The sequence below is a fragment of the Lepidochelys kempii genome, chromosome 5 (genome assembly GCF_965140285.1).
Source record: "Lepidochelys kempii isolate rLepKem1 chromosome 5, rLepKem1.hap1, whole genome shotgun sequence".
Lineage (NCBI taxonomy): Eukaryota > Metazoa > Chordata > Testudines > Cheloniidae > Lepidochelys > Lepidochelys kempii.
In genome coordinates this window covers 36,360,194-36,504,372 of record NC_136384.1, presented here as the reverse complement: position 1 = coordinate 36,504,372, position 144,179 = coordinate 36,360,194, and the positions used below count along the sequence as shown (strand labels likewise).

The following is a 144,179-nucleotide window of genomic DNA, read 5'->3' as shown; positions in this document are numbered from 1 at the left end:
GTTATTGTGTATCAACGTTTTTCTAAGGCAGCTGATGTATAAAGCCACAGTCTGCACAGTTTAGGATTGACCACTAAATGATTTCTATTTGGGACACACCTTAAATTGTTTGGAGCACTGCAGTTCATTTGAGAGACTATCTAGATTTTTATATAGTGCAGTACAACCTTGAAGTATACATTTGAAAATTTTCTTTAGCATGGATTACGTTTATTTCTTTTGGCAAGTCATTTGTCTCAAAATGGCATTTCAGTACTTTTCTCAATGGGGATTGACAGAAGTACAAGTGCATCTCATACTCAAAATAATTGTTTATTCCAATCAATTTTTTGGTGAATATTCAGATGAAATTTTGGGTGACCATAAATGATTCCATTTAATACCCTTTTATTTAAGTTGTGTTACAGATTCCAACAAAACATAGTATTGGTATGTGATATGCTTCCAGAGCATACGACTTTCAGGTTTGTGCTTTTTTCATTTTTTGTTTACGAGATTCTGAAGTTTAGCCCAGTACAATTGAATTGCAGTAGGCTTTCCCACACGCACCCAGACTTTTCTTTGCACTGTCTGTAATGCAGATTTAATTGCCACTAATTTGCTTGCATTTTTTTTAATGCTTAAGTTTGACTGCATTGGTAATATTTGTAGTAATTGCTTCAAGGTTATGCTGAGTAATATAGTAGTAGAGACTTTGGGTAGTATTTGAAAGGGACGAGGGTATTTATTATATATACTGTGAACTGCATTGACATCCTGAGTTTTGGATGCAGCGTACCCCCGAGTTTTCTTTACAGCATTGTAATGAAGATTGCTTTGAACTGTTTACGCAATAGCACATTTACCATAAAAATTAGTTTAGCACAGTGGACAAAAGTAGTTAGTGATAATTTGTTATCCATTCTTTAACTTAAATCTGAAATATGTAATTCTAGTAAGTACACAGTAAATAACGGGTAGCCTTGGCCCTGTGTTGTACTCTGACATTTGTAGCCAAGTTGTCAGCTTCTTGTTGCTGTGTTTTGTGCTGAACTTTGTACCTTGTTTCTTTTGTTTATGAATCAACACATTTTATGTACTTTTGTAAAATACTAGCCATATTTTTTCATTGTTATACATACAAGTTTAACTATGGGTTTACAGTGGCTGGTCTGTATAAAAATCATTACACAAAGATGACTGAATGCTTATACCAGTTGCACTTAAATGAACATGCCCATTCTCATTAGCTGATGCAGTAATATATTCAGTTTATCTATGCATTGCTGGGATCTTAATATAGACAGAGACTTGTCTAAAGTTTGGATTGTCAGCAAGTTGAATGGACACTTTAGTTATTTAATAAAGACTTTTGACCAAAATTCAGAAAATGATATGAGAGAAAAATGATTTCCAGCTAGTTTAATAGATTTTTAAATTCTAATCTTATTTAGCCTCTTGGCTAGCTAGCTGGTAACATTTACTTTTAATTCCTTGTTAAAATGAGGCAATAATTTGCAAGATTTGTAAATATGTACATTCTGCATATCTTTTTAGATATCTATTTCAGTATTTTCTGACTACTTGTGTATAGTAACATTTTTGTGCATGCTTGATGTGACATTCATAAATTTGTACCACTATGACTTTATCCTTGTAAAATAGCTATTTATTGAATTTTTCTTTTAAAAGCTGGACTTACCTATTTTTCTCTCAGTTTAAACATTTAAATGGAGAACTTGTTACTGTTTATTAAAAGAATTGCGTTTTTAAGGGTCAGCATGAAGATAACTGAATTGCAACCACATGAAGAAATTATATTGCCTTGATTCTTGGATGGTGAAGCACAATTCTTGTAACAAACTGTGATGAATTCTTTGTCCTTTGCCATGTGTTTTTTTTTCTTCATATGAACAAACCAAAAATCCAAAATGGGCAATTGCAGTGTTGGTAGATGTATCTTTTCTGTACAGGGAATCTGAAGAGGATAGCTGATTCATTTAGAAGTGTAACTGGTGCTGTGATTATAGCAATACTTTTTCTTTTGTTAGTCATGTCATCTTCTCATGCTAGATTTTTAAATGTTTAGTTTTCCTCTTGTCATGGTCAAACTGCTGAATTTACTTGAAGGATGTACATTACTGTTTGCAGAATACTAAATTGTGTACAATTAGGTCAATGAATTGTGCAATTGTTTCCTGTTTTTAATTTTTAAAACTGAGGGTCAAAAATGTGTGAAAACTTCAGATCCAGTAGAACATAGTATTACTACGTAATTTAACCAAAGTCTCTAGTGAATATTTCAACTTTGAATGTAAACTAATGGATAAACTGACCAACAGGGACACACTTTGCCCAGAGTTACAAGCACATTATCTACAAAGGGGAAACTAAATACAGTAATTTATAAAATGACAAGGTTACTATTTTTTTAATGTTTTTCACTTAAAGAAGGAAATTACCGATTATTGTTTAAAATAGTATAGTTCTGATTATGGCCCTCTTACGCCACCAGTGATTCCAGCCTTTCCCAGTTTGAAATAAGCACCCTGTGTATAATGACCTAAACCAGTGACAATCGGAACAAGTTTTAATATCAGATGTTCAAGAGGAAGTCGCTATTGTTGCATTGGTTTTAATATTTGTACATAAACACTGATTTTTTTGAGCATTATTTTGTATTTGTTGTACTTTAATACCTGGTGTACAGTTCCAGAAATAAATGTCTGGAAACCTTTTTTTCTTTTGTAAAATTGCTTTCATGCATCTGCAACACTTTATGTATCACTTGAATATCTCCTAATGTGTGAATGTTTTTTGAGATGTGTAGGACACTCACTTTGATAGTATGGCAATATCTGATCTAGTTACTACATAGGCAAGAGAGATTCTTTGGACATCTATTGTAACAGAAAGGCACAAACAGGTTTCACTTTATCTACTCATCTTGTAAACACCGTGGCGTCAGAACAGCACATTTTGGAGTATTCAATAGTAGTATCAATAAAATAGCACTTCTCAACTGCAGACAATTTTTAAGAAGCCTTACCCCCTCCTTGTGGGGAATGGGAATGTATCCTATCCCCCAATGTATATAGAAACTATGTCCGAGCTAAAGTGACTTGCCCAAAACCATATGAGGAGGGTTAAACCAGATTAGAATGTTTAATTCTTGGCTTCCGGTGCTCAGACCATGCCTCTCCTGAGCAAGTGTATTTGAGTCATTAATTTGCAACTGAGTATTTTTAATATCCTTGATGAGATTATCAAATCTAGGAGTAATACTAATGGTGCTTGCTCAGCATTACAGCACCTAACCTTTGGGTAGCCTGCTGCCTGGTGGAATCCTCAAGCCCAAGGCAGAGAGCCAAGCTCCCCACACACTGCATGGGGAGAGCTAAGCGCCTAAGAAAAGGATCCTTAGAAGACAGCAAGCTCAGCAGGAAGCTGCCTACAGTAGCCAGGAGTGAAAAGCTGAGGAAAGGGGTGTGGAGACAACTGGGGAGAGGAGCGTGGCTTAGGCGCCTGACCTGGTGTGCCTCACTGATAGGCCAGAGGGGTGCCTCCCTCCAGTCAGGATGCCCAGGCATCCATCGTCAGCTGGAGTAAGGCACATAAGCCAGGTCACCTGCCTAGGTAGTCTGTGCCCTAGCAGCTGAATACTCCCTTCCCCTTGCTCATATTTAATAACTTTTTTTCTCTCTCCCTATTTTTCCCTGTGCTTCTGACTACCTTTTTGAGAGTGCTGTGTTCTGCTCCCCCTGCCCCAACCTCTTGGTGGCCGGCAGCAGCGTCCAACAGGTATCAGGTCCTAGATTTGCTCAGGGTAAATGTACAGGATCAGGCCTGGCTGGCAAGATAGACCCTGCTTTGTGTGAGAATGTCACTTTGGGACCTCTGGGACTCTGGCATGTGCTAAGGCTCTGAGCAGCTCATTAACTGTGAGATGGCATCAATGTTTAGGCAGCTTTGTGAATGCCAACTGGCAGAAACATGACCTATGGTGTTAGGTAGCAGCTGAGTGGCAGCTTTGAGAATGTCAGTGAGGCTAAACAGTAGATCTAGGTGTCTTAAGAGTTAGGTCACTAGAGTACCTTTGAGGATCTGAGTCTCTGCTTCCCCTCACGGGCATGCTTATAACAGTTTCTCTCAGTGGCAGCTTTCTCTGTCTAATACACACCCCCAGCTTGCCAAACCAGCCCCAGTTGCTGCATTTGCAGTCGGGAAGCCATCAGCCCACACAGTTGAGCTTCTGATCAGGCCTTGCCATGCAGCTTATTACCTTAAGGGGTGACTTCTACTGTTTCCAGTTATCTCACTACAGAAAGTGATCCCTCCTTTTAGCCTGAAAGAGGATCCATCAGAGGAAATGTAAATGCAGCTGCTGCCTAAACTTACCGTTGTATGGATGAAAAGAGGATCTTTTTGCTTGTTCGCCCATTTTGTCTCTTATGCTGGTCGGGTCTGAAAGAACAGAGGACTTCCTCTTTCAGTTGCTTCCATTCTTTTATGTAAGCTGAATAAATGAGTAGACACTACAAATTCTTTTGTATATTACTATATAATTTGAGACAGTAATTATGAAACTAAGCAATTAGACTACATAACTCCCTACTAGAATGAGTTCTACATTAAAGTGAATTTGAGAAACTACTATTTAGAGTATGCAAGAAAGAGACCCTTTGTTGCTACAAATCAAGCTAATATCTATTTTAACCACAAACTTAAATACTAATCAGGGTGCATACAATTAATTGTTTACAGCTATCAGAAACCAAGCAGGGTACACCTAGAAATAAAGAAATTAAGAAAAAGTGAAGTGTTATAAGAAACAATGGTCAAAACTAAAATTATAGTTGCATATTTGATATGTCCAAAAAGCATCCTATAAGAATCAAAATGGAAGACTTGTAAAGAAATAAAATTGGTTGTAAAGTTTGCCAGTCTCTTTTGCCCTAGGTTACCACCCAATTTTTAATCTATTGCATATCAAATCTTACCACTTCTTAAATCACATCTAAGACAGCAATCACTTCATGTCTGTTTTCAACAGGAAGTACATCTATATGACAAACAATTATGGCAGAGTAGATACATTGTGCTTATTTTTGTATAAGAAATTCTGCTCAAGGTATGGAGAAGATTTGAACTAGTCAAATTAATGTTCCTAATTAAGATTTTGGAATGTCATTGTAAGGTCAATTACTCACACTGCCTTGGAAGTATTAGATCTTTGTATGGGTAATTTGAAACTAATGCTTAAAAAGAACAGGAGTACTTGTGGCACCTTAGAGACCAACAAATTTATTAGAGCATAAGCTTTCATAGGCTACAGCTCACTTCATCGGATGCATAGAATGGAACATATAGTAAGAAGATATATATATACACACGCATACAGAGAACATGAAAAGGTGGAGTAAGAGGCTAATTAATTAAGATGAGCTATTATCAGCAGGAGAAAAAAACTTTTGTAGTGATAATCAAGATGACCCATTTAGATAGTTGACAAGAAGGTGTGAGGCTACTTAACATGGGGAAATAGACTGAATCTGTGTAATGACCCAGCCACTCCCAGTCTCTATTCAAACCCAAGTTAATGGTATCTAGTTTGCATATTAATTCAAGCTCAGCAGTTTCTCGTTGGGGTCTGTTTTTGAAGCTTTTCTGTTGCAAAATTGCCACCTTTAAGTCTGTTACTGAGTGGCCAGAGAGGTTGGAGTGTTCTCCTACCGGTTTTTGAATGTTATGATTCCTGATGTCAGATTTGTATCTATTTATTCTTTTGCATAGAGACTGTCTGGTTTGGTCAATGTACATGGCAGAGGGGTATTGCTGGTACATGATGGCATATATCACATTGGTAGATGTGCAGGTGAACAAGCCTCTGATAGCATAGCTAATGTGATTAGGTCCTATGATGGTGTCACTTGAATAAATATGTGGACAGAGTTGGCATTAGGCTTTGTTGCAAGGATAGGTTCCTGGGTTAGTGTTTTTATTGTGTGGTGTGGTTGCTGGAGAGTATTTGCTTCAGGGTAGGGGGCTGTCTGTAAGTGAGGACTGGTCTGTCTCCCAAGATCTGGTCTGTCACCTTCAGCCCCCAACTAAAACCTCTCCAGCACATCATCAAAGATCTACAACCTATCCTGAAAAATGATCCCTCACTCTCACACATCTTGGGAAAAACCCTAACCCAGGAACCTGCTGATAATAGCTCATTTAAAATCTAGGAAGATGACTGGTTAATTTTAAGTGGAAGTCCCTCAAACATTGATGCATTCTTATGCTAATTAATTCTAATACATCATTTTTACATGGGTGTTAGGAGTTGACTATTAGAATTAATTAGCATAAGAATGCACCAATGTTTGAGGGACTTCCACTTAAAAATTAACCAGTCATCTTCCCAGATTTTAAATCCAACAGAGAAATTGTGTTTATTGTATTATTCATAGTCCAAAGCCTGAAGAGAATATTGTGATCATCTAGTTTGGCCTCCTGTGTAACACAGGCCTAAGAACATCCCCAAAATAATTCTTAGAGCAGATCTTTTAGAAAAATATCCCTTCTTTCTTTAAAAATTGTCAGTGATGGAGAATCCTTCAATGATCCTTGGTGAATAGATTAACCATTGGAACAATCAAAAATGTATACCTTGTGTCCATTCTGAATTTGTATAGCTTCACCTTCCAGCCATTGGATTATGTTCAGTTTAGAAATCTGATTTGTCATCATGCTGGTAATTAAGTTCCTAACAATTCTACATTACCTTCTCCTCTACTCCATTACCCTTTGAACAGCAGCATTTACTGAAACCCATTAAGATTTTATAAAATAAGGTCTTGTATTTCTTTGTGTAGCTAAGTAACAGAAATCTAAAGAATGCACAAGTTTTGTTTATATATAAAACCATTTAATGTCCTCCCACTTTACTGCATTGTTCTTATATCTTTCTCCATCCCCTCATGTCTGCTTAACCTCAATACCACCACCTGCCCAGCTTCCCACCATCTTGATTTACCTCCTGGATGTGTCTGGTAGCTCATAGCTGTATCCTGCTGCTGGTTCTGCTCTCCTAAAGGTAGTCTTTGGTTCTCTCTTGCTACCAGCAAGGAGATATTGGCTGCAACTGCCAGATCTAGTCCAGGTTCTTGTGAGGACTCTTGCTTCCTCTTACATAGGAGCAGGCCCTAAGGAAGGCTGTTTAGCTGGTTTCTCATTTTCAGCAGCATTAACAAGGAGGAGCCAGCCCCCCGTGGTCTGCTCCCACTCTGCCGAATGCAGCTGAAGGCCTGCAGTCCTGGATTACCTTAAAAAACATTCCAAGCTAGTAGTGCTGGAATAAGGAAGCCGTTCTGAGTAAAACGGCAGTAAACGTGACCTCCCTAGTTTTAAGATGAGTATACTTTAAATGATAATTTCTTAAAGCTATTAACATACAAGTAGGATGATGACAATGGCTTTGGGTTGCATTGCTGCTTGGAGATTAAACATAGTTAACACCCCTTTCTTCTAAAATGCCAAGACTAGTAATTTCCATATGGCTGTAAACTTCACTTTGTGCCAAACACACAAGAAGATACAATAGCCCCAGAGTCTGAGTGCTGCACTGGTCTTCTTATGGGTGAGAGAGAAAGAAAAGGCACTGGTTACTGTCCTTGTCATCCAGGCTCTTCTTCAGAGGTCCACCAGCTCTGCTGCTTGCTCTGATTTCTTGATGGGGTGGCCTTGCACTTAGCAATCTTCTGCTAAGGCTAGGCCCCTCTAAAGCAATTCATGATTCAGTCTCAGATGAGGTGAGAAGATCAAATGGCAAAGAAGGGAAGTGGGTTCCCAGGTTGGCCTTTGAAGAGGACACTGGTGAGAATAGCAGACCACCCTGCTTCCTGTTTAGCATTAGCACTGTGAAAGGAAATGGCATGTACTGGAACCAGTGCTGTGTCCTGACCCTACCCTCAAAACAAAATGTGAGGTTTGCTTGCAGCTTTGGGACAAAGGCTGGGGGAATTATACTTTGCTTCACCAGACCTAAAGGCTGAAACGTTCTCTACAGTTTATGAAAATAAAATTTTCAAATAGTGCTTCAAAGAATTTGTGTTGGGGAATGATCACGTTAGCAAAAATATTAGACACTTGCTTTCAAAAAGACAACACTTCACTGGCATAAATTCAGTTAAATTGTAGTTGAAAATAGTCTCTCAAAACACCATGTGAAATGTCACAACTCAGAAATGTATAGGGAAAGCTACTGCTGTTAAAAAAAAACAAAAGGGCAGAAAGAGTGGAACTTATTTTCCAAAATGTAATGCTCCATTAATATGATCTAATTGCACCAGCAATTATGAAAAATTGTGGTGTGCAGAGGATCCCATTAGAAACACAACTGTAGCAGACACACTTTACTCAAAGGAGATGTTTTGTATAAATTATCTCCATTATAGCAAGAACAGCAGAATGGGTTAGAGGTTTAAAAATGGATCACAGTGATACGCATATAGACAAAACAGAAGATGAAATAGCATATTCAGAAGCTAGATTTTAATTTCATGAGCTATTGTGCAGTTAGCTGAAAACCAATTAAACTTGCAGTAGCATTAGCATCTGTAAACTTAATGATGTAAACAGCTGCAAACCTCCACAACTGTATCAAAATTGAAATAATATTTACATGAAAATATAGCTTTGTAGCCCATTTTTAATTGGAAAGCACAGCTCTCCATTACACAGAGATGCACAGGAGGTGCCAAGTGTACACACAGTAAATATCTTAATGGCAAAGAATTCTTTAATCCATGGTTTCATTGATTCAGTTGACAATGGTGTAGTAATTAGAAAAAAGCTCTTCTCCTTGCTTAATCTCTCTCAGAGTGACAAGAACCACACACCTCAAGGGGCTGCAAAACAAGAGAAGTAAAAAGGGGCATTTCACCAATTTATTAAACTGATCATGGTAAGATGCTAAGACTGGTTATGGCTATATTAATTCTCGTTCACACAGAAAAACTAGAAATCCTTTGATACTGTACAAATATAGCTGAAATATACATGTCAAATTATAGGCGATACTCATGTCCAATTTCAATCTTTAACAATAGAAAAGCACAGAAAACATTTATATGTAAATATTGTTACAAAGTAGACAGGCTGTATACACAAACAAAAAAGACTTTGCTATGATGTGAGGAAAAGATACTAAAGCAGACAAGGCAGGGGCTATGGCAAGGATGTTCAAGCACAAGGACATTGTTCTACACACACCTACCACCAACTGCAGATAAACCTACACTCAGGCAAGCCACATCTGGAGAGGAGACCAGTCAGCTAAAGTCCTTGTCCTACCAGGACATATGATGAGAGTTGTAGCTTTTCCACAAGCCTTAGTTTATGGATCAAAAGCTGCTGTTGTGTTTAACATCATGTCAGCTGGACATGGTGAACCCTAAACTGAATCACAACTAGCTGGCACAATATTAAATGTAAGAGTCCTGTCTAAGCTAAGTGCCAAATAGTATTACTATCATGTAAGATATCTCAGCTCTTCAAGAGCATGTTCTAATATGATGTATGATGAGATTTTAAAAGTCACAGAAGGAATCTGGATTTAAAATTAATGGGAACAGGGCAGTCAAATCTCTGCTGTAATTTCCAACTGTAGATGAGCCCTAAGCAGGTAAATTTAAGGTAGGTTGGGTCTGTTTATGCTGAATTTCCAAACTTGTCAAGTATTTGGGTTTCTTGTATGTGTATCTTAACTTTGGGGACAAGAAGTCAAGAAATTCAATTACATTCTTTATTTACCCTTAAATTACCGATACAAATTCTCAGCTTTAACTTTGCCTTAACTAAGTCTTTTGTCTGAGATTAGTGATAGTCTCTTCCATGACATTGCCAACCACGCTCTCCACCCAAAAACTAATAGCTCCAGAACCACACGAAAAGTTTTAGCTGATCCACTACAACTTTGCATTGTAGAATATATTGAAGTCTGAAGAAGGTGATAGGTTCTCCAATCTCTAAGATCAAGAAGCACTCAAGCCACTTGGCCAGATCAGCAGTTCATTGCATTCAAAAACAGAACTGATGCTGGAATCTGTTCAAAGTTTTTCATCCTGCTGTGAATTTTCTCAGATTTCAAAAAAATGAATGTTTCCAGAGTCTTTGCAAAGAATAAATTTACAAGATCTCAGGTCATAACCAGGATTTTGTGACTATCCAGCTGCAGATCAATTGCCCTTTGTATCACACAGTCTATTTTGCCAGAATTTGTAACTCTAGTAGTTTCAAATTGCATCTGCCTGAATATAAAGATACTGTGGATTTCCTCTAGCAAACTCATCCGCTTGCTCTCTTATCTAGAGAAAATTGGAAGAGAGGGATATTAAGAGGATGATGCTAATCAGTTCAGACACCAAATATCACCAACTTTAAAAGGGATATAATCTGATAAGGAATATTGCCCACATTTTAAATTTACATTTGAATTAAAGTTAAAGGCACTCCTGTGATTGGCTACAATACAAGCAAAAATATAATACCGTTTCAGTGGAATTCACAAATTGTTCCTTGGCAGCTCTAAAGCAGTAGCTTAACAAAATTCATCCCCAGAGCTCTGCTGATAAGTGCAGGTATAAAACAGGTTCCCTTATAAAAGCTAACCCTTTCTTAACAGGGCTGTGTTTTTGAGTAGCTCACCTCAGCAGGGATGAACTTTGTTCACTTACTAATTTGGCTTTTTGAATGCTATAAAAACGTGTAAGTGTACTTACATAGGTATGTCATGGCTGTAGGTGATGTTTGGAAGATACTGTTTCAGTTCTATTGGAAAATATTCAGGCACATCAAACTCCTGATAACAGACGTTGGCTGCCTTGTCTTGGGGGGGTGTGGAGGGACGGGGGACAAAAAGCAAAATTCTTATGCACGCCTGAGAAATTCGTAAGCAGTTTATATATGTAAATGCAAAGAATTCTTCTGAAAACAAGTACTAGCTGTGCTTATTATGAGTGAAATTCCCCCCCTGTGGTGAGAGCCAGCACAAGACCTATGCACTGCATAAGCCCCATTTAAGCCCTAGTTTGAGAGCTTAAGTGGTGCATAGGCCTTGTGTTGGCCCCCTGAGCAGGGGTCAAGTTCATCCTAATTTAACTAAATAGTAGTTCTTGTTATCCATTGGACCACCAGGGTGCCCAGCTTGCATAGCTCAGAATGGAGCTTACAGCATCAATAATACCTAGCTCTGTCTTTATGACCATTCACGCCTTAGCCTCTCTGGTCAGGATGCCTACATTGGTGGCACTTGTGCAGTGGTTTATTTATGATGTGGACACCTATTCCTGGGCAATGCACTGAGATCCACACTCATTTCACAGGCAGAGTCTCTGGGGACCATGAAACACTTCGTATCTCACAACCAATCCCACGAGCCACCCACTCTCTCAGCATTTTATAGTTATATACTTTGTATTGAGGAAGGGCATGAGGGTAAGTTGCCCCACTCTCTGTATCCCACAGTGTAGTCACATTAACTAACAAAGACGTTGCTGGACTCATCTATTGCATATAGATTTCTGAGACTTCCTTAATCAAAAAATCCTTTTATAGTCAGTGAGTGAACTGTGATGTAAAAAAGCTTTCATTCAAAAATGTTTACCATGTATTAGGATTGCCAAATAAATTTTCAGAAGAATTACGTATTAACAACATTATGCAATATAAAAGGTTCTCCAACTATTCGTAAGAGGGACCAGTCCATGGATTTCCTTTCCCCTACAGTCCAAGTTTACTGCTTTTGTTTTCAAAATGTTGAATTCTGCAGACCAGCAGGACAGGACCACTAGGCATTAGCAGACTATACAAACGTGAGATTTTCAAAGCTGCCCTTGCAGATTTGGATACCCAATTCCCGTGAATGACTGGAAATTTCAGCCTGAGAACCTCTGCTACACCATCAAGTGTGCTCAGGCCTCTTTGAAAAGGTCACTTCTGGATGGAGTGCCATTCTTTATCAATTACAGAGCTCCATCCCCAACAAAAGTCATTTCCACATTTAAAGTCAGCTTGGAGACTGGGAAATCTACATTCCAACTTACTGTGTGAACAGTTGTTAACATACTGCCCTACCGCCAGAGGATTTTGCACAACAGGTGTGAGCCAAGTAATGTCGCTCATTTGAAAAGGACCAACTTGATCTCTCTTGCTGCATGATCTGAAAGGAGTTACAATATTAGCTAGAAATATAGGTTTCTTTTCTTGATGCTTGTTTTGACTATTATTTCAACTTCTGGAAATACACAAAAGTTAGCTTCAGTTACATTTCCCCAACAGTATTTGACTGATTCATTAGAGTATAAAACTGGCATTCAGGCAATAGATTATTCAAAAGACAGGCTGATCCTTTAAAAATAGAATATTAAACAGTTTAGCTGTGTTATGCAGGAGGTCAGACTAGATGATCACAGTGGTACCTTCTGGCTTTGGAATCTATGGCTTTTATCAAAACCCCAAGGACTAAATAAAACAGAATCTACAAGAGAAGCTGAAATGAGGGAATTCTTACAATAAGCAAAAACTATCCCCAAACTCACCATCTTTAAAGAAATATCATTACTTTCAATTTCCCTTTTGGGCTGTGCGGAGAAGGGTCACTACAAGGTCACCCTCAGTCTTGTTCCCAGAACCCAAACTAGATACAAGGGGTTTGTCCTTTCAGGTTGTTTCCTAGTTATTGTTAATTCTATTTTGGATTTGTGATGTTTACATTCTGCACAGGTGTTGCTATAAATTGAATTTCCCTGGAAACTAAAATTTGGTAAAGTGCATGTTAGCCCCTAAGCTACTCAAAGTACAGACTTACTCTTCTGCATTTATTCAAAGTCCTGCTTTATTAAAAACTTTTTAAAGGCAAGTAAGGGCTAGATAATATGCCCTTTGGTACCAGAGTTCATGCTCTGTGACATGCAAAGATTTTCTTTTCTAATCCATCAACCAGATTTAATTAGAAACCCGAAAATATGCTTTAAAAACTTTATACTCAATCACTAGATTTAAGCATATTTTCCTCATTAAAAAATCACAGCTATTTAAGCATCAGTTTTCAACAAAGTGCATCTTGTCAAATTTACCGATTGGCACACGACGTGATATTAACATATCACATCCAATAGCTTCCAGCCTCATTACAAGAAAATAGACTGACCACACTGCATCTTATATTACAGTACATAATATTTTATTTTATTTTTCCCCATATGGTAAATCGGATAAACCCAACTACTTTTGGTTTCAGATAACAGTGTGATTAGATAACCATAATACCTTTCAATACGTGAATTGATTTTTGTTCTCCTATTTCTTTTGATTGCTTACCTGTACACCGCTTTTGATATTCCTTTATCATTCCCATCAATAAGTACACCATCTATGCATCTAAAAATAAATGGATTGCCAATGGACTGGAAAAAGATGGGCTCATACTTTTGATATACTGTACCTGTTGTAAGACAGACATGGATATTTTAGAAGGCAATAAATAAAAGTGTCAAAATGGGGTTAGTAGTCATGATCCAGTCTCCCAGAGAGAGGCCAAAAGTGGCAGAGGGATAAGAAGATTATTCTTTCCTCAGTTCATGAACTTCCATTAATAATTTTGAAAGAACAGACAGAACTGCACTGATCTGATGTTTCCCCAGTCCAGCAGTTGCCCTCTCATGGTATATCTGTGCCACCATCTTAGAACTTAGAAGCTGCTCTAACTTAAGCTAACTTGCTGTGGTCTCCTAGGTCAGGGCCATAAACCAACTGAGACACAGAATAGGTGTAGCCCATGCATACTCCACTCTGCCCTGCTCCCCTTCCCTGTATCTCCACTAGGGGGAGCAGTTAGCTACAGAACTGGCTATACCACTTTATACCAGAGGAGAACTCCCCTACAAGCAGGGTAATTCTCAGCTACCCAGTTAAGTCCAGATTCCACCGTCAGAGAAGCACAAATGGTCACAACAACAGATGAAAATTTAGGCTGATGTTCCTAAATGCCAACTCATACTCATCCTGGGATTTGATAATCCATTTCTGCCTCTTACATCACCAATCACAATAAATATTCTGCAGTAAGAATTTAACTGGTGATTGTGTTGTTCACAGCAGAACAGAATTCAGCTTGCTCTCTGACAGCCGTCCTGACTCTGAAGTGCTAACAGAACTAAAAATGTTGTTAAACAAAGTAAGCTAATTTCACTCCAAGAGACAAGGAGTTGGAGCAAAGTAAGAAGTGACATTTTTTCATATTCACTTTTTGGAGCATAGTGTCACTAGATAGGAATTTTACTCATTGTTCCCCTATTCTGGTCTTCTACATCCTTTTCCTGTACATTCTCCTTTCATTCTTAATTTTATAAATATATCTTTGTGCTGTGAAATTTTCTATATTCTGCCCACTGATATCGAGAGAGAGATTAATAGACTCAATCTTGCAAACACTTATGCATATGAACAACTTTATGAACATGAGTTGGTTCACTGAGTTACATGGGATTGCTCACATGCATAAAATTACTCATGTGCATTAGTGTTTACAGAAATCAGGGACAAATCTTCTACCAGTTCAAACCAGATCTTGGGTACTCAGAGAACATGAAATATAATCTTTTTTCTTATCACCAAAAGATTTCCAAATCAGTTTACACATGGAAATACCTTTACAAATATTAACCTGTGATTTTAGCAAGGTATCAAAGTTAAAATGCTAAAAAAGTTAAAAATGAGATACCAATTCAGTCATGCAGTCAGTAACCGCACAGGTAGCAATCATGTTCAACTTATTTGGAAAAATGACAAAGTATTTCATTACCAGGATACATAGATACAACTGCCCCTTTTGGCACAAAACCTTTGGTAACAAAGACTCCTGTTCCAGCAGAAATCAGTGAACTCCGATCGCGAGTAATACTGAACCCTAATGTATTAAACAGAACTTCTTCTGGATTAAAGATGTTTTGACTTTGATGGTTGTAACCAGTTGTTTTTGATCTCTTAAACTCAATAGCCAGTAATTCCAGATATTTGGATTTAACTTCTGGAAGTAAGGTAAAGAAGTCCATTTGTCTACCAAAGTCATTTATGAACAGAGCTTTAAAGATTTTCAGCAGTGTTTCAAGGACATCTTCATCAGAGATAATTTTGTCTTTGCACTTTTCTGGTACGTATCGGATGGTCCTGTGGCAGAAGAAAAAAATATTCTAGCATCAAGTTTGCCTATAAGAACAAGCAGTCAGAAATGTTATTGCAACAAAAAGCACTTGATTGCTTTTACGTTACATGGCTGAAACAAGCAATACAAAAGGATAGTCTTTCATGCATATGCACCCTTGAATTTTTGAAAATGCAGGTCGATGGCCTATGCAAGCTTTGAACCTTAATGATACCTCATTAAAATTCATTGCTCATGTGCTAAGTAGTGAAGAAAGTAACAATTCCTGTGTAGATTAAACAGTATGCTGATTAGTGTGGCTCTAATATATATATTTCTTAGAACAACGTTCAATGAGTTAATATCAAGTAATTTTACTATTAAAAAGAGGCCTGATATGATCTTGTTGGGTAATATTTCTTTTTAAATTCATCTGGCTACTCTTGTGCATTGACTATAGCATTATTAAAAAGACTGGTTTAAAAATTTTTGATGCAAATGACAGGTAAAATTTTCAAAAATACCTAAATTACAAAGGAGCCTAAGTCCCATTTTCTAAAGAGACGTAGGTGCTTAGGAGCCTTAATTTCATTGAAAGTCAGTGAGAGAGTTAGGTTCCTAAGGGTGATATTCAAAAGAAGGACTTAGGCTGAGCATTTGCAGTACCTAGTGGCCCCAGCTGCCAAGTGAGATTCATAGCCCTGAGCTGGGTGGCTCCCTAGGCACCTAAAAAGAATTAACAGAAACCACTGTGCTAAATAGGGAGTCACTTAAAGGAGCCAGTAAGAAAAGCTCTGCGGAGAGGTGTGGCCTACGCCCAGCCCCTCAAAGGGAGTTAGATGTCTAAGGCTATGTCTACACTACACAGCTTTTAGCGACAGGGCTGTCTCACCACAGCCGTGCCACTAAAAGTCGTGTAGTGTAGCCGCTGTTTGTCGGCTCTCCTGCCGACAATGTGCTGTTCACACTGGCACTTGTTGCGGCAAAACTTTTGTCTTTCGGGGGCGGAGGGGGGGGTTAACACCTCTGAAAGACAAAAGTTTTGTCATTCAATAGCCAGTGTCATTCAATAGCCTAACTCCAGGCTAGAGGGAAGCTCTTCTCTCCACTCAGGATTCACAGTCATGAACCCTCTCCTAGAGTTGGGTGTCTAAACCTGATAAGCCGTTTGTCACGAAAAACCATGGAAACTTCAGTGCCTACAGGGTTAGGCCACAGCTGAGGGTGGTTGTGAGGATCTAAATTTTGGATTTAGGAGCCTAAAGTGGCAGTGGACACTAAAGTCCACCTTGTGAATCTCAGCTTAGGTGCCTAAGTCACTTTTGAAAATGGGACTTACCTGTCTAAGTCACTTGGGCACTTCTGAAAATTTTTGATGTCTCATTCTGATCTAGTCCCACCTGAACTGGCTGTTAAGAAAGAATTTTAGAGCATAAATAAAACTAAAGAACAATAATCCTAAACTTTTTCAACTATTATCCTAGGCTAGCTTGAACACTTAAAATTGATGACAGGAAAACTCTAGATGCATCCGATGAAGTGAGCTGTAGCTCACGAAAGCTTATGCTCAAATAAATTTATTAGTCTCTAAGATGCCACAAGTACTCCTTTTCTTTTTGCGAATACAGACTAACACGGCTGCTACTCTGAAACCTAAATTTCATAGTTACTTTTTGACTTTTCTTTTACAAAGGTGTGAAAATAGCAAGATTAGAGCCTACATTCTTAAGCTTCTAGTTTCCGACTTTATTCAGAATTGGATTCTGTAATATGGTAAGAACAGTAAGACATTGTTATAAAGCTACATTTTCTGCTAACTTAAGACACCCTGCATAAGTTTACAAGCATACAATAATATAGTGGTTTTCAAACTTTTTTCCTCAGGACCCAGCTGAAGAAAATTGTTGATGCCCGTGACGCAATGAAGCTGGGGATGAGGGGTTTGGGGTGTGTGAGGGGCTCAGGGCTGGGGCAGAGAGTTAGGGTGTGGGGGTGAGGGCTGTGGCCAGGAATGAGGGGTTCAGGGTGTGGGAGGGGGCTCTGGGCTGGGGTTGCAGGCTCTGGGGTGGGGCCATGGATGAGGGGTTTGGGGTGCAGGAAGGGGCTCCGGGTTTGGGAGGGGGCTCAGGGCTGGGGCAGGGGACATGGCACCACAGACCGCGCTGCGCCCCAGAAGCAGCCAGCAGCCGGTCCAGCTCCTAGGCGGAGGCATCCAAGCGGCTGCATGAAGCTCTCGCCCCCAGGCACCACCACCCCCCCCCAGCTCCCACTGGCCAGTGTTCGGGGCGGAAGCATCGTATGGAGCCCCATGACCCCCCCGCCTAGGAGCCGGACCTGCTGCTGGCCACTTACGGGGCCCAGCACAGTGTCAGAACAGGTAGGGACTAGCCTGCCTTAGCCGGGCAGCACCGTGGACAGAACTTTTAACGTCCCAGTCAGTGGTGCTGAGCAGAGGCACTGCACCCAGGGCCTTCCATTCCACGACCCACTACTGGGTCACGACCCGCAGTTTGGAAACCACTACAATAACAGACAGCCCAGGAGCGATTGTAAGGCCGTGATTCATTAGAAGAGCTCTGTTGAGATCATTAAATGACAAGAACTTGACTTGAGATACTTATGAGTTCCACCAGATAATCAATTTAATGTTGTATTCAATCCAGGGCTTCTGTTGTTTATTACAAAAATTAGAAGTAACAAAGACCTATTTGACCATCTAATCCAAACTCCTGCCAATGCAGAATTGTTCCCTACAGTACATTCTCAAATGCTTTCTTCGCTCTAGATTTAATGGCTCAAACAACAAAGCTACCATTTCCCTTGGAAGATTATTCCAGTTTGATGCTGTACCTCTTTGAAAGTATATTCCTTGATCTGTAAAATGTATAGGGGACACAAGTGTAGGATCTCAGAGCAGCAGACTGAGGAAAATAGCATAGGGCAATATCATCAGTAAACAATGTGACCAAGCAGACAGAAGAAAGGAAAAAGAACATAACTTCTTCGTGCACTGAACGTATGAATCAGGGGACAGATAATTTAGCTCTCAGGATAATCCTGTCACGCTCACTATACAAAAAATTAAGACAAGAATCTTTTCAAAACCACCTAAGTGGCTTTGAAGGCCCAAATCTCATTTTAAAAAATGGACTTGGGCACCTAAGAACCTAAGTCACATTGGAAAGGAGACTGGAGGTCCTGAATCACTTAGATACTTCTGAAAATGGTTTCAGAGCGGTAGCCCCTGCTAGTCTGTAGCAGCAAAAAAAAAAAACCCGAGTACTACTAAGGTGCCCAAAGTCAATAAACGTGTTAGTCTCTAAGGGTGCCACAAGCACTCACCCTCCTTTTTCCTTTTGAAAATGTTACTCTCAGCTTCCATTTAGATCATCTGGCAGGCACCAAGACCTGGGTCTTGTATAGTCCTTAAAACGCAGCCCTACCCTAAAAAGCTAATGTGGAAAAAGAAACTTACTAGTTTAGCGTGGTGCTCGGTGTATGATATCTTGCTCCTATTAAAATCAAAGGAAATGTTGCCAATGATTTCAATGGGGGCAGGATTTCGGCCTCTGTAGTCACTTTATAGGTGTTAGGTACAGAGTGAAATACACCCTTCCTACGCTGGAGTCCCGCCACCACTGCAGAGCCAAGGAAGCTATGGGAGGGGAGCTGCAACCTCCGATGCTGCCGCATGCAGCCACCTAGGAACTGAGCTCCCGATGCCTTGCCCGCCCGCCCGCCCGCCCGCTTACTATGGGCGACGCTGCCTCGGGAGCAATGAATCCAGCTCCTGTGCAGATACCGCAGCGCGTCTGCTGGGATGACAAGCCAGACGGCATCTGAAAATAGCCGAGGCATAACCTCGGAGCTGAGCCGCACGTTTAGGGCGCCGGTGTGGGGGAGGCAAGAGAGAAGCCGACCCCCAGGTTTACCTCCACACAGCCCGGGCTGGGAATGGGCTCTGATGCGTCACCCCCCCGGCTCAGGCAGGTGGCGGTGAGCCGCAGCGGAGAGGAGCAAGGGCGCTCCAGCCCCGCCGCACGCTCCCCGCCCCGCGCCGCTCCAGGCGGGCCGCTCCGGGCAGGCGCCGCCGGCTGCGTTTGGGTGGCGCGCTCTGCAGCCCGGGGGGGAGGGTCGGGGAGGGTCTGCTTCCACGGCGGGCGGTTTCCCGCGGACAGGCTCCCCGCCACGCCCGGGGCGCTGGGCCCCGCAGGGTGCGCCCGCGGCCCCGGCCCGCTCACCTGCGCTTGCGGCGGAGGTGGAGCGCGATCCAGGGCACGAAGCGGTACCTGTAGGACGCCCAGCGCCGCCGCAGGGCCCGCAGCATGGCGAGAGAGCCCAGGGCCGCCCCTTTCCCCCTCAGCCGGGCCGGGCCTGGCGGCCCGCGGGAGCCACGTCGCCGGCGAGGTCTCGCGGCGCTGCCCCCGCTGGCGCCCAGCCCGGCGCCCGGGCCGCACTTCTACCCCCACCCCCGCTCCGGAGTCCCCGTGGCGGGCGGCCTGGTGCGCAGGCGCAGCAGAGACATCATCGACTGTCATTGAGCTCAACGCGGACTCGCGCTGAGTCTATAGTTACTTATAGGCCCGGTCGGCTCAGGTCACTTTAGTGGAGCCCCCGTGATGACGTCAGAGGTAACGCAGCCAATCCCCCCACCATTGCTGTGCTGCTTATTTGCATGAGGGAGTTCGATTGGTTGGAATGGCTCAGTGGTCTGAGTTTGATCGGACTCATGCATGAACAGTTCCTTCCTATCCCTACCTCACTTGGTCCAACTGTTAGGGCTGCCTGCGAGTTTGTGCATGGAGCCAGCACGGCTGGGGAAACTGAGGTATGAATGCAGATGGAGTCCTTAAAACACAGGCAGTGTGATGAGAGTGACCAGATAGCAAGTGTGAAAAATCAGGACTTTTTTGAGAGGAAGGGGTATAGTTGGGTATGTAAGAGAAAGACCCTAATATCTGGACAGGGATGGATTGATTAATAGACTAAAGTAGAAAGTAATACAGAGATACAAAAATTATTATGGGTATGGAAAGGCTGCCGTATAAGGAGAGATTAATAAAACTGGGACTTTTCTGCTTGGAAAAGAGATGACTAAGTGGGGGATACGATAGAGGTCTATAAAATCATGAGTGGTGTAGAGAAAGTAAATAAGGAAGTGTTGTTTACTCCTCATAACACAAGAACTAGGGATCACCAGATAAAATTAATAGGCAGCACGTTTAAAACAACCAAAAGGAAGTATTTTTTCACACAACACACAGTCAACTCCTTGTCAGAGGATGTTGTGAAGGCCAAGACTACAATAGGGTTCAAAAAAGAAGAGGAGGTTACTCACCCTGTGCAGTAACTGACGTTCTTTGAGATGAGTGTCCCTGGGGGTGCTCCACTGCAGGTGTTGGTGCGTCACTGCTCCTTCGCTCAGAGATTTTTACAGCAGTACTCATACCAGTCGTGCATGTGGAGAGCCTGCCCCCCTCGCTCTGAGTGTACCTTAATAGTATGTGTGCGTGACCAGTCTCCTCAGTTCCTTCTCTACAATGGAGGCTACCCCAACTCCGAAGTAGAGGGGAGGAGGGTGGGTAGCGGAGCACCCACAGGAACACTCATCTCGAAGAACGTCAGTTACTGCACAGGGTGAGTAACTCCTCTTCTTCTTCGAGAGATGTCCCTGGGGGTGCTCCACTCCAGGTGACTGAAAAGCAGTGTATGTCAAGGAGGTAGGGACTTCGGATTTGGTAGGAATGCAGTAGATAATACAGCTCTGCCTAATCATGTATCAGAGAGAGGTCCTTCAGTAAAGGCATAGTGCTTAACAAATGTGTGTTCAGAAGACCAAGTGGCTGATTTACAGATGTCAGCAAGGGGAACTTTGCGTAGAAAAGCCACGGAGGTAGCTACAGATCTAGTGGAGTGAGTTCTGATGCTGGCTGGAGGTGTCACTTTCTTTATCTGATAGCACAATCGGATACACTCAGAAATCTAATTTGAAAGTCTCTGGGTAGAAATAGGTGTTCCTTTGGAATGTTCCGCGATGGAGACAAAGAGTCTAGAAGGGTTCCCAAAGGGCTTGGTTCTATCCAAATATAAGGACAAAGCCCTGCATACATCGAACTTATGCATGGTGGATTCAAAAGAGTTTGCATGCGGTTTAGGAAAGAAAGTGGGTAGGTGTATCGGCTCATTGATGTGGAATGACGAATGCACCTTTAGAAGGAATTTGGGGTGTAATTGGAGGGTAACCTTGTCCTTAAAAAATAGCGTATACGGTAGGTCTGCCATGAGAGCTGATATTTCTCCTGCCCGTCTGGCAGAGGTGATTGCCACTAAGAATGCTGTTTTCATAGATGTGTAAGAGGGATCAAGTGGCTAGGGGCTCGAATGGTTGTTGAGTTAAGTAGGATAAAACTAAGTGAAGGTCCCACGGAGGGGTAGGAGGTCCCACGGAGGTGTAGGATGATCATTTAGTTTATCTCCCATTCGTGATCCCAGGGAAAGCGTCTGCTTAATTTGTCTGCTGTGGTATTCATAGCTCCAGGAAGATAGGCGGCTGATATCTGAATGTTGTTCGCAAGGCACCAATTCCAGAGTTTCATGGCTTCTGTGCAAAGTGAGTGAGAGCAAGCCCCTCCTTGCCTATTTACATAGAACACGCAGGCAATGTTGTCTGTCATTGTCAGTACACGTTGGTTCTGGATTAATGGGAGGAAGTGACGGCAGGCGTTGCATATGGGTTGAAGCTCCAGGACGTTTATGTGTAGGGAGGTTTCTGTTGAAGACCGTAGCCCCTGGGCTGTGTTGTGGGACATGTGTGCACCACACCCTGTGAGGGATGCATCATAGAATCATAGAATATCAGGGTTGGAAGGGACCTCAGGAGATCATCTAGTCCAACCCCCTGCTCAAAGCAGGACCAATCCCCAATTAAATCATCCCAGCCAGGGCTTTCTCAAGCCTGACCTTAAAAACTTCTAAGGAAGGAGATTCTACCACCTCCCTAGGTAACGCATTCCAGTGATTCACCACCCTCCTAGTGAAAAAGTTTTTCCTAATATCCAACCTAAACCTCCCCCACTGCAACTTGAGACCATTACTCCTTGTCCTGTCCTCTTCTACCACTGAGAATAGTCTAGAACCATCCTCTCTGGAACCACCTCTCAGGTAGTTGAAAGCAGCTATCAAATCCCCCCTCATTCTTCTCTTCTACAGACTAAACAATCCCAGTTCCCTCAGCCTCTCCTCATAAGTCATGTGTTCCAGACCCCTAATCATTTTTGTTGCCCTTCGCTGGACTCTCTCCAATTTTTCCACATCCTTCTTGTAGTGTGGGGCCCAAAATTGGACACAGTACTCCAGATGAGGCCTCACCAATGTCGAATAGAGGGGGACGATCATGTCCCTCAATCTGCTCGCTATGCCCCTACTTATACATCCCAAAATGCCATTGGCCTTCTTGGCAACAAGGGCACACTGCTGACTCATATCCAGCTTCTCATCCACTGTCACCCCTAGGTCCTTTTCCGCAGAACTGCTGCCTAGCCATTCGGTCCCTAGTCTGTAGCTGTGCATTGGGTTCTTCCGTCCTAAGTGCAGGACCCTGCACTTACCCTTATTGAACCTCATCAGATTTCTTTTGGCCCAATCCTCCAATTTGTCTAGGTCCCTCTGTATCCTATCCCTGCCCTCCAGCGTATCTACCACTCCTCCCAGTTTAGTATCATCCGCAAATTTGCTGAGAGTGCAATCCACACCATCCTCCAGATCATTTATGAAGATATTGAACAAAACCGGCCCCAGGACCGACCCCTGGGGCACTCCACTTGACACCGGCTGCCAGTTAGACATGGAGCCATTGATCACTACCCGTTGAGCCCGACAATCTGCACTATAAGGTGGGTAGAAAGTTGGCTATTCATCCAGCCCATACTTCTTTAACTTGCTGACAAGAATACTGTGGGAGACCGTGTCAAAAGCTTTGCTAAAGTCAAGAAACAATACATCCACTGCTTTCCCTTCATCCACAGAACCAGTAATCTCATCATAGAAGGCGATTAGATTAGTCAGGCATGACCTTCCCTTGGTGAATCCATGCTGACTGTTCCTGATCACTTTCCTCTCATGTAAGTGCTTCAGGATTGATTCTTTGAGGACCTGCATCAGTAGTCATTACGAGGGATGGAGCATCCTGAAGAAAGGAGACTCCAGAGCAGAGGTTGAAGGGAACGGACCACCATAGGAGAGAGTCTTTAACTCTGAAAGGTATGGATAGAGGCTTGTTTAAAGCGTGCACATTCGGTCTGTAAACTGTGGCCAACCAAGCCTGGAAGCACCTCATGTATAGTCGTGCGTTTTGGACCATGAAAGGGCACGAGGCCATGTGACCTAGTAGTTGTAGACAGTCTCGAGCGGTGACCTGAGGACTGTTGTGAAGTCTCGTTACCAATAATTTTGTGATGTTGAAGCGATCGGGTGGGAAAGATGCTATTCCCATTTGGGAATCGAGGTGTGCTCCTATAAACTCCAGGTGCCGGGTAGGAGATAATGTGGATTTGTTTTTGTTTATGTAGGCCAAGGGATAGGAAACAATAGACATGAGCTGCGTGAATCGAAGTGCTGCATCTAGCGTTGAGGCTTTGAGGAGACAATTGTCGAGGTAAGGAAATATTATGAGCCCTTGTTCCCTGAGGTAGGCAGTGACTATGGCTAGGAGCTTGGAAAAAACACGAGGGGTGGTGGATAGGCTGAAGGGTAGCACCCTGTATTGAAAATGTGTTGAGTCGAGGGTAAAATGAAGGAAACGTCTTTGGGCCGGATGTATAGTCACATGAAAATAGGCGTCCTGTAGATCGAGGGCTGAAAACCAATTGCCCTGCTCCAGCACTGGGATTATGGTGGTGAGGGTAACCATTTTGAACTTTTGCTTTTTGATAAATTTGTTAAGCCGCCTGAAGTCGAGGTTAGGTTGCCATCCCCCAGTTTTCTTTTCTGTTAAGAAATAATGGGAATAAAACCCCTTCCCTCTGTGTCGTTCGGGCACAAGTTCCACTGCTCCCAATAGAAGATGATGTTGTACCTCTTGGAGGAGCAGTTGGTCACGAGAGGGGTCCCTGAAGAGGGACAGGGAGGGCGGGTGGGTAGGAGGCAAGGCTAGGAAAGGGATCAAATACCCAATTGTGACAACCTCTATAACCCACTTGTCGGTGGTAATGTTCTGCCATTGATGGAAGAATGGTTGTAGGCGGTGTCCAAAAATAGGGACATGCAGTGTAAGCGCTGGGAACTTTGTTTTCTAAACCCTCGACCAAGGCTTCAAATCTGCTTATTAGTCGGAGGGGATTGAGACGCTGCCGAGGAATTGGGACAGCAACGCTAGTATCTGGGTCTCTGGTGTTGCTGTTGCTCATGTGATCTATGGAATTGCTGGGTATATGTGGGGTAGCGTGGACGCTGGTAAGGTTGATATCTGTATTGTCGCCTTCTGGTTGTAGGGGTTTGAATTCCTAGAGACCGGAGAGTTGCCCTTGAGTCTTTCATTGAATGAAGTACGTCGTTCGTCGTGGAGGCAAAGAGTTTGTCACCATCGAAGGGAAGATCTTCAATGGTATTCTGGACCTCTCGAGGAAAGGAAGAGGAGGAGAGCCATGAACCTCGGCGCATGACCACTGCTGTAGCAGTGGATCTTGCTGCAATGTTGGCTGCATCGAGGGCGGCTTGAAGAGCAGTACTTGAGATGATCTGTCCCTCAGAAACTAGAGCCGTGAATTGTTTTTTCTTCTGGAATGTCATCAATAAAGTCCATGAATTTGTTGTAATTTTTGTGGTCATATTTTGCCAGAATGGCAGTATAATTAGCAATGCGAAATTGTAACGTGGAAGATGCGTATACTTTATGTCCAAGCAGATCTAATTGCTTACTGTCCTTTTCAGATGGCATGGAGCAGTGAAACTGGGGTTTGGTCTTTTGGTTGACTGCCAATGAGTTTGGTGCTGGATCAGTGAAAAGGAATTCAGAACCCTTGGAAAGGATGAAGTACTTGTGATCTGCTCATTTACAGGTAGGTAGGCTTACAGAGGAAGTCTGCCAGATGGCCTTAGCAGGTTCCAAAAGGGCTGCGTTGATCGGTAATGCAATCCTAGAAGAAGAAGACGGCTGCAGGATGTCCATTAACTCAAGCTGCTGTTCAGGAACCTCCTCCAAGTTAATTCTTAACTCGCTGGCAACACTTTTGAAAAGATCTTGAAATTTTGAGAAACCATCCGAAGATGTGGGGGGAGGAGGAAGTAAGGCTTCATCAGGCGTAACAACTGGGTCTACTGGGTTTGAGGCAGGTCATGACTGATCCTGCAGTTGTGATGGTGCTGCCTGGTCTCCTACGTCAGTGGCAGGTTTGTCAGCTGGGGATGCCGGGCAGGTGTCGTGCCTGGTTGAGGTGGCATAGCGAGTGTGGTCTCGAGGAGAAGATGCCCATGGGGCCCAATATTGCCACTGAGGTGGGAAGGGCATAGGTGGTGCCATCCAGGGGTTTACACACCACGGGGCAGGATCCTGAGAGTAGGACAAAGTAATTTTTCTCTGACCTCTATTGATTGGGGTCTGAGGATGGGAGATCGGATATGGTGAAAATTCCCCCTGCAGTCCAGCTTCCTCATCACTGGAGGAAGGCTGTCCGGACTCTGACTGAGCATTTGGAGAGAGTAGGCATTGAGTAGGGGTGACTGCAGGATAGGTGACACCAGCAGGTCCCTTGACTGTGTAAATTGTGGTGCTGGAGCTCCTCTGTGAGGTGAGGGCTGTGCAAGAGGAATCTGCTTGGAAGAAAAGTTCCTCTGCACCGGTGTCCTGAGCATTGTTTCACTGCCGGCCAGCTCAGCGGGTGTCGGTGCCGGGAGAGCAATAACAGCCTGCGGGGGGTCAGGCATGTCAGCATGTGTCGGCACCGCTTCCGTCGCGGTGCCTAACGGTGCCAGATGAGAGGCAGGGAACTGGAAGCCTGAAGCCTCGGGAGTAGAGCTGCAGCTGCAGGCGGGCTTCGCGTGGCACCGGAGGAGCCCAGCGTGTCAAAAGTGCTCAGCCGGGGAAGCGCCAGGAGGGAGGCTGTAGACCTCCCCGGGGCAGTCTTCTCCTGCAAAGTTCCCTTTGCGGGTGAGAGAAGATGCTGGTTTTTTGAAGTTTTTTTGTCCTTCTTTGAGGCATGCAGGGAAGGGAGGGGGTGCTGTGGCGTGCAGTGGAGCTGGAGTCGGCGCCCGGGTCTGCAGCTGACCCTAAAGATTTTTGAAGGAGCAGCAGTTTTAGCCTCAGCTCCCTGTCCTCCCATGCCCTAGCTTTAAGCTTGCTGCAGTGGGCACATTTTTGCGGGATGTGGGACTCCCCCAAACATTTAATGCATTTTGAATGGCCATCGGACAGAGGGATGGCGTCATTGCACGTAGAGCAGCGCTTAAAGCCTGGGAGCCAGGCATGTCGGAAGCGGCTGCTTCCGAGGAATTTTTTTTTTTTTTAAGAGAGAAAAAGATAGAAAAATGGTAACTAAGTGTTACTGGTAACAAACTAACTAACTAGAAAGGTAATTGTAACAAAGGGAGAGAAAGTGTCTAACGTGAGAAAGTGAGCTCCGTCTCAGGCCGGGGACGGTAGAGAAGGAACTGAGGAGACCGGTCGCGCACGCGTACTATTAAGGTACACTCAGAGCGGGGGTGGCCAGGCTCTGTGCATGCGCGACTGGCCCGAGTACTGCTGTAAAAATCTCTGAGCGAAGGGGCAGGGACGCACCAACACGTGGAGTGGAGCACCCACAGGGACATCCCTTGAAGAAGAACTAGATAAATTCATGGAGGATAGGTCCATCAATGGCTATTAGCCAGGATCGGTAGGGATGGTGTCCCTAGCCTCTGTTTGCCAGAAGCTGGGAATGGGCAGCAAGGGATGAATCACTTGATGATTAGCTGTTCTGTTCATTCCCTCTGGGGAACCTGGCATTGGCCACTATTGGAAGACAGGATACTGGGCTGGATGGACCTTTGGTCTGACCCACTATGGCCATTCTTATGTTCTTATGATTTCCAATGTCCTCCTCTGCTAGAGTCACATACTTTTAAGGGCTTTGGATCTTTAAAAAATATACAACAAATAAATAAGAGGTTTAATGGCCAAGTGGTAGCATCATGCACTGCTGTGGTGAGATCTGAGTTCCTGAGCCAAGGTCAGTCACTTTACTTTGTTGTAAGTAATACTGATCGTACCTCTCAGCCACGGAGACTGAAGTACTCCATTCGTCTACTGAATGGTAAAAAGAAAAGGAGTACTTGTGGCACCTTAGAGACTAACCAATTTATTTGAGCATAAGCTTTCGTGAGCTACAGCTCACTTCATCGGATGCAGTGAGCTGTAGCTCACGAAAGCTTATGCTCAAATAAATTGGTTAGTCTCTAAGGTGCCACAAGTACTCCTTTTCTTTTTGCGAATACAGACTAACATGGCTGTTACTCTGAATACTGAATGGTAGGTACCCCTACTCCACAACACCAAAATGGCTCTAACCCTCAGCAGTGAGATGAGACTGTAGTCTCCATTGCTATGAATCCATTGGCCAATCCATAAGGTCGCTAACCAAGTTCTCTGGCAGGTTTTGTGAAGTGGAGAGTCATAAACAGAGGATAGTCTGAAGGTTACCTGGTTCATTTACCATTGACTGCTAAAGAACCATCAGATGGTGGTAGGTTACCAACCAGATCTTGGTTTCAATCAGTGATCTAGAGGGGAGAGAGACAATATCCCATTTTCATGATTTCTCCCACAAAGCCCTCTCCCACTTCCCACTTTTGTCAGATCCAAGACTGTCCATCTAACAATATGACAACAAATAATAAAACCATACATTTAATAGGCCTTTGCTGCAGGTATAGATGGAGGGTGAGACAAACATGAGTTTAGAACTACATCTCCCTTTTGGGACTGCTTGATGATACTGGCTTTTGACTTCTACTCAGATCAAAGAACTAGTGCATAGTGCTATAACACAATTCAAACTACTCTGAGAAATACCTTAAAAATCATCTTCAATTGCCATTCAAAGATGGCAAAATAATAATAGGCTGGTAGTAACACAGAACTAACAACCCTAAAAATGTGAACACCAAATAGTGCCTCAAACACACCAATGTGTGTTTCAGGTTTGTCCCAGCAGAGATCGATAGTGTCAATGTCATGAAATATGTTTCCAGGTTTTGAACACAAACAAAAACAACCTATGCTCCAAATCTGGCTGCACCAGATATAGGGCAAGAATGATCTCATCTGGAATGGGTGAAGCATGTTGACAGTTCAAGCCTCCCTGCAGAGAAGTTAGAATGTTACTGCTGGGTATTTATACGGAGTAATTTTTAGAAGTTTTAAAATAAACCTATTAAACTGTAGAAAAAATGACAGTTATGAAAGATACTCCAAGTATGAAAACATCCCTTACCTCCCTTTTTTTTCTTTAACATTCTATTCTTTATTATTCTAGCTACTAAATGTAACTTTTTTTTCCCAAGAACCGGCTGACATCCCTGTCTAAAAGTTGGGGATGATGCCATTACTTCACTCTTCTGGCTCTATCCAAACACATTTGACATCTGTTATATACTAATACAATTTTTCTCTTCAAAATGGAGTTGCGCTTGGTTTTTAAAGAGATTTACTTGTAGGGGGAATTCAGGGAAATTCCCCCCCCCCCCAACTTCGAACCTCACTAAACTGTTTGCTGGCAGCCTGGCACTAACGATCCAGCACTTCAGGGGAACCAGTTACAAAGCAGCTAAAGTCTGTCATGTGGATGGGACCATCAAGAGTTTTGGAACTTGGTTGTCTCTGGTCAGGGAACAACCATAGTGTAACTGGGTACCCCAAAACCCAACAAAGTTATCCTTGTAGTGTAGCCAGAGCATAAATGTTAAATAACTTTCCTGTCCCTTAAAACAGATTCTTCTGTATTTCTCTCTCGTGTATAGATTTTTCAATGGATTTGCAAAATATGTTCTTGATCCTGCACTATTAAGTGGGGGTTTTTCAATCAACTTGAGTGGGAGAAGGATCAAGCCTTATATACTGTGACTATGACACAATTTTTGGTCCACAAAATCTTCATGACAGGTTTCAGAGTAACAGCCGTGTTAGTCTGTATTCGCAAAAAGAAAAGGAGTACTTGTGGCACCTTAGAGACTAACCAATTTATTTGAGCATAAGCTTTCGAAGTGAGCTGTAGCTCACGAAAGCTTAAAATCTTCATGTGGATTCTCCCATATGCTTCTCAGGAATTTTCTAAATAAATCATTGGTTTTAATTGACTATTTTTCCTTGACACAGATATTTGATTTGAGCATAATTTTATATATATTACAAATCTGCAATAGCTTCCATCCACGTACTGACCCACTCTTATGCGGCTTAACTCGTGAAGTATGGGAAGAGCACAGGACACAACAGTACAGCTGCAGACCAGGGTCCTAAAACCATATTAGCACCTTTATAGTCATTTCATATTTAACTGCAGCTCACAGTGTCACATTTTAAAGGCCAGTACTCCACATTTGGGCCTTTGCAGGTGAACTTAATGACTACAGACTCAATTCTACATTCACTCTATTTAAAAGGATCACACTTTACCAAAGGGATAGGGTGGGGGGTCTAATGATGGAAGTTGGTGTATGCATCTGTGCAATTAGTATTATGCTAGCCCTCAAAGGCCCCTCTTTGAATTAAGTGCTGTACAAACAGACAACAGGAAAACATCAAGTACTTTGGACAAATTCTGTAGTTTTGGGAATTACACCCCCAACAAAAGGGAACACCTTCGAGAATGAGATGAAATTAGATTAAGGATAAACTGGGGAAAGTTCTCATAAATGAGAAGTTAACTGATTTGCCAATGATCTCAGAAGTCTGTTCATAGTAAACTTAGATTGGTGCTGTGGACGGTAAAAAGAATGGTAGCGAACCTGAATGTGTGCTCATATTGTTGAATTTTAATATTGATTTTAACTGACTTCTAATCTTGCCTTGAAAGCATCAGAGACAGATTAGAGTGGTTTCTTAGTGTTTCCTACTAGAATATGAAAATAGTAACACGAAACTATCCCTACATTAAGATGTAACATTTTGCTTCGTGTTTACCCTTTTAGTGATTAGCTGTGCCCAGGGGGACACAATAAAGTGTAAATAAAGTGATCATAAAGCAGAATTGGCTGGTCTTATGCCTTCTGATCACACCTTTATCCTGGCTGTCCTTTGCTATTGTCTCTTCCACAGCAAATGACTACTGTTCCATTCTAATCAGGATACTGATGATTAGTGTGGCTGAAGCAAGGTGCACCCTGCAACCTCCCTTACCCAGAAATGGCGAGCGTCATACCCATGGATGTCCCTTGGCAGAGAGTCTTTTCAAGTGTAAATGTTAAAAAAATGGACACAAAGAGCTGGTGTAAGAGCGCTGGTCTTAGGATGTATAGAGGGAAAAAGTAACCTTAGAGCACAGGTGAAGGTAATAGGAATAGGTGGGCCTGAGCCACAAAGTTTCGATCTGGATCTGAATTTCCCTAAGGTCTGCATTGTTTCAATCCAGGATATTTAAAGCAATAGGACCAGGAGAAAAATTTGACTCCAGATTCAGTTCTGAATGTCCTCAAAGTGCTTATAAAATGCCTCTGCCCACCTCTATATCACACGGATGCTCTCCTCAGTCTTGCACGTCTTTCCTGAGAAAGGGGGATTAACCCAGACTGGCTGGAGGAAAGTATTATTTTGCTGCCATCTTCTGGACTTTCTATGTAATAACACCCAATCTCCCAGTCTTTAAGCTTTCACAATTATCAAACTTAAAAGCTGAACTCCTAAGCTTTAATATACAAATAAAAGTATATTTAAGATACCAAATCAGTAACAAAATATCAGCCTGGACTTACGTCATAGGACATTAAGCCCCCATCACAGTCTGCTGGCCCTGCAGAGGAGGCCTGTGTGAGATTCCTGACTTAACTGCACCAGGAACAGAGAAACTCAGCAATGACAGAATGTAGCTGGCTTTATTAGGGAAATACTTCTACTTGGTAGGAAACTGAGCTAAGGGAAACTAACTACTCCATTGGGCTAAGCAATTAGATATGCAAGTTAAAAACGATTTGAGAGCTGTGTTCTTCCATGGAGCTCTGATACCAAGAACGGATATCCAATGAGCATAAAAAGATGTAATTAAAAATCATTGTTTGCTAAATTATAATCCATGAGGATCTTTTATCATGAGCGTCAGCCTGGCTTGACATGAATAACTGGACATTCATTTCTGGGGAGCATTAGGGAGGTAAATGGATCAGCAGGCTGGAAACACAATGTCTGGGCTAAGAAGAGTGAATTTATACTGCGCTGCTGTAGCACATCTGGTGAAGATGCTCTGTGCTGCCAGGAGACAGCTCTCCTGTTGGCATAATGAAGCCATCTCTCCGAGAGGCAGTAGCTATGTCAGCAGGAGACGCTCTACCACTGAGATAGCGCTATGGAAACCAGTGCTTCGGTTGCTGTAACTTAAGCTACCTTCCTGAGCAACACATTCTCACTCCATGGCAACAGACATTATACCAACCTTTAAGTAGTAGTGTGTACAAGCCCTAAGATAGGTAAATGGGTCAGTAGGCTTGGAGACAGGATGTCTGTATTAGCTAAGGTCAGGAGGGAACACCTAGGGAATCCATTTACAATGGACAAGATAACTGAGAGGTAAGCCCTGAATGTAAGATGAGGAAAAGAGTAAGTTGTGCATGGAGACTGAATGCGGTACAGGAATTGGTTCCTACAAAGTGAGCAAGCCAATCCCAAAACATGTGATGCAATGCATAGTAAACATAATGTAAGGGGTAAATGTATATTTAAGAGTTTGCTATGTAACTTTAGATGTGCGGTACACCCTGTACTTACCCCCCACCCCATGCTTGAATCTGACAACTCAGTACAACTTTTGTATGTTAAACAAAGGAACCTGAGTGCCAAACTGAGTTCTCGAGGACCCAAGTGGAAAAGGTCTTGGGGGAGCCCCAACAATGAGGAATACTTTAGGGCAACATCTTTTGCTTACCTAACCCATCACAAGGAAAAGTTAAACTACTGTTTGCTCATTCACATAGAGCAGAATATAGGTGAATTTTAGACGAGTATTTCTTTAGCAAATGGAGAAATTTAATCATTCATATTGTGTATTGTACATTTATACTTTAAAACAGAGCCTGCAAAATTCTCCCAGTCCTGTGGATTTTAATAGTGCATGTAATAAATCAAATGAGGGAGATAAGATCTCTTTGAATTTCACTATTTAATTCTTGTCTGGTGTAGTTTTTTTTCTATTCAGACTCCAGCCTATTTTTTCAGCTTGTTTTTCCCATTAATATTGGGGTTTTTCTGGTTGAATGGAGGATGGCTGTTGACAAGTTCTGTCAGCGAGACAAGTTCTGTCTGCCAGTGTTCCCATGACATCCCTATGGGGAATGTAAATAAATGAATATTTGTACATTCAAAATATGGTTTAGGATGTCCCCATCAAATGTATTTCAGACAGGTTTAAACTTAAATATTGTATTTGATTTTACTTTAATTTTCACTTTTAAAAGAATGAGTTGTTTCCAAGGAAGTAACTAAAACAAGCTTTAAGGATACTTTTCAGATTTTCAGATTACTTGAGTATGAAGAGAAGTTTGACATGATTACTTCTTTAATGCAGAAACAAATTTCACCGTAGCTCTAGTAAGCAGAGCTGATTAATTTTCCTTTCACCAGAGACACACCATAATAGCCCAGAACTGATTTACTAATTTCTACTCACCTGATTTGACAATGAAGAGATTTTTTGTAGTAATACAAACTCATACAAGCACTTTTTAAAGAATTGCTGCCACTCCGTTTACATGTACCAGTACAACACCTTAAATGTATCAATATGTAAAACAGTAGCTCAAATTTAGGAGAGTAATTTTATATTTAAAAAAAACAAAAAACAAAGGAAAAGGGAAAGAAATAATGGAAGAACCTAAATATTTCCCAGTATAAGACCCATAATACAGGCCTCGTTTCATCAAAGCACTTAAGCCTATGCATATGATATTACCGTAAGTAACTCTGCTGAACAGAGACAGATAAACACATGGCAAGTGCTTTCATGGATCAGGGTCATGATGAGCAGAGCAGTATTTCAATGATCTTTTTTTAAATGATCGGTATGGTCATTGAATCAGATTGAAAAACTTCCTATGTTCGGATATTTTTGAAAATGTAAAGAGTTAACACAGTCATGGAAAGGCGAGATAAGTGAAAAAGATCAAAGTGATGCTGATTAGCTGGACTGTTCAATTCTTTGTCAAATAGCTGGGCAAAGTATAAGACCCTTACCTGAGGAGTCTGAAGTCTCAGTTTGCCTCTCAGCGGCAGCAAGTGCTGTGTACAAAATGCCTCTGTGTATAAACAATGAAAGTGTGCCAGAAGTGTTTGATTCAAAACAGATACATTATGATAAAGAACAACAACATTTGTTCAAAATCTTTTATTTACTATAAAGACAAAACCACCAAAATAGGTACAAATTATACTATAAAATTGGTTCAATGGGGTAAAAACTTTTAATTAAAATATCTTGATATATTTAAAATAACAAAGGATACAACGAAGCCAAATTTTCTTAACCCAGAGATTTCTGTAAAATTTGCTTGCACAGTAAGGTGCTAATAGAAGTTAGCCCTTAAGCCCTGGAAGTCTTAGGAATCAGTCACATAGCAAATATAATTTCATTGTGAAAGTGAACTTTGGTAGAAGAAAATCTATAGGACACCTGAGGTAGTAGAAATTGGAATAAACAGCAGTAGACGTTATTTACAACTTAAGTACCAAATAACATTAAGAACACAAAAATAATTACACAATACAATTTTCAGTCCAGCTTTGATCCAAAGAAAATAAGAATATTACATCACATCTGCATTTTAAAAACACCACAATTACCAGCAAGCCGAGGGAAATGCAAACAAACTCAAACAATATGCATTTGGACATCTAGAGGCAGTCTGAGTTTGAAATGTGGTAGGCATGGTGATCTACAAAGTAATACTGATTAGCTGAGGTTCATCAGTGTATACAGTTTACATTTCTGCCAGAAAAAGTACTAATCTGACAATTGATCTTCCAGTACATGAATTGGCAAGAGTGCATCCTTTAAAGCTTGCACATAAGAAAGACTTGGAAACAATCTTATTAGAATAATGAAGAATTCTAAGTGGTTAAAAAAAATGAAAGAAAAAGTCAAGTACAATACAGTTAGAGCTACCAAACTTCACATTTCGGTATTTTTTTTTTTTTTTAACTCTTCAAAGTTTGCCAATCTTCCAAAACAAAGGAATGTAAAATTTCAAAAAGAAATACACATTCACATCTAATGAAACTGTTTTATTAGCATGAGCACTATCATTCCTGTAAACTTATCTTAAACTTGTTTTACTTCCAATTTATGTTTTGTGTACATTTTTAATGTACTATAGCTTATTTAGTTTGTCCTGAGTCTTTGAAAATAACCAATTCGATTTCAGTCCAGCAATTCTACTGGCTTCTGAAGAGTTAAAACTTGAACAGTTATTTTAAAAAAATGGATTAAACACAATCAGTACTTGATTTAAAAAGACCCCCCCCATCCCCATTAAAAAGCAAAAGAACAGCTGCCATTTTCCTTCAGAATTACATGCATCAGAATCTAAAAACCTGTCTTTAAAACCATTAAAAGACCACTTAAAAAAACAAACAAACAAACACCTGTTTAAAAAACCCAAGTTTTGTACTACAGGTGAAGCTTTACATCAAATTTTGTCTTAACTTGCTTTCAAATCCAAGTTTATTTCTTGTTAAAAATCAAGACTTTTTATTAGGGTAAGGTCATATTTTTAACAGATTTTCAAATTACATAATCAGTTGCTATTGTAAATAGATGACGTATTGCAGAAGGAAAACAGCAGGTAAAACTTAATATCAGAGGTGAACATGAATACAGTTTTGTTACACAGTAAGAGACTTGAATCCAGAGCCTGGTCCTGGCTCACACTTAAGTCAAAGGCAAAACTCCCACAGACTTTAAAGGGAGCTACAGGCAGGGGTCTTCACATGAAACTTGTCTACACAGTTTAACAAAACAAATGGTTACATGAAAATAGGCTCAAAAACTAACATTTAACATGATCTGGGGTTACAAGTTGTTTTTCTGCACAGAAATCTTCCTTTTTTTTAAAAAAAATACCTGCACTGTGAGAGCCTGAAACTATCAGTATTTTATTCCAGATTTCAAATAAACCTGTATTTCAATCAGCAAGATATCCAGTGATACCTAGTTTGCACCTGGTTCTGAAGATGGTTTGTTTTAAAGATCACCTTTCCCTGAATGTAAAATAAAATGAAAGTCTAGAACCATAACTTCAAACAGGAAATTACAGGGCCAGCAGTAAATGCACAGTGAACCACAGCTGCCTAGTTACATTTTTAAAGAAGGCAGAATATGGTTTTAAAAGTATTCATCCATGTTTGTTTTTAATACTCCACTAGGAGAACATACTTTGTGAAATAAAAGGAACATACACAGAATTTCCTTTTTAGCCAGTGATGAAAAACTGAATGGAATTGCAGAACCCTCTGCTTATGACCACAATGTGAAATGGAACAGTGACTGCAATATTAAAGTAGATCCTGAGCCCCTCAGCTGCTAAGATTGCTGAAAAAGTGCCCCAAAAGAAAATAAAATCACTTATCTGCTAAATAATCATGCAGATTTAAAGAAAAATGTTCTCTTGTTCACCTTGAGCCAGATCTTTGAAAAGGCACAGTTCACATATTTCTTCACAAGTTATGAAAGGTTGCATACTGAGCTTAGGTAAAGATCTCGATTTGTCAATCACATACTTAGGTAAGGATCCTCCACTGGCCTTCAATCCTTGATGTATAATTAAGACCAGTAGAATAATACATGCTGCGGTGCTCAACTGCACTGCAAGATGGGCATTGTTCTATATTCAGTAGCATCTTCATAATTTTTACATAATTAGCTACCAGGTAGTACGGAAGACTGGGTGTTTCAGCAGTTCCCGTGATGGGGGTCTGTCCTGAGGTTGAAGTTCTAAACACCGAAGGGTCACGTCTCTTAAACCAGGAGACAGATGCGAGGGAATTGATGGAGCAGTAGTTGCGCTAGCAATCTACAGACAGAAGTAAAAATGTGTTTAGAAGTTATCAACAGCTTTACTTTTTCTTTTTTTACTCCACTAGATGCTGGCTGACTGGACTCCTCATTTCCAAAACCAGTTACTCTACAGATTATGCAAGTGATTACATTATAGAAAATGACAGGTTTCAGAGTAACAGCCATGTTAGTCTGTCTTCGCAAAAAGAAAAGGAGTACTTGTGGCACCTTAGAGACTAACCAATTTATTTGAGCATGAGCTTTCGTGAGCTACAGCTCACTTCATCGGATGCATACTGTGGAAAGGGTAGAAGATCTTTTTATATACACACAAAGCATGAAAAAATACCTCCTCCCACCCCACTCTCCTGCTGGTAATATCACTTTAGATAAGCTATCACCAGCAAAAGAGTGGGGTGGGAGGAGGTATTGTTTCATGGTCTCTGTGTATATAATGTCTTCTGCAGTTTCCACAGTATGCATCCGATGAAGTGAGCTGTAGCTCACGAAAGCTCATGCTCAAATAAATTGGTTAGTCTCTAAGGTGCCACAAGTACTCCTTTTCTTATTATAGAAAATAATGCTTTGGCCCTGACCTCATTTGAGATTTTCCTGACCTCAGTTTGCTGTGATGTCAATATTCATTGCTGCTACTCTTAGTCTCAGTTCTCTCCTTGAATCCTCTTATAATTCTGTTTCTAGGACAAGACTCCTTTGTACCCATCAACTCAAATAACTGGGAAATTCTCCTGCCATGCTTATACCTTATACGCATTATTCTGGCACACCACTTATCTGTGTTTAACTGGCATAATGCAAGGAGGTATATGGATCTGGTGAGGGTTGGGTATCTATAGTATACCCTCCCTCACAGTGCCTTGCCAGTGCATTTCAACTGTAACTTTGAAGCAGAACCACTAAGTCTGAAGTGTAGTTCACTCTGTTCACACAATCCATAACCTCTCTATATGAATGCCAATTAGGGTTAACGAGGATGATGGTTGTGGTGATGTAGACCCATAGCTATCATTAACTAGACTGAGACCACCAACCAATTCATGTATGCCACTGAACAAGAGAGGTAATATTTGATTACTATTTACCAGGGCTTGATTAGAATCTGTGCATGATTACTGTTGTACTGGCTCATATTTTATAGAAGTATTTTATTCTTTCATTCATTCATGTTATTTCTATTAAGATTTTTAGAGTTTTTTTTTTAATTGAATAAGAATTCTGATTGCCAAAAAAATGTGGTTAATATCCTTAATCAATGCTCTGAGATTGCAAGTCCATCAAAATGATGCCTATTTTACTCTAGTCCTCTGGGGCTGGACACCTGAATGCTAAAGATCAATTTTTAGTTAAGGATATTCTTCCCCAAATTATAAAATATGAATGTACCTCAATTTTATAATTTGTACTATAGTGATATAACAAACTGTAAAATAGGAACCAATGATATATGTCAGTGACATCACTCCTGCTTTGCTCCCCCAACTTATATCTTAGTATAGTGCTCCTCTCTAGAGCAGAGGTGGGCAAACTACAGCTCACGGGCCACATCTGGCCCGCAAGACCCTCCTGCCTGGCCCCTGAGCTCCTGACCTGGGAGGCTAGCCCCTGGCCTCTCCCCCACTGTCTCCCCTCCCCCACAGCCTCAGCGCGCTGCGCCACCAGCGTAATGCTCTGGGCGGCCAGGCAGCGCCGTTGCGGAGCCATGGCCTGACCCGATGCTCTGGGCGGCCCGGTTGTAGCACCACCAGTGCTCCAGGCAGCACGGTAAGGGGGCAGGGAGCGTTGGACAGAGGGCAGGGGAGTTGGGGGGGGTGATTGGATGGAGCAGGAGTCGTTAGATGGGGCAAGGGTCCCAGGGGGAAGTCAGGAATGAGAGGGGGGGCTGGATGGGGCAGCAGGGGGCACTCAGGGGTGGGGATGGTGGTCAGGGGACAGGGAGCAGGGTGTGATGGATGGGGTAGGGAATCCCAGGGGGGCTCTCGGGGGGGGGGGGATTGGAGGGGCAGAAGTCCTGGGAGAGCCGTCAGGGGGTGAGAAGCGGGAGAGGTTGGATAGGAGGCGGGGACTGGGCCATGCCTGGCTCTTTGGGGAGATACAGCCTCCCCTAACCAGCCCTCCACACAATTTTGGAAACCCGATGTGGCCCTCAGACCAAAACGTTTGCCCGCCCCTGCTCTAGAGGCTATTCTTGCGTGTGAATCATTTTTCAAAAAAACCCAGAGGAAATTGTAGCTAGAATGTAGCAGTTTTACATTACTGTAGCATTTGTAATAAAAAGCCTTATATAAAAAGGAAGCATTGTAATTATTCTTCACTGTGTACCTTATTTCTTCCTAAAATCTACACTGTTATACATGAAATCAAGCACTGAAGTGCCAACATTTGCTTAACTTATTTACAATACAACAAGGTATCTCACCTTAAATATCAAAGCAAGGTGATTGGAGTGCTTCTCAGCATTCCAAGGTGGTTTAGCACAAGCCATTTCTATAATAGCACAGCCAACGCTCCATACATCACAGCTCCTTCCATATTGCTGGCCCCGCAGTACCTACAAAAGGAAGATATATCAGGGCTTAATCTAATTAATTCCATGCCACTAACACTACACATGCATTGTTCTATACACACAGAAGCCAAATCAAGAGCATTTTAAATACAATTTTGGGTTAAGTGAGTTAACAAGGGTGTAAATATTGACAAGTTTTATCCATGTGTCAAGTACAAGAACAATTAAAGGGCCTGGTCAAACAAACAATTAATGTGCTGTAATTAAGAATGCTCAGTGGCCATTTGCATGAAGGAACAATGTGTCAAGATGTGGTCCATGTCAGAGTAACTGGAACAACCATCTGGGAAGGGAAAACACCAAGATAGCAACAAAACATATAATTCCAATTTTTTATGACAATGAGGTTATATGAAGCTCTGCTTCACTTATGGATACTGTTACCATTTGGCTCAATTAATTATTTGCACAAAGCTCTAACACACATCTCCCCCCAAAATTTTTCAAAGTGGCTTCTTACCTCTGGTGCCATAAATGCAATAGTTCCCAACAACTGTCCCTGAAACTCTCCAGCACCAGTTCCCTTGGACGCCAACCTGGCTGCAGCTCCAAAATCAGCAATTCTTAATCTATGACCTGTGCTGTCAATTAGCAAATTGGCACCTGTCAACAGCATAACAAAAACACTGCTAGTTGGCTTTCTGTCAAAAACACAATGAGATACTTATCTGTATTAAAAAGTACTAAGGGTCTGACGAACCCATGAAAGCAAGGAGATGAGGAGCTAAGAACAGAATACTGCCCAGAACTGTCTAATAGTGGGTGATCTGTCTCCATTATACTTAGATAACATTACACAGTGGCCTGAGAATATGAGAGAAAAGATTTTGAGAAGCAGTATGAAGCCTCAGAACTGGGGCAAATGTAAGAGTAGGAAGCAGAGTACAGCCCTGGAAGAGGGTGGTGACTAGAACTTAGTGAAGGCATTATACAACTACCTATATAAGATCTCCTATAAACCTTACATCCTTCTATCTGAATGCAAGTGGCTCACATCCACTTGAAAATAACTCCAGAAAGAGGGGGCCAAAGAAAGCATTCCCTTGAAATTTGTTCTCATATCTTACGTGTGAATATAAACTGCCACAGTAAGCCTGAAATCAGAGACTTCGGTGTTCCTACTGGATCTTTACTGGATAGTTACAGCAACATTAGTTGTAAGCAAAATTCCACAGGTTTGGAGGTTTTCCTTATCATAAGAACCAAAATTTTGGATGTTCATCTGAATCCCTTACACCCACAAAATTAAGCTGAGACCAAGAGCTCAATACTAAGATGCCTCGGGGCCAAATAAATATCTAGAAAACCAACTGGTGACCAATAATGAAAAATTAAGAGAAAAGCTATCTGAACATTTCCGAACCTTCAAAAAGATTTGAGTTTGGTTTGATTTGCTTATGTTTGTTGAACCAGTTTGCTCATCCCTAAATCAACCTTTTGCATCAGCACCTGTCTCCAGTATGTAAGGAGCTACATATTTCTAAGCACTACATGAATGTTTGGATGCAGTTTAGTAGCTTCAAGGTTCCTAAATGCAACTGGGCAAATCAAGCATAGATCTCATCTCCAATAAGAGTGACACAGATAATAACTGCCCCCAAACAAAGAAGCTTTCTGAATTCTTATTAGACAACAATCAAGAGTTCTTACCTTTGACATCCCTGTGGATAATCTGATTCTCATGGAGGTAAGAAAGGCCACGCAGCAGTTGTTCTGTGTAATTAACAACAACTGATTCTTTGAAGGCTCCATATTTACTTAGCAAATGAGCAACTGATCCCCCTGGAAGATAAATTGTTTATATTTTTTCTCCAATATTTATACTCATGATTAGCATTAGGTAGCTTTGGCTGCCATAATTGGACTAATTTTTTTCTATGATTTTATTGGACACTAGTAACTCAATTTTTCAAAAATGTGTGATGCATTATATAAGCAAAGAAATCTACCATGAGCACAACCGTGGAGTTTCCAACTGCTGCTCAGCACACATTTTAAAACTATTTGCCTTAAATATCCCTTTAAAAAGAAAAACTGAAAAGCCTTATAAAAGTTAGAGTTCTGTTGCTGATGGAAAGTAACCTACAGATATTCATTCAATTTACTGTACCAAGTTTCTCAAGAAGAGCAACAGTTTTAAAATATTGTTATTGTAAATGGAGACGTTAGAACACAAACAAGCCTAGACCGTAACTTTCTCTTTTTCTTACCATTTATATATCTGTATTTAAATATTTAATATGCAATTACATTTTTTTTAATTTAACAGGAAAAAAAACAAAAAAGCAATTTTTCTATAATTTTTGTTTTCTAAAGACAATATTTGCGTGTCTCAAGTGTTCCTCTATCTACTCTTGATAACTACTACTCCTGGGGAAATTCTGCACCACTGTGAATGTGCAGAATTTGTGTGTCCCGCAGAATTTTATTTTTTTCTGCAGAAAATATTGTGCCCCAGAAGCGTTACAGTTCTACCTTTTGCCCACCAGAGGCCACTGTGGCGCCAGAGCAGACAACAGCATGATGCAACAGGCTGTTCCGGTGCCACAGCAGCCGCTGGTGGGCAAAAGGTGGAACTACAGCACTCGCGGGGCAGAATGTATTTTCTGTGGGGGAAAAAATTGTATGTGTGTGCAGTGGCAAAGAATTTCCCCAGAAGTAGAAGTTCATCATAGCACCTGGCCCGTGGAGCAAGTTAGGACAGAGTGGGGCACCTGGGACTGCTTCTGACTGGTGCAGGAAATACAGTTACGTATTGTAACTTAAATGAGTTATTCAAAGTTCTGTATTAAAATATGCCTAGTAAGGAATCCATTTGCCAAAAAAAATTACCAGAATCTTTTTTTGGTCTGTATTGTTACAGATATACTTGCTGACAGATTACCAAAATAATTGAAACTGGCATGATTATATTGTGTTATTTTAACAAATAAACTATGTAGAATTTTAAAATATTGTGCACAGAATTTTTAATTTTTTGGCGCAGAATTCCCCCAGGAGTATAATATTACCTGTTCATAAGTAAAATGTGAGGACCATTCCTGACATTATCTATACTATACATTACTTTTTCATGAAAATCAGACTTTTTAAGATTTGAGAGCTCTTCTTCTCTTGCATTTTTTTCACTCTGCTGGTGTTTCAGGAAAGTGTTTTCTGCGCCATTACATTCAGTGATACCCACTTGAGGTTTGCACGTTAGATGGCTGATAATACTGAGTAGTCTACCAGGATACATAATTGTTGAAGAAGATACAATGCTCTCTTTCATGGTCTCCTTACTTGTCATTAAGATACCACTCCATAAGTGTTTGGATTTTGAATAACTACAAGACACGTTTCTACTGAACTATACTGGTAAACCCCTATTTTAGAAAACTCACTTTAATCTAAACTGTCTTTGGGGACCTCTCCAGCCTGGTAGTGGGTTACTGTATTTTTCCTAAGTAAACATAGTTTTATAAAAATATTGAGCATCCTAAGTAGCTCTAGCAAAGATTTTTTTTTTAAATAAGTCTCACTGTATTTGATACTATGCAGTTGAGAATAAAATATCTTAAAACTGCATCAACTGAGGTCTGCATTCCTGGAGCACAGAACTTCTCCCCAGACTGAGCAGCTGAATAACAGGTCTTTTCTTGATATAGCCATCTCATGATTTTTTTGAGATGTGATGTGCAGTGTTTAAGGATTAATACAACTTTTTTTGTATGCAATTTCCCAGTCTAATTTTTTTGGGGGTGGGGGAGCGGAGAGGGAGGAGAGAGTACATGGAGATTAAAAAAAGAAAATCTGAAACTATTCAGCCCACAGAACTTATAAATCTCTTGAACTAACAACTGTGCTCTTAAACTGTGCACATGTGTTGAAATGCTCACCTGTGAGCATCAAGACATTTTCTATTGCACATTCTTACTATGGAATTTTCAAATGTATACTTGTTAAATCAGCAGTTCTCAAACTGTGCATTGGGACCCCAAAGTGGGTCATGACCCCATTTTAATGGGGTTGCCAGGGCTGGCGTTAGATTGCTGGGGTACAGGGCTGAAGCCAAAGCACAAGGGCTTCAGCTGTGGCCCCCCTATCCAGCCCCTGGGCAGCAGGGCTCAGGTGAGCTCAGGCTTCCGTTCCCTCTCCTGGGGTTGAGTTGTAATTTTTGTTTTCAGAAGGGGGTTGCAGTGCAATGAAGTTTGAGAACTGCTCTGTTAAAATCAAACCCACTCTTTCCATTAAATGAAAACAGAATAGTTGTCCCTCAATAAGGACTATGTCACTACTAACTTACGAACTTCATCTGCTTTAGCCCCATTCATAAAGTGTGGGTAGAATTTTTTCACAAGAAATCCCTCCCCACTACACATAATTCAGGAACAGGTGAAAGGATTTTTGCTTGAATTTCCCAAATAAAATTCACCTTAAGGATGGAAAACTCCAAGTAAAAAAAAAAAAAAAAAAAAAGGTGAGTATTTTGGAAAGATACCAGTACGATCATTTGAAGACACAAGAGTTATACTATTTTGCAACCTAAAATACTGCTGGCTACTGGTGCTTACAAGTATACTAATAAATGTGCAAAGTGCAGTCATTCATTAAAATATATTAGTGTGGAAAGTCACAAATCGTAAAGCTCATGTAACACAGTGAAAACCCTGGAAAATTACTGTCTTCCTATAAGAGGAACAGATGTGCATTTGCTTTTTATTCCAGCAGTTTGGTTACCCCTATGCTATGTACAGAATGCTGTTTACCTGCCATCCATTCTATAAAGAGATTATAGTTGCTCTTTTCACATGTAGCACCCAACATTCGAATGATATTAGGATGGTTCAGATGACTCATCATCCTTATCTCTTCTCTCAGTGCTTCGACTACCTCTTCCTGCTCAGATGATGTGTTCCTGACATATGTCACCTATTTCACAAAAACATTTAAATTTTACCTTAGATAATAGTTTTGAATTTAATGTCATACTTTCATAGAATCAAAGAAGATTAGGGTTGGAAGAGACTTCAGGAGGTTATCTATAGTCCAACCCCCTGCTCAAAGCAGGACCCAACCCCCAACGAAATAATCTCAGCCAGGGTTTTGTCAAGCCAGGCCTTAAAAGGCTAGAGATTCCACCACCTCCCTAGGTAACCCATTCCAGTGCTTCAGCACCCTCCTAGTGAAATAGTTTTTTCTAATATCCAACCTAGACCTCCCCAACTGCAACTTGAGACCACTGCTCCTTATTCTGTCATCTGCCACCACTGAGAACAGCCGAGCTCCATCCTCTTTGGAACCTCCCTTCAGATAGTTGAAGGCTGCTATGAAATCCCCCCTCACTCTTCTCTTCTGTAGACTAAATAAGCCCAGGTTCCCTCAGCCTCTACTCGTAGTCATGTGTCCCAGCCCCCTAATAATTTACGTTGCCCTCTCGCTGGACTCTCTCCAATCTGTCCACATCTTTTCTGTAGTGGGGGGCGGGGGGAAAACTGGACGTAATACTCCAGATGTGGCCTCACCAGTGCCCAATAGAGGGGAATAATCACTTCCCTCGGTCTGCTGGCAGTGCTCCTACTAATGCAGCCCAATATGCCATTAGCCTTCTTGGCAACAAGGGCACACTGTTGACTCATATCCAGCTTCTTGCCCACTGTAATCCCCAAATTCTTTTCTGCAGAACTGCCACTTAGCCAGTCTGACCTGAGCCTGTAGCAGTGCTCGGGATTCTTCCGTCCTAAGTGCAGGACTCTGCACTTGTCCTTGTTGAACCTCATCAGATTTCTTTTGTCCCAATCCTCCAATTTACGTAGGTCACTCTGGACGCTATCCCTACCCTCCAGCATATCTACCTCTCCCCACAGCTTAGGGTCATCTGTGAACTTGCGGTGGGTGCAATCTGTCCCATCATCCAGATCATTAATGAAGATATTGTACAAAACCAGCCCCAGGACTGACCCCGGGGCACTCCACTTGATTCCTTTTGCATTTCCTTAACGGTTAATTTGGTTTTGGTCACCAGATTAATGGGGCTGCATGCCTCATTCTGTAGAGCCTCAAATATTGATGCCTTTCTGCTTCTACTCACTGTCCAGAACTGCAAGTGTCTTAAATCTTTTGAGTCCCTTTTGCTGGCAAGATCTGTAGGGATGTAACTCCCAAGGCTGCTTCCAACAATCATTCTCCTCGTATCTTTGCACATTAAACTCATTTAAACTATTCTGACTATAAATATAAGCCCAGACCATTCCAAATTCTTGGGAATCACAAAGCAACATTACAGACCTTTACCTCACTCTGCGTGGACAGAAAAAATGCTGCTATAGTAAAAAGAAAATAAAGAGAGACTGCTCAAAAGTCTCCTCTCTTTTTCTCTCTACAGTAACATGAAGAAAATTGAAAAACGGAGTTTGTGAGGGTCTGAGTCTACTTTTAGTGTGAAGATTCCTTTCAAAACAGATAAAATTAGGGTGTCATTTATGGGCAGCACTTCCTTCTCCAGCCACATTCAGGTGGGAAAAGGCCAGTAAAAGGAGTTCTCCAAAAGCAGGACCCTTGTGATAGAGTAGTCATGCAGCATGCCTTGTGAATTCTCACCAATTTGGAGCAGTAAATAATAGTTGGGGCCACATAATCTCCCTGACAACATATACTATTCTATTCAAGGTTCTATTCTATTCAAGGTTATCAAGAAAGGAACCTTCTGATCTCTTTCAGCAAATTCTCTCTACAGAGTCCCACGATAAGGGATTCACCAATAGCAGTAATTCCTAGGAGGACTGCTCTTCAGTACCAAGAGAATAACGCTGTGTAAGAGTGTGAACTGAACACCATACTACAGCTTTATGCTTCTCCAATATAGATAAATTAGAGGTGGTTGCCATAAAGGTAGCCACAATTCTAGGAGGTTGAGCCCAAGTCCTTCTTGCTCTAGAAATCTTGCTTGTTCATAGCAGGTTTGAATACCCTAACAAATTCATTTAGACAATGTCTTATAATTTTCCTCTATTAATTACTACTTTGGTTTCCCCTCACATCTTTTGCATACTGTGTCAGTTTCATGTCCTCATTGTCAAAGCTTTACATAACTCCTCTCCTAAAAAGTCTTTGTTCTACATAAGCAGTAGCAAATAGCATTTTTTGGCATTCAGTTATGTAGCATATGCCTCATGAGGCCAACCTATCATGAGACTTCAGGAAGAAGACCACAAGGATGATAGACAGATTTCTAACTCTACCAGTGTTCATTTTATTTTTTACTCCCCCCACACTCTTCCAAAAAAAGTCAAGTGACATCAAGAATAATCAAGAAAGGAACAAGTCATAAGAACATAGGTCTGCAAGTGACCTCCTGGAACACTGAGTCCAGGCAATCCCATCATATAATTCCTTTTTAATCTTGCCGAGCTCTATTTTAAAACCAGTTAGGTTTCTTGCCTCCACAACTCCAGAACCTCAGTCCCTGATGGTTAGAACCCTTCTACACATTTCTATCCTAAATTTACTCATGGCTAGTTTATACCCATTTATTCATGTGCCAACATTACCTTTCGCTCCTTTATATTTATCCCCAGAGCTATCTATACAGAGCAATCGTACCCACACCCAGCCTTTGCTTTTCTGGTTAAACAAGCTCTCATAAGATAGGCCCTCCATTCTCCTGATCATCCTAGTAGTCATTGTCCGCACCTGTTCCAGTATGAATTCATCTTTCTTGAACATGGTTGGCCAGAATTGTGTATCGTATTCCACATGAGGTCTTACCAGTGCGTTGGACTGTACATTGGTATTAACACTTCCCTACCTCTACTGGAACACCTCCCCTAATGAATCATAGGATCGCATCTGCCTTTTTCATGGTGACTCAGTCATCCTGAGATTCATTAATATAACCAGGTCTTTCTCCTCTCTTGTTTCAAACTGATGAGACCCCATTTTACAGCAGAGATTCCTGTTCATTAGTCCTGAAGGATCACATTTTCAAAGGCACCTAAAGATGCCGATAGGTGCTTTTGAAAATCCCAGTGGTTGCCAGTCATTTATTTCAATGGGAGTTAGGCACCTAACCTACTTAGGCGCTTTCAAACATCCCATTAGGTGCCTATCTGCAGCTCTAGGTGCCTAAATACCTTTCAAAATTTGGCCCTAAGTGCATGATCTTGCACTTTGGACTATATTTCATCCCATTTCTATTACTCCAGTCCTCAAGGTCATTCAAGTCTTCCTGTATCATATTCTGCTCATCCTCTGGGTTGATGCTTTCTAACTTTATGAGCCAATGCTGAGGCACAAAGAGGGGAATCTATAAGCAGTTGGGAACATGAAACATAATTTTAAGTACAATGCTTGGAGCTGTGGTTGCTGGACACAGAGTGTCTCGAAAATTAACTGCTTTAAAGTACTTACAGGACTCAGAAGTCTCAGAATGTAAATGCTACAAAGTGAAGAACTGCAGAGACCACAGCGAATTAAGTATCTTTATAACAGAGGCATTGTAGTCTATTTGGTTGACCACTGGACTAGGATATTGGGAGAGATGGGTTTTAGTCTTGTCTCTGTCACTAACTGTGTGACCTTGTACATGTCGCTTGTGACATGGGCTTCAGAAGTGCTGAGCATTTCAGCTCCAATTGAAGTAATCTCTGCAGATTAGCCCTAAAACTCTATTAGTCTCTCCTCCTCTGTGAAATGGTACACTTAGCTACCATCTTTCCACATCAGTCTATCGTACAGATTAATTAATGTTTGCAATGTGCCTTACAGGAAACTATTCAAATTTTCAGTATTAGTACTATTGACTATAGAAAAGGGCAAGAATCAGAGGGAATCATTTGGTTTTGATAGAATCTGGAAGTGGTCTGGATTTAGAAAGCGGGTTCTTTAAAGATATAAATCAAGGGAAACACCTACATAAACCTGAGTTGGGGGAGAAGAGAAACAAGATGAGAAAACCAGAAGAGGACTTCCTGGGTTCTCCCTGAATGGATTCTGAGTAATGAAAGGGTTACTTACCAGTAATTGTTTAAATATATTGTGTCTGCAGATCCACAATACAGGAGTCTTAGAACCCTTTCAAAGGAGTAAACTTTTGAGGACACATGTGAATGCCCCTTGAATCCACAACTCTGGAAGGGAGGGTATGAAAGCCCCCATCTCCTCATCCTCCTCTATTTTCTCCAATTCCAGAAACATCTTTTTAATCTCTGAAGAAGTAGGAGGGAGGGAGGGCTTAAGGCTCTGAAGACTATGCTAGTATTTAATTCCTGACTGCTGCAGTAAAAGTAACCTGCTATTTCAGATCCATGGAGAGGCTCTATTGCCCTAGGACACTCTGGAATCAGAGTAGGCCACACGTGCTGGGACATAACTGAAACTGATCCTCGGTTCTCAATCCTTACTAGATTTGAAAGGACAGTATCTTGCAAGGAAGTCTCCCTAAGACTTTGCTTCCTCTTTGTTTTCTAAGAAGAGTGCACTTAGAGCTCTTCACAGACCTGACATCCACTCAGAAGAGACAGATCTGAGGACACTGGATCTGAAGATTTGAAAGTCCTTGAACCTGTATGTCTTATATTATTCTCTGACTGATCTCAGAACTTAAGAGTCAGAGTTTATGGCCAAAAGGGATGACCAGATCATCTTGTCTGACCTTCCGTATATCACAGACCACTAAACACCACCTAACCACCTTCATATCAAGCTCGACACCCAGACTTTGAAGTCTCGCAGACCTGAAACACCTTAAGCAGATGATCTCTGCTGAGGTCAAGCAGATCCTAAATCCTTCTCTATAAAGGAGCTCTTGCATTTGTGGCTCCTCTCTCATGCAGACTGTCATCCAAGCATTTTCCATATTGAGGATGCTGGTCCAACCCAGATAACTCTGTGGGGTACTCTTAAACAAGATCATCTTCTCCACTTTATGGGCAAAATCCTAACTGCTAGAGAAAGAATAGTTCAACAATTATACTAAACAACTATCCAGTGAATACGGCCCGGATGGGGAGTCGAGATCTGGGTTCCACTCTCAATTCTGTCACTGACTTGCTGAGTGAACTTGATAGAGGCACAAAAGTATTTAAAGATCTACAGAAGAAAAGAGCTATATAAATTCAAACTATTAATTTTTCTTTTAAGAGTGGAAGAACCCATCTAAATGTAACACTCACACCATACAGAGAAAGGGGTGGGTTCTGTGACCACACCCAAAGATAGGGAGGATTTGGAAACGTGGGCAACTTTTAATTTTCAGGATTCTAGAACAAAGCAACAGAAGAGCAAGCAATGGCTCACAATGCAGGGCATTGTGGATCTGCAGAGAATGTCAAACGGCAAACATTATTACAAGTAAATACATCTTTATTCAATTTCTTTCCCTCTGTTTATTCAGTCATTAAACTTCTAGAAAATACTCACTGAAGTAGAGCATATACCTGTTTCACCGCCATTAATGTCCCAGTTCCTACATCTTGAGCTTGATAACAGGATGAAAATGCTCCAAGGCCTATTTGCTGACCTTTGAGCCATTCCGCATCTTCTCTGTAATGGTGTTTTGCTTTGGTATGTCCAGGCAGTGTTTCCGGTGTCTGCAAATTGAATTAAGATTAACTATCTAAAAACTTCAAGTGCCTATATGAAAACTACGACTTTTAAAGTTAATTAGGGACAACAGTCTGATCCTTTGTCAGTCGATGCATTTTCCTAAAATCAGCCTTAAGCTTGAGATCACTAAACCATGGGATTACTAATGCTAAACATGGGAATGGCCCTTGTTTAGGAATAGAATCTCTCAACAGCAAATAGAAAAAACACATTCTTAAGTATTCAGAAAACTAGTTAGCTTATACAAAGATGGTAGCTGACTATAACACTACAAACTGCAAGAACCAATTCCAGTATATTCCAGTAAGAGTCTTTTTGAAAAGCAACTTAAATTATGTATTTTTAAATATTAATTTGTTTTCAAACCAATTCGGTGTTTAATAAAATGCATCTTAAATTTAGACACAAGCTGAGAGAAAGGGCCTGAAATGCTCAAATTCATACACTACTCTTCTCTCATTATTATTACATAGCACTTAGAAGCACCATTTGAGATTGTTGGTATGGAACCTGGCATAATGGCATCCACAGAGTAAGAGTTCCTGCCCCAAAGACCTTACAATCTAAATATACAAGACAGAGTAGGAGGGAAAACAGGGGCACAGAAAGTGGAAGTGATCTTTCCCTCTATATTTTAATCTTTATCTGACCTCACCTGCTCTCAAAGTTTCAATTAACTTGAGGAGACCTAAATCTACCTCTCTACCCTAACCTCTGCTCATTTTGTATTTCTGACATCTTATACTGGATTTCTGGCATACGTATATCTCTGACATTTTATACTGGATGTGTCACCAATTCCCATTCAACCCCTCACCCCTTTGTCACCTCCAACAATTCAATTATCCCTGCCGCTAAGGCTTCAGAACCGTGTTAAACTCCTCTTTTCCTTTCCATATATAGGCTCTCATCAAATCATGTCAGCTCTTCCTTTAAAATATCTATTAAAATATGCTTTTCCCCTCCATTCCTATTTCTAAAGCTCTTATCTATTGCTTGAGTAATTGCGTAAGTATTCTTCTCAACTCTGCCCTCCGTATATCTCACCTAGCTCCTCTCCCCACATATACTGCTGTTAAAATTCTTTTTCACTCCTGCTGCCTGCTTGTGTCACTGAATTCCCCCCTCAACTTCTGCATCAAGTTCAATCTCATTGTCAAATACCTGGCACAACTCTGTTCCTCCTTAAATCTCTGTTCTCACTTCTGCTTACTCTACCTTTCTTTCCCTTTGTTCTCCTCTAATTGCTTTGTACCCTTCTCCCACTCTTGTCTTCAAACTTTCTTCTGTCACCTTATGCCTGGAAATCTCCTTGGTGCAGCAGATTATGTCTTTCCTCCAAAAAACCTTATTAAAACATTTGAACAATGACCTCCACAAGATTCTATCAGTACTTCAAACTCACACTGGCAGCTGCTTGTCTGTATCTGTATTTGATTTGAATTCCTAGGAACTGTGTCCTCCTTATGTCTGTGCACTGTTGAGAACACACTAGATGTTCATTAAATAATGGCAGTGAACTGAAACAACCCCTCCCCCACACCCAACCACAGTATACTCACATCCTGCTGAATAATTATTATATCTTCCCCATTTTCAACCTGTAGTTGGGGAACTATTGGTAGGGCATCTTGAGACGCTGACATTGCCATGGCAATAGCTAAAGCCTCCTCTTCTTCGGCTTCCATCTTTTCCTTGCATTTTTGATTATGATTTACATCATCTTTGTAAGTGTCATCGTTTTCCACCCGTTCAGGAGAAAGAACCGCAACTTCCGACTTGAATGTAACCGTGCCATCGCTTGTAGGCATAGAGGCCTCAAGTAAGTCCTCAATACTGGAATTGAGCTCTGCATTGACATCCAGTTGACTAGTCTTCTCCTCTACTGGTGTGAACACGGTCTCTTCACTTGGTATAACTGCATTACTACAACTGCTACTGCTGTCACACTGTAAAATATCATTCAGATCAAGTGTCATATTGGTTTTTGAGGCTTCTCCTTGCCTGCTCACATCACCTGGAGTAGGTCGAGATGGCTTTGGCCTGTGTATATGACTGGATGGCATAGCCCTGGCCTGGGTAAAAACTGGGGAAAGTTTCTCTGGTTCTTTATTTTCAAAACAGTTTCTTTCAATGTGTAGAGAAAGTTTCCGTTGTGTTTGAGGAGAAGCTGAGGGTATTTTGCAGGGAATGAATCCCTGAGGTCTGATTTTAGACATATCTATTACAGGGCCAACTGGTACAGACGGGGTTGAGGGAGAAGGCAGTATTGGGAATAATGACTGGGAATGACTGGATGAGGGAGAAAAGTTCAAACACTGACTATGGGGTCTGCCTTTTGTTTGAATGGCTGGCTTTGGTTGCTCAGTGGTTACTAATGAAACAGGAAGTCCTAAAGAAATGCCAGCCAGTGTCTCAGAAATGTCCTCTGGACCAGCACTCAATTTTTTATCACCCAATCCTCTTCCATTTTTCCCTGATAACTGGACAGTATTGTTAGGAGAATTACTTTGTGTTGTTTCTGGAGAATTATCTGGGGCAGATAGCTGCATAAAGTCATCACATCTGCATTCCACAGAATGTACCCCTTCCATGCCTAGCTGGATGGCTTCTGCAATCTCCATTTCATCTGCTATTGCCAACAATCGTCGACGCATCCTTGTGTAATGAGTTGAGCTGGTCACACTCAACATTTCTAATAGTTTTAGGAACACATGGGGTACTCTTGCAACCATTCTTGCAGCACTCAAAAATACCCTCCGGGACAATTTACCCACCATTGAGTGGGAATTATCAATTGACTGCAAGGCAAAATTCAAGAGGGACAGCAGCTTCTTATACCTAAAAATAAATACATAAATTATATTATATATGTGTGTGTATTTTTTATATATATTATAAAATATAAATAATACTGTTAAAGCTCATATGTACTAATTACTATTATAGAAGCAATCTACACAATACATATCAACAATAGATCAGTACATTGACAGCTAAAATATTAATTACCTATGAGTGTTTCAGTATATGTTTTTAGTAGGAAAGGCAAATTTTCAAAGCTGGCAATTAGCTGTCTAAATTGTGCATGAAGAACTTCTGTAGTCATTTGTGTATGCTAAAGTCAACCTTTACCTTGGATAACTTAGGCAGCCATTTTTGAAGACCTGGCCAACAATTCAGTTACAGAGAAGAAGAAATGAAATAATTAAGAAGTACCTGTCTACTACAGTGTCAGCCTGTAAAACCTCCCCACTGACAATGTGAGGATAAAATTCATCAGGGAATTCCAATAAAAGTCTGTCTATAAGACAAAGACGTCCAAGTAGGGCTTGCCAGTTGTTCGATTCAGTCTGGGTTCCAAGAATACAATTTAAGATGTAATCAACACCACCAATACCAATGGACCCTATGAAAAAATAATTTATAAGATCAGAGTTAAACCTATGCCCAACCGAGATTCTATGAAATTCTGGCAGATCAAAACCTAGCTTATTGAAAGGTAAAGACAGCATGGTTATAAAGTACATAGAAACAGAACCAATTTGTCAGAAAATTGAATAAAAAGTAGAAAGTTCTCAAAGCAACACAGTTCCCTTTGCAATACTGGCTTTTGATACGTTCTTCAATATAGTTAAAATGATTCATGATGTTTGCTTACAGACAAAACATGATGATAATTGCTTATGTATAATAAAGCTGTTATTACCAGATTTAAGTATTTCTCTACCAACTGCCAGCTCTCCTGCTTGGCCTTTACACATCTCCAACAGCGTTGAAACTGAAAGTTGACTTGTGCGGCTATGTGAAATGAAAACCAAAAGTAAATCCCACATCTTATATTTTTAATGAACAACATTTTCATCATTAACATTTCTGGAACTGATATATCAATAGACTGGAAATTATTTGATATTCTTTATTAATGAGTTATGATACACTCCAATTATTCTGACTGATTTCACATCATTTTCTTCCTCTATATCTTAAAAATGTTTTGGCATTGTTCACCTAGAATCATGCATTGCCTAAAAAATCTACTGTAAAATCTAATACCAGCCATTCTCTTGCCTTCATCATTAAAATCTAACAGTTTCTGCACTTTTATGTCTTCTTGAGAGAATCCTTTTAGTGTAGAAAAAACAATCTTATACAACCTCACCCACCTACATGAGTGGCCAAATCTAGGAAGTGTACAGTGCTCACTTTATATTATTTTTGATCATTTCTACAGTGTAAATATTTGTAATCAAGAGAACAGTATTTTTCAATTCACCTCATAAAAGTACTGTAGTGCAATCTCTATCGTGAAAGTGTAACTTACAAATGTAGATTTTTTTGTTACATAATTGCACTAAAAAATAAAACAATATAAAACTTTAGAGCCTACACGTCCACTCAGTCCTATTTCTTGTTCAGCCAATTGCTAAGGCTAACAAGTTTGTTTACATTTATGTGAGATACTGCTGCCTGCTTCTTATTTACAATATCACCTGAAAGTGAGAACAGGCATTCACATGGCACTTTTGTAGCTGGCGTTGCAAGATATTTACGTGCCAGATATGCTACACATTCGTATGCCCCTTCATGCTTCAGCCACCATTCTGGAGGACATGCTTCCATGTTGATGATGTTCATTAAAAAAAAAACAGCGCGTTCATTAAATTTGTGACTGAACTCCTTGTGGGAGAATTGTATGTCCCCTGCTCTGTTTTACCCACATTCTGCCATATATTTCATGTTATAGCAGTCCCGGATGATGACCCAGCACATGTTGTTTGATTTACGAACACTGTCACTGTAAATTTGACAAAATGCAAAGAAGGTACCAGTGTGAGATTTCTAACAACAGCTACAGCACTCGACCCAAGGTTTAAGAATCTGAAGTGCCGTCCAAAATCTGAGAGGGACTACATGTGGAGCATGCGTTCAGAAATCTTAAAAGAGCAACACTCAGAGGCAGAAACTACAGAACCCGAACCACCAAAAAAGAAAATCAACCTTCTGCTGGTGGCATCTGACTCAGATAGATGAAAATGAACATGCATTGGTCCACTCTGCTTTGGATTGTTATCGAACAGAGCCTGACATCAGCATGGATGCATATCCTCTGGAATGGTGGTTGAAGCATGAAGGGACATATGAATATTTAGCGCATCTGGCACGTAAATATCTTGTGACGCCAGTTACAACAGTACCATGCGAATACCTGTTCTCACTTTCCGGTGACATTGTAAACAAAAAGTGGGCAGCATTATCTCCTGCAAATGTAACCAAACTTGTTTATCTGAGCGATTGGCTGAAGTAGGACTGAGTCAACTTGTAGGCCCTAAGTTTTACATTGTTTTATTTTTGAATGCAATTATTTTTTTGTACATAATTTGACATTTGTAAGTTTAACTTTCAGGATAAAGAGACTGCATTACAGTACTTATATTACGTGAACTGAAAATACCATTTATTTTGTTTTTTACAGTGCAAATATTTGTAATTAAAAATAAATATAAAGTAAGCACTGTACACTTTGTATTCTGTGTTGTAACTGAAATCCATATATTTGAAAATGTAGAAAATATCCAAAAATAAATGGTAATCTATTATTGTTTAACAGCGCGATTAATGGCACAATTAATTTTTTTAATCGCTTGACAGCCCTAGTTATTTTGTATTACAGCAATGCCTGGAGGTCCCAATCAAGAACCAGTTCCCAACTTTACTATACACTGTACAAACAGATAAAACAGTCCATGCTCCTGAGGCCAAAATCTAGAATTATTACAATACTGAGTCCTGAAAGAATGGTGCATAATACTACAGAGGAGTAAATAGAGAGGAATAATACTGGAAGAATATTAAGAACCAGACTGATAAAAGAGACTCAATGGGAATCCCAAGCACTAGGTCAGGGCAATACAAGATAACCAAGAGGATAAAGGAGGCTGGTGATAACGTACATAGCATTTCAAGTCAACATTTGTTGAGAAAGAAGAGATAGGCCCCATAAAGTCAATAAAAAAAGAACGCTGCATTAGTTAACTATTGCACATACTGAAAAAATATTATGAGGTGCCTCCAAAACACACCTAGAGCTCTGTCAAGGTAATTTGATTACTACAAAATAATGTCTCCAAAGACTTCCATGATGTATAACAACATATATTTATAGCCCTACTTGTGATCCACACATCTTAATCTATAGCCACCAAGAGTCTGCATACTCTCTACATTCAGAACTTCCATTTCACGTAGAAGCAGTTTTAAGAGATTATTGAAGACCTCTTGAATCAACCACCATACCTGTTGGCATCTGCACATTTAACTAATATAGTCTCTACAACTGGCTTGAGAAGTCGCTGTAGTTTTGTCCTTTCTGCCAAAGTATGACAAGGAGTATAAACCAGCATGGCTCTTAATGTTTTCTAAGAAAGGGAAAAAAAATATGAAGTCAGGTCAACTACACTTCAGCTCATTATAAAAATGTTTTTAAATAGGTTTATATAATGGACATGAAACTGAGTGCTTATCAGTTTGACAAAGGGTTAATACCTTACTATTGTATACACTTAGTGTTAGAATTACTCAATCTGAAATCTGTTTGCATGAACATTGTAAGCATGATCAATACCCTAACTCACTGTACCAGGCATCTGAAAATATTTGGCCAGAGCCTCAGCTGGTGAAGTCAGGGAAGCCATGCCAATTTACGTCTGCTAAAGATCTCATCTATTCCCTTCTCAGACAATGCTTAAGAGCTAAATAGGGTCTGACTTTCAGCTGTGATGAGCTCCCACAATTCCCACTGACTTTTCTGGGAGTTGAGTGTGCCTAGTCATTCTAAAAATCATTCTCCAAGCTACTTCACAAAAATGTCAAAATATGGTAAGTAAACAACTACTTACTAAAGCAGCAACATATACTTTGTAGACAGGGTCAGCACAGACCATGGACAGCACACTGCAGCAGGATTCCACGACAACGTCTCCTGAGATACCGGTCTGAGATGATCCACTAGCTGCTCCCAGAGCTCCAGCACTTGTATTGTTTCCACTGCTGCTTCCAGAATTTCCAGTGCTTTCACCATTAGCCAGTAACAGAGCACCACTAACATCATGGGAAAGACGTCTAAGTGCCATCTCCCGTATATTCCAGTTTCGAGAAAACAAGCAGCCAACTAACTCCATTCCAAATACCTAATAAAATTGAACATATTCCATTTGACTTGGCTGCAAAACACAACATTTCAAGCTTAAGTATTTAAGTACTGTATTTCAGGAAATGTCAAAAAAGGTTTAAAGGGAAAATCTTGTCTTAATCTTTTATGACAGAAAATATACCAGCAGTATCAGTTTTAAATATGCAGCCTGTCATATAAAATGAAATACTATGAATGGTAATGCAGAGATCCTTCAAAGACTTAGCTATATTTTTGAAAATTATCATCTTCCCCAAAACATTTTTTTAAAAATTCATTACAATTCTGAAGCCAATTACAAACTGCCAGTGAGCTTTACAGGGACTAGTTCCCTTGGCTTCCTTCCTGTATTCAGTAGGAAAATCCTTTTGGCATGAAAAGTCAGACTGGTAGCTCTGCTGACAAAAACCATCTGTCCACAGAATAGGTACAGACAGGGGCACTGGAACACAGACGCTGGCTCCGTGGATGCTCCAGGGCTGGAGCACCCACGGGGAAAAATTGGTGGGTGCTTTGCACTCACTGGCCTCTCCCCGCCCCGCCTCCCACCCTCCCAGGTCACCTCCGCTCCACCTCTCCCCTGAGAGTGCTGCTGTGTCCTGCTTCTCCCACATCCCTCACAGCGCTTGCAACACGAAACAGCTGTTTTGTGCGGCAAGTGCTGGGAGGGAGGGGGAAAGGAGGAATGCAGCACACTCAGGGAAGAGGCAGGGCTGGGATTTGAGAAGGGGTCCAATGGGGTGGGGGGGGTGGGGCCGGGGGGGCCCGAGCACCCACCAGTGCCAAGGAAAGTTGGTGCCTGTGCACTGGAAGTTCCCACACACAGCCTTCCTAAAGTGCCCTATCCAGGTTCAGACGGTCCCCTCTTTAGCGGTAAGGGAGTAGTTCATCTTCCATGGCATTCAGTACTTGGCATCTCAGTTATTGTTACCAACAAGAGTGTCTATTAGCGCTCATTATGTTTGTGATGTGACACGGGTCCACTAGGAATTAGGACCAAAAACACCAACTCTTTCACTGAACAGGGTGATCTACTCCAACCTGAAAAATCCCAAAGGAAAATCAAGACTGGGGATGGAAAAAGTTTCCTGATTTTTATTTATTTATTTTTTAAACACAATCAACCAACTATGAAGCCAATGTGGTTCAGAATAATTTTTGGAGTACCACAATGTGCTTTAGGATTGTGTCAAGAACTCCAAACACCCATATATTTCAAGTTTATAATGAGTGCACTTCAGAATTTTTTCATCTTTTTCATATTATTTTCATTGCATGAGCATAAGACCTCTGTCATACTTTTCTTAGTATTCTTGGGTAGCCTGTGGTATTTTTTCAGATAGACTCAACAGAATTATGCAGGAACTCACTTTTTGCTGTATGGATGCTTGTAGCCATTATCAGGTGATTTCTCATATTATATTTAAAAAATGAGCAAGCAGGAGGTGCATAACAAAATGGAGCTTTGAAAGAATTTGGAACAGGAAGAACAGAGCTCCGTTGTTGAGCTTGCATTAAAATCAAACGAGGGGTAATACATTTCCAAAGCATCTGCTTGCTGGCCAATATGCACAATAACAGTGGCTTCTTTGGAGGAAGAAACAAGACCTGGCACAAGTAGTTTTACACAGGCAGCTACTGGGATGACCTTACCTTAAAAAAACAGGGAAAATCCCACCTCAAAGTGACAAATTGTTTTAATTTATAAGTTATAATTTATAAGTTCACTTTATAAGTTAAACCGTTACCTGAATCCATGGCTCAGCTAAATCTTTATAGGTGGAAGGGATCTGCTGAACCCCATAATGAGTAAGGTTAAAATTATTATCTTGTGTTCTCCTTTGCGATCCACCTGTAGGCTGCTGCTGATTCTGCTGTTGAACCACTCTGAGAACTGAAGGAGAATCCACAGGGCTTGGCAATTCATGACTACAAGTAAACAAATATTTAATGTGGATGAAAATTAAACATTTACACACTTTAAAGCTCGATACTTTAACTACAGATCCAGAAATGAGAGATTCAATCTGTTCAGAAAACTGAATGCTTACCTATAGAAATCATGAGATCGCCACTTAGATCTACAAAGAGGGCATATAAGTGGCTCTCTGTTTCTTCTACATTCTTCTGCCCCTGAAATGCAGTAATCACAAAACAACATGATGCCTAAAGTATATTATAGACTTATGGGAATGTAGAAACAAATGTATGGTTATAAAAATCAACAATATTTAAATAGTAAATTTTACTTTAAATTAGAATATATCCTTTTCCTGATAAGGATAAATGTAGTTCCGAATTCAGCTGTCTGAATATTGGACCAACTTCTGTTGGTGAAAGAGACAAGCTTTCAAGGGCATGGCTACACCTGCAGATGTAGAGCGCTGTGAGTTAAACCCACCTTTGTAAAGCGCAGTAGGGAAAGCGCTGCAGTCTGTCCATACTGACAGCTGCAAGCACAGTGGTGTGGCCACATTTGCGGCACTTGCAGCGGCATTGGGAGCGGTGCATTATGGGCAGCTATCCCAAAGAGCACCTCTTCCCATTCTGGCACTGTGGCTTATAGGAAGGGGGCGGGGAGTGCGGGGAATTCTAGGTCCTGTCCCAACGCCCTGTGATGCATTGGTTCGAATCCCAGCATTCCCTTTGCTTCTGTCCACATTTGGCGCCATCTTTCAACGTTTTTTGTACTGTGCGCTCTGTCTTCCCTTTTGGTCTGTGGGAATGGAGCCTGAACTGCTGAGGAGTATGCTGATAACTGCCAAACGTGACATGCTGGCAAGACTCAAGTTATTCCTTATGATCCAAAGTGACAGTGAGGGCTCCGACGACGACATCGACTCAAGTAACCCATATGACACAAGTTCGCTTGAGGCATTCACGGACATGCTCGCCACCATGGAATGCCGCTTTTGGGCTCGGGAAACAAGCACAGAGTGGTGGGATCACATCGTCATGCAAGTCTGGGATGACGAGCAGTGGCTGCAGAACTTTCAGATGAGAAAAGCCACTTTCATGGGACTGTAAGAGGAGCTCACCCCCACCCTGCAATGCAAGGACATGAGATTGAGAGCTGCCCTGACGCTGGAGAAGCAGGTGGCTATTGCAGTCTGGAAGCTGGCAACTCCAGACAGCTACCGATCAGTTGCTAACCAGTTTGGAGTGGGGAAGTCAACCGTTGGAATCGTGTTGATGCAAGTTTGCAGGGCCATTAATCGCATTCTGCTCAGAAGAACCATGATTCTGGGTAACGTGCATGACTTTGTGGCTGGCTTTGCACAAATGGGTTTCCCTAACTGCAGAAGGGCAATAGATGGGATGCATATTCCAATTCTGGCACCAACCCACCCAGCCTCCGAGTACATTAATTGGAAGGGTATTTCTCTATGGTTCTCCAGGTGCTTGTGGATCACTGTGGGCGTTTCACTGACATTAACGCAGGCTGGCCTGGAAAGGTGCATGACGCACACATCTTTCGGAACACTGGCCTGTTGAGGAAGCTGCAAGCCGGGACTTTTTTCCCAGACCAGAAGATCACTGTAGGGGAAGTCGAAATGCCCATTGTGATCCTTGGAGATCCCGCTTACCCTTTAATGCCGTGGCTCATGAAACCCTATAGAGGGAGCCTTCACAGCAGCAAGGAGCGGTTCAACAACAGGCTGAGCCGGTGCAGAATGACTGTGGAGTGTGCTTTTGGTCGTTTAAAGGGCAGCTGGCACTCTCTGTATAGGAAGCTGAACCTGGCTGATGACAGCATCCCTGCAGTTATATCCGCGTGCTGTACCCTCCATAACATTTGTGAAGGGAAGGGTGAAAGATTCACGCAGGCATGGAACTCGGAGGTTCAACACCTGGAGGCTGAATCTGAACAGCCAGAGAGCAGAGCTATTAGAGGGGCCCAGCATGGGGCTGCAAGGATTAGGGATGCCTTGAGGGAGCAATCTGAGGCTGAAAGCCACCAGTAATGTCTGGTGCCCTGCACGGGAGTGAAGTGCAATGGTTCCAATGTTGTTAGGAATCTGTGTTTGCTACACTGACTTGCAGTGCCTGTTTCTTTCCTAAGCTATCTTTTACTTTATGCAATAATAAAGAACGTTTCCAAAGCCAAAAAAATCATTTATTGAAAAGAGACAACTGTTTGAGAAACAGAAAGGGCAAGGGGGTGGGGAATGGTACAATCACAGATTTGCATATGTCCTGTCTGGAGTGCTGTGTAATGAGTGCTGCACTTCAGGCTGGCTAAAATGCATAGTGATTGGGGTTGAGTGCAGTGGGTAAGGGTCATAGTTTTGAGGGCTGGATGGTGAAGCTACAGGTGTTGCAGGCAGCTGGTGGCGGTAAGAACCCGGATGTTGGGGAAAGTGGGTTGGCGGTGATATGTGGGCACAAGGGAAAGAGTTTTGGGACAAGGGCTGCAGGGGCGGGCAGGCGGGCATGGTAGTGCTCCACTTGCATTGCTACGAGAGCCTGTATCGAGTCCACTTGGCGCTCCATGATGCTTATCAGCCGCTCTGTACTTTGGTGCCGGCGATCTGCGTTCTGCTGGCGGACCCTCCTTTCACTCTCCCACCACTCCTGCACTTTTTGATTTTCATTACTTGAATGCTGCATTACTTCATGCAACATGTCTTCCTTGCTTCTATGTGGCCTCTGATTTTTTGGAGTCTTTCGGCCGGTGATAACATGGACGGCTGAGATCTCAAGGTTGCATCTGTAAAGGCAAAATGCAACACTTAACAGAGGCAGCATTGTTCACACCAAACACAGCAATGATTCCCCATACCTAAGGGCAAGCAGTCTACACAATAGCATAATTTGCCCATCCCAAAGCAAGCGCACATAACCCATGAGAGCCCCAAAATGGTGAGTAAGCACAGGGTCAAGGGGGACCAATTGTTTCATGGCTGTATTGTACTCTGGGTTTCTATGCCTTGGGGAGAGCCAACAGCGGTAGGGGGCCCCTATACTGAACACTCTCCCCACATTTTCCCACAGGAGTTCGTCCTGGAAGATATCTCGCTGCTGAGAGTGTCCTGGGAAACAAGGGAGGGTCTTCTACTGCAATGCGGCTTCCGCCCTGGCCCATATGCAGCTTGTCTGTGGGCAGCAATGGTCCCCCCGCCCCTCACGGCACAGTGGTGCGGATAAGTTAGCCTGACTGGGAAAAGGACCATAGTGGCTCTCCCGAGAAACCTGAGCAAGCGCATTGCCCAACTTCTGGATGAGACCTTTGAAGAGCTCACTGAGGCCGATTACCATGATGTGAGAGAGCACATCAATGCCCTATTCCACATCTAAGCATGCATGCAGCCCTAACCCTCCTCACCCCAAGAGCTTGCATGAATAACTTCCTTCCCAAAATAAAAGCTGCTTACCAGGAACCTCCTCTGATGTTTGTCCTTCCCCAAGCACAGGCTGCCGCGACTGGTTTGAGAACAGCTCCTGGCTGCATGCATCTAGGGATTCCAGGGTGACTTCCTCCTCCTCAGCACCCTCGCTCCCGCTTTGCTGCTCCTCCTCCTTCTCCTGCCTTGTTGCACTGGGCTCTGAAGTGTCCATGGTGGTCCCTGGAGTGGAGGTAGGATCACCCCCAAGTATCGCGTCCAGCTCTTTATAGAAACAGCAGGTAGCAGGGCAGCACCGGAGCAGCGGTTTGCCTTGCAGGCTTTGCGGTAGGTATTCCGCAGCTCCTTCACTTTAATCCTGCACTGCAGTGTGTCCCGGTCATGGCCCCTTTCCATCATGTCCCTTGATATCTGCCCAAAAGGTATCTAATTCCTACAGCTGGAGCGCAGCTGGGACTGGACAGCTTCATCTCCCCAAATACTGATGAGGTCCAGGAACTCACTATTGCTCCATACTGGGGCTCGCCTGGCGTGTGGAGACATGGTCACCTGGAAAGATTTGCTGACAGCATGCCTGGCTGAGCAAACAGGAAGGGATTTTTCAAAATTCCCAGAGAATTTAAAGGGTGGGTCTGATGGTTGGTCACCTGAGGGCAGGGTAGTAGAGTTCAAAGTGATGACGACCAGAGTGGATAGCAGAGGCATTGTTGGACACTTCTGGAGGCCAATCAGACCACTCTATAGGACCAGGGCGTGCACACTGGCGCCACGGCACTCCAGTGGGGGTGTAGCAAACGTTATTCCACTTGCCGAGGTGGAGTACCAGCAGCGCTGTAGCTGTGGAGTCAGAGCCTACAGAGTCTACGTGCCTTGCCAGTGTGGACGCATCGTGAGCTAGTGCGCCTGGGGTTCCTTTATTGCGCTGTAACTCTCAAGTGTAGCCAAGGCCCAAGCTTACACAGAGCTCTTCCTCAGGTCTGGGAATGGTACTCAAATTGTCACAGCTAAATACAACATGGAACAGATTGTTAAGCATAAGGAGTTAACATATGTTGCAAAAGACCATTCAAGGTGAAGTGGGCAGTTAACATGACCGCAGTCATAGGACAAATGAGTGTTAAGTGGCTTACAGATTGTTGTAATAAGCCAAACCCATACAGTGTATCATTAGACAATCACAACCCATACTCGATGAGGATCACATCCTGAAGGAAATCTTTCCAGAGCCCCCTCTTCTGCCTTCAAACACCCCCCACCCACCTTGCCAAAGTCATAATCAGAAGCAAGCTCCCCATATACCAGAACACACCAACTCAAAGCAATACCTGATCCAGCCATAACAGATGCAAAACTTGCAGCCATATCTACCCTGGTCCGATGAGCAATTACCCCACCCCCAACACACCTACATATGCTTATCACAACATATGGTTACCTCATCCTGTGCACGAAAAGCTCCAACCACCACTGTATGTGGGTAAAACCAGACAATCACCATGCTCCTAAATGAACTCGCACAGAAAAGTGATAAAAGACAAAAACACCCTATCAGTCATGGGCAAACACTTTTCACAAAACAATCACCCTGTATCTGACCTCTCAGTCCTTGTCCTCAAGAAAACTCCTTCAAAAGACAAGCCTCGGGGCTAAAATTCATAACTTTTCTGAACACTAAAAATCATGGACTCGAAGATACTGGATTTATGGCTCATTATAACAATCTGTAACCCGCTAAGTCTCCTTTGTCCTACAACTGTATAGGTGTTAACTGCCCACTTCACCTTAAACGGTCTCTTGCAACTTGTCAACTCCTTATGCTTAACAAATTTGTTCCACCTTATATTTAGCGGTGACACTTTGAGTACCATTCCCAGACCTGAAAAAGTGTTCTATGTAAGCTTGAAAGCTTGTCTCTTTCACCAACAGAAGTTGGTCCAATAAAAGATATTATCTCACCCACCTTGTCTTTTTAATATCCTGGGACCAATACGGCTACAACTACACTGTAAATTTTAACCACACTAATTGCGCTGCTTCTCCTCAGGCAACATTCTTCATTTACATTAACCACAATATTCCACATTAATATCCACTAGTTGATAGACTTTCAGTAAGTTCTCCACAAGCAACACAATGAAATACAGAGCTTCACATTCATCTTTCAGGTCTGTACACTTTTAATATAAAGTCTGTTAAGCTTCAATGCATTCTTGTTTCATTAACTTGCATTTCAAAGAATGGGTATCATTCTACACTACAGTTTATGTATTTAAAGTCACCAGCAAAAATTGTAAATAAAAAGTGACATACAAATTGACATGCAGTGATGATGCAACTTATTCCTGCAGCCATCTTCACACACAGTCAGGCTCTCTTCATCCAGCATGCCTAACAAACAAATGGGGCACATCTGTTCTTCTTCATCCTTCATACTATAAAAAACAGATATTAGCAATATGAAAAATTGCATAGATCAGATTCTAATATAGGTATTAAGTCAAATATTGATTAATGATCAATGCTAGTTGTCATAATACTCTATAACCACCATATCACATCTAAAACCAAGAGGTAGGAGCCTCAGTGAGTGGCGTGATTTTCAGAAGTGCTGAGCATTCAGCAGCTTCTGTTGCAATCAATGGGATCCGCATGGCATTTGACACTCAGCACTCAAGAAAATCAGGCCAGGCAGCTAAAAATTGACTTTGGAGCATAACTTTAGGGAAAGACACAATTTTGAAAATCTTGTCCTAAAGAAATCTACTTTGCTGTTTACTCAATATTTATGATCGGAACGATTAAGGAATTGTTAGTAACTTAAACATTGAAACAAAACATCTTTCTTCTTTGTCACACTTCATCTACAACTCGTGTTCAAAAGTTGCTTTTTAGACCATCACAGCAGCTCTTAAATACTATTTTATGAACATGGGTAAAATTCAAAAAGCAAATGTAAAATAAATACAGTTGCTCTATATCTTTGCTGCAAGCAGGTGTAAATATTTATAGCATTCTCATATGCAACATACTAATCAGAACTATTTTATTCAGATCAAAACACCAAATTTTTATCAGCTAAATTTTAGATGTACTTTCCTTTTGTTTTCTACCATTAAGAATTATCTTAATTTCAAACTAATAATCTGAGACTACAGAGAGTTTATGACTGTATTTAAAATTCACTGACAATGTATAATGAAAACAGCAGAAATTTACCCATCCATAGCACATTTTTGCAAATGGACACAAAGATACATTTTAATTATAACCATTAAACGACAGAACTGGAAAGTACGTGCTTGCAACAAAATGGAATGGTGTGGCGTCGATTTGCGTTCGTGGAGGGACGGACGAGGACAAGCCGGACAAAGGTGATTAAAAGACAGCTTATCAATTATGCCATTGTATACACATACATAACTTGAAAAACAAACAAACAAAAAAAAAACCCCTACATTTGTCTGGAAGCAGTGAATTAAGTTATGACTGTAGAATTGTATATATTTATGTTTTATTTGTACATTCATTGTGCCTTACACAATCATCTTTATTTTCTAAAAAGTTTTTAAATAATTGAGATTTTTTGCAGATCTGGAAAATCCATAGAAGTAAATTTACAGTGAAAATGTTCAGTTCTACAGTATCCTAAAAATACAAATTTCAGTGTGGTCATAACTGTATTATACTTTTTACTTTCAAGAATTAGTAGTTAACCATAAATTTAAATGAAGTACAACAGAAACATCAAGACTGTGTAAGCTTATCTCTAATGAAATGGAAATACAGTAATACAGTGACTGTTATATATATTATACCATGCCAGAATGGCTTCACTGTAAAACGATTGCAATATATTTTGCTACATCAACAGCTGCGTGGGTTTTCTTCAGGTGTACCCTAATAATCAGTAATGAAAAATAATGCAACAATATAATGTAATAAATCAGAAAGTTATCTAATTAAGTTATTCCTATAACAAGTCTTCCCAAACATATATCTAACTAAAGGAATTAATCTGTCAGAAGAATAATTTCAGGGAAACAATTGTAGGCATTTAACAGGTCTGTGTGTGTTTATACATAAATATGTATTTACAATGAAATAGTCTGACAGTTAGAAAAATGCATAAACACAAGGCAACAGGAAACCATGATCTAGAATCCCAAACTGAAAACATGCCTAAATATATTAATTTTGCCAGATGGAGACTGTCGTCTAAAGTAATGTACCAAGATGATTTGTTAACATAAGATTCCATTTTATGTTAAGGTAAGAAAGTGTCATTTTTTGTTTTCTTCTAAGCATCCTCTGGGGAGCATCCACCTTACTTTATTCAACCAAAGTATATAAATTCACAGAAAACATTTTAAAAAAATTAAGAACATAAGACTAATAAAATGAATGTTATTCATTTTAGCCCCTAACAAATTTACAAGACCCATTAAGCAAAAACACTGAAGTAAAAATAAACATTTGAAACAGCTTTTCAAAGAATCATTAACTTTACTAAGCTTAAGTATTGGAAAAATCATAAATATGCTTCTAATATGGTATGTGCCAGAATGAGCCAGATTGAAGAAGAATACAAAAATCCCTACATACATACATACATACATACATACACACACACAAACGGAGTATACTTACCTGGAACTTGCAAGCATATGTTCATAAGCATATGACTGTTGCTTCTAAGTGATACAGCTTGCTTTCAAAAATTATTTGCACAGGAAAAAATGAGATTTCTACATTTGTGAACATTTTCCTGCATGCTGCATATGAACACATGCACACACACAAACACGTCAGTTTTGGGAGCTAAATGTGTACTCCAGTCTTAAAAATAACTGCACACTTTTTTAAAAAAAAATTTAACTTTGAACAAGGAACAAAGGAATAGATTCTCTGCAAAACATCAATATCTAACACATTTTTCAAATAGGTCTTGTAAATTCAATATGTCCGTGTTGGTATCAAGATGACTGATGTAAACTTGATTGATTTTTTTTTGCATACACAAAATTATTTTATTTGACTTAAAATGGAAGTAGCTTTAATTAGATTAAAATAAAATGTAAGTGTATCTAAACCTCCAAAATTGGGGGGGGACGGAAGGCTACAGAACAAAGCTTTTTAATTCCTTTAGAAAAATACTAACCTGTTTTCTGAACTAGATGTAGAAGTACTAGATGATGACAATGTATGAGAATTTGACATGCGTGAGACAAACTTCTGGATGGTGTTACGAGATGGAGCTTTGATCCTTGAGCTACGCCTACTGTGATATTTCTGGAACAAACTCTCAACCTAACATTGGGAAAAGATACCAACAGTAGTATTTATGATATAAATACCTCACACAAAGATGTTCTTGAGATTTCAATATTGACAATGAAATATATTTGTCTATGTTTATAACACATTATTATTATTAAATTGTAATTGCAGCTGCAACAGCAGGAATTTCACTATTGTCTTGAGAATAAAATGGCTTGCAAGGAACAAACTACTTTACATAAAAATCATCAGCTCCATTTTTCTTTACTTTGTACAAAGATTGTGTGGCAGAAACTTGCTCAGCTTAATAATTTACTATTGAGACAACAGATAAATGATACACTACAGATGCTGATGAAAATACAAATTTGAAGTAAGTGGAAAAGAAAGTTTTATAGATATTCACTGAACCAAAGATTTCTACTTTTCAGTTGCTCCTTTTATTGCAAAGGATATTTTTCTAATATTTACATAGTTTTTGAAACCAATACTCAAACACTGGCTAAATTAAAAACTTGTAACTCTATTCCTTCAAAACTTGGTACAGTCTTCAGTTGTTTTAAAAACATGCTCTAAAAATGCTGTAACTTTGTGTGTGTACTCACATCTGCTATTAAATACATCTGGAATTCATTACCTCAAAGTTCTTCAAGGTCTTTCTCCAAAGCATTGGGTCTGAGGGTTCTAACTGGAACACTCGAAGCATGACAAACAGCAAATGAATACAAAATGTTCCACGCCCGCAACTGCATGTCTACAAAGAAACGTACAGCAGGTTAGGGCCCTACTGCGGCTTGATACTTACACATGTGCACATTTTTCATTAAGCACCTACACTGTCTAGTGCTTTGCCCAGACAGTGAAAATACAAGACCATGAATGGATGTAGAGTGAATTTAAACTTCTGAAATGTGATTTATGTTTCTGTTCTTCATCGAGAAAGAGAGAAAGGGGAAACAGCAAATTATGCTACTTTTCTCCTGACATTTTTCCTCTCAGAGGTTGTAGTTACCATTCATATCAAAGGATCTTATGCACCTGATCCTCATATCACCCAGTATGAAGGCAATCAAGAAATTTTCTTCTGCCAATTATAGGCCTCTGCACCCTGTTCCAAGAACACAAGTCTAGTTGTTCCCTATTGAATAGTCACACCATCATTAGGAGGGTCTATTTGGAGAAGTTCCCATAGCAGGTATTAATACTACAGTACTATGAGACTGTTCAGAAAGCTTTCATATGCATTTGTTCTACATTTACCAGTATAGAACCAAGTTTTATATTTATATATCCAGGAAGTGTAGACCATAAGACACAGATTTAAGAAATTAAAAGTGCCTCTTCTATTTGAAGGTGGGGCAAAACAGAAAGTGGCAAAATTTCAGTCAAAATACTAGTTAGAAATTAATATCACATCCATGGAGGGAGTGTAAAATGGGTGAAAAATAAATGTGAAACACTAAATTTGCACATTATCAATGATTCCTCAGCTAAATTAAATGGATTTTAAAAGAAAAGTGTTTGCTACAGACAACCTAATGTTTGAAGTATAGATAGCACAAAATCATAATATGTACACAAGACACCTTTTAAATGCTATTTCATAGGATAGCTAAATATCTAACTTTGGTTTATGAATTTATAACTTCATCTGACATGGTTCTATACAATTTCCAAATCCTGTAAGTAAAAAATATTGTAGGCATGCTAGGTGATTCCTACCTGAGGCCCAATGAACACCCTATACTTGTTATCAGGGCTGTCTCCTCCAATTAAGAAAGAATTAGGTCCTATCTGCTGCAACAGGTACAATCTGGCTCGCATAACTTTGTTGACACGACGATTTGTTTCCTCGGGGCTATATGGTGAGAAGCCATCTGGAGATGGAGCTCTACGAGGTGGTGTTATTCTCCCACTTTGAAACTGCAACAAAATTGTTTCCAATATCAACCATTTCTCTCTTCACTAAGAAATTCTTACACAAGACAATTATTTGTTTGTTAAGAGACAACAATAAGCTCAACAATGCTCTCAGCACTGATGAGAATTCAAAATGAGAAAAAGTCCCTATCTTAAAGGGACTACAAGGATTATCAAGGTACATTTATTTTCTTCCATGCTCAAATCCAGCAGACATCAGATGCAGCCAACATGAAGTTTTAAACAAGTTTGTTGAAATATTAACATAGGAAGTAAAAATCCAGTAGCTGGCTTTTATTTTTCTTGAAATTTTTGTTCATTGATTTTATTGCACTACTTTACCCAAGTAATTAGAATTGAGAGACTATTGTGGACTTGTGAAGGGCAACACTGAATACTGGTGCTGTGAGCTGAAATTTCTTCATTTATAAAGTATATTAGCACCTTTAAATTCTAGCCGTTGAGGAATAAGAGTTTATAGGACATTTTTCAAAGGAAGATATCAGATAAAAAATGAAATTCCTTCCTCTTGTCTTAACTATGAAAACAGATTTCTCACTTAGGCCTCTATATTTTTTATTCTAAAAGAAATGACCCAAATCTAGTATCAAAGTATCTAGTCTTCAGTTAATTTCTCTAACATATTAAGATTTTTTTAAATATTTTTTTCTGATATTAAGCTTAATATTGCCACTGAATGGTTGGAATCCAAATGGAATTTCAAATAGCGAAGTAGAAGATTGTAAGTGAACCATTCTTGTCAGTTATTAATTCGAACATGGACTAAACCGGGGTTCTCAATCTTTTTCTTGCTGAGGCCTCCCTTCAACATGCTACAGAAATGACAGGGCCCAGTGGGGGCAGAAGACAGGAAGTCAGGGCTCCAAGCCGGGGGGACACACCCTTGGGCATAGGCATAGTTTGACTTCTATTTGGGGGAGCAAGGGCTGGCAGGGCTCGAGCCAGCTCTGCACAGCGAGGTCCAGGGAGGGAGCACCACCTCCACCCCAACTCACTCACGAGGCCACTAAGCATGTCTGGGCGGTGGGGGGAAACAACCAAAAAATATAAACTAAGTGGAGGACTCAGTTCAAAAAGTTTGAAAACTGCTCAGGGTGCAGGGAGGAGATAGCTAGGGGCTGTGTGAAGTGAGGGGTGTAGCTAAGGGTCAGCAGGATGAAGCTAGGGGCTGTGTGCAGGAAGGGGAGTAGCTCAGCCTCAGGGTGCAAGCAGGGGGTAGCTAGGGGCTGTGTATGGGCGCAGTGGGAGGGGGCTCCCAGTGTGGCTCCCAGCTTCAGTGGGGCAGTGGCTGGGGCTCCTGGCTTCAGTGCTGGGGCTCGGGTTACCAGGTTTCAGCTGCAGGGCTCCGCAGCCCCCCCCGAAAGGGCTCATGGACTCCCAGGGGGCTGCGGACCCCCAGTTGAGAACCACTGTACTAAACTTTACTTTTAAATTAACTTTATTTTCAGTGACAAGAAATTACGAAAATTCATTCAATGGAAAGAAGACCATTAGCGACAAATGGAGGAAAGGCAAAATTGAGTTTCTTAATTGTAATCTTGGTCTCTCCTAGCATGGTGCCAACGGAAGTTCTCAACGGAAGTTACAACTCATGGTATTTCTGACCAATCAGTAGAAAGGAAGCAGAGCGCTCCTCTTGGAAACTGAAAGTCTACAACAGTAGAGCTATCACAGGAAAAAGAAAAGTAAACTGCTTGCACTCTACCCTGTGCTAAGATATATTGCTGTTTTCTGCAGCAAAGCCATGTGCTTCGGCCAAGATTTTCAGAAGTGGAAACCTACAGTCAGATTTTTTAATAATTCAGGCCTCTTATTTAGGAGCCTAAATTGGGATCCACGAGCTTAACTTAGGTACAATTGCTCTTTTTGCCAAGTGGTAGCAGATGTCCAGGGGCCTGTGCAGGTTGGCTTTCCAGTGAAGGAGAAATCAGTGAAATGGAGTCTAAGTATTCTATACTTATTCTAAGTAAAGCTTGTTTTATTTGTACATGTACACCAGTTCTGGAACAGAGGTGCTCACAAACAACATGGAGGTAATTGCTTCTTTTAGAAATCTCAACCCAAAAACCAAGACCTGGTTCCCAGGGAGCACCTCTGCTTCAACAATGGACTCCACTCAAAGATCCATGAAGAGAGCAAACTCTGCCACCAGAGCTTTACATAAGCAAACTAACACAAAGCATGTGTCTTTCCAACACTGGACATTTTCTCATGTGCTAAGAAAAAGAACTTGGAAGACTGTGGGTAACAGCACCATCTGGTGACACCTGCCATAACAGATTCTATTTTTGAAAATCTTGATCCAGGTTTATTTGCTACAAAAACAACAGATCAAATCAAGCATGGAGTTGCATCCTTCACATTTAATTTCCTAACAACTACGAATATAATATTTATTAGGCATACCATACGTTTCATTATCCTAAGTAAAATCACAAGTGGGAAACCCCTTTGACCATGCATCTTCTCTCCAAAACCAGTAGTTAGAGATAGCTTCTGTTGACAGTTCAGAAGTACCAAATTTTGATACGTGTATAGCAATACCCCCTCTTCAATAAATGGTGACATCTCAAAATAAAGTCAAAACCATAATTACATTACATTCTCCAACTTACAGGTACTGGAGATACCCTTTTTCTTCTAACACCTGGTGATTCTGATTTAACAGTTCTAGAGGATGAGGAGCTACTAGGAGAAGGGCTACGTCTTCCTTTCTGAGTTGCAGACGCATTGCTTTGCCCTTCAACTTGAGGTTCTATTGATAGTTTGTTGATTTCAGAGCCATCACCTTTCACTGGGATTGGTTTTACCACCTTGTAGGAAATAAGTCACAGAGTTTGTGGTTAGTAAAATGATCATCTTCTAAATAAAGCAACAGAACACACTAACTTGAAGTCTGTTTTGGAAACATATGTACAGTGTTTATATTTCTTCGTTTCGCAGCTGATATATTCCCTTTATACTGAGATATCAGCTATTCCCCAATTATGTTAGTGATCAGTGTTTGAGAGTCACATTGACATTTCAAATGTGTGTGTTATTAGATTATAAGATTAATTCCCATTCTGTTTTTCTCAGCAATCATATGTCCAAAAATAACATTCATTCATGTCTATAATGTTAACAGTTTCTGCACAAAATTATTTGCCATCTTTGGTTCTTCTAGGTTATAGCTGAAACTGCTTCTTGACTTCAGATTGCTAAATAAAAAGTGGCCAAGTTCTTTATTGTAAATAATTATGCTTTTGATCTTGCTCTTTTGCATGCATCTTTCAATGTTACTCGGACAAAACCGATCACAAGCCATCTTGCAGAAGAGGAGCAACATGAACTCGCATTTTGATTTATGTCAAGAAACATGGAAAATGTTTTTTCTGATGGTAATCACTTGTGCTAGACAAAAGGGGGATTAATACATACGTTTTAAGAAGGTAAATTTTTTAAAATTTAGAAACAAAATTTGGGGGGGGGGGGTTTGACTGAGAAAATGGTTTAAAGTTCTATTCTGTAAACACAGCTACTTTGGATGTCAACAGAGGGCAGTGTTGTCACAATAATATTTTTAAGCAAAACAATATCAGTTGAGCTATTTGACTTTCTAAGCACCAAACACACTACAGATCTGTAAGGCATACAGAATTAGCAACAATTCTTCAAACAGCCAATAAAAGTGAACAAAGGGATCGTAACTAAGTGTCAGCAATCATAACTAAGATACAGGGTAGCGGGGTTCTAAGAACAAATATTTATTAAGCCATCTTGGCACTTTTCACAATTGTAAATAATTAGTAAAAAAAATTCAAATTATTATAACCGTTTCTTGAACACTACTTACCACAGGGCCTCTCCTGCTTCTCCTTTCCAGCCATTCATGCTTCCAGGCTGGCATACATGTTGCCTTGAGTTTCTCCCTGATCATGCGCTCTTCTGGGCGGTCATCCATTTTCTGCAACCCCCTGAGGGTTTCTTTAGTCTCCATGTCACGACTAAAATAAAGAAAAAAAGAAAAAAAATCATAAATATGATTGTCTTTAATTAAAATTAAAGACATAACACTGTGGTATTCTTAAACCTTGTACCATCATAAATTTCTCTCTCTCTCTCTCTCCTTACAATATAATTACCAAAACATTAATTCCAACTGGCTGGAGCAAGCCACTTAAGCATCACTGTGAACAATTTGCTACCCTGCTATTTGGAGCATAACTGCTTTGAGGCATATTTATTTGAAATGTGTACTAGTCTGGGTATTAGACATCCAATAAGAAAAGTTCCTTTATGAAATACTAATTTGAACCAAAACAAACCCCCCCCCCACAACCAATCCCCCGCCTCCACAACCTCCCATAAAAAGCTCAGAAGTTTACGGTTGCTCATATATCTATAGACACATGAAGGCTTGCAGTGTCTCATGTATTTTAAGACAATTTATAACATGAATAGTGTAGAAGATTTAGAAAGAGGAAGGTATAGTATAAAAATATGTCATGCCACAAGTCATTTGTGTAAAAAAAAAGCTTAGTGAAAGCAATTAACACTTAATTTGTTTAAATTAGAAAGGGAAGTCATAAAAGCAAGGATTACGTAGTTAAGAGCTGCTTTCTGGACTACTTTTGAGTCAAAAGGATTCCCAATCAGCTACCATAACAAAATATCTAGTCCGCTAATATCACTAAAATGAATGTGTAACCCATCTGGCTTATATGATTTTGACCTACAGTAAAGTAGTTGCTGTGTTTACAGGCAACAACAAAAATACTCAAATACAAGTACACACGAGAACAGTCCGAAGGATTACCTGATTCTATTGAGCTATCTGCTAAATCACCAAGAAAACTACATTCCTAGCCACAACACATGATCCCTTGCCATGTTCTAGAAGTTAGTTCATTTAAAAGAAAATAAATTGTATTTTTTCAAAAATCAAATCTATCACCTAAACCCAATTAGACTGTCAATCTGAATGGATGCCTATATATTTAAAATAAATAAATCACAAATGTGGAAAAAATAGGGCTTTTAATAATTTGTCTACACAGAACAAATAATTTGTATATTTGCCACTTTTTCATATATATATACATAATCCCATCTTAACCTTCTGAAATGTTTATCTTAGTTATGCAGATAGAACTTCACTACTATACATTGTCTTCCATGAGTTTTTTGTAAGTAGTATTACTATTAGACAATCTGCAATACATACATTATCTTTCCTGTGATAAAAATAAATTAAAAATGTCTCTTCTGTGCAACAATCCATATCTAATGGTGAAAAAGTGATTGTAAAGAATGAAAAAAAAATACTTTGATCAAACGTTTTTGTTGGCCAAAACAGCATTGATCAATGTTACAAGACAATTTTTCTCTCATTGTAGAGACTAGGGAAACAAACTATCTAGAGACAGGAAATATCTTTTTCCTGTTCAGTGCAGAAGTGTCATACACAGATGGACACCAGAAAACAAAATATTTTCTTTTTTTTCAAGCAACATCCTCTAAACATACTGCTAATATGAGTTTGATTTTAGGTGTTTTATTGAAAGTGGCCGATTAATCCTAAATTTCTAAATACAATAAAAATTCCATCCAAATAAGCAAACCATTTTAACCTCTGAAAAAGTCAGGCCCATTCTGAGTCATCAAGGAGATTAAATTTATATTTAAACAAACCCCAAATTGGGATATTCATATCCCTGCTGCATGAAAAAAAGTGTCTGAATCCTAATATAAATGACAAATTCTTCAATATAGTGAAAGACAGAATTTTACTTGTGTTTCTGTAGTAGTCAGAGTTCCAATCAAGAATGGGGCTCCACTGGGCTGAGGGCTACACAAGAATATACAAAATCACTCCCTAGATTATATAGGGCCGTACTTATATTCCTTCCTTATTCAGCCAAAACACCCCAGATGACTATGGGAGCTTTACCTGAATAAGAACTGGGCCTATATAATGGTACAGCCACAAAAATCTAGGTGAGAATTTACCTCAGATATTTTAAATTACTTAAACATCTAAAATATACTGTAGCTGTAATTTCATGATACTAGCCATTTCAAATGCGTGAATACTTTGTATACAAGACAAAAAAAACTATGCAAGCAATAAGAGAATGAAGCATACTATTTCATCTGTTCACATAACCATGATTAACTTCCCAACTGATATACAAAAGTCTTAGGGACCCTTGAACTTGAATTAATGAACAATGTAATACAACAGTCTTACAATCTATACTTGTTCTCTGAAAAGCAGAAGCAACTATCTTGTTCTCTCATGTGACAGTACAAATATACTCTTACTTACAAAGAACTGTTGTTTTTAAATATTGGTGGGATAGACTAGCTGAGTCTGAAAGTGTTCTCTCTAGTAATCGAAGATAAGTTCTGCAATTAACTATCATACATTACCACAGAACGCTGTTTTGGGGAAAAAAAAAAAGATTTTATGTCACTGAACTCAAAGTATAGTTTTAAGTGAAGTACATTATTAAGATTTCTTGTACTGAGCATTTAAGAAAATTCCCACCCCCTCATCTCCCATCTGTGCATGGAATATCCTTGTGTCTTACATCCTTGTGTCTTGGAATATCCTTGTGTTTTATAAACTGAGTTTATCCACAGTTGGGCCTGATCTTCATAACTAAGGCAAGACTCCTACTGACTAAGATGGGCAATGGTAATTTTGAGTCATGTTAGCAGGACTGGTTCCTATATTACTCCACTTTAAAATCCTCAGAACAATAAAATAGCTTTTGATGGATGTTGTGGACTGCACCACTCCAACAAATCACCAAGCGCCCGATCTTGCAAGGTGCTGAAGACTAACACTGATCCAGAAAAGTTTTTAGGCACGAACTCAACTTAAGCATGGGAGTACTCCCAATTGAAGATTAACACTAAGCATGTGCTTAAGTGCTTTGCTAGAGCAAATGGAGAGCACTTTGCTGAATTTTAACATTAGATCTCTGCAAATAAAACTACTGCAAAATTGCTAGCTGAATATAATAATCAGTAATATTGTGTGTGTATACACACACACACACACACACACTTCAGTTCACTTTTAACCAAATATTCTTATAAAAGCCACACTTTTGCCACGGGTCATTTTGAGGACTATTACATAAGAGTATTCATATAATGAAAGATACAAATACAAGCTTAGGCAGTTTCTTAATATTTGGAAGCTCACAGATAATTAGGAAGAATTATTTCTGATGCACATTTTATGACCAACCGCTACAAAGACATGAACTACTATTGGATCTACTTCTCATATTAAATGTTCGAGATTCAAATACCAGAATATATAAATCTTTTATATTCTAAAATTAATTAGCAAATCTTCAAAAACAAAATGGAAATTAGTTTCCAGTTGCTGTTCCTGAATAACTTCACTACTGCCACCTGAAGAATGTCATATTATTAAACTATGCATCTATTCAATACACATTTTATAATCTGTCATTATAGCTCATTCTTTCACTGCATCAGGTGGCCATGTATTCAAGTCACAAACTAGATTCAGATTTATACTTAATGCAGATGGCAGGACTCAGAGAAAAAAAGATTACATTCCGTTGTCTGATGGGTTAAACTGATGTTCCCTATCCACACATGCAGTTAGAAATTAGATAACATCTCAGCACTATAAAAGTACAGTGCTATGTAAGTAAATTACATACAAAAGTCTATGTTAAAACAACATTAATTTAGGTTGCAAAGTCAAGCACTGGAAAAACATGAAATATCAGACTTAAGGTTGCCATTGCAACTGTATCATCTGAGCATCTCACAAACACAGATTGCATTTCAAACCAGAGAGTATTATCCTCATTTTACAGATGGGCTAATGGAGACAAAAACTTTCCTGAGGCCTCACAGTGAATTATTGGCAGAACCTCATAACTTTCCACATTGAGCTCATTCCTTCAGATCACACTGCTTTACTGTGAGAAGTGTTGCGCATCCACAGCTCCTACTCACTTCAGTTGTAGTTGTGAGTGCTTAGTACTTCTGCGAATCAGACCCCAGGGACTCAAGCTGGGCACACAGAACTGAAGGACAGACAATTAGTGGTCACCTGCCAAAATTTGTGTTTAAGTGACTTGCTCGGCATCACACAGGAAGTCTGAGGCAGATGCATGAATAGTACTGAGTTTTGCTGCCTTAAACACCAGAGTATTTTCTCTTCCTGAAACACACTGCCTATCTCATTCTCTACACCCTGTAACTTCTACAGCAAGAAAGGAACGATTCCTAAAAACAACAGCCACATTTAGTACACTGCCCCGATTCATTCCTTGAGCCCCATCCATCCGGTGCAATGAATGTGGCCGGAGTGTTTGGGAAAAATGGTATGTGATCACAATTACATATGCTAGCACAATGCATATACACAAGAGGGAAGAATTAGGGTCGCATGAGCAGGCAACACAGCTTTCAAGAGCCATGACCTACAAACTAAATGACTTGCTTTTAACATTTTTTACATATAATTTCCTAAATTTATTTTCAAAGGTAAAAATAAATTATATTATGCAATTGTAACAACCCCCACATAATGCACCATCAGGCACTGAGAGACTAAGGGTAGGTCTATGCTGCAATTAAACTCCTGTGGCTGGCCCACATCAGCTGACCTGGCTCACAGGGCTCACGCTGCAGGGGTGTAAAATTTCAGCATAGACATTCAGGCTTGGGCTTGAGCCTGAGCTCTGGGACCCTGTGAGGGCGGAGTGTCCCAGAGCCTGGACTCCAGCCCAAGTCCAAAACAATTTTACAGCTCCGCAGATCCCTGCGAGCCCTAGTCAGCTGGGTGTTTAACGGCAGTGTAGACATACCCTAAGTGACTTATACTGGGTGTGTGGGCTGCACAGAACAAGCCCGACACTTCCCCCATCCAACGAAAGGTGCTCTGGCAGGAGCTGGTATGCCTCCGAAAACACCCAGGCAGCAGTGTGCCTCTGTTACACTGACAGCAAGAGACTTGGCTCTTCAGAATATTGGCTTGCTGCCAAAATCATTATGAGAAATGCAAACCAAAAATGAGAAGTGTTGATTTTCACCTTCCTATAGCTCAGCGAAACCTGAGTGGAATTTCATGGAGCAAGCCAAAGGCACTTTCTTAGCCCCAAGGCTTTCTCCCTGATGAATTTCAAAAGTCTTCTCCAAACAATGCAGGTAGTAGAACTTCTCAAAAAGTTTACAAGAATCTTGTATTATAGGAAATTTTAGGCAACCTAAATACGGAGGATGTTGCCAGCTCCTCATATAATAATGAAGTGAAAGATTCCATAGAAGTGTCCTAAAAAGTAGGGTTCTGAATTGGTGTTCATAACAGTGAAACAGAGAGAATGTCCACAGTTTTCTGAAAACTATTACTTTTCACATGACTGTCTCACTCACCTAGTAGGAGCATTGTATTACCAATTTGGATCGGGTTTGTGAATAACTATTTTACCTCAAATATATAAAAGTTCAATAGGACCAATGCATTATATTAATAGTCTATGTTCAAGACAAGTTTTATATAACATTGTGGAATGCACATGCTTTTTTAAAATATTTTTCAAAAAATTCTTTTTTAAATTTGAAGGTTTGTTATGTATCTATTTTGTACTGCTTTGTAAGGCCGGGTTTTCTAAGACACAGCATTACCCTTCAATGACAATTTTAACATAAACACAGGGTACATAAACTACATTATTTCTATTTAACAAAATAACATTGCCTATTTTAAATGGCATGTAAGCAGTCCAAAGCAAATTTTATTTTTTGAAAGTTCAATGTACTTAATCCTGATCTTCTAGTAGTAAAGTACTGTTTTTCATTAGACCAAGTGTAGCTCTAATCCATTTGTCTGGCTCTCTCAATTGCAAACTATTAAGAAAGAAAACAAGGCAAAACTAGCTTCTTCAGATAAGTAGTTTTACTTAGTATACAGGTAAACTGACTTTTCCTATTAGTAGTAGAAAAACTACGGGGAAAAAGACTGAAAACAGGTAAGAGCAAATTCACTAGTAAAAGAAAAGCTCTGTCTGCCATACCCATAAATACATAGTTGTAAGGAAAAAAAAATCTAATTAGTAACTATCCTAGTAACTTCTGTTTACATTTATGTGTCCACCTCAAGAAAGTTAGCATGTTTGACACGTGGGATCCTTAAAAGCAAACAATCTATTCTTTAGATCCTATCTTCTGGTCGCTAACATTTCAGTAATACTTCCAATGCTTTTTCTCTTTTGTGTCTAAAATATTATTCTTTATTACCACCAGGATTTTTTTAAAAAGGAAAATGGCTTACTCAGAGTATGAAAATATGGAAGAAAGGAGGATTGCCCAGGATTTGTCCCTAAATCCTTAACCTAGATCTACTGTCTTCTCTACATCTGGAAAGCATTTTATCCTGTGAGAGAACCTTAAAGGTTTATATGTATCACAGTAAGCAAATTTTATGAAGCAGATACAAGTGTTTTTAAAAAAGTAAAACTATCAATTCTTTCAGAATATGAGACTCTCTGGGCACAGATTCAAAGGGCTATAGATAGGTGAAGTCTGGGGAAAACCCAATATTCTCTGTTTATACAGCCCAACTTTTAGGCAAGAACTTCTTCCTTTATTAAGGAGAGTGCTGAAATCCTAGACAACAGTAGTGTCATGGAAAGTATACACCAGAGTCCCCCGAACTATAGGGTGCACGGAGGAACATTCGGGGGGAGAAAGCTGGGGCCCAGGCCAGCCCCCATGTGGCATTAGCCACTGACTGAAGACAGGATACTGGGCTAGATGGACCATTGGTCTGACCCAGTGTGGCCATTCTTATGTTCTTATCTATATATGTACACATCTAGATATAATAATTATTCTAAAATATTGGCAACAAGAAGTTTATCAAACAATTCACACAAAAATTCAATATGTTTATTACTGGAAGGTAACCTTCACATAATCTAGGATGTACACAACTAAATCTATGTCTGATCTAAGAAACTGGAACCTACTTTTTCATCTCAATTCAATGAAGGCCTTTGACTGGGCTGAGAGGTTACTGTTGGTTACTAACTTTTAAAAACAATATCAATGGTATAACTTATTTTCTTACACAGGTATCAAGAGAGAAAGGTAATTACAAATTTAAACACCAAGTGCATGTCTTATAAGAGCAGAGTTCAGGTAAATGACTCCCTCCCAGAAATAATGCCACTAAAAAGGGGAATGAGATAAGGATGCGTTATTCTATTTGTTTGAACAGAACAGAACTGTTTGGGGGGGGGGGGGGGGAAGAGGGAGAAGAGAACTAATGCGAATGTTACAAGACCCAAAACTGAAACCACAGAAAAAAAATACCCCTTTGTGTAGATAACATAAGAACAGCAATACTGGATCAGACCAATGGTCCATCTAGCCCAGTATCCTGTCCTCTGACAGTGGCCAATGCCAAATGCTTCAGACGGAATGAACAGACCAGGCAATCATTGAGTGATCCATCCAACCTTCTGGCTAACAGAGGGTAGACACACTCAGAGCATGGGGTTGCATCCCGAACCATCTTGGCTAATTGCTATTGACACCCCTATTCTCTAGGAACTTATCTAGTTCTTTTTGAATCCTGTTCTAGTTTTTGGCCTTCACAACATCTCCTGGCAACGACTTCCACAGGTTGACTATGCACTGCGTGAAGTACTTCCTCCTTTTGTTTTAATCCTGTTGCCTATTAATTTCATTGGGTGATCCCTGATTCTTGCGTTATGTGAAAAATAAATAACACTTCCTTACTGACTGCTGAGGAGAAAGTGCAGATTTTAGAGACCTCTATCATATCCCCACCATTAGTTTTCACTTTTCCAAGCTGAAGAGTCCCCGTCTTTTTAATCTTTCTCATGTGGAAGTTGTTCCATACCCCTAATAATTTTTATTGTCCTTCTCTGTACCTTTTCCAATTCTAATACATCTGTTCTGGGTGACCAGAAATGCATGCAGTATTCAAGGAATTGGCATACCCTGGATTTATATGTAGGGGCATTATGACATATTATTGCATCTTATTCAATCCTCATCTTTTGTGCCTGCCGTTCTCCAAAAGCTAAATAGCTTTAGCCAAGTCTTGGGCTAGAAAGTAAATATTTTAAAAAGTTGGTGTATACACTAATGAAACAAGAAAATATAGTAAAGCCCAAAATTTCATGTTTTCTCTAATGGGTGTCTTAACTAAAAAAAAAAAAAAAATCTTGAACATATATGCAACAATCTCATTTTATAAAACTAACTTCCCTCATCTTCTGCAAAAATTACAAAGGAAGCCAAAGCCTGAAATAAACTATACAAGTAGATTAGGTAGATCAGGGGTTCTCAAACTTCATTGCACCATGACCCCCTTCTAACAAAAAAAATTACTTCACGACCCCAGGAGGAGGGACCGAAGCCTGAGCCTGCCCAAGCTCCACTTCCCTGGGGGTGGAGGGGGAGTTTGCGCTAAAGCCCGAGCCTCACCACTCTGGGAGAGGAGGGGCCAAACCTGAAGCTCAAGCGCTTCAGCCTTAGGCAGGGGGCTTGTAAACTGAACCTGCCGCCCAGGGCTGAAGTCACTTAACCTTTCCATACTCTCTCCTTATAAAACAGAAGTTACTTTTCTTTTTTACTACCAATTATAAAGGGGCACCGAGGCCTTAATTAGTAGTTGTAAAGTTCTTTGCAATCTTTGGATAGAATCCAGTGAAAAGTTTGTGGTTCTTTTTAGGATTCCCAATCAGGTATAAATTACAACTGCTTTCAAGAAAAAATCCAATGAACAAGAAGTAGCCATGTCATTAAGGGGGACTGCTCAAAGACGGGAGTCTTCTTTTTAATATCCAAAGGGTTTTTTATTCAAATCATTAAACCATGAAATGTTTTTTTGCAATATTTCTGCAAAATTTCTTCAGACATTGCTTTTCCTGTAATCTGTATTGAACTCTCTGGAAAGAATTTGTAGGTAAAGATGCCTTTATTGAGTATTACTGCTTCTTTAGCAACTATTTAGAGTATGTCTATGCATACAGTGCTGCAGTGCATCTGGTGAAGACACTATGCTGGTGGGGAGAGAGAGCTCTCCCATGGACATAAAAAAAACCTACCTCCATGAGTGGCATAAGCTATGTCGGCAGGTGCACACAAACACTTGTGTCAGTGTAACTTATGTTGTTCAGGGTGTGTGCAATAATTCACACCCCTGGATGACATAAGTTTTGCCGACATAAGCTGTAGCGTAGACTTAGATGTCACACTTTTGTGTTTCACAGGTACCCTGACTTTTCCAGGAGCCTGAATTTGGTAGAGCATGCTGTGCCTCAAAAGATAAGAAAGGAAAATGATTCTGCCTATTTATTTCTCTAAACTATTTTGAAAGGAAAAGCTGCTATCCGTATGACCCTTGGCTTTAATTGTTCACAATCTACCGTCAAATACTGTAGAAATTAATTAGTCTGTTTAATACACTTTGCATTTCAGCTGCCTCTGAGCAATATGCTTTGATGGTAACTAAATATAATCAAGCTATTGTTTTGTGTGTTAGATTGGTGTGTGTTTTATATATGCTAAACTGGCATAGTTTGCCAGATAAATGTAGTTTTATTTGAACCTTTTATGGGTAGATGGCTATTGTTGGTAAACTGTCACATTTCCTGGTTACTCGTTAAAGATAAATGAGACTAGACAGGGTCTAAGATGTCAGGATCCCTGGAGGGAATGAATACTGAAACTGACTGCAAGGCCTTTTGTTATCAAATTCTATTTACATGGAATTTGCTGTCTGCAACTCCTAAACATTGGAGTTGCAAAGTCAGAGCTTTAGTAGAGTGGGATTTCCTTGGTATTCTGCTCACATATTTCTCTTGTATTAATTTGTGGTTTTGCAATTTATTTTAGATTAATGTTTCTGAAAATACTGATTATGTCCCTCTCTCCTCTCCCACCAGAGCCTCCTTTTAAAAGAGGTAGAAAGTTAGTGGGTTTTCACAAACTATAAAAATAATGAATTAGGTTAATCAAGTCACCATATCCCAAAGTGCATTGCATTTGAGGAGTATACTGCAGGGACAGTACACATATTGACAGGTTTCAGAGTAACAGCCGTGTTAGTCTGTATTCGCAAAAAGAAAAGAAATACTTGTGGCACCTTAGAGACTAACCAATTTATTTGAGCATAAGCTTTCGTGAGCTACAGCTCACTTCATCGGATGCATACTGTGGAAAGTATAGAAGATCTTTTTATACACACAAAGCATGAAAAAATGGGTGTTTACCACTACAAAAGGTTTTCTCTTCCCCCCACCCCACTCTCCTGCTGGTAATAGCTTATCTAAAGTGATCACTCTCCTTACAATGTGTATGATGATCAAGTTGGGCCATTTCCAGCACAAATCCAGGTTTTCTCTCCCCCCCCCCCCCCCCGACCCACAGGAGAGTGGATTTGTGCTGGAAATGGCCCAACTTGATTATCATACACATTGTAAGGAGAGTGATCACTTTAGATAAGCTATTACCAGCAGGGGGGGGGGGGGGAGAAAACCTTTTGTAGTGGTAAACACCCATTTTTTCATGCTTTGTGTGTATAAAAAGATCTTCTATACTTTCCACAGTATGCATCCGATGAAGTGAGCTGTAGCTCACGAAAGCTTATGCTCAAATAAATTGGTTAGTCTCTAAGGTGCCACAAGTCCTCCTTTTCTTTTTAGTACACATATTGTATACTGGAAGTTGTAAAGTACATAGAAGTATAAGCAGGATAGGAGTACAACAAAGTGTATTTTTATTTCAGGGCCAGGAACACATGTAGGAGGCACAGGAGAATTAACACCCTGAATCATTAGTAGTCTATATGCTCAACAGACTAATTCATCTGCATACTCTGTTTTGGTTGCTTGGGCTTTTTAGAACTATTTTGATTTTAGGTTGCCTCACTAAAGAGTCAGTCTTTATCAGGCAGTATTTTGGGGCCATTCACCTTCTCAACACACTCTGGATAAAATTAGCTCTCCGACTTAGGAGTCTGCCGATCAACTGAAACAATAATTATCATTTTTAGCCATGCACTCTTGAAATTCTTGATGGCATTCACTTTTTTTCTGACCTCTCTCTTCAGAGAGTGTATGTTCTCCTCCCTGCCCCCCAACCGCCAGCCCTAGTCCCCCCTGCAAACAAATCAGCTCTATTAGCCCAGAAATTGAGCTATATTTACCTTGCCTCCAACATGTATCTAGATTAAATTTACTCAGCAGCAACTTGCTTTGTTGGAGTATAGCTTTTGCAAAATAAGATTCTTCTTTGTTTCACTGGGTATCTTTTGTGTTTTGTACAGCACTGAGTACACTGTGTTTAACAAATAATGGAAGTCTGTATTCTTGGAAATGAAGATCCTCGATTCTATTCTTAATGGAGGTCTGTGGGGTTTACCTGGCAGCAGTTGCTTGTGCCTATGCTTCATTTTGATAGTGTACTGTAGATAGGGTGCATGCTCCATTCATAGTAGAGTATGCACTATCAATGAAACATCTACCATCCTTTTGTCCTGGCCCCACCACAAGTGTGTGGCCACAATTAGTGGCTCTAGGGGGCTGTCTCTGCCCTCCCGAATTAGATGTTTGCTCAGTAAAGGTTTGGTTTATTTTTATATCCATGCCCTGGAAGCTTTGAGCTCACTAAGGCACTGATCCCGTATAGTCTTACGCACATGCTTAACTTTATGGCTGTGGGTATTCCCATTGACCCATAGTGCATAAAATTAAGAATGTGCCTGTCTACACAGGCAATGGTAAAGCACCGCCTTAATGGGCCTTGTGTGCTCACGGCGCAGTGCAGCACTCCCAGTGCTCTATAGAAAACCACCTCCATGAGGGGCATAGCTCCCATTGGCGCTTTGCAGCACTGCCACTTGCTGTGCTCAGGGGGTGTTCTTTCACACCCCCGAGCGAGAAAGCTGCAGCACTGTAAATTGCCAGTGTAGACAAGCCCTAAGTCTTTAAGGAATAGGGCTGAACATAGCCGGTCTCTGCAGCTCTAAATTTAGAAACGATTAGGTCTTGAAGGCAAGGTATATAAAAGTGTGCATGTACACAAGCAACTTGCTTATTTAATGTAACTTAATTAAATTCATATCCATAAAGCTCTACAAATCAGACTGATACCCATTCCCAATGTACATTCAACTTGTGCACTAATCTTGAGCTTCTTGTTTTCCTCGTCATAATAACCCGACTCTATCCTTGTCAAATGGAGCATCAATTAAAAAAAATCTGCATATCAGATAATGAAACACCCGAGATAAAATATGTAAAGTAACAAATCCTATTGTTTGTACAATGCCTAGTATAATGAAGAAAAATCTCCACTTGATTCTGTGAACACTTGCCACTGAGAAATTAATTATCTTTTTAAAATATTAAAATAAAATTTGTTCTATTTGTCTACTGTCCTGTGGGGCCTGTGATTGGTGTTTTGCATAACTTAAGAAAGCAGTCCACACAGCTTTAAAGATTTCCAATTTGTTTTGAAAAGAGTAAGTCCAGAACTCCATTTCCACTAGATGCCATTTATTGCATAATCAATTGACTTCCATGCTTTTTTACCATTCCAAGTTTCCTTTTTAGAAATAACATTTTACAAGCCTTTGTGGTTTTGCATGTGCTATTTGTGTATGGTTTGTTTCAAAGACTCTCTCATGTGGAGAGGACTTAAAATTCTCATTCCATTGGTGTTTTGGGTATGTTTATTTTCTGCCAATAATTCTTTATTTAACAACTACAAACGGTGTTCTAAATTGCTTTCCCCCCTTGTGATTTCTCCAGCACTGCTTGTTGCAGTAATTTAATGGGCCACAATATTGCATGGGAACTTCTAGTTTAAAAGATATTCCCTATATATAATATGGGAATACCTTCAGAACTGGTAAAACTATGAGAAGTGTAGTTCATCTATTGTTTTAATCAGAATTTGAAAACACCCCAGTCACTTAATCATGGAACTACCAAGACATGTGGATGAGGCATACAAGCCCCATGGTAGCCTGGAATGGATTACTAAGATGCAGTGATCCCAACCAGTCTCTCCCTTCTACACCTGTGCTAGGTGTCAGATCTGGAAGGAAATAAAAAGGTGGGAGCGCATCTTAGCTGGGGGATGATAGAGAAGGAGAGCAGATTAGAAACTTCCACGTTGTACGCGAAGCTTGGCTGAGGCCAAGAATTAACTGAACACTACACTCTGCCAGAGCCTCCCTGAGGGAGGATAGCCCTGACACAAACAGTGAACTTGATTGATAACCAGACTCCATTGCCCATGTGCTAAAATTTCAAACAAGCACCTTCATGCTATCTCCCCTGCTGCACTATGTCCCTGGGAGTCTCATTATAAGTTACCTCATCATCCACCCTTAAACTCCTCCTCAAAACTCTCCTTTGCTGCTACATCTACATAAAACTCCACAGCAAGACTGTTCGTGTGCTAAGACCACTGCCTATCACACTGACCAATACTGTCTCATTGTTTCCTTGTACTCCCCCATCGGTCTGTATCCATCTGATGTATTATACTTACACTGTAAGCCACTTGAGCTAGGGAGTCATCAATATTTCAATTTAAACTCACACAGCATCATTCTGCCACACAATGGATTATTGAAAAGGCATCTTTGAGACCTCAAATTTTAATTATAAAATACTAATTGTGAATATTAGAAGTTACTAATTCAAGTGAGAACCTCAACCATGACTGTTGGTGAAGTCACACAGGTCAATTTTCCACTGTTCATTGTTATACCATTATTGCCATCCTCTCCATTCTTAACTTCTCATATCCAGCTATTACTTCCTTCTGTCTTCTTTGAACTCCAACCTAACATTCTTCTTCCCCAAACTGTCTCCATCTCTTTTGTAGATAGTCAAAATATTCCAGCTGCCTCTTCTTGATTTTCCCATCTTGTCTCTTCAGAGAATGTCACACTGTTCATGGTAGTGACATGAGATTTCCAAAGAATATCTACTTGTCTTCATACTCAGATAATCAGACCAAAGACAGATAATCAGACAAGTCTGAATTACATTGTCACTACTCTTCTTCCCTCTCCAAATGTTTTCAATTTCAGATCACACAGTAGTAGAAAGTGGAGATATTCATAAGCACTTCATGTTGGTGGTTCTAGTCCACTGGGGCAAAGGAGTTAGGAAGTCAAATACTAAATCAGTCATTGCCCCTTACTTAGTTTCATCCAATGGAAACACCTGGGATTTTGTAATAGGACAATAAACCCTGACTGATAGAGTAAAGGGTAAAAATTCTGTTTGGTTAGCCAGTGTTTTTCAAATCACTGTGTGTACCGTTTTAACTTATTTCCAAAGTATAAATCCTTTTTCCGGAGTACAATGCTTCTTGACTTTACAATACCAAGTCTGACATTTATTGGGTTCATTATGCCCTAGACATTATACCAAATCCTTGTAGTTCATTAGCTCCCTCCTAGGATATGCACTCTTTAAACATCTAATTGAAACAAAGATCTATTAATAGAGATGTATTCTTGATCCATATTCAACTTGATGGTAATTAGAAGTGTTTTACTTGATCATTTGCATTTTGAGATTTGGATTTTCAACATCCATATTGAGGGTTCCTGACATCCCTGTGTGCAGCTAATCAGGCAGAGACATCAGCCACAATTTAAGAATTCTGGTGCCAATTTTTATTTCAATCATACCTGACCCACTCATTCTCAATTCTGAAGCTCCAAGAGCACATTTAAAAGACTTTGAAAACAGAAGCATTCCCACAATCCCTTCATACTGTACATAATCATGGGCGGGTCTTTGAAATAGCAGCTCAAAATCAGACAGCCTGAATTACCAGGTAAAGTTTACTTCCAAGAAATGGAATGCAGCCAATCCAGACTATTAGAGCCCATACATTTAGAGATAGGAAACGAAATCATTAACTACTCCTGTAATGTCCCTGAAGACTAAGCTTAGTTCAGGTGGATGCATCTACTGAGGTCTGCAGATCCAAAGAGAATAGTGGAAAATCTAGATATGTTTTCAGGTCATTGCTTCAGAGTTTTAGAAATTTGACCCTTTTTAGTCCAAGAGGCAGTGCTGTATGCTTGCTTCTGCTGACTAACTACATAATCTCATTTTCCAACCTCCCTCTGTCCACTCTTTTGTTGCCCACTCTATACATCAAGTCTGAAATTTAATTGGAAGCTCCGAGGGGTTGGGACATTATCATCTTATTTGAACTGAAAGGTGCCTCACACACTTTTCAGTGTTGTGAAATAAAATAAAAACAAACAAACAACACTCCCTCTCTACTTGAATATTCTCTTACCTCCAAGAAGGATATGAGCTATTCCAATCTTCAGGCTCCCTAACACACAAGCATTCAGATACAAAATACATCAAGAGGCATCCTAGCTTCTGAGGTTTCTTTAAAAAAAAGTGAATTACGTTTTCTTAAGGCTCACATCCAATCAAAATATTTATGTACTCTGCACATTCAAGTCATACCTGGCCAATCTAAGGGAGAGGAAAAACTAGACAAAGAAAATCTAACACCACTTTAAGCCCCAAACTGTTCTAATTTATCTTTGAAAACTCTGAGTTGCCTTTTACAGAATTTTATAAAAACAAAATGAAAGTACTGTGCATTATACCAAAAAAGTGTTCAAATATTGAAACATTAAGTCCACTAACAAGATCAAGTTATATGTTAAGATTAATTCTATCTAAAGTCAGAGTGGTCAAATAGGACAAAAACTGAAATCCATTCAAAACAAAAATTGTGTCTCAAGTCATCATTCATACAGTTTTGTGCATATGCAAGGTGGAAACAAGAGGATCACACAAGTAATTATTCACAAAACAGATTTAAGAGATAAGATATTTATATAAACTATTACATACTTTAAAAGAATATAAATTTGCCCACCCTCAGGATAACATTGTTCTACAGTTCTATGCAAAGGGTAATTCTGCTTTTTCAGTGCATTGAAATAAGTTACTCAAAGCTACCTACATTTTTAAAAGGTTTCTTTTTTCCCATTGATATAGAGTAATAAGATAATTAGTATTCAAATATCAGTATCTACCTTTCTGTTTATGATGCTTTCTAGCACAGTTCGTTCTTTAGAAATGAACTAGCTGACTGGCTACTGTGGCTGCATTTTGTTCATATCTACTTAAGCATTTTTAAACTTCATTGAACAGGAAAAGGTCTATTGCCAAAAGATCCAACTGACAGTACTCTGGTTGTACAGACTTTCTTTTCTCCACAGTTTCAACTGTGAACATATACGCCCAACTGCCATTGTCCTGAACACAAGAGATGTTCCCATATTAGAGCTATTCCTCCACTGTGGCAAGAAATACACAATACCTCCACCTCAACTGTGCCTCTTAATACTTCTCAATTTTGACTCATTTCCCTGAAGTGAAAAAATGAAATAAAAAAATGGCTAAAAATGTATGATGAAAAGCAAAGAAATGGGCTGAGCAATATTGGGAAGCTAGCACCTAGACTGATCTAAATAGGCAAAGCTATAATGATAGATTAACAGGCCACAGATTGAGAACACATTAGTCTACACTGGTGACAGTCTGAATTAGAGGAAAGATAGATTTAAGAGTAAATGTTATCAATTTAAACACGTAACATGCCTGACAGAATTTTTGGAGGTGGGAGGGGGAGGTGTCTTGAAAAGTATCAATTTTACCTCTGATTATTCCTGTACTTTAAAAAATACATACAAAATTAAATAAAAATCCTGTTGCTTTGAATCAGAGTTTCATATTTGTTACCTTGGTTTATTAAATGAAATGTATACCGAAATTATCTTAACTCGCAAAGGGAAAATTAATATGAACCACAAAAAGTCCAGTTTGTCCTCAGAGGTCACGGTAAAGAAAAAGTATATATAAGCATTCTTTCATCATCAATACATTAAATTATTTCAGATACTTCGCAACATTTAAAAAACAATTATACTGCATCTTTCTGCCCATGTATGTGGTATCGTCTTCTTACTTCTACCAAGTTCCACAAGCCAGATGGGCAAGCCTGAGATCCTGCCTTTGGCTGACAGGTACTGGATGTTATACCATGTCCATAATCAGAATGGATGCTGCTTAATGTATATATTTGACTATTAAGCCTTCCCTGGATACACACAGGTCAACCAATGTCAATCTTACCAAATTTAAATCATCATTTGAAAGGAAGAAAGATTTCTCAAATCTCAAATTACATCCAAATACGTTACTTATTCATGATCAATATTGTCATTCATGTTGTGTGTATAGCTGGACTAAAGATAGGTAGGCATATTCTGTTCTACAATGTCACCTTTCTACTTTAAGGCTTGTATGGAAATTGTTCAATTTGCTGTGCGTGAGGAAAACAAGGAAAAAGAAAAAGTAATGGATCATTTACTCCTAAGTTTCAGAGTAACAGCCGTGTTAGTCTGTATTCGCAAAAAGAAAAGGAGTACTTGTGGCACCTTAGAGACTAACCAATTTATTAGAGCATAAGCTTTCGTGAGCTACAGCTCCTTTTCTTTTTACTCCTAAGTGTGTATCCAACAGCCACTTCTTGTTAAACACAATTTTCTTTCCATCTGGACCCTTAATTTATTTAACAGTGCATTAAAGATTGCCCACTATGAATAGTTCAGCCTAAAGTAAACATATTTTGCATTAACACTTCTGAAGAGAATGTTCAAATTAAACAAACAATGAAATAAGTCTGCATGGATATTAACTAAAAGGCCCTGCATATACTTCTGAAAAAATTCTTAATATAAAAACACTGTTAGCCTGATTTATGCCCAAGATATAGAATTTTACCTTTTTAGTTTATTTTTTAAAAAGAAAACCCTACATTCAATTGAATTTCCATTTGTCTTTTCAATTCCAAAAAAAGTGAAACTGAAAAGTCTGTTTTCAATGCTCAAGCTAATGGAAGTGGAAACAGCATAAAAAAAGGTGAAGTAAATTAGATAATTAACTTATTGTTTTAATAAGGTATGGTGTTAAAAAAAGCCTTACTTAGGTTAAGTACGATTTTTTTTAAATTGGATCAATCTGTCTTCTACGTATCACAGTTAGGTTCACTCATCCAACAAATTTGCATTTGAATTTTATCAATACAGTCAATAGGAAATAATAGTATTAGACTTTTGCAATGGTTAGCATAAGGAAAACTAAAACCAGGCCTCTTTAAAAAAAAGAGCACAACTACGTTCAGATCTAACTTCATCAAATTTATCTGATATCTATGCAGATAAGAAAAACATCAATACAGATAGCCCCCATCATGGGGGCTGAATTCACCAGGGGCCAGCTTCAGTCCTGGAGTAAAAAGGTACAACTCCTATATACACCAATAGTAACGCACCTGTTTACACCTAATTTGATTCTAAAGCAACGAATCAGAAAAGCAGTCTTCCTTTGCACACAAGTTAGCTCACAGATTACTACAGGCTGCAAGAAAGTTCTAAAAGTTTTCAAACTACTTGCAGTATGTGACAGAGGTGTCCAATTACTGTAACACTATAATGTGGTCTTTAAAATAAGCTGAATTGAATCCCAGGGTGAAATTCCTTGCAGAGTTTGGAGTTTCTCTTACTAAAATAGGTTTTTACAAGATGCTGTCAAACTGAAGGTTGTATATTGCACTGGCAAACATGAAAGTCCAATTCAAAGATCATCTCTAAAAAGTAGCTATGGGGATGATACAAAAATTAAACTTTAAAATTAAATTGCAAGTTTATTTTTAGTTTGCTAGATTGATTTTTGTAGTTTATGTGATAAAGTGAAATTAAGGACTAACCCCATAAGGCTAAGAAGAAACCCTGAAGCCATCTTTCCAAGGTTGTGAATTAAATGCAAGTAACTATATTAAATGTTATGGTGGAGATTTTACATATAAGCCAGCCATTCAAAGCCATAGGTCTCACAGCTCTTATAATTTGGTCCCTGGCATATTTAAATTTTGAAATATTCCATATACTGTCAAGGCATTGAAGTTAACACCATATTTAGTAATATAAATAGTGCCAAATTGTGGCTGCTGTGGGAACTTTAAATTTCCTGCCTTGTTCACGTGTGGACAATCTCCATTATAAACACTGCATTAACAACTTTAAGCATTTAAGTTTTGTGATTAAAAGAAAAAATGTGATACAAGTACTGTGTGTTTATATGAATGTTTTCAAATATAAATGGAATGACTCACTGGGTGATTTTAGTTCAGTGAGTAGATATCATGAATGCAATGCGTATATGCAATATCTGTTTTAGTGTGTGAATGTCCACCTATAAACTCTGATCACCTGAGTCAGCTACAACATGGCAATGAATGTTTAAATTCTGTCAGTCCTCAAGTCTTTGTTCTCCTAGCAGCAGAATTTACTCTACCTAAAGGTAGAAAAAAAAATATAAAGGCATTGCTTTTTAGGGTGTGGAGGTACAGGGGTGTTTACGAAGTGTACAGCCAATTCACACCTCACCTAGCCACTCCTGATGGGCTAATTTCTTGTTGGTATGCCAGAAGTGAGCCTTAAGAAGCTATACGAATGAGCAGAGGGTAGTAGCTTTGCAAATCAGTATTTTAACATTTTTATTTTATTTTTTCTTCCTATAATTTATATGAACTAAATGAAGGTAGTTTATCACTAACTTTATATTTAAATGATTTATTCCAAGCTACATAGTCTAGAGGGGCCTGGGACAAGCCCAACCCTCCCAGCAGAAGGCTCTGTATGTGTTTGGGAATCCCTGCCAGTCTCTGATACAGTGGCAGGAAAACATGCCTTTCCCTCACACAGAGTCCACTTGGTGGTGGAGTGGAGTTGAGTTGGTGTAGGCCTCACATACAAGAGCCATCCACTGGGGAGGCAGGCAGGGAGACTGCCACCACTGGTGGTCTTATATATAATCAGAGCCTTCCCTGCTCCTCAAGCCACAGTCTGGTTTACGATGAAGGAAATCTCAGCTGCCCCACTCTCCCTGCAGAGGACTGTGCACATGCCAACAGAATGATTTATTGTGGGGACAGCAGGCATATTCTTTCGTTTTTGTGTTACATAGAAGGAAACACTGACACATTTGTTGAGTGTGTGGAGGGAGCAGTATTAATTGGGATGCAGAGAGCAGGTAGCCAGAGACAGGGTGACAGCATGCAGGTTGAGACACTGGCCAATTTCAGTCTAGTAAGCAGGCTTAATCACTGAGTTAGTAGATCTTGGGTAGGTCCTGCAGGTCCATATAGAATGTAATGGTACCCATGGTAAAGAATTAAAACACAGTCCAGGTTAAGTTTTGCAAGTCAGAAAATAAGTATTTGTTTCACAGAAGAAAGAATTTTACCACAAATTAATTATTTCATGTATTTCAGAAATGCATGACCACAGAAGACTGAAATTCTTTAAATCATTAGTTTACTTTGCAAAATCATATATGAATATAATGCAAAAGCTGTTTAAAAACAGGTCACTGTGCAAATGGAACATACAGCTCTGCAGAGGTATATAACATGGTTTGTATTTTAAGACCACCAATATACAAAATCCTTCTCAAATGAAGAGTTACATAGTGAATTATTCCTAGCCAGGTATTTTATAGAAAGTCTCACAAGCAACAATAGTCATATTCCAATTCCATTTGCACCAACGAAAATAATGGAAGTTGAAAGGTAAAAAGTGTCTCAAACAGAACATGTTCACTGTATGCTCTATTAACGGTTTTGGAAGAGACTGATTTTTTGGTACACACAAGGAGTCCTTAGTTTTCCCCTTCCCCATACTGAAGGGTGCAGGGACATCACTTGCTTCTGTTGGACTGGAGGATTGGGTATGTGGCGGGCAGGCTAGACCATGAGGGCAATTAATATTGCTTTCTCATTGCTCTCTCCAGCAGAGATCCTCTCAGAAATGAATTACATTTCCACTACTTCCCACCCATGGTGGGAAAACACCCTTCTTTAAGCCAAAGGCTCCTTTGGGGACAGCTGTGGCCAAAAATTCCAACAGCGTGGCTCCACTGAAACCCTGCCAGGAGGGAGCAGTCGGAGCAGAGTCAGAGCAGCAGGGAACTTCAGCTCCTGTGGATTCACAGAGCTTCCACATGGATGGTTCTATGACCCTGCAGGATCTTGGGGTATCTGCTGGGTTTGTGTGCAGACCCCACACCTGACCACAGAATATACAGGAAACTCCACAGGACAGGAAACTCCACTGAGTGCCTCAGTGTGCCATTTAGCCCTTAGCTACATGAAAGGCTTCAAAATATAAAGTTAGAAAATAATCCATGCTGCTCTCGTGATGGAAATATGTCAGTTATCTTGTATATCGCATTGCTGAACAAAGACAGAGCTAAACAAACAGAAGATTTTATAAAAAAAGAGGATTTTTAAAGTCAGAGCTGAGATTATTAATTTATTTTTGCACCCCAAAAATATGCTAAACACTTCATAGAAACAAGTAAATGAACAGTCCTTTCCTTGAAACAGTTTATGATCTAAGTTCATACAGGGCAACAAATGAGATCAGGGACACAAAAATAAACAAATAAAATCAAAAACAGGAGGGGAGAGAAGAGGAAAGGCAAAGGATACAATAAGATCAAAATGTTATTCAGCAATGCACAGACATGTCTTGATGGTTCCATTACAATTTTTAATAAAATTGCAGTGAGCTGTAGCTCACGAAAGCTTATGCTCAAATAAATTGGTTAGTCTCTAAGGTGCCACGAGTACTCCTTTTCTTTTTGCGAATACAGACTAACACGGCTGTTACTCTGAAACCCGTTTTTTTTCCATTGTAATTATTAACACTGCTCATAAAAGACATGGCAGAAATGAGTTTTTAGGAGGATGCCTGGTGAAAAAGTACATTTCTTGGACTGTTTATCCCTTATAGCTGCTATTCTTCAAGTACACCTGAGTATAGAAAGATTTTTGAACTGTACATTTTATATATTTCAATAGTACTACAGAGAAATTTGTGGCAGCCATTAAGTAGAGAGCTTCAATTGCTCTGCCTTCCTAGTCAAATGCTATACATAATTTTGGTATAAAAATCATTGTCAATGTCACATCAAATAAATCACGTCCTTCTTGATTACATGCTAACACTGCCATGCTAGGAGACTGCTACAACAGTTAAATAGAGTAATGGTTTAATAAGAAAACCAAGTATCAATTTTGTACACTCAGATAATCTTGGGCTAAAGAGTCCAACAAAACTGTACTCAAATTACATAAGGAGAACATCCTCCCCACATTGAAAACTCCAGTTAAGATTACTAGGAGTGCTGCATATCTAGTGATCTAAAAACAGATCCCTTAAATTTGTAAACTTTTAAATGTAATGATAGGATATTTTTTAAAGCTGTAGAAGAGCCATTTAGCCATGAAAGCCTCATTCCCTGAATGATACTTTATTGTCACATAACATTTTATTTTTGACTATTGTCTTCATATTATAGTGTATCTTTAGCAATGCTGTGTTTTGGATGGAGATGATCTTTTGAGGAGTCATGTTTTGAGACATAACATTCTGAAAAAGTTGCCAACTGAACTGAAGTTTTTCTGGCTTTATTTTTATCCCAAAGATTAGTGTGTGAGGGAGAGTAAGATATGGTACAGTTGCATTTGATCATTTTTTACATGAGAGTAAGAAACATCAGACTTTTCCACAATGGTAACTCATTAGTCATTAATGTGAACAGGTCCCTTTGTCACATTTGAAGAAGCTTGGGTTTAGAAATGGTTAAGTGTTGTGAAAACTGAGTACTGTGCATGTATAATACTTTATTTTCCTTAACACACTTTCAGCCACCAACAGGGCAAAGCATACTCCTGGGGCAATTATGCACCAAAAAAAATAAAAAATTCTGCACACAATATTTTAAAACTCTGCAAAATTCAAATATTTTATTTGTTAAAATAACATAATATAATCATGCCAGTTTCAATTATTTTGGTAAATTTCAAAATATCTGTCAGCAAGTATATCTGTAACAATACAGACCAAAAAAAGATTCTGGTAATTTTTTTTTTTAAAAACCAAATAGATTCCTTACTAGGCATATTAATACAGAACTCTGAATAGTTCATTTAAATTACAATACACAACTGTATTTCATAGATTCATAGATTCATAGATATTTAGGTCAGAAGGGACCATTATGATCATCTAGTCTGACCTCCTGCACAATGCAGGCCACAGAAGCTGCACCCATCAGAAGCTGTGCAAAGGCTTGCGAGTGTCAGGGATAACGGAGGAGCTGAAGGAGAGGGAAGGAGACAGGAGTGAATCTGGAAGGTTTTAGGGCATGGGTGGGAGAAGTATGGAACAGGGGTTTTTTTTTGGGCGGGGGTGGGGGGGGGAGGATTGTTAGGGAGTTGGGGAGCCTCCCCAGTGCAGATCCTGGATGATCCCAAGCCTCTCCCATTCAGTCAGGCACTTCTACCCCTGCACTCCCCCATCCCAATGGGTCCCTGCAGCCTCCGCCCTCGTCTCCATGTAGCCATGCACCCACACTCTCATTCAGCCTCTGGCTCAATACTGTCCCCCAACTAACTCCTGAGCCCATGCCCCAGCCTTTTCCCTCCACTAACCATTCTAAACCCCAGTCTGTGACCCCCCTCCCCGCAGCAGCCCCATGTTCCCCACTCTGTCCTAACTTGGCTCCACAGGCCAGGTGTTGTGATGAACTTCCACTCCTGAGGGAATTCTGTACTACTGTGCACACAGAATTTTTCCCCCCATTGAAAATACATTCTGCCCCAGAAGTGCTGCAGTTCGGTCTTTTGCCCACCAGAGGCTGCTGTGGCACCAGAACAGCCTGTTGCATTCATGCTGTTGTATGTTCTGGTGCCACAGTGGCCCCTGGTGGGTAAAGGAGGAACTGCAGCACTTCTGGGAAGAATGTATTTTCTGCGGAAAAATATAAAATTCTGCATGACACATGAATTCTGAACATGCACAATGGTGCAGATTTACCCCAGGAGTAAAAACATATGGCATATGCATTCCAGTGAATATACACTGATAACACATTCAAATGCAGTGCTCAAATTATGGGTGTGATTGTGAGCCGCCTTACTACTTTGGCATCTTCAATGCAAATTCTGTTGCACTTTCTTATAAGAGGAAAATAAAATCAACTCAATCAGAAAACAAGTTTTAAATTCTCAACTGTAACACTGCATTCATTTGGGGGGGCTGAATTCTATATTTTTGGTTTGCCTTAAAAATTCCAACCTAAAGTGCATTCAAATTGGATATTCAACTATAGTGCAGACTTGCGCAAGTCTCACCACTTACACAAATACACCTGCCAGGTCACAAGTGGCAAAGACCTAAGTCTTTTCTACACCAAAGTTTTTTCACTTGTGTAGCTACACTAGCGTAGCTGCACTGATGCAAAGCCCTGCTGTAAGTGAACTGCACTGATAAGAAACATGTCTTGCACTTGTGTGGCTTATAAATGATACAACTCTGGTGTAAATGGAATTAAGTGTGGCACAAACACTTGTGTGAACAATTGAACTAACGTGGTTTAAAATCACAGTTTTAATTAAACCCATGGAACTTTGAATACTGGCAAGGCCTTTGACATTGCTGCTCCTGTCCAAAAGGTGTTTTCACCATGAGTTTGTAGCTATCTTTCATTTTGCCAGGATCACACCAGTTTCTGTCTACTGTTGCTCATATGTTGCAACTATTCCATTAGGACAAATTGCTCTCCATTTTCCCATCATAGTTCAGTCAGTATTCGGTTACACTACTACAGCAACTTTTCTTGTTCAGTTCAGAACACACGGTAATCTAGCACAACCACAGGGAGTTAAAGGAAAAGTAAGGGAATACTAAGAGAATCAAATAGGTCAAAAAGCAACAAGGCTGCAAATATTAAAAGAATTGGATAGCACAGTTGATCTCATCAAAAATTCCCTAGAGGCCTGGCTTAATAGAGGAAACAAAAGGAAAACCTCTTACTGACCTAAATACATTACTTAAAAACAGAAGGAAGAATGGAAAGAGTGAACTGCTTGAAATGGATAAAGGTCTAGTCAAGTCTACTACTGTACAGGAGAGATTATGGAAGAGTCATGTTATAATATGCTACACGGGCTATAAACCGCCAAATTCTTTGAAGATCAATAAAATAGTTTCTTCACAAAGAACAGAACCTAAAACAGAAGCTAAAAATAATAATAATGAGATACTGTTTTGGAATACATTATTAGGAATCTTAACAATTCTTCCTGCTTTAAGCATCACATTTTCTGACTCAGCCCAAGCAAGAGAGCCTGCAATTTACTGACTTGCAAGGTCACCAAAAAGAGTCTTATATTAGTGAACATTTGGACACTGAACAGGTGGACTGAAATGGATGAAAGTATCAGTATGTTTGAGTACCAAGATGAAAATGGTGCTTCATCCATATCTGAAGGGAAACTCACGCCTTGTCAAAATTAGTGGAAGATACTAAAATCTCCTCAACCTATTAAGAACAATAAAAGATTCTTTCCCCCTAGGCCTCAACAGAACACAGGCAGCTATTCATTAAGAATCCTCACAGTTCTTTCCCAACAATCATAACACAGGAATAGCAAATAATATGAGAGTTGTAACAATTTATTTTAAGAGTAATACAATTACAATGAAGCTACAAACATTTACTACTAGAGGTTAAAGACAGCTTCATGGCTCAGGAGTGGAATCCTTTCTATACTCAAGATACTGAAAACAGAAAGTCACTCTGCAAAGAGAAGCAGCTGCCATTTTCAAAGACAACGTAACAGTACAGTATTCATACAGCCATCCTAAACTGGCTAAGAGAAGTAAAACCTCTCCTTCCTATGGAACAAATAGATAAAATTACCTCTTGAAAATAATTTTACAAGCAGCCAGTAAAATTGTAATGTTTTTGTGTTATTTTAACCATGTACTATTCTGATGGTTACATATACTTTTTTTTATTTAAGTGAAGTGATGACTTTCATATTGACCATTACTTTTTAAAATTATGTTAGGGCAATAAAGAGGGCAACTGCAGTTTGTTACGTGAACGGTATACATTATTTTTATAAAGGAAAAGAAGTAAACTCTATTAGAGCCCATTCTATGCTCTGAATACTCATTATGTAGATTACCATGCAACAATTATATAATCTAGTAAAATAAAAAGGATTGCTCTTCCCACAGCATATATATGGTATGTTTAATTTATTTTATGCATCCATGTGCCATGGTGATAGACACAGATATGCAGCACTCTAATATGCCTATACATAATAAACTGCTCGCACTACTCCATGCAGCACTCCAGTTGCTCTTTAGATGATTCATCTAAATATTAAACCATCTTAGTTTGGCACAGGTCTCAAGATGACAGCTTGAGGTGCCATGGTTGAAGATCAACACCTCTTCTCTCTGTACCATATAAATTCGTAGAGTGAAAGAAATGTTTGTAACAAGCACTATAAAACCAGGATGAGAGAGACAGTGAACACACAATACCTGGGGTTAACCAAAGATTCCTTCTTACTGCCAGAAGTAACTTCTCAAGTTTGAGACTACTCATGTATTGCCTGTAGTATGTCAACAGCATGGCATTTGATTGGGTGATACAGTTTGGGTGCACAGTAATTTTTGAAGAAATCAGTATTCCAGTTCTGCAAGCTGTATAATATTTTTCTCTGAAAAGCCAATTCAATGGAAGAGAACTTAGGTGTCATTCTGTTGTGATATGCAATGTATAGCTGGAGTGGAAAATGATATGAAGGTAATAGGAAAGAGCATTACATATATAGTAAAAACCTACTAACTTATACAACAACAGGCTGATTGAAGTTGCACAACAAAATTTGAGTTCCCATACAGTAATTTATTAAATATTTATGATTGTGTATATAGCAGCATGCATTCTGCCTCAACATGCAATAACCTGGTAACTCAGAATAGAAGTGTCCTCATATGAATTTACTGTAAACTTAAAAACATTCTGACTAAAAAGAAAGCACAGCACGTAACCTCTCTCATGCATGAAGGATCTGCCAACAAAAATTAAATCATGATGCTAGTTAGTTATCTAGAAATCTTATTAGAACTTCTCAAACAAAAATATTTGTAGTCTGTTTCTTCCTTTTAAAGGACAATACAGTATAATTGTATGTGGTGGTTATTAAGACATCCAAAGGTATGTATTGTGTGTATGAATATATATATATATATACACAACGAGGGCAACTGAAAAATCTTCATACACAATCCTTTTTTCTTGGATGGATATTTTGATCATTATAGTAACAGCAGAGAGGGTTATACTTCATTATACACATTTGCCCAGGTTCACAAATTGTGGTCAAAGCACTTCATGTTTTTAGCATAAAAACAGCATTGTTAACTTTATGCCCAAAATTTGGAAGTGTCACAAGAGAGTCCAATGCTATATTGGGTATTAACAGTAATCTCACAAGTGACACGAGTAAATTAATTCTGTTTGAACGCAGAACTGTTTAGGCCTATAGGCCTAAACTGAAGCAGTGTATTTATTACTGGACACCACTACCGAAAATGCAGAGAAAGGCAACAAAAATAAGGTTTGGAAAATAATACATATGAGGAAACATCAAAGGGAGACTGGCCATTTATAAATCAGGGTTTTCCCAAAAGACAAAAGGCTGCAGATACCTCCATGCATTTTCTGTCCTGAAATCACTCACTCTCTCAACCTAAAGTAATATAAAAACAATTTAAACTGCTTGTTAAAAGTATTCAAACCTCATAAATGTCACTTGTACTATATAGTATATGCCTGCGTTTGACTGTAAACTCCCTGACTACTAAGAAGCAATGGAACAAGTTGCCATAAGAGACTACAGCACTGCCTTCACGTGAGCTATGCAAGGCTAGACATGACAACCATCTGTCCGTATTGTTCAGGATAATGCTGAAATAGAAGTCTCAATGCAAGTATACGATACAATTTCTGATACATAATGATAGTTTGTTTTACAATTCCCTGCACTCCCATTAGTTGTGGATGTCTGATTTACATAATTACTGTTAGTTCTTTTTGACCTATACTGTGAGTATGCAAAGTTTCCCTACTTTGATTGGTTACAAGATTCTCTCTACTGTGACTGGCTCATGTACTAAGAATTCTCAAGCTGTTTGCAAGACAAAAAATGACTGCCTCAGCTTTTTTCTCCTTTCAGTTGAAGCAGAAAATTTCAAAAATACATGAAAACAAAAAACAAAAACAAACAAACAAAAAAAAAAGAAAATGAGGCTGCCAAACTGTTGTAAAGTATGTAAGATAAACCTCCCTGACTTGTTTCCCACATTTCTTTATCTCTTTCTCCTTTGAGGCCAGCAAAGCTCTTATCCCCAGAATAAACAGTGTGTTTGTGTTTACATTGATAATTCCAGGACATCCTCCCAATTCAGTTTGGGAAGACAATGTAAACAATTAAAGCTATTCTGTGGAAAACTGATTTGGGCTGTAACTCTTGCAATCTCAAGCTTCAGGTGCTTGAATTCAGTTTTTGTTGTTTTATCCTTTTTAATACTAATAATCTCTCAGATACACTATCAGTTTTTGAACAGTAAGCACCCTCGAGTTAAAATGAAATCACTCTTCCCTTTATGAATAATCAAATCCTCTGTCTATTGGTTGATTTCATTATCCATTTGAGGTCCAATCCAGTTCCTTCAATTCTATGGTTTTAAGAAAATATTCCAGAAAAATCACAGAGAACAGTACTTGGCAGTGCCTCCTCTTTAGCAATCATCGTTAAAAAAATTCTATTCATCAATTTTTTTTTAACTTTGTGTTTGGCTTAAACAAAAAACAACTTCAGAGTTAAAGCTGAAATCTTGTATGTAATATACCCAAATGTGCATCTATCTACACTTGACATCCATCTGTACATTTTTAGGTCTATTAATCTCAAGTCACTGATTCCAGTAGAAATTATTTTCACTGCTTTGAATTACATTTAAGTACGAAGAAAATAATTTTAGTTAATCATTAGTCTTGCAAAAGTTGATTACGTAACTGTCTTTCATAGGCTGGTTCTTAGACTGTAAGCTCTTTTGGGTAGGGACTGTGTCTTAGTGGTTTTTTTACCACACCTTGCACTGATCCTGACTGGAGGCCTTTGGGTGCACAAATAATCTAAATATTAAATAATGTTTGTGGGCACCTCATTCTTAACTGCAATACCAGGTCTGATGATGGATCTAGCCGAGAACAATTAGAAAAAGCCAGCAAATATGGTTGATCAATTACAACCTAAAGAAGCTGAGTTTATAAATGACAAGCTTGACTCAGTTCAGAAGTTCAATGGAACCCAGACCACTTGTTTTGCTCTTCGCAATCTCAATCTTCGCAAATCGCAATGCAATTTGACATCGCAATCTCAGATGCATCCTTAAGAGTCCGTTAAATCTTGAATATGAGTATCCACTCTGTTCCTTTAAAACAAACAAGGAAATTAAATGGTCCTGTGCTTTCAAAAATGTTGGGTTCAATGTCTGAAAACAAAAACATTTTAATTCACCAGTTTATGGGATTTTAATGAGGTATTAAACCCACTAGTATTGGTTGAATTGTACTTCTATTCAAAATCATGTCATGCTTGCTTAATGCAATAATAAACACAGGTTTTTGTAAGACGTACTGCTATGCAAAGTTAGAGGGGCAGGTCACAAGCCCTCTGTTGGTACCTGAAAGGTCTAATGCCCTGTGTACTAATAAAACTAACATTTACATGCTTTATTAGGAAACAGACCAAATGTTTGAAAAGTTTTGGGAACCACAGAAGGTTCGTAGTCACCACATGTTAGTATCACACAGAAATGTCATGTCATGCACAGTAATCCATTCAAAGAACAGTGCAAGCTGCACCCTGATAGAGCACTGACGGATAATCACCGTCCCTCCCACTGCAAAAACACAGGAGAAGTACAACAAGCTTGATGCAGACAGCAGCAAAATGAGGGCAGACACATGGATAGATTTGAAGTGACAGGCCACAACTTTTATTTAAATGTAAACACAGGAGGCGCACTCTCCGTCCATCACCGTACACTCCTATAGTAGGCATGTAAGTGGTTCTGGTGTGTGTGCACACGGAGGGGTGGGCTAAAGGGCTCCTACCACATACCCTGGAAGATAGGTTAGGCTCCCTTCAGCCTATCCCCAGGACCCCAGCTTGCTCTGAACTCTCCCACCCCCATCAAGGAGGGGCATAGTGGGTGCAGAAAAGTGTAAACCTTGGTCCATGAGCGTCACAAAGTCTGACCCTATCCCATGAGCCCAAGACCCATCAACAAAATCCTAGGTCTTTTTCCTCTGGGAACCGTTCATATTATCCTTTTAACTGCACTAGAAAACGTAGGTGCCTAAAAATAGACTTAGGAGCCAAACTCTAGGTACCTCTGTTTGAAATCTGGTCTTAAACTTTTTGATTTATTGAAAATAGTAATTTAAAAAAAATAAGCAGGAAAAGAATGATAAGTTCTCACATCTTCAGGAAACCTTCAACGACTACAGTTAAGTATTACTAGAAGGAAAATGTGCCAACTATCAATTTAAATTATTTAAAAAGCAGGTTTAAGCATTTTCCATTTTATTATGTGCTTTATAAAAGTTTGAAAGTTTGGCCACAATGATCTATTTCTTTGTTTTCTATGATCTGGTGTCTAAGAACTGTGGTTTTCTTTTAAACTCCAATATTCTAAATATTGTACAAGACAGATAACCAAAGAATTAAGTTAAAAAACAGGAACACTAAAAAGTGAAATACAGTGAATGTGAATCAAAATGAAAATTAAATATTGTATGCAGGAGCCACCTGGTTCATCAAAAAATGCAGCAAAACAAGCTATTAAGAGTTAGAGTGCCTGTATGATACAAAAATGTTCAGTTCTTAATGGTTGCAACCTGTGTGAGGTGGAGAGGAAAGATTACCACCAGTCTGCAGTGATAGGAAAATCATCACAGAAAGGAAGTTTACCTTCTGATACTAGTGCTGAGGAGAGGCATTGTCTGGTGCTTATAACAAAGGCCTTGGAGTCAGGATTTCAAGATCTAATCCTGGTTCTGATGCTTACATGCTCTGTGGCCTCAGCCATGTCACCACCTCTGCCTCAGTTTCCCATTCTGTAAGACAAAGCTCATTCACTCTTCAATGGGGTGTTCATGCAGTTAAAGTTGGCAAAGCACTCTGAAGATGAAGAGGATTATTAGTCTCCATATTGGTTATTTTATATTATTTTCCATTGATTAAATTCTCTCCTCCCTCTGAAGTTGCTGCATCAATTTTGTAGAAAACAGAGTATTTGGCTCACCACAAGGTTCTCTTCTGTATGGTTTCTGTTGCTATATACATATTGGCATATTGATAACATTTGGGTGAGGCCTGTATCGCTTATTCCCTTTTATCTACATGTTATGGATTTGATGATTCCCAATTTATTTGCTTATGCAAAGATGCCTTTGCTTTTATATGCACTCCAATTATGCAATAGCAACTTCAGCAAGTTGCAAATCTAATCTTGCACAACATGGTATGAACCTACTGTTTTGGAGTCCCATCCCCCTTACCAAACCTTCCGCCCCCAAGTTACTGCTTCTAAGCCTTATGATAGTGGCCATTTTAAAAGCACAAATGTTTTGTTAGACATCTTACTCCATAAAACCAAAATCAACAGCCAATCTTGAATCAGCTTTCAGTAGTTTAAAAATGTAGAGTTAATGACTTCTGTCTTCACATGAAAAGCTCGTTCCTATTTGGAAAGAATCTGAAATACAGGACCAAAATTTTCAGTCCGGCCTTAACTAAACCTCTGTCTTTGGGCTCAAAAATTTCACTGCTACCTTAGCATACAATTTCTTCTGCATATGAGATATATCAATGACTAAGATATATAGACAGATATATTGTCCATATTTTGAGGGTGCAAAAATGGAAGCCAGCTGAAAAAATCTGTCCCACTCAAAACTAAACAATCACAAACTCTGCATGAAGGAAATTGTGAAGGGAAGAAATGTGTAGCAATAACAAGCAAGAGTTGTGGACATATATACATGTAGACAATATGGAAGAGGGTTGCTGACAAGTCTCTTTATGCTCTAAAACTTGGATTTGGTTTCTATCCATCAACATTAAGAGAAAACAGGATGATGAAAAAATTGTTGAAATAAAAACTATTCAACCACTACACTTGAATATAGTACTATATAACAAAACTACATTAACAGTATTCAATTAGAGCATGGAGCAGAGAAGAGCAAATGTTGGCTACTGTTCATCTTTCCATAAGCAGCGAATTGAGCTGTAGTTTAAGAATAAACTTCCTTTACAGAAAAACAGAGATATTCAAACATCTTATTTTTGATTAGACAATTACTATATCTAAATTTTTTTAAATGCCTAAAAGCCCGGACATTGACTTGCTTAAAATAAAACCAATGAAGCACAGCAGGAAGGATTCAATACCATGTCATGCCTTTTGGAAAATAAAGGGAAGGAACAAGATATTTCACTTTTTTCTAACTTAAAGATAACATAAAAACAACACTAAATCAGATTTCTGCTACAAAAAAACAACTGGAAAGAGAGGCAAACAAGACACCTGACAACAGCAAAAGTAGAAAAGACCACAAGACCGACACTAGGACAGGTGAGAACTGCATAGTACCAAAAAAGAATTGTATTTAAATACCATTCACACACTCAATCTACCACAGGAACTTATAGATCATTACCTTTTTATGGACAAATGACTTCCTAAAAAAACTCTTACAAAATGCATTTTTATTTTTTTTCCTGTGCAAAGTTAAGATCTGCTATCAAGGCCATTCTTTCTTGTCTGGAGGATGCAGACACATTTTTGAAGGCAGATATCCGACAGCAGACTCAAGGTTAAGTGGAACAACTACAGTTTGTTTGTAACAGTGGGACCCACGCAGATTGTCTTAACATCTTGATTTTCCATTAGGGTAGAAAACAAAAGAAGTGTTGGGATCCCCCAAACTATTTTTTATTCAAAACTTACATTGACATGTGCCTAGTTAACATGCTAAATCAGCAAATCATATGGTTCTCAGACCGTTTTTGGGGCTGTGATGGTTTGTAGGCTTTCCTTATGGGCACCTTGAACAGCTGCGATTCTCCTGTAGATGGACTTTTCAACCTCAGCATAAATCCAGCCCCCTGGCTTTTGTGTTAATGTCTGTTGCAACAAGAAATACCTCACATATTTTCTAAGATTTCCCCTAACTGTTATAAATTCATTCTCTGATTTCTTCTTGCCTCTGTTTCAAGATCTGATGAAAATTGAATATAAAATAGAAAAAGAATAGGTCTCTTGTAAGTTTATGGAATTTAAGCACTTTCCATTTACTTAACACACTGCAGCAGCTCCTTTTGCACTCTCTCCATATGCCCTAGCAAGGTATGTTTAGAAGCTTTCTAAACCATTTTTCCCCCAGGTGAGTTTAGTGCCCCTGAAAAGAGCCAAACAGCCAGCCTCAAGGATTCAGAGACTTCCAGACATGTACTTGTTATCCACCAGATTGTACAAAAACAGTACTTTGTAACCTTCAGGTTTTGGAAACAATAGTATGATATAACCCCTTCCAAAAATAATTTTTTTTTAAAAGGAACTCGAGGTCTAGACTGTCAGTGGTAAGAACTCTAAAAAAGATATTTATTGTAACTTCTGCAGATGGACAACTCATCTTGCTCAACTTTTTTGTGTAATAGTCTAAAAAATGTACTGAGCAAACGTTTCTAAGCAAAAGATGAACTGATTTTTCCATCTTTTTCTCAACAAAAAAAAAAAAAAAACCAACCAAACAAAAAACCACACAAAGTCTGACATTTTCAAACTGTATTTCAAACATTTGCCTTCCTGTTTGACAGTTGCAGTTGCTTCCCAATAATAAGGATGTCCAAAGTGATTTTGCCAGAAGAGACTAGAGACCCTTCCATTGTGACATTAAGGGCATGTTTCAAAAACACAGACCTGATAGAGGACTTTGTGAAACCTTGAGGAGTGTTCTGGTACAAATCTAAAGCAAGATGATGGTTTTGATTGATTTGGTAATAAGTGACAAGGAGAACTTAAGTTAAAAATGTTGACCTCACCCTAAGCAAATTTGTATTGTGGACCACCTCTTCCCAATTCATGATTGTGCAGACCACCTCCGCACCCATTCACAATCACATATCCCTTCCTCTTTCCATTCACTATCACAACATCTCTAGTAATTGGTTACATGGGAAAGGAACAGTAGGGAAGTATTTAATGTATTCCTAGCCGTTTTTAGGACATTTGACTGCAAGAGATAATGAAGAAAGTCAACAGAATGTGACCAACCAACTCTCTATGGATCACCAGCAGTCCATGGAAAACAGTTTTAAAACCTCTGTACAGCATTTGCAAACTTCCAGTAAGCAACAGTCTTTCACAGACAACTTATTTCATCTACAGTGCTCACTACTGTATCATGTAAGTGTCCAAGATTAAAGCTGCATCATTTATCTATACAAAGCAGAAAAAGGTTATTTACCGTAACTGTAGTTTAAGTAATAATCTGGGATGCTCAGGTACAAGTCCCAACCTGCTGAGAATTTTATAACAGGGTTGTTTAGGAAAATGCTTGTTTGAACAGGTGCAGCTTGTAGCATGCAGGGTGGATAAAAATCTATTATTTTTTTAAAAAATCTGATTTTTTATTTAAATGGGATTTTTTTTGATAAAATGCTTTTTGAGAAAAAAATCTACATTATAGCTCAAATATATCTCATCATGGAATAGGGATTATAAAGTCTAATTCTATAGTATGAGACAATATATTTATGTAATGCTTAAGAAAAGTTTTGTAAATGAGTTCCAATAGTTCATGGATTAGGGACTCAATTTTATGGGGTTCTAAGGGCTTCCGCATAGATTATTTAGGTTAATCTTTCTATTTACCCAACGGGACTCAGTGCTCAGTCTAGAAGATACCATCAGAGATGCTTAGTTTTGCAGTTTTCAAACTGTGCATTTGTGTCTCTAGAGATAACATCCTTGTTAACAGCAAAAATGTTTTTAAATAAATAAATAAGTAAATAAACAAATAAATAAATAGAGAGAGAGAGAGAGAGAGGTGAGAAATAACAGATCTCAAACTTATTATCCCTCTGCAAATTTGTGTACACAGAGTCAATCCCTTACCTCTCTCTAAAAGCTCAAAGTTTCAAAAAGTTCAATTAATAGAAGATAGTTGTGGGTGGAATAGATCTGACAAGGAGAAGAAGTCTGGAGATAAATGTGAAAAGGGAGGGACAGGCAGTAGAAACTAAAGTGAAACTGTTTGAGCAGCATATTCCACAAGTCTTGAGGTCTTTCTGAGTGTAGCCTTCATTGATTGGAGATCTACTATACCATTCTCTCACTAGAAGGGAAACCTATAATGGCAGCAGGCCATAAAAGAGACCATGTCTGGGTCTCATCTATCTCTGAGTTGTGAAGAATATGTATTAAGGTTACAACAACCAACAAGAATACACTTTTATGTAGAAATCCATGATTAAATTGAGTCTTCCTGACTAGTGATTTAAATCAAATCCACCCTGGCAGCATGCCCTAATCAGTAGCTGAAAACTGACCATCAATAGAATCACCATCTCCCTGAGCTTAGAGGCAGCAGGGAGCAAAGACTGTTACTGTGGTAATTGGGCCCTACGCATATCCAGAGATAGGAACATGAGGACCTTGACATGGACCCTGAGTAGGATTGACAGCTGATGCAGAGTCCAGTCTGAAGGTGGCAAACGCATAGAACTCTGTCACGAAATCTGCACTAGAAAGCAAAGGACAGTTATTGTGCCAGGTGAAGATGACAGAAAACGGAGGTACCTACAAATACCATCCAGATGCTGAGGAGCAGACTGAGACAGTGTATCACTTTAATCAACAAAGAAAGGACAAGCACCTTCAATGAGTGGTAGCCTTTTCAGCTACTTCCTCACCAGCTTAAATATTAACTAGTTCATCTACTACATAACTAGAGGAAATTGGAGTCTGCATTTGTTGAAATGGTGATATAAAGATACTGTAAAACTGGAATGGCACAGTTCTCCAATATTAATACAGTGACTGCTGGTTTGGGACAGCTGTAGTACTAAATGCTGGCTAAACAACAGGATTATTCATAAAGGCCATGCACTAAAATAATCTAAAATGAAGTATAAAATAACCTAATAGGTCCCTGCGTTCACTCACCAGAAGTGGTTATGGTGTTGCTGTGCCGAAGGGAGACAAGAGCCATGCCGGATGCTTCCTCTATGCATAACCACTTTTTCTCCTTCTTAAAAAAAAAACATGCCTTATAACTGAACATGGGAAGGGAGTAACAAGGTTATGACCCATATTGTGTCATTCCCCATTTCCTTTTAGGTAACAAAATATAAACCAGCCTGTGCAAGGCTCAGGAAGGTAGTGAAGCAGACACAGGGTCTTCAAAGGAAAATCTCTGAGCTGCTGAATCCCCAGAAAGTGCTTGGGAATGCAGAGGAAACCAGTATGAGTCTGGCTGTGCAGCAGCCTGAGAAAAAATTGCTGGCTGCAGCCCTGTAGTGGCTGGTCAGGGATACGTTGAGTGAGTTAAGGGGAAGACTCTCACAGGCAAAGAGGCTACTGAACTGAGGACCTGACTCCTGCAGGCTCCAGAAGCAGCCTGGACTAATAGCTATCATGGCTGTACTCAAAATACTGGTTCTGCGTCTTTTCTTGCTGCATTATTAAATTCTTTGTGGTTGTAAACAAAAGATCTTGACTTCAAGATCCATGAACCTGTTACATACCTCCACAAAATAATATCCATGTATGTCACCACATAAGCTGCAAAGAAAAACGAACAAATAAACTGGCCATCAACAAGTTTAGGCTTGATATTAGACAATGGTGTCTAACCATCAGAGGAGTGACATTTTGGGACAGCCTCCTAAGGGGAGCAGTGGGGGTGAAAACTGCTTTAATGACTGAGCTAGATAAGTTTATGGAGGGGACGGTATGAAGAGACTGCCTACAATAAGAGTAGGTGTCCCATCTGCAACCACTAGTAGCAAATATTCCCAAAGGTAGGAGATGGGCACTAGATGAGGAAGGCTCCAAGTTACTACAGCAAATTCTTTCCCAGGTATCTAGCTGACAGATCCTGAGCAGGTTGGTGAGACCTAACAGATCGCAATGTTTGGAGCTGGGAAGGAATTTTCCCCCAGGTTCCCCTGGGGGTTCTCTGCCTTCCTTTGCAGCATGGGGGATGGGTCACTTTTTCGTTTGAACTAGAGTAAATGGTGGATTCCCTGTAACTTGAAGTCTTTAAATAATGATCTGAGAACTTCATTAGCTCAGCCCATTCTTTCTGTATAGGCTCCTCTGTTCCCTAGTTCCTAAAAAACCTAAATCCCTCCTCCCAATGCCATCATTTCATCCACACATTGAGACTCTCCAATTCTGCCTAACTGGCCTGTGCATGGAACCAGAAGAATTTCAGAGAATGCTACCCTAGAGGTCCTGGACTTCAATGTGCAGACAACCTGGATCAAAGATAAAAGTTTGATTTAACTTGGTTTTGGATGGATTTAACTCCACATATATTTCGGAACAGAAGGAATTTGTTAACTAGTCTCAAGGTTATGAACAAACACTGAAATAAATTTGAATAGATTTCACAAATAAGTTAAAAGGAAAAGTGAAAACTTGTTATTAATCAGAATCCTACAGCCAAGATTTTTTTAAACTTTGTTTTACTAGTGTAAGAGATCTTAAACACACTATTGGATGAGAAGAGTAGATATAGGTTTACACTTCGAATTTAATTTTTGACATTTCCCATGATTCAGCTAGATCACAGGGTGTTAGTACATTAAATCCTTTCACATTCTGAAACTAGGGTTTTAATCCAGATGAATCACTAATGAAAATCTAAAATTCTGTCCATTTCACAAATCACCATATAACTCAGCACAACTAGCAATCTCTGTACAAGAGAAGCCCAGGAATATTAAAGATCAGGATCAACATGCACTGGCATACACATGGAGAATCTTTACAGAGACTGTTAGTACTAGGGAGTCAGACACTTTGCAGCTTCTGTAGGCAGAGAATATTGCACCCACAAGGCGCTTCTTGCATTCTTCCCTTCCCTCCACAAACTCCCTGTGTTACTTCAGGGGCTCCCTGCAACTCACTCTCATCCACCCCCGCTATATTTAGGGTCCCACATTTGCACCCGCATGGTACGGTCTCTTTGTGTGCCCTGTCATTATCCCTTATTCCCCACACCACTCTGTGGTCTCCATTTCCTGCTCCCCTACCCAAGTCCCACTCATCTAGTTTCCCCCTCCCCTCTCCACTACTGGTCCTCAGCCCCATTCCCTTGAGAGTCCCCACGTGGCCTTCCACCCATTCCCTTCCCCCAGGTCCCTGCTTATGTTCCATTGTGAAGCCCACTCTCTGCCTGGATCCCAGTTTTCCTCACCACCAGCCCCACCCCCCTCCTCCCCAGGTCCCTGTTTTCTACCCTTCCAAAGTTCCTGCTTCTCCCACCACCGCTGCCCCACCCCTCCATTCCCTGCTGCTTTCCCTCCTACAAATCCCCCCTGTAAGGCTCTCTTATTTCTATTAGAGTCCGTGCTACTGACAATGTCCACACATAGCTTTAAGCTGCTGCCTCCGATATGTGTAGGCAGCAGCAGAGAGTTCCTCTACTTGTAGCACCAAGCAGTCTTGGGGTCCTGATTTTCCTGTGAACCAGGCTTTTCCAGTATAGTGATTTGCACCAAAATCAATAGATCAGACAAATGCCATCAAGCTGTTAGGCCTCCGATTCACTCGGGCAACTACTGCCCCAGTCCTGCAATCAGATCCTCACTTGCACCCACAAAGTCCCATGGAAGTCAATGGGGATCCACATTCACACAGAGGTCTGCCCACAGAAATTTAATAGCAAGATTGGAAGCTATGTCTTTATTTAGGCCCCAATCCTACAAATACTTGCGCATAAACTTAAATAAGCATGTGAGTAGTCTTATTAAAAACACTGTGCTTGAAAATAAGCAAGTGCATACATGTTTTCTAACAAAGTCTAGTTGAGATGAACAGTTGTTTACCTCCATGAGTGCCAAATTTACCCAGAAATTAAAACTAGAGCTAGATTAGAGCTGGTTGGAAATTTTTTTTCCAATCAGACTTTGCCAATTTGCCAACAATCAAAAAGCTACCTGGAGACAGTCTGATTTTGACAAAGTTTCTTCAGTGCCTTGACTGGCTCCTCAGCAACCCTCCTACTCTTTCTCCATCTAGCTCTACTGAAGATCCTTGCCAATAGCAGAACTGTGAAACATTGCCACGTACCCTGGTTCAACACAGCAAGTTAGAACATATCAACAATACAGCATTCTAATTTTTTTTGGCTGATGTACAGTATTAAGGGAAAACATATGCTTCAGCATATTTACCTGGCTAATAAGATGCTATACTATTGCATCTGAACATGCTGAAGCTGAACTGTACTTTAGGAAGAAAGCCTGAAGATATCACAGTAGTCTTTATCTTACCACATATATGTAACTATGTTTTAAGAGGTATACTAGACTAATGTGATTTAAAGACCAAACAGGGAACTATTCATAGGACCTAACATCATAGACAGAATTTTATTCCATCAAACCAAACTATTTTAGAAGCATGACCTTTAAAACACTTGGAAAATAGGTTGGAAATAAAATTCTAACACTACATTTGATAGTCTGTTCTGTAGAAACCTTTTCAAATCTTAACAGAACTCTTATTTCTGATAAAGTGAGGATTCAACTTGTTTTAAACTTACATTTTTTCTTTAAATTGTACCTCCATATTTTTAATGCACATGTTTATTGTGGATTTAGAATTTAACCACAAAAATCTTACATAATTCTGAAGATTTAGAACTAGCAGTGTAAAGTAAGCAAACAGCACAACAGAGTGACCTGAGATGTGAATATATTTCATGGTAGGAGAATAAAGCAAAAGAAGAGCCGTCCAATTACTTGGAAAAATACACATATGACAAACTGACCATATTATAGAACTACTTTTCATCAGAAACCAGCTTTTTTTTGTAAAATAAAAAGTAGTTAGTTTTGAAATATATTTAAGAAGGTTAAGTAAGGCTACTTCTGTCTGCCCAAACCAGAACAAAAATATTAGAAGTTATTAAGAAAATCAGCATAGGTGCCAGTAGCATCAGAAAAAAAAAAATGGGCTGAAAAGGAGTTTCTCCGTTTAAATATTTGGTCCCACGAGTCTGAAATATGAGAACACACCAACACCTGACAATGGCTAGGTAAATGGAAAGCTAAAACATCCGCTTATCATGGTAAACTTCATTTGTTCTAATGTTACTTCAACCTCCCAAAAACCACCTCCTTGCCTCCCCCATTTTGTCAACTGAATGCATCATGTCATATTTTTAGACTGTAATCTCTCTGACGCAGAGTGTCTTTGTGACTTTCACCATGAGGTCCCTGATCTGGGACTGAGGTTCCTCCCTAGATACGACTGCCATACAAATGATCAATCTTCTCTTTTAAAAAAAAAAAAAAAAAAAAAGCAATTTCTAGGTTTCTAATTCCTACTGAGTAGAGGAAACATGAGCCATGTGGTTGATTAGTTGGAAAGATGTTTTTTAATCAGTATATGAAGTGAGAGATGAAAGTCGCTATTACTGTCCTTGGAGTATCGAACACAATCTTTCATTTTCAGGGAAATAAAAAAAGTAACAGATTCCCCTTAGTAAAAATATGATCGTAAAGAACATGCTCTATTTCCATTTCTAAATACAACAGAATGCAATGAAGTCACTGGAGAGACTGGATCAGACCCTTAGTCATCATTCTGCCCATTTGAGAGACTGGAGACGGAAGTGAGCTGATTAGACATCAGGGATATTTGCAAATGGAGAGGAGACTTTGTGGCCTTTTATTAGTTGTGCGAGAGGAGCTGCCTAACTCAATGATGGCGGAGAGAGAAGAAGAATCAGTAGGCTCTGGGACAGACTGGATGGGAAGAATGAAACTATGAAATGAGAGAGAAGCTAGTGAAAGGGAGTGAACACTGTGCCCATGGGGAAACGTGAAGCTGAAACTGAGGAAAGGGCATTTATAGTGGATTAAAAAAAAACACACAGAAAATTATGCATACTAATTTCTATTATATATTTACAAAAAAGCTCATTATTGGAAATTCAAAGGGAAAGTGTTATGGCAATTTCTGTTTTTAAAATTAGTAATGTTTATTTATCCAACGGAATATACTTTCTAAAAGGAGTAAGTCTCTCACCCAACCACAATTAAATACTTGTTTTTAAATTTTTCATTTTAAAGTTTGCTGAAATTTCCTGAGAAGTTGCTTATTTCTGTTCTCAAAAGCGTTTCCGGTCTAAAGGTCGTGGAATATTCACAATTTAGGACCCCATCCTTTCCAAATAAAATCGCTCAAATAAGATAGTTTATTCCTAATTATGCTGTGTGTTTTTGGAAAAAACATTAAGAGCTATTTCAGTGAGCTTATTCACTGATTTCAACAGTAAATAACACTTTGCATACATTAAGCAAACAGATATAGTCTAGGATTAGAGCGGTCACCACTGTTACATGTAGGGATTATACATTATTTAAATTACTGAAAGAACAAATTAAATTAAAAACTATGGGATATTCTAGATGTGGTTTATTGGAATATTCAGTATATTGATTCAATAAATTACAACAATCTAGTCAATTTAAAAAAACAAGTTAAAAAAAAAAAAAGAGTACTGGGTATTACACTTGGCCCCACCATCCTATTTCAGTTTTTGAGGTTTTACAATCACTTTTTCTGATTCTTTTAAAATGACTTTCTCTCCCCTTGCTGCTGTGTGAAATACTGACAGAGGGAAGACAAAATGACAACACATAAAACTGTAATTCTTCCAAGTCTATTGATCAATAAATGTCAGTAAACATTGATTTCACAACACACACACAAATGGACAAACATTTCCATCTTTAATAACTGAAATTTATAAATAGGCAAAGAAAGAAAAATGCTTCTTGAGAACTAGAGTTTGATTTAAGGATATTTACTTTGTATGTTTTGACACGTGATGTCCAAAATTTGTGTTTTAAAACTAACTTTTGAACATCTACTGTGAGTAAAATAAATTGTCTGGACATCCTCTCCCTTGTTTGCCCCCCAAAATATATCATAACTGTGGACATTTAAATCAGTAATAGAAAAATATATGTCAAAAGTTGTAAAAAAATAAAAATCAAATTCTGCTAAGCCTGCACATAAAGTGCTGTCAAACTACAAAGTAAGCAAACTGAAAGAAAATTAATCTCTCTGTAATTGCCTTGAGTTATGGGCTTCTACCTTAGTTGTAGCATCAGCAGAAAAAACTCTGACAGATGTTTGACTGTATCACTAACCTATAAAATGAACCTTGGTGGAGATCACAAAATACATTTTCATAAACCAAGCATTTCATTAAAAGTTTCAGATACTAGTAATTGTGTGTGCCTCCATATACATAGCTGGTGAATAGCACCTGAGTAAGGGGAAGCAGCATAATTCACAATGTGATTTATAGTTTTTTGGTTAGAAAAAATAGAATGCCATTGTAACACTGACAGACCCTGGTTGTCTGTGGGTGGGACTGAACCTGGGGTCTCTGAAGCTTAAAGCATAAGCCTTTACTGCATGAGCTAAAAGCCAACTAGCTGTTAGCTAAGGCTGTAGAGCAGACTCATTTTATCTCTCTTTCTAAATGGTCTTGATGCTACTAGATGGGACAGAACACACACAGGAGGTGTATGGGTTACACCAGGTTTCAGAAAGCAGACTGCAGACACACTTCATTACTACTAGGATTAGAGATTGTAATTTGTGCAAAAAAAATCCAATTTTCAAAGTAATGTCTCTGTGAACCAGATTTATTTCTCTATAATGATGAAAGTATACCCACACAAGCCCTATCCCAACATTCTAAAAACACAAAGAGCAGAATTCAGGCCAGAGGCAATTCTGAAGATATAGACATGATGGCCATATAGAAAAGATTCACAACAAGCCTCAGGGCAGTCACAATAAGCCTGAGGGAAATAAGTGAAAAGTAATTCATGGGGAGGGGGTGGGGAGAGGAGGAATTAACTGCTCATACTCCTCATAGGGTTCTGTTTTAACTATCAGCTCAGGGAAGGGACTTGTGCCTCATTGTGAAAAGCTGAAAAGACCTCCGTTTACTATGTAATTAAACAAACCAACCACTTTAGGATGCATTAGAATAGCATGAGAAATGGTAAAGAAAATAGAATGCCATTACGAAAATCAATGATATGCCCTCATTAGAGCACTGTATGCAGTATTGGTCATCTCACCATAATAAGGATACTGCAGAATTAGAGAGGATTAGGACAAGAATGATAAGAACATTGAAGGGCATAGAAAAACCCTCATACGAGGTGCGACTGAAAAGACTGGGATTGTTTACTTTAGACAGAGGCAAATAAGAGGGTCACAGTAACAATGTATAAAACAATAAATGATATAAAACAAGTAACTCAGTTTCCGTTCTTCCTATGTCATAGCACAAGAACAAGGAAACTTCAATGAAAAGTGGCAAATACAAAACATACAAAAAGGAAATAATTTTTCACACAATATATAATCAGACGTGAAACTCATTCCCACAGAATGTTGAGTCCAAGATCTTAGCAAGGTTCTAAGGAGGACAGGATGATTATACAGATCAGAAGAATTTCCAGAGTTATAAGAGTTAATGCTGAAAGAAGAGTTTTAGAAGAAGTATGAAACCTTTTCAGGGTTAAGGTGATCTTTGACTATTAGGGATGAGGATGAGACTTTCACAGCAAGTAGATTATCCCAAATTTACCTACTGTCTTGCATCTTCCACCGAAGCATCTGGTGCTGGCCAGAGACAAGCTATTGAACTAGGTGGAATGGTTCTAGTCTAGTATGACATCCTATGTTTCTATGTTTTTAAGAAACATTGTCATAGCCGATAACACAATATTGCCACCTCTTGAGATTTTATCCTAATAATTTTTCTTAACTTGTTTCATGAAAATATGAAAGGTTGTCAACTCACACATTTTCTGATATTCAAAATGGTCACCATCTGCTATTACTGTCAATGAGACTGAAGCCAGCAAGATGGCCACCATTTTCCTTTGGTCTACCTGTAAGTGGAAGTGAGACTGCCTTTGATAAAAGTTGGCTGCAACCTCCCATCCTTAAAAAGTAATATAACTTCTATGTGTGAGGATGAATCATGATGCATTCAGTCAGTGGTTCTCAAACTATTTACTATCCAGTCCTCCTTTTGTCAAAGAAAGGAAAGTAGGAGGAGAGACAGTTAAGATAGTAATTCCCCTATTTCATAGGTGAGGAGAGAGTAAGTAGAGACTCCATCTGAGTAGTCAGGGAGAACCCCCTCAGCAAGTTTGCAGATGACACTAATCTGGGGGGCGAGGTAGATACGCCTGAGGGTAGGGATATGGTCCAGAGTGACCTAGACAAATTGGGGGATTGGGCCAAAAGAAATCTGGTGAGCTTCAACAAGGACAAGTGCAGAGTCCAGCACTTAGAATGGAAGAATCCCATGAACTGCTACAGGCTGGGGACTGACTGGCTAAGTGGCAGTTCTGCAGAAAAGGACCTGGGGATTACAGTGGACAAGAAGCTGGATATGAGTCAACAGTGTACCCTTGTTGCCAAGAAGGCTAACGGCATATTGGGCTGCATTAGTAGGAGCATTGCCAGCAGATAGGGAAGTGATTATTTCCTTCTATATGGCACCGGTGGGGACACATCTGGAGTACTGCATCCAGTTTTGCCTTTGTCCCCCTACCCCCTCAAAAGGATATGGACAAATTGGAGAGAGTCCAGTGGAGGGCAATGAAAATGATTAGTGGATTGGGACACATGACTTATGAGGAGAAGCTGAGGAAACTGGGCTTATTTAGTCTGGAGGAGGGGGAGGAATTCGATAGCAGCCTTCAGCTACCTAAAGAGGGGTTCCAAAGAGGATGGAGCTCGGTTGTTCTCAGTGGTGGCAGATGACAGAACAAAGAGCAATGAAATGGTCTCAAGTTGCAATCGGGGAGGTCTAGGTTGGACATTAGGAAAAACTATTTCACTACGAGTGTGGTGAAGCACTGGAATGGGTTACCTGCGTGGGGTGGGGGTGCACTAAAGCAGGGGTTCTCAACCTTTTTCTTTCTGAGCCCCCCACCTCCCCAACATGCTGTAAAAAACTCCATGGCCTACTTGTGCCACAACAACAGTTTTTCTGCATATGAAAGCCAGGGCCAGCATTAGGGGATAGCAAGCCGGACAATTGCCAGGGGCCCCATGCCACAGGGAGCCCTGCAAAGCTAAGCTGCTCAGACTTCGGCTTCAGCCCTGGGTGGCGGGGGCTGGGGTCTCTGGGCTTCAGCCCCAGGCAGTGAGGCTTACGTTTTCTGCCCTGGGCCCCAGTAAGTCTAATGCCAGCCCTGTATGACAGACCCCCTGAAACCTGCTCACAGCCCCCACAGTGGGCCTCAGATCTCTGGTTGAGAACCACTGCACTAAAGGTTTACCTTTCAACCTGAAGTTATCACATACACATAGGCAGAGGAGTAGTGGGAGTTTAAAAAAAAGTTAAGACTAAAAAATGTGATTTCATGGTTTTTTGAAACCTCAAATTTTGGGGGACTGACTTTTTTTAATATCAAAGTTAGCAATACTGATAACATTTTTTGCTGGATCTTTTACCAATTTTGCCTCCTGGAAAAGGATTTCATTCAATGTAGGGGTATGGCTTATATTACAGCAGCACAACACCACTGCTGCAGCTGTAGCACCATAGCGTAGATGTTTCCTACATTGATGGAAGGGCTTTTTCTAGTTGTGTAAACAGATAACACTGTACATAAAAACTACCTATCTAAATAGATAGGAAACAAGCTGAACTTAAAATATAAATCAATAACTAAATCTTATTAAAATATGTAGAATCTGTTTGACCCACATAAGGTAGTGCTTAGGTTTATTACACAGGAGGGCCATATGAGGGGACCACTGCTGTAGGTAATCCACCTCTCTGAGAAGCAATAGCTTGGTAAATGGAAGATTCCTGCTGTCAACCTAATTGCATCCACATCAGGGGTTAGGTCAGGGGGTCTCAAACTTGAATCACCAGGAGGGTCACGTGAGGACTCATACGTTGGCCTGAGGGCTGCTGCCTCTGCCCCTGCCCGCGGGGTGCAGCACGGGGCTCAGGGCAGGGGGTTGGGGTGCAGAAGGGAGTGCAGGGTATGGCAGGGGGTTGGGGAGCAGGCAGGCGGCTTAGGGCAGGGAGTTGGGGTACAGGAGGGGTTCAGGTTCCGGCCCAGCACCACTTATCTTGAGCGGCTTCGGGGTGGCAAGGTCACGCACCAGGGCCAGGGTAGGCTCCCTGGCCCTGGCCCGGCCCCAGCCCTGTGCCGCTCCGCTCCGGGAAGTGGTGGGTATCCTGTCCATGCTGCCCCGGGCGGGAGGGGGAACAGAGAACTCTGTGAGCTGTTTTTGCCTGTGATTACCTCCTCCGAAGCTTCCAGTGGCCGCGCTTCCCCATTCCCGGCCAATGGGAGCTTCAGGGGAGGTAACCACAGGCAAAAACAGCTCAGAGTTCTCTGCTTCCCTTCCCCCTTCCCCTCCCCCCGGGGCCGCAGGGAAGCGGTGCGGGGCCCTCAGCACCACAGGGTTGGCAAATGCGCGGGCAGGATCCAAAGCCCTGAGCAGCCGTAGTTTGCCCACCCCTGGCCTGGAGGTAGGCTGGGGCCACGGCGCGCTGGGGAGGAGACAGGGGGGCTGCGGGGAGCTTGGCGGGCCACGTGTTTGTGACCCCTGGATTAGGTCAACCTAACTACAGTGCTCAGGGTGAAAAATTATTCACAGCCCTGAGTGACACAGCTAAATTAAGCTAAATTTCAGGTGTAGAGCAGGCCTTAGACTGACAGAGTTCAGAGAAGAGCCATGAGAAAGACTAATGGATTAGAAAACAGATCTTACAGTGACAAACTCAAAGAGCTCAATTTATTTAGCTGAACAAAGAGAAAGTTATGGGTGGTGATAGCCATCTAGAAGTACCTACATGGGGAGCAAATATTTGATAATGGATTCTTCAATCAAGCAGCCAAATGTATAAAAATTCCAGTGAAGGGAAGTTTTAACTAGACAAATTCTGTCTGGCAAAAAGGTGTAAATTTTTAACAGTGAATGTACTTAACCACTAGAACGATTTACCCAAGGTCGTGGTGGATTTGCCATCATTGGTAATTTTTAAATAAAGACTGGATTTTTTTTTAAAGAGATTTGCTCTAGTTCAAAAGAAATTATTCTGGGGAAGTTCTACGACCTGTGTTTCATATGAGGTCATACGATCACACTGATGCCTTCTGGCTGTGGAATCTATGAACGAACAAGAGCAATTACTAAAAATTAGAGACTGGGGAAGTTTAAATGCAATGAAAACTGTGTCATTTCAACTTTCAGGGGAAAGTAAACCATGTCTAGTTTTAAATTGTTCTTGAACATCAAGTTTTAGAATAAAATGTTGTGTTGCCATTATCTCAGATATGACTTTCAGCTCTTTTGAGCAGCCAGCAATTTTCCTCAACTGTTTGGCTAGTGTTAAGATTCCCCAAAACTGCAAGTCTTTCAAAGACTTAAGCAAAAGAAAAAACCCACAATGACTTAATTAAAAGTCCTATTAAGAGACAGCAACATTCTAGCAAGCATGGTAGTACCATGCAGGATATTCATGTTAGATTCCAGGGCCGGCCGAAGGGAAAATGATGCCCTGGGCGAACTTATATTTTGGTGCCCTTACCCCTATGGGCGCGGCATTCCCCCCCTGCCCATGGATGTCCCCCATTCCCCAACCCCACAAGGCTCCCCACACTCCCTCACCCCTGAACTGTGCCCCCTGCACTCCCCTCCTGCACCCCAACCCCTGCACTGTGCCCCTTTCAACCCTCATCTCCCCCTCCTGCACCGTTAACTCCAGGACTGTGCTCCCTTTGCCCCTAACCTCTGTACCTAGCCCCTGCATCCCCCACCTGCACCCACGTGGGGAAACTGACCTGGATGCACAGAATAGTTGGCATTGCTGCTCACCACCCCCTGCTCTTCTACACATCCCTAAGAGGCTGTGTGGGAGGGAGCAAGGAGCAACAACAGGGCTCCCTGCATCCAGGTCACTTCCCCCCCCGGGATGCATAAGGGGATGACAGGAAAGCACTAGCCCAGGGAGAGAAAGTGACCTGGCTGCACAGACCACTTGGCGTTGCTCCTCACATGCCCCCTCAGAGGGCACAAAGGAACATCTGGGAAGGTGGGGGGACGGGCAGTATCTGTGCATCACTGCTCGCCTCCTCTTCCCTCGCACCCAACCATGTTCCTCTGCCAGGAGGAAGCACGGAGAAATCTGGGTGCCCCTACATGCAGATCCACCCTGCCAGCCGGGAGCAGCTTCTGACTCTACACTGGCAGTGCACACCTCTGTCCTGCCACATGGTAACCCCTTGACCATGGCACCCCCGGACAGTTGCCTGGGTGGCCCATCCCTAAAGCCAGCCTTGTTAGATTCCCAATTCTGATCTTGCAGGAAATGGAAGGTGTTCTGGAGGCAACATGCTCGGCCTCTGGATGAAGAGAGGAAGGGAGGGAAGAGCAAGTGAGTTAAGAATCTGGTCTACACCTAACTCCCATTGAAATATATGGGTTATGTTACTTAACAGCAAGACCCACAGCAAACAGGAAAGCTATAGTGACCACCTCTTAAGAGACTCCCGTTCAATTTGCCTTGATAAAAACAACAGAGGCTACAATCATAGAACTTTAAGTAGTACAAGTTGAGACAGGGGACAAAAGTAAGATGAACCATGGGCTCTGACAGAGGATTGAGGACTCTCTGAAAAGACAAATATTTGTGTTCTGAACTCCAGAAATTCAAACCATACCAACTCCTCACCACCACTGCTGCTACAAACACAACCCCTTGTTTTAGTTCTTAGAACAATTTCAGTGCAGTGTGGCACTTCTCACTTTGAACTTTATTTTTTTAAAATTACATACGAAACACAATATTTAAACAAACTTAGTCATAGCCCAACTTTGCTATGTATGTAACAAACACATTACAACACTAAAAGTTACAGGAAAGATGTAACTTTTTTCACTCCTCCTATAAATCTTAAAAATGATGATTAAAGGTGATTTGAATTTACCTTCAAAACATTTTGCATTCTCACTGTTGAGATTTGCACTGCCTAGGCAAGTTTTATTTTAGCCAAACAGCTTAATGGATAACACCCCTGTCAGTAGAAGTGAAGATTTAATCTACAATTCCAGTAACTCCCCTGAAAGAGCTCCAGATAAATTAAAGTTACAATCTGTATACTTTGCATAAGATCAAAGGAACTCCCATACCAGATCAAACCCTCTACAACATCGTGCCAGAGCAACAATTGCATGCATACCTGATGCTTTAGAGAGAGACCAACACAGCCAACCCATACATAAAAATCCTTGTAGGTCACAGAGGATGGGGGGAAACCAGCAGACAAGGTAGGAGAAATTCCTTCCTCAATCCCATGCAGTTTAAATCTTGAAGCACAAGACTTAATTTTTACTGTGCACTGGAACCTTAAATTCATAGCTGCAAATTCTAATGTGGTAATGAAGTTATTATCATGTCCTATTTTAAATTCAGAAGTAGAGACTTAAATTTGCCTTGGCATTGCATGTATTCCTTTCTCCTTACATCCTCTTCACTCCATTTTAAAACCAGTGTCTGAGATGACCCATCATGAGAGCCTGGCATCTGTTATGTTGGACTTGCATAGTGCTCTCTCAGTAGTAATAGCAGGATGAAATTTACCAGTACTGCATTCATCACTGTCATGCTGCTTCTGCTCACTCTTCCAACTGAAAAAAGCTAGTGTTAAGATAATGGGAGGAGAAGTGATTTTCTATTTATGAGCTCTTAGGGATATAATTAAAATAGCCACTATCAGTGAAAGATAGTCTACATGATTGACCTGATTGGAATAGTCAAAATGTTATTTTAACTATACTTTCTTTACACTCACCAACTCAGGCAGCTCCTACCATGCCAAATACATTTTAACTTCAATTGCAGGGCTGAATCAGGTTAGCAGGTGCCATATATATGAAAACTTAACATACGGCAAAGATGAAACATAACTACCTTTCATTATCACTTATTTAGGAAGACAGGAACAGTTGGCCAAACTACGTTTTAACAATGAAAACCCATTCAACACACCCCAGCCTTTCTTTACTATAAAGTATTCTGTAGCATAATATATTTCTGTCCTGCTTTGGAATTCACAAAACAAGGCAGGTGTCATGGATCGAGGAGCAGATCTAGAATTGGCAGGCTGCTGCTAGAGCTGCTCTACTAGATGGCCATGACAGCAATCTTCCCAGTGTGTTTTAGGTGGCTTTATCATGCTATAATATAAGCACCAACACAAGAAAACCAACAAACGACATCAGTAATTTATCTACATAGTAGTGAGAGACCAGGAGCAGGCCATGCCTTCTTTACATTTGAGAAATCTGATATCAACTATAAATGGCAGATTTGTTATAATATTAAAATGAGTGTGTTTTTAGAACAAATTTTGTTTGTGCTAGATGGAAGACACTTCTATGCGAAAAAAAATTATTGCTTGTGGATACTGGATGAAGAGGAGAGCTGTGAAGAAAGCTGAACTGCAGCACTTCCTGCTTTTTGTTTTTATAAAAAATGGGGTTGACAGTGTTAGAAGTCTTGTATTGAAGAAAGCTGGTTAACCAGTCATCCATGCCAACATAAGAAAATAGTTGGTAATTATTTGATCTGAACACTGTAAAAGAGTTATATTAAATCTATAGGAAAGCATTAACTTTTTTGGCCCAATATTTATTTTAACTGCCTTGGAATGGAAGCTACAAGAATTTATCAATTGACTAGAAAAACTGTCTAGTTTCATTACTTCTGTATCTTTTTTAAATGCTTTTTTAAAATTTCTACAGCAATACTCTTCAGTTAATCATAATAAAGATTCCCTACAGTTCTTAAAGCAACAATATACTTTCCCCGCCTCTTCTAATAGGGGAACCATACCAGTGTCACAAAAGGTTGTATTACCTCAGGAATGCAGCACTCTGACAAAGATAATGGAAGGTTTTGTTAGATTTTTGAAGGTAGTATGTGAAGCATTTAATTTTGATAAAAAATTTGAAATGTCAAAAAGTTCTATCTTGTTCTTTCATGGATTCCTGCCCCAAACAGATTGTATAGCTCTCCAAATTCCAAGAAAGCCTTATAATTAATAATCTATTAAATTCATAAAAGTTTGTTCAGTATTAAATATAAACAGTATAAATAAGTTGATATCAAGAGACATGGAAAATAACTTCATTGTTGTGTGTTCAGGTTGCATTTCACATTAACATTAGAGAATGAATCAAAAACCACACCAAAAAAAATCAATTTTTCTGAAATTTTACCTACTATTTGACAAAAACCAAAGACAATATAACTGAGAGATTAATGAAACAACAACATTTTTATTTTGTGTACTTGATAGCACACTGCAGAGTCAGTTTCACTCTTTCCCCAGTTTATCCTGCTGCTTTATGTGGGTCTTTCACACAGAAATAGAACAGGAAAAATCTATTTATAAAAAAGAAATGTGATTGTAATACCAAAAATGCTGGTAGGGGGACTTAAGAGCAAGTCTAGTATCTGCTAACTACTAATGGATGGGTAAAGGGGAAGCAGAGTATAACTAGTGTATTTATTAAAAAAACCCTATATACTATACATGCAAAATATTGTATTTTGATGGACTTCACTCCATCCATCATATGTTTGCTTTCTTAGATTTTAAGCTTTTCTGGGCAATCAGTATGTGTACACATTCCCATTTATATAGTGCACAGAACATTGTGGGCATTTCTAGTACACAAAAGAAATTTTTAATTATTTTGTATTTGACTAGATTTCAAGTTTACTATATTCCTTTATTACTATAGTAGGTGTAAAAACTGTTTTAAATTATTGAAATACTCTGACAAAGGAGGGTCCCCACACCTGTTTACAGGCAAGACTGCACCTAATATACTGAAGTCTTTAACGTGAAGTTTACACAATATTGCTGAATTTATAGTATAATTAATCCTTCAGTTAGGTCTCTTATAATTAATTATCAGAGACTGAAACTAACATTTCAGAACTATGGTGTAATCTCATTGCACTATTAAACAGAATAATGCACTTGACATTTAATATTCTCTCAGATGAAATAATTGTTACATCTCTATTATTAGAGCTATGGAGACGGTGCTATAAGCCACTAAAGTTCTTGAAACCTTTCTTCCTTCAAATTGCATATATATTCATACTTCAACATGTGCAAACGTAGGTGCTTAAATACAAGAAAAGCTGTCAAAAGAGAGTGTTTGAAAGAGAGAACAGGAATTACCTGAAAGAAATTCTTGTATCTGGAATTGGCTAGCAAGGATGGAGTCAATATTTCAGTATAAATGTGATCTCCTGATGCGACAAATGTTTACCTTCTTGAACCCATAACAACTAGCAGTAAGTCCCACTGAAAATTGTGAGAATCTTTCACTGTTTTTAAAAGGCATGTTTTGATGCTGTTTACACTAGTTATTTTTCCTCTGATGTGGTATGGAATTGTTTATATTTGCTACAGTGGTGATGCCTACATACGAGGGAATAACATGAAGTAAAGTACATTTTAGTTTCATACCTTGACAAAATCCTAGAGAGAATGCTACAAAAATCAAATTAATTCAAGTCACTTGCCAAAGTGAATATATCATCTTTCCTATTAATCTTTCTATAGCTAGATTGGTGGTTCATCTGCTAGTGCCATATTACTGTCAAGTAATGTACACTGCCTTAAATATAGACCAAAGTCTACAAACAGTACAGAGTAGGTCTAGATACCTAAACAATTGTTGATTTTTAGATTGCCATATTAGTAAACCATTCTCTAGAATGGAAATCTTTTCTTTAATATCTTTCTACCACAAATGGGAAAGACAGATTTCTTGAAGCTTAAGTGGCTAACTAAAAGCTCCTTTTCTCTGTAACATAACTGTAAAAGTAAACCTATCAACAGTCAGTCTTCACCACCAAGTACAGCAATTCACTATTTACCCATGAAGCCTCACATAACAATCCTTCTGAAACTAATTGTTAAATTTATGTCAAGATTACAAGATCCATCATCACCATTACCCTTACCTATGCACACTCTAAAAGCTAGCAAGTGTACATTAAAAGTAGTAAGTACAATGTATTCTGAAGCACATAAGGAGGCATCTTAAAATATGCACATGGTAGCTTTAATTCTGAATGCCTTTGTGTAGGTGATATATATTATATCAAATGCACTGCAGCCATTGAACTTGCGCCTCTGTTCGCATCACAATACCTGTTAATTGGAAAGCTCTGTAAAATCGCAACTCTTACCAAATAGGATACAGAATAGGACAAACATTGCAAGGGCACAATGTATCATCTCACACAACGTGCAACCATTCAAACATGAAAAGGAGTACTTCTGGCACCTTAGAGACTAACAAATTTATTTGAGCATAAGCATTGGTGAGCTACAGCTCACTTCATCGGATGCATTCAAACATGTTTTCTCTAGTATAAACCCCTGAAACACATAGAAACACACATACTTTCTACATTTTTGCAGTGCAGATATTCACGGGTTTTTTTTACTAAGCAAAAACAAAACAGTTCCGCAATTTCAAGTGAAACAAGTCAAAGGAGAAAGGACTCATTTTTATTAATATTTAACTTTAAATATATTTGCCTTTACTTTCCCAGTAGTTTAAATGTAAAAATCTAAGACTTTAGAGAGATTATTATCTAGATTACACAAAGCAGAAGCACTTTTAGGCGGGGGGTCAGTACGGAGGGGGTGATTTAGAAGAAAAGATTCAAATGCACTCGGCTATCGTTCTTGCACCCAAAGCGAAAGACTGCTGGAAGGAAGGGTTAAAGGTTTAACTGCACTGAAATTGAATGGCTGACACATCCGGTCCTGAGTCCTCAACCACCAGGGCAAATTCAAACTTCAAAGCCTCTCAGAGCTCAGGCAGAAATAAATCAACCCCCCCCCCCCAGCAGCTGTGACTCCCATGTAACTAAGACCCAGGACTCCCAGAGCCGAGCACACACAAACGGGGTGGCAGGGCAAAGGCACCACAAATGCAAGAATTGGTGCCAAGGCTACAGTGCTTGGAAACACAAGCTCAGCTCCATTAACCTGCAGCTCCTCCTGCATAAGCCAACTAGGCACTGAACACAGCCACATTAAACTACTGGCCACTCACCACCCACGCGCCCGGCTTCTCTTACAGCCTGACAGCTCCCCTACAAACACGGGGGGCTGACGGGGGTACGACCCCGCCCCAGTCACCCGGTAACACCGTCCCCCGACGCAGATCCCACCGCCTCTACGAGCAGGCTCGGCCCCGGGCGGCAGCCAGCAGCACGTCCCCGCTACCTGCCCGTTGGGTGGTGCACCAGGCTCCCGGGGCTCGGGCTCCGCGCAGCCGGGGGGGGCCCGAAAGCTCGAGCGGCGGCAGCGGGCAAGGCTCCGGGCGAGCTCCGTCCCCGGCTCCGCCAGCAGTGCCCGGCCTCACCGCCACTCCCGCCCGCAGCAGCCTCCCCCGCCTCCGCTCCGCTCCGCTCCCCTCCCAGGGGCCTTCTGCCCCCAACATCTGCCCGCGTGAGGCGCTGGGGTCCGCACCGCCGCCCGCTCGCAGCCCGGCGCCCCTCACCCGGCAGGGGGAGACGGCTCCATCCTCCTCTCGGCGGCGGCAGCGGCGGCGGCTCCCGCGGGGCTCCGGTCCGGCAGCGGCTGGTGGGGCGCGGCGCAGCGGCCAGGGGAGGACGCGGGGCTGGCGGGGCCGGAGCCGCCGGCGAGGCAGCGGGGCGGCGAGAGGTCGGGGGGCTCCGGCGAGCCGGCCAGGAAGAGCGGCGCCTCGGGCAGCCGGTCCAGCTCCACGCTCCGCACTTTGCGCAGCTGCTTCCGCCGCCAGTCGGAGCGCTGCTCCCGGCAGCCGCCGCCCGCCGCCCGCAGCAGCCCCCCGCCGCTGCCGGGCACGCTCCCCGCGCCGCTCTGCAGGCTCCCGGAGGCGGCGGCGGCGGCGGCGTCCGCGCTGCTGCCCGAGGATAATCCCGACGACGAGGTGCGATTCCCCGCCGCCGCCGCCATTTTCTCTGGCGGGTCACATCGGGCTCCGGAGCGGCGGGGGAGGGAGGCGGGGGATGAGCCGCGCTCCGGCCCCTGCGCCAGCGGCGTGGGCTGCGCAGAAGGCGTACGGGGGGCCCGTGGGGGCGCCGCTGGGAAGGTGAGGCTGGGAGCGGCCGCTCGATGCCGCCCGCGGGCAGGTGGTGGCAGGACTCGGCTGTGCCCACGCCGGGCGGTGCCGCGGCTCGGAAGAGGGGGCCGGGCCGGAGGAGCCCGCACCTGTCAGGCGGGAGCGCGGGGCCAGCCGCCTCTGGGTCCCATGCGAGGATGGAGCCCGGGCTGGTGGGTCCGGGACCGGCGGGCGGCCCCTGCCTCCCCCACTCCTCGCAGACCGAGGGGCTGATCTCTGCCCCTGGAGGAGGGTGTGGGAGGCTCACCCCGAAAGTCTGGACATTGTGTCACAAACTAGCCTTGCCCCGCTCCCCCAGACCGGCAGAAGAGCTCCGTGCAGCTGCGAAACTTCCCTCTCACCGGCAGACGTGAGTCCAATAAGAGCCATTTCCTCACCCACCTTGTCTCTCTCTGATGCTGGGAGCGACGCGACTACAAATACGCTGCAAACAACATTTTCAGCCCAGCACGTGCAGTGAACCACAAAGATCCCCCCCCCCCCAAAAAAACATATTCCAAACATAGACAAACGTGGGTTTGTATCAAAAATGGCGGGGGCGGGAGGGAAATAGAAGCTCATGATTTTGGTGCAATGCCCCTCTAACAAGACCATTTCGGATAGTTAAAATAGGGTGGGGGTAGGAGAGAAGATTCAGACACACATGGAATGGAAAACAAAATCATCCCACAACATACAGACTACATGTAGCAAGTTGGCACATCTGTCTAAACGCCAGTGCAGGCGGCGTATTTTGAAGGTTATAAAATAAGGTGGATAAAGTATCAAGCACTGAGGGCCAAATGTTGAGAAAAGGGAGCCTGGAAGCTTTCAGGGAAAAGTGCACAGGTGCAACTGCCCATATATTTGAATGCTTGTTTGATTTTTGCATACTGTTCAGGTGCCTAACTGGCCATTTACACATGTGGATATTGGTACACAATCAGATTTTCATTTTTGCTTGCAGGCCTCCCACTTTCAATATTTGGCCCTAATCATCTATTGCCCCTTTTCATTTGATACTATTTCCCCCTCTTGCTATATGCTTAGAAACTAACTCCCAAGAATGCTCTAATCCCAATTTATATTTTTTGTAGTTTGCATTATAATATGCTAAACATATTAGACCATTCACTACACCTCAGACTACAGCTTCAAGATTGGTATGTGGCTCCACTCATCTATCCCAACACAGAAATTTCACAAATTGCCTAAAAGTTATTGTACATATAGGGTATTACCTACTTTCCAATGGTATTTTAATAAGAGCTGATGAACATAATCACATAACGGATCTTACACATTTAAGTGTCCAATATACATTTTAACATTATAGGCAATACAGGTAATCACACCTGGAGTTGAGGTTGCTTAACTCTTGCCACTGTTTTTAATTGTTTATAACTTTGACAAACTAACCATTTGAGATGAAATTTTCCATGCCGGTTGCCTACCTATCACTGAATTTTTGGGAATTTTTTTGGCAAAAACAATTAATCTATTTTTCAGAATGAGGTTTGGGAAAAATACATTGTTTTGGCAATTTTAAGAAGTAATAACAGCCAGTTTGCTTTGAGAAGCTCTAGCCCAGTGGTTTTCAACCTGTGGTCGGTGGACCACTAGGGTCCACAGACTATGTCTAAGGGGTCCATGAAAGGTTATCATTACCATAGAACAGAGGTTTTCACCTGGGGTCCACAGATTATGTCTAAGATTTCCAAAGGGGTCTGCACCACCATTTGAAATTTTTCAGGGGTCCACAAATGAAGAAAGGTTGAAAACCACTGCTCTAGCCCCTCCAAGCTTTAGAGCAGGAACTTAAAATTAGACTAGAATCAGGGTGAGGGAGGGGTGCGCCTTTGTGTCAGGGACGTGCATTTTGTCATCCCTAAGAAAAGCTGCCAAAATGTGACCACTTTATAAACCTCTGACTATCTCAGTTCACAAACACTCAGTAGAGACTTATAGTTTGGCGACCAAATTCTCTGAAGATTTCATCTAAGCTGAGTATGCTGCAGCCAAGAACTGCAGGGACTGTGCAGAACTTTCCATGCAATTGCTCCTGCTGGCTGCCAGGGCCCACTGTGGTGCCAGGAACAGAACTGAGAGCACAGGAGAGTTTTATACCCTTAATGTCCCTGCTGGCACCCAGGCCTAAGCAGTAAGCAGCCACACTGGATAGCAGAGGGTGAGGGTGGTCTGAGCCTGGGAGGGTAGGGACTCTTAATGTTCGTTTAGTATAGATTTTTTGGTATGTAATATATTTTACTCTCAAATAACATTAGAATAACATTAAGGTTGTAAAGTCCTGTTGAGTCCTGGGATGGAGCATGCCCAGTTCAAACAGAATCTTCAGGGAATTTAGCTGCAAAGATCTATCAAGTCTCTACTGAGTAGGTGCTAACTGCAATTTTTCAATGGCTTAAAACTTGGCCAGATTTGGGCGGACTTTCATGGAGACAACAAAAGGCACATCCCTGTCACAAAGGCCACTCCCCTACCAAATATCAAGTCACTGCTCCAAAGTCTGGGCATGCTAGAGCTTTTGACAGAAAAGGTCACAAGAATATTTTTACGTGGCCAAAACAATTTATTTTTCCTTAGCCTTGTTTTCAAAAACAATGGAACCGCTTTGGTTTGTTGACATTTTTTGAAAAATATCAGCTCAAGGCAGACACCTGGCATAGAAAATTTAAGCCCAAATCGGTAAAATTTGGCAAAATTATAAGGTATTGAATACAGGGTCTTAAAACGGGAAGTGTCAGGCAACCTTAATAATAGGTGGTGCCACCATATCTGCCTATAATACACAAAGTTTTATATCTATATAATGTCTAGATATGGATGCATCATGCAGGTAAACATCAATGCATTACATACAAGTATCTCAACTAGAACGGAAAACCACTTTAGTCTTATGAGACTAGGAACAGACATGTCGATCTTTTGCAGCCTTGTTTTGTAATCTCAGTAATTGTCTTGCACTGAAGTTGTAAATAATCTAAGAAAATGGGGCATGATTTGAGAATGATTTACATTTCCTTGCTCTTGTTGTTATTGTAGACTTTTATAGTTCTGCAAGAGAAACTTGTTAAAGCTTAATTATGTCTAGCTCAGTTTATCGGATATTGTGCAAATACCTGCTCTTGGAGCTCACTTCAAAAATTTGTTACATTCATGGTTACAAATCTGAACATATAGGGATTTTGTGGAATGAAGTTTATATTTTTGCCTGTAGTATTTAATACCAAATAAATATTCAGAAGGGGAGAAACATTTGAAACTCAATGGCACACTCTCTTGCAGTTTCAGATCTATATTTGGATTAGAATTATTTAGTTCTTCTAGTGGCATGTCAAATGCAACATCCAGGCCACATACTGGGCATTTCCTATGTCTCCCTGCTTTCATCAAAGTATGCAGTACAGTATGTATGTACTATGGTCCAAATTAATCTCTGATGTAACTGCTGAAGTCAACAACGTTTTGGATTTATTTGGAAATATATAAGAAGCCTAAGGTAAGAGAAGGCCTATTCCACCAACATACAACTGATGTCCCCAGGAAGCTTTGAGAGGTACAGACATTCATCTTCATTTTATGTTATTACAAATTATACTCTGAAAATAAATAACAGTAGGTTAAAAGTTGATTTACTAAAATATGTGAAAAGAAAAGGAGTACTTGTGGCACCTTAGAGACTAACCAATTTATTTGAGCATGAGCTTTCGTGAGCTACAGCTCACTTCATTGGATGCATACTGTGGAAACTGCAGAAGACATTATATACACAGAGACCATAAAACAATACCTCCTCCCACCCCACTCTCCTGCTGGTAATAGCTTATCTAAAGTGATCATCAAGTTGGGCCATTTCCAGCACAAATCCAGGTTTTCTCACCCTCCCCCCCCCCCCCCACACAAACTCACTCTCCTGCTGGTAATAGCCCATCCAAAGTGACCACTCTCTTTAAAATGTGTATGATAATCAAGGTGGGCCATTTCCAGCACAAATCCAGGTTTTCTAACCTCCCCCACCCCCCTCCAAAAACCACACACACAAACTCACTCTCCTGCTGGTAATAGCTTATCCAAAGTGACCACTCTCCTCACAATGTGTATGAAAATCAAGGTGGGCCATTTCCAGCACAAATACAGGTTTTCTCACCCCCACCCCCATACACACACAGACTCACTCTCCTGCTGGTAATAGCTCATCCAAAGTGACCACTCTCCCTACAATGTGCATGATAATCAAGGTGGGCCATTTCCAGCACAAATCCAGGTTTTCTCACTCCCCCCCCCCACACACACACACTAACTCACTCTCCTGCTGGCAATAGCTCATCCAAACTGACCACTCTCCTTACAATGTGCATGATAATCAAGGTGGGCCATTTCCAGCATAAATCCAAGTTTAACCAGAACGTCGTGGGGGGGGGGGGAGGTAGAAAAAAACAAGGGGAAATAGGCTACCTTGCATAATGACTTAGCCATTCCCAGTCTCTATTTAAGCCTAAATTAATAGTATCCAATTTGCAAATAAATTCCAATTCAGCAGTTTCTCGCTGGAGTCTGGATTTGAAGTTTTTTTGTTGTAAGATAGTGACCTTCATGTCTGTGATTGCGTGACCAGAGAGATTGAAGTGTTCTCCGACTGGTTTATGAATATTATAATTCTTGACATCTGATTTGTGCATAATATAATATAATATGTGAATAATCATTAGTTTTGGAATTATATCAGGCCTCAGCCTCAAGTACTTCAAATGGAAGTCAGATTAATATGCCACCACTCCCTCTAATAATGGAATCTGAATTTCTATTGTGACAATTATAGTGTCACATATTTTTTTCATGCCAGTAGCTCCTCTAGGCCTTCTCATGATAACAGCCAGCTTTCCATTATTATTTACTCAGGCTATGCGTAAGCTATATAGGGGACCTGGTCAGGGTAAGAGCATGTTTCCCTATTTGCAGTGTATAAAAACAAGATCTTTATTGCTCTTATATTTACCTGTGTTACACTAGATAGTCTGTTCTTTATGGAATAGCATGTACTGTAGTTACCATTTTTGTTCCACTTTACTGTACTTACATTAGGAAGGCAAATAGCATTTCAGGTTGCCATCACAGTTTTCTTGTTTAAAGGTTTTTAAGAAAGAATCCATTGTTGTCTTTAGAGTAGGAAAATGATGTCTTTAGAAGCTTCTGCAAAGGAAAAGAAGAAACCCTTTTAAGAATATTTGCACCACACACCTCATTCATTCTGTCAGAGTTTCAAATGAATGAACTCAAGAAGAATTACGTATCAAGTATCACTGATAAACCACTTATTAATTAATAATTGTTATTTTAGTCTGTGGATGGATGTAACTACTTTGTCCTTCCAATCCAGCTTCTGAAGTGTAAATGTAAAATACTTCACCTCAGGAGAAACTGTTTTGAATATAGCAACTTCTGCCATGTCCAAAATTAAATCAACATGAAACCTACTTTTGCTATACTGAAGATTAGCTTTGCTCTCCTGGCCATTTTTAGAGTGATTTAAATATATAAACAAAAATATTGATTTGAACCATCAGCATGAAACTAATAACTTAGAAAGAGAAGTATTTTAAACCTTTAGTTTATTTAAAATTTTTATGCAACGAGATGGTAAAAGCAAGTTGTTTTAAAAGCTAAGCATATGGACATGTATAGGAAATCAATGAAGAGAAACTGTGAAAATGAATTACTCAAGATATTAGATTAGATGAGTGAGGTTTTGTTCTTTTAGGGTATGTCTATACTACCCACCGGATCGGCAGGCAGCGATCAATCCATCGGGGGTAGATTTATCGCGTCTAATCTAGACGCGATAAAGATTAGACGCGATAAATCGACCCCCGAGCGCTTTCCCATCAACTTCTGTACTCCACCGCCGTGAGAGGTGCAGGCAGAGTCGATGGGGGAGCAGCAGCCGTCGAATCACTGCAGTGAAGACACCGCGGTGAGTAGGTCTAAGTACGTCGACTTTGGCAATGTTATTCACGTAGCTGGAGTTGCGTAACTTAGATCAATCCCCCCCTCTAGTGTAGACTAGGCCTCAGAGGAAACACTGAAACATTAACAGACTTCTCCAAATTTGTAAGAAATATATTCTGTACCATGAGAACATCAATATTTGTTTACTTGTTTTATTTTGGTTTTCAAATAATTGTTTAAGGCTCCCATCTTGTACTTCTGTACGTGCTTAATTTTACTGCTGTGAGTAGTCTCATTGACTTCATTGGGAATACTCATGGTAGTAAAGTTAAGTACATGTGTAAATTTTTGCAGGATTAGGGCTAAGTCTGCTAAACATGTTGGATTAATCTAAGTTTATTGCATGACAAGAGCACACCAATTATTGCACAAGAAAATTTCCAGATATACAGTCTGAATTTTATATTTCTCAATTTTATTTTATCTGGATGTACAAAGTCATCTCCAATAGCAACATAGACCAGAGGACTAGAGAGACAAAGACTGAGAATCACTCCAAAATTAATAGAAAGATGTTAGTCATCTAAATAAAGGGACTATTACAAGGACAGGTGTGTTACAGTGGTCTGAGCATTGGACATCAGATCCCGAGTTCTAAACACCTCTCACAAAAACTATTTATCTTGCCTTGGGCAAGTCACTTAATCTTTGTGTCAGTTTTCCCATATGTAAAATGGAGATTTCTATTTGTCTGCCTTGCAGATTGTGAAGATTAAATAGCTAAAGTTTGTAAGCCACTTTGAACATGAAATGTGCTCTGTGTAAGTACAAAACTGTACTATAGATGGTCAAGTAAATATGCACCCAGGAACATACATTTAAAGAGTAACTCTCCATGATACTCTAATTTTAAGAGTGTTAGGGCCTGATTCTGTCACTGGTTCCTAGGCTCCAGTGTTTGACAACAGGAGTAACTTGTATCTGTTCTCTGTCCATGAGACATGCAGAAATTTAATCTTGTCAAAGTAGAAGTGAGGGTGTGACCAAATGCTGGAGGAAAGTACATAGTCTGACTGGAAATGGGGGAGGAGACTTCTTGCATTCTAATTCTGAAGTAGATGAGTGAAAAGAGCTCAAATTATTGCCAGTTGGCAATGCAACTTGCATACACATAGGGCCCTCTAGTATTCAATGAGAAAAAACTGCATAGTGAGCCAGTCTTCAGACTATTCCATGCCGCCAGAGGAACAAGACCTAAGTGCAAAGAAGGGACCTGTTTTTTAGTGGTGTTCGCAACAGACAAGCAACTTCACAACCTGGAAGCACTGGAATAAACTGCCCAGGGAGATTGTGGAACCTCCATCATTGGAGATTTTTAAGAGATGGTTTGACAAACACCTGTCAGGGATGGTGTGATAATACGTAGTCCTGCCATGTGTGCAGGGGACTGGACTTAATGACCTCACCCTTTCAGTCCTACAATTCTATGATTCTAAACTACAAAATATTCTTATGCCTAAAGCACCACATGGCGCTTCAGCAGAGATTTGAATAGTACCTGTCTAATCTCAATTCAGGTGGGATTAATGGGAGCAGAGGAGGAATGCTCTGATGAAACTTGATTCAGGGGGTCAGAGCACACACAAACCTTTCCCTAGTCTAACAGACCAAATCCTAAGGGGAAGTTCTCCCAAGGTTCCAGCATGGAAGTGAAAGGGGCAGAGATCTGGGGAGCTGAAGACAAAATGCCAAAATGAGAGGGGTGCGGTGAGGAAGGATACTGCCAGCTGCACAGTAGAGGAGTTGCTGACCAAGCTCCAGCTTTCTGTGATGCAATCTGGAAGAAGAGTGAGGCAAAATGTATAGGCCTCCTGAGGTCTCTTCCAACCCTAATCTTCTATGATTCTATGTGGCAGGCAGCAATGTTAGAAGGAGCTGAATGTAGAAGAGGGAGCTGCTGCCGCCATCCTTCTCAGGTTACTAGTTCTGCCACTTTTGTGAAGCCATGGAAAGGGCTCTACTGTGAAATACAAATTTCTGACCCTACATCTTTTGCATATGATGGAAAACTAAAAACCTATGTAATCATTAAAGCATCTATGGCATGCATTAGTAAGGGAGCATTAGTCCCCATTAACTGGTGAAAGTCAAAGTGTCATAAATTACATTCTGCCTGCCATATCTACATTTATCCTGCAATTTCCAATGGAAGAGTATTTCTTTACCCCCTGCCTAGAACAATTGGATAACATGGCAATGCATGGTTAAACAGTTGCAACATTTCCTTCCAGAGGTGGCTACGTTTGAGTGGTAGATGAATTGATCCCTGTGTGTAGTTTAGGTTTATAAAGAATATGGGATCCCAAAGGTACTATATAAAGTAATATAAGATTGTGAATATCCTGTCTTCTGTGTTTGTCAAATCTTTCCTACTACTGGTTTGCATTTAATGAGTATCATTAAGCATGAATGTACAAAGCATGAAACATATTGAAGAAATAAGATGGACATTACATCATATCCTGCAAATATTCAGTCTGCAGAACACCCCTTTGGATGTGTTAAAGAAGCATAGAACTGCAGTCAAGGAGCTCTCAAACTGCTGAGCTGCAATGGGTTAATTTAATTTAAAATCCACAGTACCTTAGAGTAATATGAAGCTTTAATAGTGTTCTGTGTTCCCTAACTTGTAAGTGGCAACATCCAAGGCTGGTTGTGAAACTGAGAAGCCTTTGGCCTAGAACCTCAAGTTACTGTCTTGCAACAATTGGAACACTGTGTCTGTTGTTCACAAAGAAAGTTCTATTTGGGAATATGGTAAATTTTGGCAAGCTGAAGACTCTTCTTTTTTCACAATACCTATAATAATGTCATGAATATCCAGCGTAATTTTCAACACAGTTAACCTCAAACACAGTTAAGTATAGAAGCAAATAACATGAAGTTAAGAATCTTCTATGCCTCTGTATGCATAAAGTAGGCAACACTGTCTACACAGAATAAAGATGAGAGATAAGATGATTATGTAACATGATAACTTTTCGTCATGCCTATACAAGCAAAGTGTGTTGTAACACTGCATGATAACTGGATCCCCTGACATGGCAGATTTGGCTGTGGAGCTAGGCTCATACACATCTTGCCCCTCCATTCATTTTGGGCTTATTTAGTCTGCAGAAGAGAAGAGGGAGGGGGGATTTGATAGCAGCCTTCAACTACCTGAAGTGGGGGGTTCCAAGAGGGTGGAGCTAGGCTGTTCTCAGTGGTGGCAGATGACAGAACAAAGAGCAATGGTCTCAAGTTGTAGTGGGGACGGTCTAGGTTGGATATTAGGAAAAAACTATTTCACTAGGAGGGTGGTGAAGCACTGGAATGGGTTACCCGGGTGTGGGGAGACAGGTGGAATCTCCATCCTTAGAGGTTTTTAAGGCCTGGCTTGACAAAGCCCTGGCTGGGATGATTTAGTTGGAGTTGGTCCTGTTTGAGCAGGGGGTTGGACTAGATTACCTCCTGAAGTCTCTTCCAACCCTAATCTTCTATGGGTATGTCTACACTACGAAATTAGGTTGAATTTATAGAAGTCGGTTTTTTAGAAATTGTTTTTATATAGGCGATTGTGTGTGTCCCCACACAAAATGCTCTAAGTGCATTAAGTGCATTAACTCAGCAGAGTGCTTCCACTGTGGGTAGCTATCCCACAGTTCCCACAGTCTCCGCCACCCATTGGAATTCTGGGTTGCGATCCCAATGCCTGATGGGGCAAAAAGCATTGTCGCAGGTGGTTCTGGGTACATGTTGTCAGGCCCTCCCTCCCTTTGTGAAAGCAACGGCGGACAATCGTTTCGTGGTAAGGTCGGTCAGGAGCGCCTGGGCAGACATGGGTGCAGGAACTAAATTAGGAGTGACTCGACCAGGTCATTCTCTTTAGTCCTGCCAGCGGTCCTATTGTACCATCTTCTGCCGAGCAGCCAGGAGATGTGGATGGCTAGCAGTCCTACTGCACCGTCTGCTGCCAGCCAAAGATGTAAAAGGTAGATGGAGTGGATCAAAACAAGAAATACACCAGATTTGTTTTGTATACATTTGCTCCCCCCTCCCTCCCTCCGTGAAATCAACGGCTGACAATCGTTTTGGTGAGGTCTGTCAGGGGCACTGTCATAAATATAAAGGGAAGGGTAAACACCTTTAAATCCTTCCTGGCCAGAGGAAAAACCCTTTCACATGTAAAGGGTTAAGAATCTAAGATAACCTGGCTGGTACCTGACCAAAATGACCTCTGAGGAGACAAGATACTTTCAAAGCTGGGGTTGGGGGAGAAACAAAGGTTCTCTCTGTCTGTGTGATGTTTTTGCTGGGACCAGAGCAGGAATGCAGGTCAGAACTCCTGTAAAGAGTTAGTAAGCAATCTAGTTAGATATGTGTTAGATTTTCTTTTGTTTAAATGGCTGATAAAATAAGTTGTTCTGAATGGACTGTATATTCCTGTTTTTGTGTCTTTTTCTAACTTAAGGTTTTGCCTAGAGGGAATCTCTGTGTTTTGAATCTGACTACTCTGTAAGGTATTTCCCTTCCTGATTTTACAGAGGTTTTTCTTTTATTTTTTCTTTAATTAAAATTCTCTTTTAAGAACCTGATTGCTTTTCATTGTTCTTAAGGTCCAAGGGTTTGGGTCTGTGTTCACCTGTGCAAATTGGTGAGGATTTTTATCAAGCCTTCCCCAGGAAAGGGGGTGTAGGGCTTGGGGGGCTATTTTGGGGGGGAGACGTTTCCAAGTGGGCACTTCCCCTGTTCGTTGTGTAACACTTTGGTGGTGGCAGCTTTTAACCTAAGCTGGTAAGAATAAGCTTAGGGGGTCTTTCATGCAGGTCCCCACATCTGTACCCTAGAATTCAGAGTGGGGAAGGAACCTTGACAGGCACCTTGAAAAGTTTAATGGAGATTCAGTCCTGGCTGAAATACCAGGGGGAGGGATAGCTCAGTGGGTTGAGCATTGGCCTGCTAAACCCAGGGTTTTGAGTTCAATCCTTGAGGTGGCCATTTGGTGTGATAGTTGTTTTTCTTTCTCCTTGATGTAAAGCCACCCCATTTGTTGATTTTAATTCCCTGTAAGCCAACCCAGTAAGCCATGTCATCAGTCGCCCCTCCCTCCATTAGAGCAACAGCAGACAGTCGTTCTGCGCCCTTTTTTTGTGCAGACACTATACCACAGCAAGCATGGAGCCCGCTCAGATCACTTCAGCAATTAGGAGCACATTAAACACCACACACATTATCCAGCAGTATGTGCAGCGCCAGAACCTGGCAAAGCGAAACCGGGGGAGTAGGCAACGTCAGCGCGGTGACGAGAGTGATGAGGACATGGACACAGACTTCTCTCAAAGCATGGGCCCTGGCAATGTGGGAATCATGGTGTTAATGGGGCAGGTTCATGTGGTGGAACGCAGATTCTGGACCTGGGAAACAAGCACAGACTCGTGGGATCACATAGTGTTGCAGGTCTCGGATGATTCCCAGTGGCTGCGAAACTTTCGCATGTGTAAGGGCACTTTCATGGAACTTTGTGACTTGCTTTCCCCTGCCCTGAGGCGCAAGAATACCAAGGTGAGAGCTTCCCTCACAGTTGAGAAGCGAGTGGCAATAGCCCTGTGGAAGCTTGCAACACCAGACAGCTACCAGTCAGTCGGGAATCAAATTGGAGTGGGCAAATCTACTGTGGGAGCTACTGTGATGCAAGTAGCCCATGCAATCAAAGATCTGCTGATATCAAGGGTAGTGACCCTGGGAAATGTGCAGGTCATAGTGGATGGCTTTGCTGCAATGGGATTCCCTAACTGTGGTGGGGCCATAGACAGAACCCATATCCCTATCTTGGCACCGGAGCACCAAGCCGGCAAGTATATAAACTGCAAGGGGTACTTTTCAATAGTGCTGCAAACTCTGGTGGATCACAAGGGACGTTTCACCAACATCAACGTGGGATGGCCGGGAAAGGTACATGACACTCGCATCTTCAGGAACTCTGGTCTGTTTCAAAAGCTGCAGGAAGGGACTTTATTCCCAGACCAGAAAATAACCATCGGGGATGTTGAAATGCCTATAGTTATCCTTAGGGACCCAGCCTACCCCTTAATGCCATGGCTCATGAAGCCATACACAGGCAGCCTGGACAGTAGTCAGGAGCTGTTCAACTACAGGCTGAGCAAGTGCAGAATGGTGGTAGAATGTGCATTTGGACATTTAAAAGTGCGCTGGCGCACTTTACTGACTCGGTTAGATCTCAACGAAGCCAGTATTCCCACTGTTATTACTGCTTGCTGTGCACTCCACAATATCTGTGAGAATAAGGGGGAGACATTTATGGTGGGGTGGGAGGTTGAGGCAAATTGCCTGGCTGCTGGTTACGTGCAGCCAGACACCAGGACGGTTAGAAGAGCACAGGAGGGCGTGGTGCGCATCAGAGAAGCTTTGAAAACCAGTTTCATGACTGGCCAGGCTACGGTGTGAAAGTTCTGTTTGTTTCTCCTTGATGAAACCCCCCGCCCCTTGGTTCACTCTACTTCCCTGTAAGCTAACCACCCTCCCCTCCTCCCTTCGATCACCACTTGCAGAGGCAATAAAGTCATTGTTGCTTCACATTCATGCATTCTTTATTAATTCATCACACAAATGGGGGATAACTGCCAAGGTAGCCCGGGAGGGGTGGTGGAGGAGGGAAGGACAAGGCCACACAGCACTTTAAAAGTTTAAAACTTTAAAACTTATTGAATGCCAGCCTTCTGTTGCTTGGGCAATCCTCTGGGGTGGAGTGGCTGGGTGGCCAGAGGCCCCCCCACCGCGTTCTTGGGCATCTGGGTGAGGAGGCTATGTAACTTGGGGAGGAGGGTGGTTGGTTACACAGGGGCTGTAGCGGCGGTCTGTGCTCCTGCTGCCTTTCCTACAGCTCAACCATATGCTGGAACATATTAGTTTGATCATCCAGCAGCCTCAGCATTGAATCTTGCCTCCTCTCATTACGCTGCCACCACCTTTCAGCTTCAGCCCTCTCTTCAGCCCACCACCTCTCCTCCCAGTCATTTTGTGCTTTCCTGCACTCTGACATTGTCTGCCTCCATGCATTCGTCTGTGCTTTGTCAGTGTGGGAGGACAGCATGAGCTCAGAGAACATTTCATCGTGAGTGTGTTTTTTTCGCCTTCTAATCTTTACTAGCCTCTGGGAAGGAGAAGATCCTGTGGTGGAAACACATGCAGCTGGTGGAGAAAAAAAAAGGGACAGTGATATTTAAAAAGACACATTTTATACAACAATGGGTACACTCTTTCACGGTAAACCTTGCTGTTAACATTACATACATGGCACATGTGCTTTTGTTACAAGGTCGCATTTTGCCTCCCCCACCTCATGGCTAACCCCTCCCACCTCCCGGTGGCTAACAGCAGGGAACATTTCTGTTCAGACACAGGCAAACAGCCCAGCAGGAACGGGCACCTCTGAATGTCCCCTTAAGAAAAGCACCCTATTTCAACCAGGTGACCATGAATGATATCACTCTCCTGAGGATAAAACAGAGAGATAAAGAACAGATGTTGTTTGAACGCCAGCAAACATACACTGCAATGTTTTGTTCTACAATGATTCCCGACTACATGCTACTGGCCTGGAGTGGTAAAGTGTCCTACCATGGTGGACGGAATAAGGCTGCCCTCCCCAGAAACCTTTTGGAAAGGCTTTGGGAGTACATCCAGGAGAGCCGCGAAAGCCAGGCCAAATTAATCATTAAACACGCTTGCTTTTAAACCATGGATACTATTTAAAAAGGTACACTCACCAGAGGTCCCTTCTCCGCCTGGCGGGTCTGGGAGGCAGCCTTGGGTAGGTTCGGGGGGTACTGGCTCCAGGCCTAGAGTGAGAAACAGTTCCTGGCTGTCAGGAAAACCGGTTTCTCCACTTGCTTGCTGTGAGCTATTTACAACCTCATCATCATCATCTTCCTTGTCCCCAAAACCTGCTTCCATGTTGCCTCCATCTCCTTTGAAGGAGTCAAACAACACAGTTGGGGTAGTGGTGGCTGAACCCCCTAAAATGGCATGCAGCTCATCATAGAAGCAGCATGTTTGGGGCTCTGGCCGTTTGCGTCTCTGGTTTTCTGGTAGTCTTGCCTCAGCTCCTTAAGTTTCACGTGGCAGTGCTTCAGGTCCCTGTTATGGCCTCTGTCCTTCATGCCCTGGGAAATTTTGACAAATGTTTTGGCATTTCGAAAACTGGAACATAGTTCCGATAGCACGGATTCCTTTCCTCATACAGCGATCAGATCCCGTACTTCCCGTTCGGTCCATGCTGGAGCTCTTTTGCGATTCTGGGACTCCATCATGGTCACCTCTGCTGATGAGCTCTGCACTCACTTGCAGCTTGCCACGCTGGCCAAACAGGAAATGAGATTCAAAAGTTTGCGGGCCTTTTCCTGTCTACCTGGCCAGTGCATCTGAGTTGAGAGTGCTGTCCAGAGCAGTCACAATGGAGCACTCTGGGATAGCTCCCGGAGGCCAATACCGTCTAATTGCATCCACAGTACCCCAAATTTGACCCGGCAAGGCCGATTTCAGCGCTAATCCCCTTGTCGGGGGTAGAGTAAGGAAATCAATTTTAAGAGCCCTTTAAGTCGAAAAAAAGGGCTTCGTCATGTGCACGGGTGCAGGGTTAAATCGATTTAACACTGCTAAATTCGACTTCAACTCCTAGTGTAGATCAGGGCTATGAGTCTGTTAATGCTTAGATGGTCTGTGACTGAAGAGAAAGCAAATATGCTGCATAGCCATCTCCCTTTCCTGCTTGCACCACCACATGATAGAGAACTCAGACAACTCAGTAGTAACTCATCTGGAGATTGATGGTGCCCTCTTGGTCTTGCTTTACCCTTGCTCTGCTAACACTTCACTCCAGTAAGATCTCCTTTATTTTAAAAACATTTTTTTTCCTTTCTTGCTTGAAGCTCTCACTGGGTGACAAGTTTCTCTTCAAAAAGGAGTTTTCCCTTATTTTAAAAAAAATAGTAGGACAAACAACTTCTCATATCAAAGAGAGCAGGTAAGAACAGTATCTGCTAGAAATAAGCGTAAATTTTTGGATCAAATGTAGGTGTTAGAATGAAGAGGTTCCCTATATAAAGAGGCTTTGCTCCTTCTGACCATGACTAATAAATCCCACTAACAATTTCCATGGGAGAATGCATTCAAACATGAACAGAAATCCTTTTAAAAATAAGTACATCTGTTTCAAATCTTCAACACTTGAGTATA

At 40.5% G+C, this 144,179-nt stretch overlaps 3 protein-coding genes and 1 long non-coding RNA gene across 17 annotated transcripts in view; 2 read left to right on the top strand and 2 right to left on the bottom strand.

Annotated features, from left to right (window-relative positions):
• Positions 1-2,716, top strand: part of MIER3 (MIER family member 3) — a 19,101-nt gene extending 16,385 nt beyond the window's left edge. For 4 of the 5 annotated variants that reach the window (XR_012158881.2, XM_073343970.2, XM_073343968.2 and 1 more), the window contains one exon: positions 1-2,716. This exon is cut by the window's left edge. The gene's annotated coding sequence lies outside the window, so the exon portion shown is untranslated. The other variant, XR_012158882.1, reaches the window with a different exon arrangement.
• Positions 2,717-8,505: 5,789 nt separating this feature from the next.
• Positions 8,506-19,652, bottom strand: SETD9 (SET domain containing 9). 9 transcript variants are annotated; one of them, XM_073343983.2, is made up of 8 exons: positions 19,411-19,451; positions 18,512-18,621; positions 16,509-16,578; positions 14,831-15,195; positions 13,348-13,471; positions 12,072-12,187; positions 10,749-10,854; positions 8,506-8,876 (listed from the first exon to the last, which is right to left on the bottom strand). In XM_073343983.2, exons 4-8 carry the CDS (start codon positions 15,078-15,080, stop codon positions 8,789-8,791), a joined length of 684 nt encoding a protein of 227 aa, XP_073200084.1. In that variant the 5' UTR covers positions 15,081-15,195; positions 16,509-16,578; positions 18,512-18,621; positions 19,411-19,451; the 3' UTR covers positions 8,506-8,788. The 9 variants fall into 9 exon arrangements, with proteins under 9 accessions (XP_073200084.1, XP_073200083.1, XP_073200082.1 ...); XM_073343982.2 differs by lacking the exons at positions 18,512-18,621; positions 19,411-19,451 and adding an exon at positions 19,459-19,638; XM_073343981.1 differs by lacking the exon at positions 18,512-18,621 and having other exon boundaries at positions 19,411-19,500.
• Positions 19,653-23,138: 3,486 nt separating this feature from the next.
• Positions 23,139-24,957, top strand: LOC140912032 (uncharacterized). Its single transcript, XR_012159208.2, has 3 exons — positions 23,139-23,428; positions 23,737-23,822; positions 24,658-24,957. It is a non-coding gene; the product is annotated as an uncharacterized LOC140912032 (long non-coding RNA).
• An 8,754-nt stretch (positions 24,958-33,711) lies between these two features.
• Positions 33,712-129,334, bottom strand: MAP3K1 (mitogen-activated protein kinase kinase kinase 1). Of its 2 annotated transcripts, XM_073343966.2 has the most exons (21): positions 128,337-129,334; positions 73,155-73,305; positions 71,935-72,132; positions 69,101-69,301; positions 68,016-68,132; positions 67,260-67,408; positions 64,412-64,533; positions 58,808-58,889; positions 58,505-58,685; positions 56,464-56,754; positions 55,862-55,983; positions 53,274-53,365; positions 52,784-52,973; positions 51,127-52,405; positions 50,970-51,041; positions 49,396-49,548; positions 43,729-43,891; positions 40,631-40,762; positions 39,441-39,583; positions 38,831-38,962; positions 33,712-36,409 (listed from the first exon to the last, which is right to left on the bottom strand). In XM_073343966.2, exons 1-21 carry the CDS (start codon positions 128,771-128,773, stop codon positions 36,260-36,262), a joined length of 4,557 nt encoding a protein of 1,518 aa, XP_073200067.1. In that variant the 5' UTR covers positions 128,774-129,334; the 3' UTR covers positions 33,712-36,259. The 2 variants fall into 2 exon arrangements, with proteins under 2 accessions (XP_073200067.1, XP_073200068.1); XM_073343967.2 differs by lacking the exon at positions 50,970-51,041 and having other exon boundaries at positions 128,337-129,332.
• Positions 129,335-144,179: the final 14,845 nt, after the last annotated feature.

Coding starts and splice junctions, on each gene's coding strand:
- SETD9 (XM_073343977.1), bottom strand. CDS start 19,496: ATGCTGCGGGCCCTGCGGCGGCGCTGGGCGTCCTACAGGTACCGCTTC. Junction 13,472..14,830: donor AGTTGTATCTATGTATCCTG/GTAATGAAATAC, acceptor GTCTTACAACAG/GTACAGTATATCAAAAGTAT. Junction 10,855..12,071: donor TGTTAACAACTGTTCACACA/GTAAGTTGGAAT, acceptor CACCCCCCCAAG/ACAAGGCAGCCAACGTCTGT.
- MAP3K1 (XM_073343966.2), bottom strand. CDS start 128,773: ATGGCGGCGGCGGCGGGGAATCGCACCTCGTCGTCGGGATTATCCTCG. Junction 72,133..73,154: donor GAAGCAGGAGAGGCCCTGTG/GTAAGTAGTGTT, acceptor ATTTCCTACAAG/GTGGTAAAACCAATCCCAGT. Junction 58,890..64,411: donor TCATCACTGCATGTCAATTT/GTATGTCACTTT, acceptor ACTGCATTTCAG/GGGCAGAAGAATGTAGAAGA.